The sequence below is a fragment of the Palaemon carinicauda genome, chromosome 20, assembly GCF_036898095.1.
Source record: "Palaemon carinicauda isolate YSFRI2023 chromosome 20, ASM3689809v2, whole genome shotgun sequence".
NCBI classification, from domain to species: Eukaryota; Metazoa; Arthropoda; class Malacostraca; order Decapoda; family Palaemonidae; genus Palaemon; species Palaemon carinicauda.
Window position 1 is genome coordinate 128029843 of NC_090744.1, and position 135000 is coordinate 128164842.

Consider the following 135000-nt stretch of genomic DNA (forward strand, 5'->3'; position numbering starts at 1 on the left):
GCAGGGGATTCAATAAACCTGTATTATGTTGCTTAAGTAATAAGGGTTTCGATTTATATCATTTGCTAAGCTTCTCAATGCAAGAAAATCCCAAAATTGCTAGACTAGATGGCTATCAGAGATACAAAAATGTCGTTGCTCTAATTTGGTGATTTTTTGTTTATTATTATTATTATTATTATTGTTGTTGTTGTTGTTGTTGTTGTTGTTGTTGTTGCTGTTTTTCTTCTTCTTCTTGTTATTATTATTATTATTGTTATTATTATTATTATTATTATTATTATTATTATTGTTATTATTATTATTATTAGCTAACCTACAACCCTAGTTGACAAAGCAGGATGCTATAAGCCCAAATATTTGGACCTTCAACTACAGCAGAATTCTTATCAGGATATTATTTTTTTTTTTTTTTTTTTTTTTTTTTTTTTTTTTTTTTTTTTTTTTTTTTTTTTTTTTGTTAAATAGAGTTACCTCAAATAAGAACATCATTTCTAAAAACACTCCGAAATCTTGGAAGTACTAAAACTCGTTCGTAACGTATAATGTTCAACCCATTCCCAATTCCATCTGAAGAATATCATCTCACAGACGCGTAATGGACATTGCCACTCTCCCTAAATTAAATCATGGATTAATTCCTATCATATAGAACAAGAAATAAAATGAGCAAATATACGCGCAAACCTCAAAACATATCAGCAAGGAAGAGAATGCAAAAACCCAGACCACACCCTTATCTATGATTTCGATCGTTCCAGGAGAACTCTTTCTTGCACTAATTCAGTTGAAATATCTTTTGATCATTACTAATATGAACTGATATAAAACTTAATTCAGTTACCCCCCAAGAATATCCATTACCTCAAGGTTACTTTCTTTATATGTTTCCTTTGATCCAATTTAATATAATTTCCGAAGTTAGTCTTCCATTAACGTGAAATTCTTGTTTCCCGGACAGCTGATCTCTCTCTCTCTCTCTCTCTCTCTCTCTCTCTCTCTCTCTCTCTCTCTCTCTCTCTCTCTCTCTCTCTCCATTCTTTCAGTACAATCTTAAAATTACTAGTTTACAGAATGTAAGTAAGCAATGAATTATAACAGATTATTAGTAAATTGTGTAACTAATGTTTTTCAGTATGTGACGATGATTCAAATCATTTATTCGACAAAGTTATTTTTCATAATTTCACTTTTGCTTTGTAAGTAAATTTGCTAAGTAGCTGAAGAGAGAAATATCGATTGAAACCCTAAATTCCCCGATTCCCTTAAATGACATTAAAAGAGAATAAGCTAAACATATGTTGTAAACACAAGAACCGTACTATTTCTCGTCCATTAATATTATCATTATCATTAGTTAAGCTACAACCGTAATAGGAAAAGCAGAATTTTTCAACCCCAAGAGCTCCAAAGAGTAAAGGAATAGTGACATAAAAAACAGACTATAAATAAGAACTATAGCAATTATGCAATAAATTAAGATAAGTAACAACGTTAACAGATGCCATACACAATCCATGAAATAAGACATGTCTATCTGTTTAACAGAAAAGCAATTTTTTACCCATTATGAACTATTTCAAACTTTTAGATTTATATATATATATATATATATATATATATATATATATATATATATATATATATTTATATATATATATAAATGTATATATACATATATGTATGTTATATATATATATATATATATATATATATATATATATATATATATATATATACAAATATATATATAAGAATTTAGATTGGGAAAATGTAGGAATCAATATAAATGAAGAATACTTTAACAACTTATGACTGGCACATGACATACTTGTGTTTTGTGAATCATGGAAAGAATTACAAAAGATGATAGAAGATTTGAATTAAAAAAAAGCTAGACTGTAGGACTAATGTTCAATTAAAATGCAGAGACAACAAATAAGAGGTATGGGTGAGCCTCTGGAGATTGTTTATGAATATTTGTGTTTCCTCAGGACACGAGACGAAATTAAAAGAAGGATAAGCATAGGATGGAGAGCATTTGTTAAAAATAATGAGATTATGAAATGTAAAATGCCACTTCTTCTAAAAAGAAAAGTATTTAATATGATGATCCTACCAGTAATAAGTTATGTATCAGAAACATGGAGCCTTATCTAAGCTTTAGAACATAAGCTCACAAGCTAGTCACAGCTCAAAGAGGTATGGAAAGAATAATGGTGGGAATAACACTAAGACAGAAAAAAAGAGCAACATGGATACGAGAGCAAACTAAATTAGCGGATATCTTAACAACTTTTAAGAAAAAGAAATGGACATGGGCAAGACATATAATAAGAATTACAGACAATATATGGACATCTAGAATAACAGAATGAGTCCCTACAGATTTTGAAATAAGCAGAGGAAGGAAGAGAAGACGATTGATCGACAAGCTAAGGAAGTTTGCGGGTGTGGACTAGCACAGAAAGACCATAGCAGACTGGAGTGGAAGACCAAGTCTGAGGTATTTGTTCTCCAGTGGATTAGTAACGGCTGATGGTATATATCACCATCATCATCTCCCCCTACGCTTATTGACACATTGCCTCGGTTAGATTTCGCCAGTCGGCTCTACTTCTCCATTCATCATCTCCTACCTCACCCTTCATAGTCCTCAGCCATGTGGGCCTGAGTCTTCCCACCCTTCTAGTGCCTTGTGGAGCCCAACTGAACGTTTGGTGAACTGATCTCTCTTGGGGAGTGCGAAGAGCATGCCCAAGCCATCTCCATTTACCCCTCATCATGATCTCATCTACATATGGCACTCGAGTAATCTCCCTTATAGTTTCATTTTTAATCCCGTCCTGCCATTTAAATCCCAATATCCTTCCGAGGGCTTTATTCTTAAATCTACTAACTCTATTGGATATTGTTTCATTGTCATACCATGACTCATGTCCATAGAGTAACACTGATCTCACTAAACTGATATATATTCTGATTTTTATATTTAATTTCGGGCAATTTAATTTCCAAATTTTGCCTAACCTAGCCGTTGTCTGATTTTCTTTATTTTTCTATATTTAACTAAACTCTAATTCTAAAGACCCTGTATTGGAGATCATAGTTCCTAAGTACTTAAATGAGTTTACCTCAATAATCCTTTCTCCTTCCAATGGTATTTCATCTTCCATTGCATACTCCGGTGTCATCATCTTTGTCTTTCTTCTGTCTTTCTATATATATATATATATATATATATATATATATATATATATACATACATACATACATATTACTAAAACACATGATGCCTCCCAAATTACGATGCACAAGGACTCGTGCAATCAGGTGCGTAATTATATATGTTAACTCATATTTATATATGCACTACGTTCCTTTAACAAGTGTAAGCATTTGCATAAGTCACTTCAATAAGCCATAAGTACCGCTTGAATGTTCAATTATAAAGATTATAAAGTACAGAGACTCCCGCCATCTGTTGAGGGTCTAAAAAATTGGGTTTGTTTAGAACACGACATTCATTTCAGGCTCCTTGGTCTTTTGTGCCATATACCTGTAAACACAGGTGATGTAGTGAGCGAACTGCATGGTGTTGTCAGTGAAGTCATCAATTACAGTGATCTCGTTAATATTCGACTTTCTCTGGTACTGTATCTAGTCTCAAATGTAAGTAGTTTAACTGTTCTTCTTCTTTGGTTAAGTTTTTTTAATTAACACAGCATGTAGGTTATGTATGTATTTTGGTGAAGACATTATTGGTGCGGTTCTTTGAATATAGTTTGGCTACCGGTTTTATATAGTTAGTGGGAGTAACGGATCTTAATATTTTAATTTTTCTATGAATTTTGCGTCTAGATTATGTTACATTGTTGCATAAAGGTTGATAACTTTGCCTTAAATTCGATCTAAAACTATCAAGGTGATATTTTATGCTGTCTTAAGAATCTGAATATTCCCGTACTTTCCCGTTTAAATCCTACCTTTATTATCTGCATACAAGTTTAATTAATCTGAATATTCCCGTGCTTAAATTAGGATTTTGTACTTTTAATTTGATTAAATTTATTACATTCTGCTTTTATATTATGAAATCCTTTGCTTAAATTAGGATTTTATACTTTTAATTTGATTAAATTTATTACATTATGCATTTATATTATGAAATCCTTAATTACATTATGCATTTATATTATGAAATCCTAAAAGTTAAATATATCTAGATCTTCCGGGTGTCAATTTTTATCGCAGACTTATTTTAATTATGTACAGAGTTACCTAATTTCCTCCCACTTTATCACAGATATTAAACTATCTGGCATCTACTCCTAGTGAAAAAGAATGAATTTAACGAGGCCAGGTTTAGCCAAGTGACATTTTGATACTGTTACTTGGAGAACTTGTAAATCTTCCGTTGAGTAGAGGGTGCTTTCAATTCTCTTGCTGGCCTTGATAAAAAACCACTGTTTTCGTTGGTTTCACTCGAGGTGCTCTATTAACACTACGTCTTTTTAATACAAACCTGCTTACAAAGTTAGTTTTAGATATTTGTTTTATTTGTTGTCCCAAAAAACGTAGAAAATCCAAAACTGCTTAAAACTTTGTAGTTTTTTTTTTTTTAAAATATTCTCTCATTGTCCGTTTTATGTAAGACTTTATGGCTTTAACTTAAACTTCTACGTTCCTTTCGTCGAAGTAACTTATTTCTAAATTCTCTCCAGTCTCAAACTACAAAAAGTAATATAGTTCCTTTCCACGTGTGCTATTTACATAAATGCTTTCCTTGTAAATAAATGCTTTCCTTGCTGGGTTAATCTCCATGTAGTATTTCCTGATAGTAGCATCCTAAATTTCTAATTAGGGTCTAGCTTGGTTAGTTGCAATAGTAACTTCGACTATTAAGATTAAAGCTTATCTAGTAACCATAGCTTCAATGGAGTAAAGCTAGACTGGATTCCTTGGGCTTGTGGCATCCTGCTTTTTCAATAGTTTTAGCTTTGCTACTAATGATGATAAAACTAGTCAGGTTGCCCCCTTTTTTTTTAATTGGTGTTTTGGCTTGGCTAGTAACACTATTTTAACACTGGATTAAAGCTTGGTTATTAACGATAGCTTGCTGGCTTTAAACTAGTTTTTTATTTCTAGGGAGTGGGACTATAAGCTAATACTTTCTTGATCTTTGTAATTCTCCTAGATCCTGACAAAAACAGGTAATACTTGCGAGGCTTTGCCATGTCTTAGTGATGTAATAAGAGACAACTATATATTGGTGTAAGCATATAGATATTTGTTGTCTAGATCTTTGTAATACCTCCTAGATCCTGACAAAAACGGGTAATACTTGCGAGGCTTTGCCATGTCGTTGTGATGTAATAAGAGACTACTATATATTGGTGTAAGCATATAGATATTGGTTGTCTTTATCTGCATACATAGTAGGGTAGGGCAAATCTTACTTGGAATGAGCATAGAGAACTGGAAGCATTCTGTTATATCCAAATGTAGGGCTGAGTTTTATATAAGGGCGTTGTTGGCTTTTATTTGCTAGTATAGTTTAAACAGGCCCTTAATGTTTTGTTTTAGCAGGGCTTTAATAATCTATTATAGAACTACTATTATTGGGTTTAACTGATCTTTAATCTCTTGTAGAACTACCTTTTGGGTCCGCATAATACTAGTATATTAAATCTAAATGCCAATTTAGTCTTTGAATCTGCTCTTTAACTGAATTTATTTCTTGAACTACAGAAGTTTGGAACAGCACTAGATATACTAGTAAAACTAGTATATTTATCTAAACGACTAAGACTTTGAAACTGCTCTAGAAGCATTCTTTAAGACTTTGATATCTTAGTCACTACTCTTAATACTTTGAGCTGGTGGGTAGAACTACTATAATTAATCTTTTATGTTATTAACTAACTCCTTTTAATTGTAATCTTGCATAACCCAGGTTATCTAATGGACTGCCGGGTCTAAATTATATTAATTTATCTTATTTAATGAAACATAGTACATAAATTACACATATGAAATCTATACCCCTTTAAACCTCTTAAGATCGGTGAATGTTCCCCCGAACTATTAAGGTAACAATTTATACCCTACATGGGAGCTACCTTGCCCCATCAAATTTAGAATAACCCTGCCTTCAGTTTAAAATTAAATATGTAAATACAATCCACTACTGAACTACATGCCTTCGTATTTAGATCGCAGATTAAGTATACGAACCTTGTAGCCTACTTACTTAACAAATTCGCTATCTTATTATACTATACTTGCCTAATAAATTTGCCAAATATGAGTTAATATTTGATTTTTTTTTTCAAAACTACTTTATATATGTATGTGTATATATGTATGTGTATATATGTATTTATAATTATATATTATATATTATATATTATAATTATATATTATATATTTATAACTATATTATGTATTTATTTATAATTATATATTATATATTTATTTATTTATAATCTTAAAACAATATTATCTTTTTGTCTAGCGGGAGAATTGTGGAAATTATGCCAAAGAATTTTTTTCTTCGGAGATGGTTACGGATATATTTTAATTAATTAAATTTCGCTATTTCTGAGTCTGTACACGCCTTATACTTCACATTTATTTTTTTTTCCTTGGGTGCCCACCTAATATAGCTTTAATTCTAGTTAAACCATTGCTTGTTTTTAATTCGTTAATTATTAAGAATCTTATGGTTGCAACAATTTTATTTATCTATTTCACTAACATGAACTAGCTTGTAAAACCATTTAGTTTTTGTAACTCTCCATGGCCTTTAGCCTAAGTAGATCGAATTTTTTCTAATCTTTCTTTCTATAATCAATATTTCTTATCTAAATTCTTTTTTACAGATGCATTTTGCAGCTATTCAATTGGTACTTCTATCTTTGGTGTACAATGCTGCCGGAGGGCCACAACTGGCACAGAGTTCTACAAGCTCTACAGCTTCTGGCACTGGCTCTAGGAGAGTAGTTTCCTCGGGAACAGATAACTTGGCTTTGGGATCAGGTTCCCAATCATCTGGGACCACTACATCTGGGAGCTCTGGTTCTGCCTCTTCCAGATTTGTTTCTGGCTCTGGGTCTCAATTTGGTGGCAGCAACAGCTTTGGAAGTTCGGGATCGTCCTCCGGCAACAATAGGTTCGTGTCTGGATCTGGGGTTGGCTCTGGCTCAGACTCCAGCACAGGCTCTGGATTTGGGTCTGCTGGAACAGGCTCTGGATTTGGGTCTGCTGGAACAAGTTCTGGGTCAAATACCGATTCGGGGTCTGGTGCCGATTCAGCTTTTGGTTCTGCACCTAGCAGTGGATTCATACAAAATGTAGGAGGAACAGTGTCTGGTAGCTCTGGCACACAGTTCGTAAACAGAGGACAGTTCATCGTAAACCCTGGACAATCTAGCCAGTCTTCTCAAGAAGGAAGTTTCTTTGCAAACTTCTTGCAGCAGCTAACGATAACTGTTACTGAAACCAGAACAATTGATAACTATGTGACTGTTACAGAGACCATCTTGAACAGTGTGCCAGTAACTATCACTGGATTCAACGTGAACACTGTCACACTTACAACATTCGGTGTAAGTATAAACTTTTTCACGTTTGGAAACTTAAAACTTAAAGAGAAACACTTTTACAACATTCAGTCTATACTTTTTCACTTGTGGAATTTTTACCTTAATTAAACTTGAAAACTAACTCTTACAACATTGGGTGTTAAGTAGTTAACTTTGAGTAACTGAAGTTAGCAAAAAATATTTATCTACTCTTTCAGACACACCAAACTGATGTCGATGATATTGTAGCGCTGACATCAACTGTAGTTGAAAGGCCTGTAACAGAGTTCGTAACTACTGCCAAGTCCAACTTCATTTACGTAACTGATGTTTCAGTGGAGGTTTACACTATAACCCATAACGCTCACTTGATATCGCAGACTGTACACACTACTGTTGTAACCGAAACGTAAGTCTTTATTACTGGATGTTTCTATAAGAATCAGGCTATTTAAAATTTGAATTCTCAAACCACTACGAAAGCTCCTAAACTTTAGATTCATAAATTCATTCTAAAAATCATTCTACAGGCTTCAGAATAGATTTGTCACGATACTAATCTTATTACTAAAATTAAACTGAATTTTCTTTTTTTATATCTACAGGTTGACTATGTCTTCACCAGTTGTCAGGACGTTCTTGACCACCGCAACTGAAACTAGCACAGAACACCGGACTGTTGTGAATACTGTATTTGTCCATGGATATATGTAATTTCTAAAAGTTTACTATTTTATAACTTCGTCTTTAAGAGTAACTGTCTTTTATTTTTAGATATGTAAAGCTTTATTTAAAATGTGCCTAATTAAAATGTACTGCGATGCAAATGAAAATAAATTAATATGGTATGAAATTTATCTTCGTATTCCTTTTCCAATACGGATTTGCTTTACTTTTTTTAAACTTAAAAGATAGATAACTAAATTTCTGTTATCAGACTTGAGTGGTTTGATAAGTAAGCCACTCTATGGCAACATTTGAAGGTTTACCACAAATAAGAGTACTTTGAACTAGTATCGTGAATTAATTAGAAATTGATAGTTTGATAAAGCATGGCTCAAAATATGTTTAAAGGGCTGAAGGTGTATAATAGATGGTTACATTTGTCAGTATACCGATACAGTAACTAGAGGCAGATTATCTGGGAATAAGGTGCATACCATTAAATTAGATAATGGCTTCTGAGTGATGTACACGTACGGCTTAATTAATATGGCCTTATGTTCGTTACCATGAATCTTTGCTTACAGGGGAAAAGTACCAATAAGACTTATAAATTGGGATGGGTTAATCTAATGGGCATAGTTTGATGATCATTTAATCTATTAGCCAGCTAGATAGGTTTAGACTCTTTAATGTTTCTGCAATGAGGCGAGTTTCTTTTGATGTACGGCACTAGTAGCCAAGAAGTCTTCTATTCGTGGAGAATGTTTTGTAAAAAAGACATTGAGACTGTAGGTTATGCATGCATAGAAAATTTCTAATTGGGATTATATAATTTCACCTTTTAAATCCCTGCTTATCTTGTAAGCTTTGTCCTTTTGACAAAATATTGCTTACATTTACGTGATTTTCCACTCCACAATAATGGTGACTTAAATTGCTTGGGCATATAACCTAGAAGAGTAATAAGTACACTGGCACTATACCATGTCCATAATTTGAATGCGTATTATATTTCTAGGATGGTTTTATATATATAATATATGTATATACATTATAAAATCCTATCACGTTTAAGATTGGTTATTCGACGCAGTTAGGATATTTGTAACTCTAATCTTAAGCTTTTTTTATTATTGAAGCCTCTCTATTAAAAACATTTCTTGATAACTACAAGCTGTCGAACATAGTTCGGGCAATGGTGGCCAATGTCTGCAACTTGAGAATACAAAAACATTCTAAAACTAGTATTTTATACAATAGCGTAGTGTTACTGAAATTAGGATCACAGAAATTATAAATCGGATGGAAAGACACTAGGACTGGAACTAGAAAGACACTAATAAACAGAAGGAAATTGCTTGACTTGTGATAAGGAAATTGACATTTGAATTGGCATTAGTTTGCATCCATCTCAAATACCTACATTTAGAACTGCAAGGTAAAAGCAAATGTTTATATAGTGTACTGAAATAAATCTGCATCCAAAAGATATCTGCATCCAAAAGAAAGTCAGCTTTAGAAAACTAGGACTTTACTACTTTACCACATTAAACGAATAAATTAAAAATGGCAACTTGACAATACATTCAAAACACTTTTATTACAAGGGGCCTTTTAAGTAGTCTTAGCGGTTTTGTCAGAGAAGACTGCATGATTGATTTTATAAATATATTTTCGCTATTGAGTGAAACCTTAGTTTTTTTTAGACTTAATGATTAAGCCTAGTAATATACAGATTGCACTTTTGGATCTAAAACCAAATCGGGTATTTAAGTCTAATGCGCTTTCAAGTGCACCTAAAATTGACATTGGTAATCATTACCATGTGAACCTTTTAAAGGATACAATTTAGCAAAAGTTATGCCACTTGCTAAACAAGAAACAGATGCGATTAAGGATTTTCATCGAAGAACAAATTGAGGTAGTGACTGTAGGATTTAAATTTGAAGATGTTGCTCTCATTTACTAATCAAACTCCCTGATGGTGATTTGAGGAACGTAAAAAAATCAGTCTTGAACGGTTATGCCCATCTTGCCTGCATACGAATCTTGCTTTTTTTTTTTCATTATTAATACTTCCTGAAATTTTCTATTAAAATTCAGAAGTGTCATTCTGTTCTAAAACTGCTACATCTGTCCACCCTTATATATTCATCGAGTGATTATATGGCTGGATGGGCGGCTGACTATTGTCCGACCTAACCGACTGCACTCTGCCCGACGTCTGGCTCAAGTCATACATTCTCCTGTCTGTGCCTACTGTGTCTTGGACCGTTCGATTTGGTAACGCTGATTTAAAACGAGAGAATTACGGGCAAATTAGTGTCTGTCCTGTATTTGTCCCTCGTGTGGAGGGAGCTTAAAGCCAGATGCCTAGTCAGGCGCCCATCCAGTGCTTCGACAACGGGCATGGGCCTTCGATGGCTTTTACTTACTTTACCTAGATGGCTACTTTTCCGGTCCCATACAGGAGGAGAACCCCACTCATTACAGGACCTCCGCTGTCATTGTATCTTGTTCGTTCCAAGTATTTATCATTTCAGATCACGTATTGTTCATTTATTGTTAAATCGTCACTGTAGTAAGACTGTTTAAATAAGAAAGTCTTCAGTTTCCTCTGGAAAGCCTTAATGTCTTCAATCATTCGAATGTTTCGTGGAAGTTATTAGATAGTCTCGGGGCCGCATATTTAAAGGCTCTGGACATATATCTTGGTTCCAACAGTTTGAAGCCATCTGTAACTATTCTCATGTCGACACGATTTGTTGGCTGCGCAATATGTAGCAATTTTCTTGAAGTATTTTGGACGACCGGTTCAGATAATTTGGTGGGTTATTCTACGTATTTTAAATTCAATTCTCGCTTTAATTGGCAGCCAGTGTACATCAATTAGTAAGGGTGATCCTTTCTCTAGGTGGGACACTTTTTATCAGTCTTGCTCCTCTGTTTATTATGTTTTGTAATTTCTTAAGTTGGACTTTCGGTAAATTGTAATAGTTATAGTAGTCAGTCCTGGTAATAACACAGTTTATCACAAGTTTCTTTACTGAATTTTCGCCCTGGTACTTTTTTATAAACGCAATATATTAGATAACCAGCAGTTTTTATTACATTATTTATTTGGGCATTTAGATAGGTTACAGTCAATAAATACACCTAGATCTCGAACTTTACTAGATATCGACACAGAGTCGTCATTTATTTTCATTTAAATGTCACCCAAGTTAATTACGGCCATGGTTGCCTTGTTTATGACGTCATCTACACGTGATCGCCAACAATACCACAAAATCTATAAGTATTTGCCCGCCGAGCATTTGCCCCTCGTGTGGAAGGGGCTTCAGCTTTCAAAATAGTTCTGTATTCCCTTTTAGAAACTTTAGGTGAGACAGCTCTACATGTTAACGGTAGCCTACTTCAGAGCGGTACTAATGATCGCAGATACCTTATCGAAATACTGTAAGCATCTAATTGTTCAAGAACATTTTTATAATACCATATATCTAATTAGCCAGGGAATAAATTTTATTATAATTAAATATAAACTTCTTACCAGGAGTGAAACCTTAGTTCATTCAAAGCTTTTCGAAAACCTTGAGTAATTACATTAAGTGTCAATCATATCTTAATTCTTCGATGATTTAATATCCTCTAGTGGAATAAATATGTTTATAGTATCTACCTGTCCAGAGTCAATTGTATTTAAGATAAAGTCATATAGACCCCTCTCTCTCTCGGCAGTGATCACATCTCCCGCCCCCGCACAACATTCCTGTCTGGTTAAAAATATACTCTGCCCAGCAGACAAGCCTGTTTAGTTATTCTTCACTCGTGCGCAACACTGGCAAAACATCGCAGTTGTGACACGAAGATTAATTCATGAAGCAGGACCGCAAAATGTTACTTTGGTAATATGAAAATATACCTACAGTTACGGGCCCACAGGGCACTGTTAATACCTTAAGCAATGTATACTGTGTACCATTCAAGTTATACCAGCTGGAGGAATACCTTCAGAGAGCACACAAGACCACCATCAAGGTTTATAAATTTATTACCTACATTCACAGGATTTCTTCTGAATCAGTTTCAATCTAAACTACGCGTAACCACAACGCAGTGTCTATAAAATGTAACAACCGGACAGTGTCCATCGGGCAAACAGTTACCAAAATAAGACTTGGCAGAGACTTATCTAACTTATCTAACCGCATCAAGTGTCGACCAGAATAAAAAACGAATATTTCAATACTAAAACTGAGATATACTAAATGGGAGAAAAAAAAAAGAAAAAAAAATAAGTAAAAAAGATTAAAAATTCTACATTTACAGAAAATCGTCAGTGATTAATATAATTTTTTCTTTACTTTTAAAGTCTTTGCGATACAAATAATGCAGCCACACTAAAACTGTACTAGCTAAATACTGGCTGTTTGATATACTCCAAGTGGTGCAGCACTAAACTATCTAATGCACAGGGACACTGTCTGGGATTTAAAAGAAGTTTACGCCAGGACTGTTATTCGTAAACTAAGATAGAAACTTAAAAAATTACAGAACTACACATCCTAAAGAGACAGCAAAAACAGCTTTATGAAAGAAAATCCAAATTAAAAAATAAGCTTGACCCTGGGTAGTAGTACTAAAAATGCAGCCGAACCTTCTGTTTCATGGGTGTTTGAGAACCTCGATAGTATATAAAATTAGCAGTTTCTGTGCTAAAGACCATGAAAAATTTCTAAGCCAGAAAATACCAGATGCACATAGCTGCTACGAAGTTTAAGAGGAAAAACACCTTTATGCTTATTATTACAGGGATCTGTAAACAATTAAGGCGGGCAGTTTTTTCAATCTGTTCCATATTTAGTTTTAAAGGAAATAAGAAGAATCACTGTATACAAAAAGACTGCATTAGCCAATTTTAAAAATCATAAAATACTCATTGGCCCCATCATAAGATTAGGATAGAACTTTAAACTAAATATTTTTGGCCTTTTTTTATTTTACATTACAATTTGGTTAAAATATCACAGTCGTCGATTTAAATATATAAAACTGGGTATCCTGTAGAACTTAAAATCAGTTATAACCATGAGAGAATACGGTATTAACAACAGTCCGGTATTCAGTGGAAACAGCAACCGAAGTAGATAGGGAAGTCCTAACGATCGGAGAAGTCAGTGTCAATCTGGAAAAAAAGCAACCATAATTAATGCATAATATTTAGTAACTACCATCATTTTAGTAAAAAAGAAAGTTTCTTCTTAATAACCGAGCCCTTTAGCAACTAAAATGATTACCTCAATGAAATAACTATATTGAAAGTACAAGAAACTAAAATCCAAAACTGGGTCGAGGATAAAAATCCTAAGCCTGTGTAAACCCACCCTCAGCCTGCTAGTGGGTGACCCTTGCAGGTGTCACTACAAGAAAGTTTAGAGCGACAGCAATACTTTGTGTAGGAATTATGTCATCCATAAATGGTTGCAGAGATCTAAAATATTTATCTTTTAAAAGTTATTAGTCATGCGATACCAAACCAGACTTAGAGTCACCCTGAAGAGAATTAAATCTCTTCAAAGAACCTGGACACCAGAAAAGACTTTAATTTCATATAATCACCTAATAAAAGAAATATTACAAAATACCATAGCCTCAGCAGCTGACAAAGATTCTATGATCAAAAATATTAAGGCATTAGAGAATTGCCCAACTAATGAAAACTTTGAGATTCTAATTGTAGTCAAAACTTCTTAAACTAAAACTTGTCCAAATTTTAGTTATAAGCTTCTTAAAACTAGCTTACAGCCAGTTAGAGTAAATAGCCCATGCAAAAAAGTTCTAATATGATATTTTCATAATAAAATAAATTTTTGAATATACTTGCCCGCTGGTTATATAAAGAGCTGGCGTCAGGGGACTTCAGCTCTTTTATATAACCAGCGGGTAAGTTTTATATTTAAAAAACCAGCGGGTAAGTTTTATATTTAAAATTGAACGGTAACTCTAGGAGCATTACAGTTGCATTTAATTATCAGGAAACTTGAGATACTGAATTAAATTCATTGTCAAGGCGACACAAGTTCTAATTTGCTACCTAAATAAACAAAAACTACTTACGTTTGAACAACTACAGTCGTGAATGTGGTTTGAGAGATCAAATGGGCACTGTGAGTAATGGTAAAGATGTCTACAGAAACTTCAGTCACGTAAACGAAGTTTGACTTGGCGGTAGTTACAAACTCCGTCACTGGCCTCTCTACAATTGTAGTGGCTAGCGACATAATATCATCCACTTGAGTTTGGTGAAGCTGTTGGAAATTAAAAATATACCAATGCTTTAAATACGGCTTAAAAGACCTTCGTAGTATAAAGATCGATCAGTAATTAATCAATAAAACAAGATGCTGAACTAATTGCTGCAGTCAAGATTATTAAAGCCATTATAGAAAAGATTTAAATCTCTAATAGAAATAGAAAGTTTAAAGCTTTAAAGTAAACTTCAAAGTTATGGTTAAGATTTAAAGCTTTAATAAAAAATCTAAATATTTTATAGAAAAGATGTTATTTTCATTAGTAAAATAAATTTTTGAATATACTTACCCGATAATCATGTAGCTGTCAACTCCGTTGCCCGACAGAATTCTACGGAAGAGATACGCCAGCGATCGCTATACAAGAGGGGGGTGTACTCACAAGCGCCACCTGTGGCCAGGTACTGCAGTACTTCTTGTTGACACCACTTCAATTTTTCCTCGGTCCACTGGTTCTATGGGGAGGAAGGGTGGGTCAATTAAATCATGATTATCGGGTAAGTATATTCAAAAATTTATTTTACTAATGAAAATAAAATTTTTCAATATTAATCTTACCCGATAATCATGTAGCTGATTCACACCCAGGGAGGTGGGTGAAAACCAGTGTACATGTATATCAAGAAGCTAAGTATCCCGTATTTCATATTATCAGTTATTCAAAATAACCATGAAATTATAAGTACCTGGTAAGGAAGTCGACTTGAGCCATTACTCTGCCTTAAATAAGTTAGTCTTCCTTACTGAGCGCAGCGTTCCTCTTAGGAGGCTGAACAACTCTAAGGTGCTGAAGTATCAAGGGCTGCAACCCATACTAAAGGACCTCATCACAACCTTTAACCTCGGCGCTTCTCATGAAAGAATTGACCACCCGCCAAATCAACAAGGATGTGGAAGGCTTCTTAGCCGACCATACAACCCATAAAAAGTATTCAAGAGAAAGGTTAAAAGGTTATGGGATTATGGGAATGTAGTGGCTGAGCCCTCGCCTACTACTGCATTCGTTGCTACGAATGGTCCCAGGGTGTAGCAGTACTCGTAAAGAGACTGGACATCTTTGAGATAGAATGATGCGAACACTGACTTGCTTCTCCAATAGGTTGCATCCATAACACTCTGCAGAGAACGGTTCTGTTTGAAGGCCACTGAAGTAGCCACAGCTCCCACTTCATGTGTCCTTACCTTCAGCAAAGCAAGGTCTTCTTCCTTCAGATGAGAATGTGCTTCCCTAATCAGAAGCCTGAATAGTAAGAAACTGAGTTCTTAGACCTTGGAAAAGAAGGTTTCTTGATAGCACACCATAAGGCTTCCGATTGTCCTCATAAAGGTTAAGACCTTTTTAGATAGTACCTAAGAGCTCTAACTGGGAAAAGTACTCTCTCCAGTTCATTCCCCACCAAGTTGTACAGGCTTGGGATGTCGAACGACTTAGGCCAAGGACGTGAAGGAAGCTCGTTTAGCAAAAACCGAGCTGCAAGGAACATGTAGCCGTTTCAGATGTGAAAACAATGATCCTGCTGAAGGCGTGGATCTCACTTACTCTTTTAGCTGTTGTCAAGCACACGAGGAAAAGTGTTTTTAAAGTGAGGTCCTAAAAAGAGGCTGATTGGAGAGGTTCAAATCTTGATGACATAAGGAACCTTAGGACCACGTCTAGATTCCAGCCTGGAGTGGACAACCGACGTTCCTTTGAGGTCTCAAAAGACCTAGGGAGGTCCTGTAGATCTTTGTTGGTGGAAAGATCCAAGCCTCTGTGGCGGAAAACCGCTGCCAACATACTTCTGTAACCCTTGATCGTAGGAGCTGAAAGGGATCTTACTTTCCTTAGATGTAACAGGAAGTCAGCAATCTGGGTTACAGTGGTACTGGTCGAGGAAACTGCATTGGTCTTGTACCAGCTACGGAAGACTTCCCCTTGAGACTGATAGATTCTGAGAGTGGATGTTCTCCTTGCTCTGGCAATCGCTCTGGCTGCCTCCTTCGAAAAGCCCCTAGCTCTTGAGAGTCTTTCGAAAGTCTGAAAGCAGTCAGACGAAGAGCGTGGAGGTTTGGGTGTACCTTCTTTACGTGAGGTTGACGTAGAAGGTTCACTCCTAGAGGAAGAGTCCTGGGAATGTCGACCAGCCATTGCAGTACCTCTATGAACCATTCTCTCGCGGGCCAGAGCGGAGCCAACCAACGTCAGCCGTGTCCCTTTGCGAGAGGAGAACTTCTGAAGTACCCTGTTGACAATCTTGAACGGCGGGAATGCATACAGGTCGAGATGGGACCAATCCAGCAGAAAAGCATCCACGTGAACTGCTGCTGGGTCTGGAATCGGAGAACAATACAACAGGAGTCTCTAGGTTATCGAGGTAGCGAACAGATCTATGGTTGGCCGACCCCACAGGGCCCAAAGTCTGCTGCAAACATTCTTGTGAAGGGTCCACTCTGTGGGGATGACCTGACCCTTCCGGCTGAGGCGATCTGCCAAGACATTCATACCGCCCTGAATGAACCTCGTTACCAGCGTGAGCTTTCGATCTTTTGACCAGATGAGGAGGTCCCTTGCGATCTAGAACAACTTCCACGAAAGAGTCCCTCCCTGCTTGAAGATGTAAGCCAGGGCTGTGGTGTTGTCAGAGTTCACCTCCACCACCTTGTTAAGCTGGAGGGACTTGAAGTTTATCAAGGCCAGAAGAACCGCCAACAACTCCTTGCAATTGATGTGAAGTGTCCTTTGCTCCTGATTCCATGTTCCCGAGCATTCCTGTCCGTCCAAAGTCGCACCCCAGCCCGTGTCTGATGCGTCCGAGAGGAGACGGCGGTCGGGTTTCTGAACAGCCAAAGGTAGACTTCCTTGAGAAGAAAGCTGTTCTTACACCACGCGAGAGAAGACCTCCTCTCTTCGGAAACAGGAACTGAGACCGTCTCTAGCGTCATGTCCTTTATCCAGTGAGCAGCTAGATGATACTGAAGGGGGGGGGGGGGGGAGGTGGAGTCTCCCTAACACGATGAACAGGGCCAGCGATGAAAGTGTCCCTGTTAGACTCATCCACTACCTGACTGAGCATCGGTTCCTTCTCAGCATGCTCTGGATGCATTCTAGGGCTTGGAAGATCCTTGGGGCCGACGGAAAAGCCCGACTCTTCCATACCCAGGTAGACAATGGTCTGGGATGGGACGAGCTGAGACTCCTCAAAATTGACCAGGAGGCCCAGTTCCTTGGTCAGATCCATAGTCCATCTGAGAATCTCCAGACAGCGACGACTTGTGGGAGCTCTTAAAAGCCAGTCGTCTGACGGAGCCGGACACAAGATCATGGTACTGCTGCACAGTCTGTGAACTGTCAACCATGGGGAAGCGAGGAAGTACAGTGACAACCCGAAGCTGTCTAGACTGTCTGGGTCGTACAGACAACTCCTTATCGGGTTGCTGAGGTTGCCGCACTGCGTCACAACAAGTCACTTCTGCTGGTTGTTGAAAGTCTTCCCAGTGACACACTGACTCCGTAAACAAAAAATCCTCTAACAAGGACTAAGCTTGGACTGCATGTCTTGCAACACAGCTCAAGGTCTATGGGAGCAGGTGTGGTAACAGACGGGGTTAGCGACCGAAGTGGAACCATTACCTTCCCTGGAAGCATGTTATGCTTAAATAAAAGTCCATAGGAGGCTACGCAGCTAAAGGCTCCTCTCCAAATGACAGTCCTCAAGGGAATATCAGAAGGAGGGAGAAAAGCACTTTCTCATCTACAGGGACCATATCCGAGAAAAGCTAAGTTCTCTCAGTGAGGGTTTCACTGGTGCAAAAGCAGCAGACTAGAAGGCAACGTTATGAAACTGCTTGACAGTCTAGTGAGTGGGCAACAACCAAAGATGTGTGACTGAGAAGCATGCGGTAAGGTATGCAGCGCATGCTGTATGCAGAGCATGCTGTATGTAGAGTATGCTGTAAGGTAAGCAGAGCATGTTGCATGGCGTGTAACATTTCTCAGAAATTCCATGACCAGTGCTAGATTGAGTAATATCGCATTACTGTCCATTGAAAGTGCACGTGCCGAGGGAATTGATTTAGACTGTTTTGTTGATGAAATTGAAAGCCAGCATGATAATTGTAGAATTAAGCTGCACTAAATATACGTACTATAATCTACTTCACCTCAGGAGAGGGAAACTCGCCCTGTTGGCAACACTGCATACTTCATGCATGCTTGCACGGGGATTTAATATCAACATAATATTTACATTACATTCATAACTCATGATTCATTTTTGTTTTGAAGATATTTTTGCCATATTTTGCGATTTTGTTAAAAATATATTGCAAGGAATACATATATATTTTTTTATTTAAGTAATACGAATAACCTCCATTATCATAATGTTTGTGTAGGCATACATGTATATGATTACAAATGCAAGTTATGAAAGCAATGAGGTGTTATTATTGTCATTTGTTATTTCAAAGTTGAATGGGAAGAGGCTCAAGTTGAGGAGAAAGTGGCAGATGCATGCGTTGAGGTGGCTGACTCATAGCATGAGGTTCCTGACTCAAGAGTTGCGCTTGCCTCAAGGGTTGAGGTGGCTGCGCAGAGAGAGGCTCTTGACTCACGAGTTGAGGTTCTTGAGGTGTGAGCTGCGAGAGTTAAGGTAGCGGCTGCGCAGAACGCAGTTCCTGTCTCACGAGTTGAGGTTCCTGAGGAGCTAGCCTCAAGAGTTGAGGCTCTCGCCTTGAGGAAAGTTGAGGTAGCAGCTGCGAGAGCTGAGGTGGCTGCCTCAAGGATGGTAGAGGTTGTCGTACCTCAAGAGGTTGTTGCCTCGAAGGTGGTCTAACTGCAAGAAAATCTTGCCTCAAGGCATAAGACTCCTGCTCCCATTGTTGAGGTTGCCTTAAGGAAGGTTGAGGTTGCTGCACAACGCTGGTAACTGGCAACTCCGAACGCGGTAAGGTAGCTTGAGGAACCTCAACTTCGTACGCCTGGCAGACTGGACTGCGGTGAGGCGGAGCGCTCGCAGGAGGAGGTGTAACCTTCTCAGCCTGAAACTCACGCATTAAGACCGCAAGCTGCGACTGCATGGACTGCAGCAAAGTCATCTTGGGATCAACAGACGATAAGGTCTGTTGAGGCAAAGCCTTAACAGAAGATGAGGTCTGTTGAGGCATCGCCTTACCTCTCTTAGGAGGTGTGCAGTCACCTGATGACTGCGGAGAGTCAGAGCTAACCCAATGACTGCATCCGGGTTGTTGAACTCTAGAGGTCTGGACTTTACGTTTAAGAGGTCTTGAGACCCGAGTCCAGCGTTTTCTCCCCGAAATTTCTTCTGCAGACGAGCAAAATAAGGGCTCAATCGTCTGCGGGTGGGAGTGACGGTCTCTGTAAGACACGCCCGCAACCACCGAGGATACTTCTGTGCGCCGATCAAGGCCTGCCGAACCCTTTTGCCCTTCGACATTGCTTCTCCCCTGGGCTTGGGAGCTTGCAAGAGGTCCCGGACTGGGAGGACGACTGGCACGCACAGAAGTACCCTCACGCACAACACTGTAACACTTTGCGCTTATCACTTTTGATTTTCTGTTTGCACTTATTTCACTGAACTCGAAACTTTAAGTGGTTTGTACCTGAAACACGCAATTCTATCCTTCCTTAAAAGTTAGTAATTGCAAAAACAGAATTACAATGTAACAAAAAACTAATGAAAGATAAATAATTCAGTGGCTGGAAAGAGACTAAACACTAGATCAAATAAACTACGTTTAAAATCTCTCACCGCATAAAGCTTGAGAACAAGAATAAAACTCTAGAAACGTTTACCTTCTTCCCCTAAAGAGACTAGGGAGAAGAGCAAAAACGATAACAACGTTACTCGCTTGAACGAAACGTTTATCCAGCTCTCTCTCCCTCCGTCTCTATCTCTCTCTCTCTCTCTCTCTTTTGACTTAGAACCTGAGAGAAGAGCCCAATCATATATATCGTTAGAACATAATATTGTTAAAGGAAAAAAACTGAAATATTTCCCAAATAAAAAGTTCCTTTATTAGAATTAAAACCATTAAACTAAGAAAGAATGAACAAAACGCTAGAAACGGTTACTCTTACTGCAACGTGACACCGTGAAAATTCTCTCTCTATCGTAACGATAGAGCGCAAGTTGAACGTTCTGAACGTCAACAACTGCAGAGACAAAACAAAACGTTAGTTCAACTTTGAAAACAGTAAGAGACTATCAAAGAAATTCTTTCAAAAACATTAAAATAGCATAATATGTTAACAGGTAAAACCGAAATGACGGGCTCAATGTTAATTAACTTCGGTACCAAGAAAAGACCGCCTACTATTAGGAAAGGTCGAATATAAACAAATATAAAAATTAATTTTAATAAGTTTATAATAAAAGGAAGTTAATCGAAGAGGCCTATAAAAGGCGGAGAGATACAAAATAAATCTATAACTTTTGTTAAGCAAAATTAAGAAAGAGAGTCTATACTCTCTTAAACACCAACACTTCCGTCTCAGGGAAGGGTCGGCCATTTAAAAGTGAAAGAGAGTTCATACTCTCTTCGTCACCATAATTAATCAAATTAATTCCAAAAGCTAGCTAAGCTAATGATAAAACTTCCTGAATAGCGAAAGCTAAACTCTAGAGCAAATACATCACCAAATCGTGAGCAAAAAAATCCAGAATCAACAGCGTATCCATGTAGGTCTAGCCGGAGGCACGACAGAGGAAAAATTGAAGTGGTGTCAACAAGAAGTACTGCAGTACCTGGCCACAGGTGGCGCTTGTGAGTACACCCCCCTCTTGTATAGCGATCGCTGGCGTATCCCTTCCGTAGAATTCTGTCGGGCAACGGAGTTGACAGCTACATGATTATCGGGTAAGATTAATATTGAAAAATTTAAAGTACTGATAGAAATCTAAGTTTTAAATATTTTGAAGTAAACTTAAGTTTTAATATAGGTTCCTGAAAAATTTAATCCCGCATTTAAACTATAAACAATTTAATACCACATTTAAAGTAAACTATAAACATACTTACTCCTCTAGTCGTAATAGTAACAGTGTTATATGCAAATCCCGTTATAGTGACTGGTACACTGTTTAAGATGGTTTCCGTTACAGTAACAAAACTGTCAATTGTTGTAGTATCAGTCACGGTTATGGTCTCTGGAGCCAAAATTTGTGCAAAGTTACCCTGATTTGAGGAACCAAAAGACTGGCTACCAAATCCTTGGTTGACAAATCTGATGCCCGATCCACTGCCTTGACCAGAGCTAGAGATAAAGCTGCCTTGTCCCTGATTGACAAACCCAGATCCAGTTACAAATCCACCTGTTCCACCAATCACTGGACCGGAGCCAATGACACTACCTTGGCCAGAGCTAGAGACAAAGTTACCCTGTCCCCGATTGATAAATCCAGATCCAGATACAAATCCATCTGTCCCTCCAATCACTGTTCCAGAAGACTGCCCACTTGACCCCTGATTTTGGTTAAATCCAAAGCTGGATCCACTAGATTGTCCGGATCCAAAAGACCCTCCGATCTCCCTTCCAGAAGACTGCCCACTTGACCCCTGATTTTGGTTAAATCCAAAGCTGGACCCACTAGATTGTCCAGATCCTGAAGAGCCTTGACCAGATTGTCCTAAATTTACGAACTGGATGCCTGCGCCAGACACGCTAGATGGTCTGGAAGAAAATCCTGTCTGGCCCTGGTTGACAAAAAAGTTACTAGAACCCCCAGAACTTTGTCCACTAGTTGCAACTTGCCCCTGGATGAAGTTATTGCCTTGTGATAAACTACCCTGACCACTGCTACCACCTATTAAATTAGAGCCCACATTAACGTTAGCTGGGGTTGCAGGTCCGACTATTATGTTGGAGGACCCAGCATTTTGGCCGGAACCAGAGCCAAAGTTTGAGCTTGTTCCACTGTTACCAGATACAAATAAGTTTCCACCCGTACCGAAACCACCGAAGTTAGAGGCAGGATTTATCAATATTTGACCAGAGAACCCAGGATTATTTGGTCCCAGAGATCCAGCATTAGTATGCTTATATTGATGCAGAAGAGTAACAAGCACTAGCGCAACCGAGGTATACATCTGAAAGTAAATTTGATGCGATCAGAAATGGTCTTTCACCTTTCAAAATTTTAAGATATAATAAGCCAATAATAAGCCAATTAGGTACAAAGTTATGATTAACTTTCAAGTAAATCTACTGGGTATAAAATTAGTAGAATTTAGAAATTATCTTTAATCGAGGATATCTTCAAAAGTTACAATCATTCAGAGCTAAAATAAATAAAGCGTCGCAAGGTATACACCAAGCACTTAGAAGAAAAAGAAAAATTTGAGAGAAAAGTTTGCAGAAAGATTTTAGCTAGAGCATAAAGACAGGCCCTAATTACCAAGCATAAAAAAAAAGGAAAAAAAAAAAAAAAAAAAAAAAAAAGATGTCATTGGTAGCATGGCGATTAGTAAATTTCAAAGTTTTTAAATTTAAACAAATGAAGTAAGTGGCAATAATTAGAGCAGAAGACTTAAGGGCGATTAATAAGTCTTAATGTTGTTCAATGCATAAAGCGAGAATATTTTAACCAATGCAATTAAATAAGATAAAGGATTAAGAGTTCAGTAAACCTGATTTTATAAGAATGGTATACCCTGGTATGCTTAATTGAAAAGAACTTAGTGGACTAAATACCATGGTATGCTTAACCCTGGTATGCTTAATTGAAAAGAACTTAGTGGACTAAATTCATAAGTTACTGTACAGTACATGGCGTTTTAAAGTGAAAATATACGAACATACGTCTAATTGAGAACCATGAAATATGAATAACGAATTAAACATGGCCGCGAAACCCAGATAGGTTTATAACTGGCTTTCCAAGTGAACTACGGCACCAGAATTTGTTATACACATAGGTAACAATTAGTGAGCAAGTTAAACTCAACTACAGATGTAATAGACTAATAGTAACAAGATAGCTTCAACAATTTAGGTACTAGATGGATATCCCTACAACCAAATCTAGTAAGACAAAGGCGGCTTGAAATTATGGTCACACGAATAATATATAATAAGGAATAATTCGCTATCAACATCAAACCTACATTATCAAAACTATATACCATACCTTTAAATGAACTTGATGGCTTATTTCTAGTTGTGTGTTACACTTAAGCTACTGCTGTCACTGCTAACATACGGACAGGAGGGCTTATTTATAATGTCCCTCATGCCAGTACAAAAACACCCTCGTCCATGGAACGGGAAAAGGTCTATAAAAACAACTGAAAACCAGACAAGTTGCTCTACGGATAGATGGCGCCAGGGTGGTTGTTTGAATAATTTTTTATCCCATTTTCTTTAATTGGTCTGTCATATTATAGTTTCCTGACATACGTCAATAAATTCAGTCTATGCTGAGTTTTCATTGTAAACGAAATATAGACTGAAGTTTTTGGAGAGAAAAAGATTCTCTCTCTCTCTCTCTCTCTCTCTCTCTCTCTCTCTCTCTCTCTCTCTCTCTCTCTCTCTCTCCTCTCTCTCTCTCTCTCTCTCTCTCTCTCTCTCGTTAACTTCTTTATCGTATGAAATTACAGAAAAATATCTCATGGTATAATTACTAAAATTTATCCAAACTAAAATAAACAGGAGTAGGTCGCGTTTTACTTTTTTATTTTAAATGCGTCAAATTGTAAAACAAAGATATATGCCTCTAACGAAGTTAGTAACCTTATATGAAATGCCAATATATATATATATTTTTTTTTTAAAGATATCTCACTCAACTCGTAGCCCAGTCATTCCCTGACCATATATTTCGGAGAGTGGGTGGAGGGTGGGTGTGCAGCTGATATTTTCGGCGGCGGATTCAATAACTCCTATACCAATACATATATTCAAATGAAATTTTATGGGATTTTTTAAAGATATATAAACTTTGCTTCTGCCTATTTTCATGTTCACACCTGCTGTAGGCATGCCCTAGCTGTCATTTTTGTTCGTAAGTGAAGACTTTTAGCTAAAAAAAATCAGTGAGGAGGAGCAGACTACTCCCAGAGTTTTACAAATATCTAAATTCTTTTCACAGGATTTGGTGGGTGATATGTGAAATAAATTCATACCAGTTTTTGTATTGATACCTGCCATAAAAAAGTAACAGTAGCTATTTTTCGATATCCGTGGGAGGCTGATTTTCAGCGGCGCCGTAAATTACTCGTAGAATACTACACATATCTAAGTGAAATTTTCAGGGATTTATGGGATGGATATTTACATTGTCCATACAAATTTTCATGTTGATATCTGCTATGGTAAAGCCACACCAAACGTTGATATCTACATTTGAAAAGACACAGCTATCATGTAACCTTCTTACATATGATGTTAAATGTAGCAACATTACAATGAACTACGTGATAGTGAGTGACATCAACAAGGGACAATGCCGATCTCATAAACAATATCCGTCCCGAGTTCAGCTAGTTATTATTATTATTATTATTATTATTATTATTATTATTATTATTTGTATTATTATTATTATTATTATTATTATTATTATTATCATTTAGCTAGTAGACCCTCTTTCAAGGTTTCATTGAAAATAATAGTGGCTTCAGTGGCAATTATCCTACAATTGAGCTTTTCAATGGCTCAAACTTTCTTTCTCACATTTGTACCGCACTTCACTAGCAGCTGTGCTAGTTGGACATCAGTCAGGCGAGCAAAATGCATAGAAGGAATTTTTATGATTTTATTTTTAAAATATGCAATCAAAATCGGTGGTTAAGATCGGCTGTTACATGTTATGAGAGGGTGCTGGATTGCATCATCAATCTTAGTCTGAATGAATATGGGTTGGCTAGCTTTACTTATATCCCTTGGAATGGTTCGTTAAGTCTGGCGCTGGTTGCTGCTTGGTAGTTCCGGGTAAAGTTCATGCTGGGTCGGGCTGGAGCTACTCTGCTACTGGCTAGGGTGCTCACTGGGAATGGGTCCATTTCAGTCAAGTTGTTTCTCGGAGTACGACTTTCAAGGCTGGGAGGATTCTGAGTCTCAGCTGGTCTGAACGGGGCTTCCAATATAGTGCTCTGATTGGCTGGCACGCTGCCATAACGAGGCTCGGATTCAGGCAAGCGGTTCTTCCGCTAAGATTCCAGATTCAGAGAGTCTTGTGCTGCTTTATGATTAGCGGAGGCGTTCATCTGGAGAGTCTCAGTCGCAGGCAGGCAGCGGACCGCTGATTATCGCCATCTTCATTGGAGTTAGAGAATCATTGGACAGTGTTCTTATGGCAGGAGGAGAAGAGGAACATCTCTCGGGTCTTATTGAGATTCGGTTTCTATTGCTGAATGAGCAGGGCCTCCATGATCTGCTGTTTGAAGCATTGCCGATGATATTGGTATTTTTAATGATTTCGTCTTGTAGGATATTCTTGTTATGCATAAGGAGTTAGTGTTTTTTAATGGTACCTTGTTGAATGTGACAGTACAATCTTTTGGATAGTGTCATCCTCAGAATTCCAATATAATGGCAGGGGGATCCATAGCCTGGGTATTGATAAGAATATTCGACGGACTTCTTCAGGAAGTCCTATACAGTAGGGGTCGAGTTATTCTTCATGATTAAGGAACTTGTCCTGGTAGTCTGATAGTAGATAATAAAATTAATTTTAGTATCCTTTTGAACAGGTACAACGTGGTTCCTGATTATGTTCTTCATGGCCTCATCATCCCGTTGGTATTAATAGTGCATAATACCTTTAAAAAAAGTTTAACTCTGGAAGTCGTATTTCCATTGCTGGACTTGATCTTATGCCAGTTGTCCATAGCACGTTTGACCTCTTGGTAGGCCTGTCTCTTGAGTAACCATTGTTCATTAGGACCTGGGCGATCCTATCCAGTCCCTTGTGGGTCTCCTCCGTCCAGAAAGAACAATGAGAGAGGGCCTGACAAATGTAAGCTCTGATACTGGAGGTCTTGTATCTAGTGGGACACTCACTGTCACCATTCAAGTAGATCCCTAGGTTCATGGGCTTCCTATAGACAGTAGTTCAAAACAGTGGTAGCCAAGACCAAGAACATCCAGGAAGGGAAGACGGCCATTGTCCTGATGGTTCAGCATGAATATTAGGGAACTACACTCCTCAAAGGTCCTATGTTGTTTTTCAATGTTTTGAGAGGAGGGTGCTTTTACAAAAGTGTCGTCGATATAGCGGATGTATATTTTTGAACAATCTATATGAGCAAAAACTCTCTCCCCGATAACCCTCACGTAAATGTTGGCTAATAGGACTCTGAAGGGGACCCCATTACGATACCATGCTTTTGTATGTACAGGGGCCTTCTTGGTGGATATCTCCAGGAGAGTGTAGAAGGCATGCTCTAGGATGTTGAGAGGAAGGGTTCAAGTGTCTATCCAAGATCCGTTGGATGATCTCAAACACGGGACCATTAGTGAAAAGGGACTATATGTCGAATGAAGCGATAACTCCTTCGCTGGTAAGTCCTTTGATGGCAATCAGGAAATCCATAGGGGAGGTAAAGCTGTATTTGGCTAGTCATTATTATTATTATTATTATTATTATCATTATTATTATTATTATTACTAGGTAACCTACAACCCCCAGTTGGAATAAAAGGATGCTATAAGCAAAAAGGCTTCAACAGGAAAATAAGCTTAGTGAAGAAAGAAAATAAGGAAAACGTAAGGGAAAGGAATTCACTTATATGGCTTTTTGTACAAACGTCTTGCAAAAATATAACTCATCAGCAATGTAAATAACACTTTTCATAATAAATTGAAGTGCTGACTTAGGATGTCTAGTTCATATTAAGTTCGTTTATTAACAAAGATAATAGGCATCTAAGAGATACTTGGAAGTTTAATATTCATACTAATATACAGATTTCTTCTTATCAATATGGTATTGCTTCGTTTAGGATTTGATATTTTGTTTTTGTATAAATAAATATATATATATATATATATATATATATATATATATATATATATATATATATATATATATATATATATATATATATATATTATACAAAACAAAATATCAAATTCTAAATGGAAGGCAATACCATATTGATAAGAAGAAATCTTTTTATTAGTGTGAATATATATGTGTGTATGTATGTATGCATTTATATGTGTATGATGTACTATCTTGTTGTCACGAACGAAGTGAGTGACCTTATATGAAAGGCCATATTTTTTTAAGCTATCTCACCCAACCCGTAGCCCAGTCATTCCTTCACCATAGATTTTGGAGTGCGGGTGGGGGGTGGGCGGAGAAGCTGATATTTTTGGCGGCGAAGTCAATAACTCCTATACCAATACATATATTAAAATTAAATTTTAAGGTATCTATATATGTATATATATATATATATATATATATATATATATATATATATATATATATATATATATATATATATGTATATATGTAAGCTTTGTTTCTGTCAATTTTCATGTCCACACCTGCTATAAGCATGCCCTGGCTGCCACTTTTGTTCGTAAGTGACGATTTTAGCTAAGAAATTAGCGAGGAACCGCAAACTACTCCTAGAGTTTTACAGATATCCAAATGATTTTCACAGGGTTTGATGGGTGTTTTGTGAACTAAATTCATACCAAGGTTCGTATTGATACTTGCCATAGAAAAGTCACAGTAAACCATTTTTCGGATATTTACTTTGTCCATACCAATTTTCATGTTGATATCTGTCATAGTAAAGCCACAGCAAACGTTTATTTTGGTATGGGATGGATGGTTAGTTTTGGCGTTGGAATAAATTGTTCCTTGAATAATAATGCATATGCAAATGAAAATTTCAGGGATTGAATGGAAACATAGTTTCTCTGTTCCTGTCAAATTCCATGGTAATATCTACAATTGAAAAGACACGGCTAGCATGTAGCCTTCTTAAATATGATGTTAAATGTAGCAACATTACAGTGAACTACGTGATAATGAGACACATCAACGAGGGACAATGCCGATCTCATAAAGAATATCTGTCCCAAGTTCAGAGAGTAAAATGTTAATAATATTGGTATATCTTTGAAAACGTAACTATTTGACCATCATATTTACAAGAATAATACCTAATTTTCGAACATAAATTGATTAAAAAGTTAAGGCTTCCAAACCTGGGAAAAATAAGCATATCACTTTTACCAGCAGTAATTTTTTCTGTGTTTTAAGCATTACAATTCACTAGATCGGTCATTCTAAATAAACAAATTGCTGTCTCTTATACAACACATTAAATAATAATGATGGTGTGCAAAGAGATATTAAAAGGAAAATAATTTTCTCTTGCGTCATGAAGTTGTGTTGATTTATAACATATTGCATAGAGCTTCATGTTCTCTGGGTGAACTTTTGAAAACATTCTTGTAAATCTTTATTTTTTTTTTTTGGCACATCCTTGTTCGCCGAAGTCTCCGACTAACCGCTCTTAGCTCCTTGGACCAATGACGTCATCCCTGAAGTGAGTAGTTCTGTAAACGTAAAACAACCTTATGCAGCAACGACTTAATCACCTATACTGTGTGCTATTGGCAGTGGCCGAGGCTCAAAACCGAGGTATAATTTAAGATTTCGGTCAACGTTTGGTCAAACACAGTTGTGATCCAGTTTCAAAGCTCTCTGTTAATAATTGTTTAACGTATTGCAAAGTGAGTAGTAATATTTTATTGTTTCGTTTTTTAAGGCTACGACCTTCGTAGTATTTGGTACCCATTTGTGACGTTTATGATCATGTGTACTATCGAGGTAATGAGTGTGCTTTATGTGGTTGACGTGAAGTTGTTTAGTGATCCAGGGCAGTGGCGTATCCAGGGTTGTCTCAGAAGGGGGGCAAGCATGGGGCAAGGTCATATTTGAAGGGGGCATCCCTATGTGAGACTTCAGGGGCCGAACCTCTGCGGCAGGGGGCTTGTAATCCAGCAGTCTGAGTGACTGATATGCATTCTGAGCATCCAGAATAGTTTTGTTTTTCTTGGACATGAAAATTAGATTTACTATTTGGAAGACTTCATCCAGAATAGTTTTGTTGATCTTGGACATGAAAATTAGATTTACTATTTGGAAGACTTCATCCAGAATAGTTTTGTTGATCTTGGACATGAAAATTAGATTTACTATTTGGAAGACTTCATCCAGAATAGTTTTGTTGATCTTGGACATGAAAATCAGATGTACTATTTGGAAGACTTGTGAGTTCAGCTTCAATAGTTTCATGATTATCTAAGGGGGAGGGGGATAATCGTATGGTCAACTCCACTCATCTTGTGTAGGGGGTACCCTCCCTGGACATAGAGCTATGCAGTTTGATCATTAATTCTTCTGTGGTACAGTGAGTTTGTTTCGATAACTAGTTTGAATGGACTTTCTAAAGTCCAGTAATTTCATTATTCTAGACTTGGTTGCAAAAGCACAGCTCATTATACTGTTTCGGTAGGCCTACACGTCTTGGAAAGCCGTAGAAATAATATGCAATTGCAGTTTTTTTTGTCTCTTATTTACACAAATACTAGTCGGCTTCAGTGATAATTTTACAAAGTGAAGTACTACGATGCATATTTAACTTGGTGACATATTCATACATTTCGTAAGTGGAGTTAAATAGTGAACATAACTAAAAACTTATGATTTAAAATTTTACATTAATATTATGCGTTTGTAAGATTGGTTGTAGTATGAACTACTTTAATAGGAATAGTCACTTCCAATCAAGACAATTTATTTAAATAAATTACGAAATTGGATAATGGAGTTGTGGGTGTAAGATTTGTTTCCTATTAAAATAAATTACGAAATTGTGTAGTAGAGTTGGGAGTATAATATGTTACCCAACACATTAGTTTTCCTCCGCTATTAATTGTCTTCCAGGCATCGCTAGTAGCAACATATCCACATAATTTGCGATAGCAATAGGATTTAAGTTTCAATTGTACAATTTTCAGCAGCATAGTCTTTTTTTTTTTTCCGTATGACCGTATCCAAATTTACTGTTATTATTTAATTAGTAACAAATGAGTAAATTATTATATTTCTGACTCCATGTAGTGTGTATTAAAACCTGTAGATATCAGTGTTGAAAGCTCTGTTTAACTTAGACTTTGATCGCATAATATAGATGTACAATCCTACATTAGAGATATTAAAACAAACGACATGAAAACTTTAAATTCTGAGGGGTGGCAAGAAGACCTGTCAGGGGGGTAAGATTTTCCCCCCGGGGGGGATCAATTGTCCCCCTTGTCCCCCTTGCACTCCCTTCCCTTAGCTACGCCATTGGTCCAGGGCGGTCTACCTTAATATTAAATTTCTTATAACTTATGTTTTATATGTAAATTAAAATTATATGCAGTACAGTCTCTTATAGCACTTGAGCGGTTAAGTTATATAACTTTTCGAAGACTTTTACTTTAGTGCCATGATGCATATAAAACTGACCTTTTTGCATTGCCCTATACATTTTTACCTTTTTGCATTGCCCTACTCCTGATAAGGATACTTAAGTTAACTTACAATAATTTGACACTTACATTAAACTGTAACAGTTATATGAACCACACTTTGTTGATAAATTAAATTTGATTTCTTATTCTAATTAAAATTTACTATTTGATATTTTGAATTTATCATACGCAACAACTTTTAGCATATAGTTAATATCAATAACTATATCAATAGTTAAACTATCCAAATTCAATTTAAAGTGAAATATTGAATTTACCTTTATTGCTGTTAAAAGTTCAAATAATCTGGGTCTCAGGATCACAGGTGCTATATTCCTAAACCCTTTGATATTTAAAGAAAACTTTATACCAGATTTTTATGCAACTTATAACTAGGCTAATTTTCTTTAATTTTTTTTTTATATCGGTTCAATTCCTTTTTCTATTGGTAACTTTCTACCTCATGAAATACTGTTTAATACCCTAGGGCTCTCTTATACCTAAATTTTAAAAGACTAACGTTTAGGGTTCTTGTTATACCTAGATTTCAAACTTCTGAATTTTTCTCAGATTGTTTGGTAAATCTTAAATATCTTTCCCTAAATTAGCAATGGTGTGGGACTTTATTGTCTTCACTGCCTTGATAATTTTATTCCTGTTTTTACACTTTTGCAGATGGCTACTCTCTTGATTATCTTAACATCGGTCTTCTTACTGGTAAGTATTGTTTTGCAAATAAAACTCAACTGGAGCTTGGAAATTATACCTTGAATACTCATAACCTTCAAAAATAATTTCTTCTGCTTGACTTTACTGAAGACTTTCAAAACTGGAAAAAAAAATAATTTGGTAATTCAATACTTGTTACAGGCTAGCTGCCAGATAGCCCCAAACTATGAAACTCACAGGCTTACTTCTGCACTGGCACCGGCAACTGTTACTCCATTTACAGAGACTAGGACAGAAACTGTAAGTATGGACATTTTTCAACTATTGACATAAAAGAATAATTGTGGCCCTATGGGATGACAAAATCATGGAATTTTTCCAATTTCCTTGGAGCTATTATGATTTTTATTAACCGTGAATTTAAACTTTTTATTATGTGACCTTTGCTCGATCAGTTTTGAAAACTTTGTTGCATAACCTTTGCTAGACAACATTTTACTTTTTACTCTGCGAATGGTAACAAATCTTTTTATTAACAGGTTTTAAAGACTCATCCCCTAAGAGTGAGAGTAACTAGTGATGTGTGGATAACAGAAACTACCAATGTCAATGAAGTTGTCACCGCATTTGTCACAGTGTACAGTTACTTCCCGGCAAACCCACGAACAGTTACATCTGTTATGAGGGTGACTTCTACTCCTGTTATAATTAGAACTGTGGAAATTATGGTCACGCCAACCCTGACTGTGACTTCAGTCTTCACTAGCTTTGTAACAACAACTCAGACTGTACGATTTTGGCAGAGTATCACGCATGTCTCTGTTGCTCATTCCGTAAGTATTAATCATTTAAGTCTTTTGGTAAAATACTAGTGAGTTGTGAACATATAAGTTTTAAGATTCTTCCTGTTCATTTAAAAATATTCTGCCACCAGACTGGAAATTTTAATTTTTGAAGCTTTTAAAAGTAGCTTTGTGTTTTATTAATTTAATTTTTGTCCCAATGTTTATGCATAAGATTATAAAAATTTTCTAAAGTAAACTTTATTTAACAGGTGTTGACTGTGCCAGTGTGGAGTACGCAAACGTTGGTTCAAGAAGAAACTACTACAGTAACGCAAGCGTTGACTACTACAGTCACATCCTTTACAAAGAACCTGAATAGGGGCTACTTGCCACCTCAGTAACATTTGCTAACTTTGTTACAACTAACGCATGGGGTGGTTGCCGTCATAATTTTTAATTGGACCTCGTGGAATCTGACAATTAAACTAAAACTTTAACTTCTTAATTTATTAAACCTTTAACTTATTGATTAATTTAAATTAAGTTTTATTTAAACGTCGTGGAAGGCCTTCTGCAGAATTATTTAACTTTAAACATCAAGTTTCCTTAATTTTTTTTTCCATAATTTAGCTTGTGTAAGGCTTACTGCAAAGCTCCTTTACTATTATTCGGTCTTTTGGGTTTTAAGGGACTGTGGTTTGTGTATGGTAATTGTTCCTAGAGCCTAAAAGTATTTGAGGAAGGTACGAATGTATTATTGAAAGAACGCTAAGCTTATTCTGTCAAGCAGAAATTTTGACATTTTGGGACAACTACTTTTGAGTCATTAATTTCTTGACACATTAAATTGTTGTGTGTAACTTAATATCAATATCGGGAGACGGGTGAACTCTTCCATTTGTTCATAAAAACTTAAGAAATCGTAAGGCAGCAATTTTTTTTTTTAATAAATCCTTAAATTTGTAGCAGTGACGAGCATTCAAAATAAACCAAGTTCATTACCAAATAATGAACTTTGAAATTTAGCACTTGCGTACGTCACTGGTGTTGACTTAAGGTTATTGGCGAGTTTAATATAGTCCTATGGTTAATCCAGATAGGATTGGTATGTTTTATTTTTGTATTTTTGCTAACAATACATAGAGAGTTATTGTTATAAATATTCAAACAGTCATGATGTTTTGTATGCTAAATTTGGTGGGGGGGGGGGGGGCGGACAATGATTTTGTAGGTAACCGAACAATGCTACTATGATTGGTGGTAGTTTTAAGGGTATTTGTTAAATGCAATAAGCGTGGCCTAATTGAGTTGTGCCTAGCCGGGTAAAAGCCCTCCCACGCGAAAAGCAAATTTACTGTTACCAATTTTGTGGTATGGGTGGTGGTGGTGATTTTCTTGGATGAAGAAACTACGGGTAAACAATCGTAGCGGGGGTGAGTTGTTGTTTTCCCAATTCTGTGCATACCCAGCATTTGCCCTTCGTGAGGCGGGGGCCTTTGAGGGCGGCAGTAATTTAGTAGAGAACAAAAGTAAAACCCTGTGTCGGGTTAATGTTAACTCTGCTATCCCATTTAGTTTGGTTCCTTTAGGGGTTTTATAGAAGAAAAAAAAAAAACTAGCGGACGCAGTAGAACTCTATTCTACATACAAATGCCTAACTTTGGGCCCTTGGTGTTTGGCAGTCAAAACTCTGGAGCAGTATGAAACTGGCATGAGGTAAAAACTTTTTATATTGATGCCAAACAAGCATTGTGATCAAGACCGTAGCATACTTTAGGATAGGAAGAACTGAAGCCCTATCCACGAAAGGGGCAAATGAGCAGTGGGTAGACACTGTACTAAGCCTGTGGTATGGGTGGTGATTACTAGTGTAGAAGACTGAATAGATTAGAAAATCGCGAGCAAAACATTGGAGTACCTGTGCCTGATGTTGGGGCACTGGATGGGTGCCTGACTAGGGACTACATCGCCTGTCCATTCCTTTTGTCCTCGGCTTTGCATCTAGCCAAAGTCGTATCTTTGCCTGCTTGGAAATGATCTTGTAACTATTTCAAAATGAGAAAATTACGCTGGTAAGAGTACTCGTCCTGCATTTGACCCTCTTTTGGATGGGGTTTAACTATTATAGATAAATGCAAAAGGGCACATATCTTTAGTTACATTTGTATCCAAACAACTGCTCGAATCTTTGAACGTGCAAATACTTAATATGCTCTACGGTGGATTTATGGGATGAAACGATATGCAAGTATTAATAGAATTTGCCCTGCTAGTGTTGTCTTGCCCGAACTGTAAATACGATAGTAAGCCCGTGTCCACACTACCGGGCAGTCCCCGACGGGCAAACACTGTTACCATACCCCGTTTCAAGACGCAAGGTGGGAGAGTGATCGGCGGGCACAAATGGAGGTGATAAAAGATGGGGAAACCTCGGGCAAACAGTGTTAGTCTAACACCATTGTTACCTGGTAACATTATGAAGGAAGCGTTAATGACGTCAATAACGAGCACAAAGTGGTGTGTCGGACAGTGCCTTTGTTCGTAAGAGTCCGAGCTTCAGACATTCCGGAGGCGGAGTGGCACTATGGACGGAGTTCAACTTGTATACCAGATTAACTTTAACTTTTAGAAAATTACGTATCACGTTCCCTGTAAACATAACTAGTTGTAATTCAGTTGTGGAGGAAAGTCGGCTTTGAGATAAAAGAGAGGCTCAGTTGCTAATCAAACAGTACTGTCAGAACCCATGCTTTTAAAATATCAAAGCAAATTTTCACAAAGACAGAAATAATAGTGTAGCAGCATTAAATAAATTAACGTCAGAACTTCCGAGAGGTGGAATGACCAACTGATTTAGAAGTCGAAAAGAATATGGTCATTAAAAGAGCTACGCAAATTGGAAAATTAAAAAAGGACGAGGTTGGTACAGAAGACATTTGCACAACCAAATTATGGTTTTTCGATATACGAGTATAGCATAACAATCTGTTTCAATTATGGACACCTTAGTTTCATTTCCTGTAAGTGTTTGATCGTGAGGAAAATTCGTCTCTCTCTCTCTCTCTCTCTCTCTCTCTCTCTCTCTCTCTCTCTCTCTCTCTCTCTCTCCGAGAACATGGGAAACCAATTTTGAACATTTTATCTTCATCACTGAAACAATTTGGATTTAGTTACGAACACACAATCCGAAGTATGACCAGTCTCAAACAGTTATTTCTTGGAATATTATAGGCTATACATTGCACGTTGATAACATTAACATCCTCAGTTCACTGAAGGGGTATTTTAAGTTAGGCATATGTGATTCTTTAAACTTCCAGACGTGCTTCTGGAAAAATGCTTCCTCTTTTATATGTCCTGCCTAGCTATAAAGGTGTTTAGTTCTCCGATAAAATGTATAAAGCGTTTGGGTCCATCAGTATAGTTTTAAAGTGATTCATAATCAATTCCTTGAAAATGGATGAATGGCTCCTCTTTTCGCTCCGTCTTTGCAACTAGTCCTTCCATGTGCCATTCCATCGTTCTCAAAACATCAGGAATAATCATGCTGCATAAGTTAATTTATTGAATTGCTTTAATTTTATGGTGTACTTGGTTATGATGCTCCGTACTTGAAGCTGATAACTACTTCTTGATTCTCGAGTGCAGATTATAACTGACATAGTTAAGAGATGCCAGCGGATATCAGCTCCGGACATTTCTTCCAGTCTGTCTGGTAAAACGAGTAGAAATCCTGGTAGTCAGCTTCATCTGGTACCACTGTTTGTTACCATATCAACTTCCCTCATTTCCACGTTTATGACGTCATTCTTTTTTAATTTAGGTATGGTAACAGTTTTGTCCGACAAACTGTTCGACCGTGTGGACGCACCTTTAGGATGTTTTGACCTTTGCTCTCACTAATGACATCGGCAATCATTGCCATTACCCTATTGTGTAGATATAACCGGACATTGCCATTACCCTATTGTGTAGATATAACCGGACAGTTTCTTGGGTAAATATTTCTAACGAACATCATGTGCATGGCTGAAATCGTCAGAGAACGTGTAAGGATAAAACTCTGCTGTGTTACAGTTTATAGCTTGGGAAATTAATTGCGTAGCTAGCAGGCACGCAATTTTAGAAGTAACATTAACTATATGACATCTGGCTGTTAATTTTTTGGTCTTATCGTACTCAAAATGTAGTTAGTATTGCTATTAATCTCCGAAAAGGTAAAGTGTTGGTCCATTTTCGTGTACTTTCATTCTTAATTTTCATCGTTGCCATCTTAGTTCTCTGAAAATCTTTACTCGTGTTTCTTGTACAGTTCCGAGGTGTATAAATTGTTGCTATGAACTCTTTTTAACTTTAGTCATGCTAACAATAACAAAGTTATTGAACAGCACTGTACTAGAACAACCTTGGTTATGAGTAGGGTGACCATACGTCCCAATCTAAGGGAGACAGTCCCCCATTTAGACTCCTTATTCCCCTAAAAATCACTCTATAGTGAACGCCTTAATGTCACCCTTCCAGCCATATGTCCCACATTTGTCCCCCAATTGCCACTGCCTATGTGTAGTTTAAGAATGGATGAAATTTTTATTTTTCTTACAAATTTCTAAGGTTCACTTAGCTGCCTCACACAGTGCAGCCAAGTTTTCTTTATACAAACAAAAGGGAACAAAGTTGCAAACTGTAGTACACTTATGAGTCACTGTAGGATACAGTGAACAGCCGATACCTATCTCTGTTGCCATTATGTCGGTTAGTACACAACCAGCCCTTGATGGAGGATAGGCATTTCGGAAATCATGTCAACTAAAAGGAAAGCTACCTTCAACAGACTTAAAAAAGAACAGCCCTACATTAGAAAACAAAAAGTGAAAGTGATGTCATATGTATCAAGTGTACATCATAGTTTTCAACAGCGAATGGTTGAAAATATGACATTGAGCGTCACATAAAAACACACAGACATAAGCGTGTCGATGCATCCGCCTCATCCATCAAGTCAATGACCACCTTCCTGCAGAAGGAAGGATTTGGAGAAAAAGAAAAAAAGCTGGCAGCTGCTGAAGGGACATGGGCATACCATTCAGTTCAACATAATTTGTCATTCTGATCCATGGATTGCACTTCCAAGCTTATCAAGAGGGTTTTGAAAACGTACACAAAAAACAGCATTAGCCCATTTTTAAAATTATAAAATAAAATAAGTACTCATTAGCCCCATCATAAGATTAGGATAGAACTTTAAAACTACATATTTTCGGCCTTTTTTTTATTTTACATTACAATTTGGTTAAAATATCACAGACGTTGATTTAAATATATAAAACTGGGTTTCCTGTCGAACTTAAAATCAGTTATAACCATGAGAGAATACGGTATTAACAACAGTCCGGTATTCAGTGGAAACAGCAACCGAAGTAGATAGAGAAGTCCTAACGATCGGAGAAGTCAGTGTCAATCTGAAAAAAAAAAAAAACATAATTAATGCATAATATTTAGTAACTGCCATTATTTTAGTAAAAATGAAGTTTCTTCTTGATAACCGAGCCCTTTAACAACTAAGGTGATGACCTCAGCGAAATAGGCATCTTAAAAATACAAGAAACAAAGATCCAAAACTAGGTCGAGGATAAAAATCAAGCCTCTGTAAACCCACCCTCCTAGTGGTTGACCCTTGCAGGTGTACCTACAAGGTTTAGAAGACAGTATTACTCAAGATGTGTAGGAATTAAGGAGTGTAGGAATTATGTCGTCCATAAATGGTTGCAGAGAGAACTCCGATATTTATCTTTTAAAAGTTATTAGTCCTGCGACACCAAATCAAGACTTCGAATCACCCTGAAGAGAATTAAATCTCTTCAAAAGAGCAGAGACTCTAGAAGAGATTTTAATTTCATATAATCACCTAATTAAAGAAACACTACAAAATGCCATCGCCTCAGTATTGACAAAGATTCTATGGTAAAAAATATTAAGGCATGGGAGAATTGCCCAACTATAATGAAAAACTTTTTGCTCAAATTTTAGTTATAAGATTCTTAAAACTAACTTACTGCCAATTAGAGTATAGTCCATGTAAAAAGTTCTAATTTGAATAGTAACTCAAGGAGCTTTACAGTCTCATTTAATAATCAGGAAACTTGAGATATTGCATTAAATTCATTGTCAAGGCGAAAAGTAAAAATTTGCTACCTAAATAAACAAAAACTACTTACGTTTGAACAACTACAGTCGTGAATGTTGTTTGAGAAATCAGATGGGCACTGTGAGTAATGGTAAAGATGTCCACAGAAACTTCAGTCACGTAAACGAAGTTTGACTTTGCGGTAGTTACAAACTCTGTCACTGGCCTTTCTACAATTGTAGTGGCTAGCGACATAATATCATCCACTTGAGTTTGGTGAAGCTGTTGGAAATTAAAAAGATGCCAATGCTTTAAATAAGGCTTACAAGACCTAAGCAGCATAAACATAGATCATTAATCAATAACACTAGATGCTAAATTCATTGTTGTAGCCACTCTAAAGCTATTATAGAAAAGATTTAAAGCTCTAATGCAAACCCATGTAAATATTTTTTTATAGAAAAGATTTAAAGCTCTAAGAGAAACCCAAGTTGTAAATATTTTTTAAGTAAACAAGTATGTTATAATATAGGTTCCTGAAAAATTTAATACCACATTTAAAGTAAACTATAAACATACTTACTCCTCTAGTAGTAACAGTAACTGTGTTATATGCAAATCCCGTTATAGTGACTGGTACACTGTTCAGGATAGTTTCCGTTACAGTAACAAAACTGTCGATTGTTGTAGTATCAGTCACTGTTATGGTCTCTGGAGCCAAAATTTGTGCAAAGTTACCCTGATTTGAGGAACCAAAAGACTGGCTGCCAAATCCTTGGTTGACAAATCTGATGCCCGATCCACTGCCTTGACCAGAGCTAGAGATAAAGCTGCCTTGTCCCTGATTGACAAATCCAGATCCAGTTACAAATCCACCTGTTCCACCAATCACTGGACCAGAGCCAATGACACTACCTTGGCCAGAACTAGAGACAAAGTTACCCTGTCCCCGATTGATAAATCCAGATCCAGTTAAAAGTCCATCTGTCCCTCCAATCACTGTTCCAGAAGACTGCCCACTTGACCCCTGATTTTGGTTAAATCCAAAGCTGGATCCGCTAGATTGTCCGGATCCAAAAGACCCTCCGATCACCCTTCCAGAAGACTGCCCACTTGACCCCTGATTTTGGTTGAATCCAAAGCTGGACCCACTAGATTGTCCAGATCCTGAAGAGCCTCGACCAGATTGTCCTAAATTTATGATCTGGATGCCTGCGCCAGACAGGCTAGATGGTCCAGAAGAAATTCCTGTCTGGCCCTGGTTGGCAAAAAAGTTGCTAGAACCACCAGAACTTTGTCCACTAGTTGCAACTTGCCCCTGGATGAAGTTATTGCCTAGTGATAAACTACCCTGACCACTGCTACCTCCTATCATATTAGAGCCCACGTTAACACTAGCTGGGGTTGCAGGTCCGACTATTATGTTGGAGGACCCAGCATTTTGGCCGGAACCAGAGCCAAAGTTTGTGCTTGTTCCACTGTTACCAGATACAAAGAAGTTTCCACCCGTACCGAAACCACCGAAGTTAGAGGCAGGATTTATCAATATTTGACCAGAGAACCTAGGATTATTCGGTCCCAGAGATCCAGCATTAGTATGCTTATATTGATGCAGAAGAGTAACAAGCACTAGCGCAACCGAGGTATACATCTGAAAGTAAATTTGATGCGATCAGAAAAAGGCTTACACCTTTCATACATTTAAGGTAATATAATTTAATAAGCCAATTAGGTATAAAGTTATAATAAACTTCCAAGTAAACCTACAGTGTATAAAATTAATAGAATCTAGACAGGCAAAGCAATCTTTTAGCAGAGATATCTTTATAAAAGTTAAATCATTCGAGAGCTACAATGTATAAAGCATTCCAAGGGACACACTTTAAGTACTTAAAGAGCAAGAAAAATTAGAATAATTTGAAAAAGAAAATAAAGGTTAACGGAAAAGATTTTAGTTAGAGCACGAAAACATGAAGAAAATCCCTAACAACCAACCATCAAAACAAATATTAAAAGCTTCAAGATTTCATATCATCGGTAGGATGGCAGTTAGTAAATTTCCAAGTAAAAAATTTAAAAGAATTTATAGCTAATACTTATAAGTCTTAATGCTAATTAATAAGTGCTTAATGTTATGCAATGCATATTAAACGGGTTATTAGAATTCTAACCAATACAATTAAACAGGTTGAAGGATTAAGGAGGTTGGTAAACTATTTCACAAGAATGGCATACTTTTATGCTTTATTATCAAGAACTTAGCATACTAGATTCATAAGTTGGTGTACAAAACATTGCATTGAACAGTTCATGAAAATTGAAAGGTATACGTATATACAAAATTTATACTTTAAATTATGAATAAAGAAAAACGTAGAACTGATGCCCAAATATTATGAAAAAAGAATTAAACGTAGAACCAATACCAAATAGGTTTATAACTGGCTTTCCAAGTGAACTACAGCATAAGAATTTATTAAACAGTTAAAAAAAAGCTTGCAATTTACACAACTTCAGGTGTACTAGACTAATCTTAACACGATACCTTCAGCAATTAATGTATTAGATAGAGATCCCAACGCCCAAATTAAGCAAAACAAAGGCGGCTTGAAATTAAGTTCACACGAATAAAATATAATAAGGAAAATAATTCGCTATTGACTAATAGCTTACATAATCAAAACGATAAAACATACCTTTAAATAAAATTGTTGGTTTTCTTCTAGTTCTGTGTTACACTTGAGCTACTGCTGTCACTGCTGACATACGGACAGGAGGGCTTATTTATAATGTCCCTCATGCCAGTACAAAAACACCCTCGTCCATGGAACGGGAAAAGGTCTATCAAAACAACTGAAAACCAGACAAGTTACTCTACGGATAGATGGCGCCAGGGTAGTTGTTTGAATAATTTTTCATCCCATTTTCTTTTATTGGTCTATCATATTATAGTTTCCTGACATACGTCAATAAATTCAGTCTATGCTGAGTTTTCATTGTAAACGAAATATAGACTGAAGTTTTTGGAGAAAAAAAATCTCTCTCTCTCTCTCTCTCTCTCTCTCTCTCTCTCTCTCTCTCTCTCTCTCTCTCTCTCTCTCTCTCTCTCTCTCTCTCTCGTTAACTTCTTTATCGTATGAAATTACAGAAAAATATTTCATGGTATGCTTACTAACATTTATCCAAACTAAAATAAACAAGAGCAGGACGCGTATTACTTTATTATTTTAAATGCGTCAAATTGTAAAACAAAGATACATGCCTCTAACGAAGTGAGTACCCTTATATGAAATGCCAATTATATATATATATATATATATATATATATATATATATATATATATATATATATATATATATATATATATATCTCACTCAACCCGTAGCCCAGTCATTCCCTGACCATAGATTTCGGAGAGTGGGTGGGGGGTGGGTGAGCAGCTGATATTTTCGGCGGCGGATTCAATAACTCATATACCAATACATATATTCAAATGAAATTTTATGGGATTTTTTAAAGATATATAAGCTTTGTTTCTGCCTATTTTCATGTTCACACCTGCTGTAGGCATGCCCTAGCTGTCATTTTTATTCGTAAGTGAAGACTTTTAGCTAAAAAAAAAATCCGTGAGGAGGAGCAAACTACTCCCAGAGTTTTACAGATATCTAAATTCTTTTCACAGGGTTTGGTGGATGATATGTGAAATAAATTCATACCAGTTTTCGTATTGATACCTGCCATAAAAAAGTAACAGTAGCTATTTTTCGATATCCGTGGGAGGCTGATTTTCAGCGATGCCGTAAATTACTCGTAGAATACTACACATATCTAAGTGAAATTTTCAGGGATTTATGGGATGGATATTTACATTGTCCATACCAATTTTCATGTTGATATCTGCTATGGTAAAGCCACACCAAACGTTTATTTCGGTATGGGATGAATGGTTATTTTTGGCGTTGGAGTAAATTGTTCCTAGAATAATTCACATATCCAAAAGAAATTTTCAGGGATTGATGGGAAACAGTTTCTCTGTTCCTGCCAGATTCCAAGGTGATATCTACATTTGAAAAGACACAGCTATCATGTAACCTTCTTAAATATGATGTTAAATGTAGCAACATTACAATGAACTACGTGATAGTGAGTGACATCAACAAGGGACAATGCCGATCTCATAAACAATATCCGTCCCGAGTTCAGCTAGTGATTATTATTATTATTATTATTATTATTATTATTATTATTATTATTATTATTATTTTTATTATTATCATTTAGGTAGTAGACCCTCTTTCAAGGTTTCATTGAAAATAATAGTGGCTTCAGTGGCAGTTATCCTACAATTGAGCCTTTCAATGGCTCGAACTTTCTTTCTCACATCTGTACTGCACTCCACTACAAGCTGTGCTAGTTGGACATCAGTCAGGCGAGCAAAATGCATAGAAGGAATTTTTATGATTTTATTTTTAAAATATGCAATCAAAATCGGTGGTTAAGATCGGCTGTTACATGTTATGAGAGGGTGCTGGATTGCATCATCAATCTTAGTCTGAATGAATATGGGTTGGCTAGCTTTACTTATATCCCTTGGAATGGTTCGTTAAGTCTGGCGCTGGCTGCTGCTTGGTAGTCCTGGGTAAAGTTCATGCTGGGTCGGGCTGGAGCTACTCTGCCACTGGCTAAGCCGCTCACCGAGAATGGGTCCATATCAGTCAAGTTGCTTCTCGGAGTACGACTTTCAAGGCTGGGAGGATTCTGAGTCTCAGCTGGTCTGAACGGGGCTTCCAATATAGGGCTCTGATTGGCTGGCACGCTGCCAGAGCGAGGCTCGGATTCAGGCAAGTGGTTCTTCCGCTAAGATTCCAGATTCAGAGAGTCTTGTGCTGCTTTATGATTAGCGGAGGCGTTCATCTGGAGAGTCTCAGTCGCAGGCAGGCAGCGGACCGCTGATTATCGCCATCTTCATTGGAGTTAGCGAATCATTCCACAGTGTTCTAATGGCAGGAGGAGAAGAGGAACATCTCTCGGGTCTTATTGAGATTCGGTTTCTATTGCTGAATGAGCAGGGCCTCCATGATCTGCTGTTTGAAGCATTGCCGATGATGTTGGTATTTTTAATGATTTCGTCTTATAGGATATTCTTGTTATGCATAAGGAGTTAGTGTTTTTTAATGGTACCTTGTTGAATGTGACAGTACAATCTTTTGGATAGTCTCATCCTCATAATTCCAATATAATGGCAGGGGGATCCATAGCCTGGGTATTGATAAGAATATTCGACAAATTTCTTCAGGAAGTCCTATACAGTAGGGGTCGGGTTATTCTTCATGATTAAGGAACTTGTCCTGGTAGTCTGATAGTAGATCATAAAATTAATTTTAGTATCCTTTTGAACAGGTACAACGTGGTTCTTGATTATGTTCTTCATGGCCTCATCATCCCGTTGGTATTAATAGTGCATAGTACCTTTATAAAAAAGTTTAACTCTGGAAGTCGTATTTCCATTACTGGGCTTGATCTTATGCCAGTTGTCCATAGCACGTTTGACCTCTTGGTAGGCCTGTCTCTTGAGTAACCATTGTTCATTAGGACCTGGGCGATCCTATCCAGCTCCTTGTGGGTCTCCTCCGTCCAGAAAGAACAATGAGAGAGGGCCTGACGAATGTAAGCTCTGATACTGGAGGTCTTGTATCTAGTGGGACACTCACTGTCACCATTCAAGTAGACCCCTAGGTTCATGGGCTTCGTATAGACAGTGGTATCAAAACCATGCTAGCCAAGACCAAGAACATCCAGGAAGGGAAGACAGCCATTGTCCTGATGGTTCAGCATGAATATTAGGGAACTACACTCCTCAAAGGTCCTATGTTGTTTTTCAATGCTTTGAGAGGAGGGTGCTTTTACAAAAGTGTCGTCGATATAGCGGATGTATATTTTTGAACAATCTATATGAGCAAAAACTCTCTCCCCGGTAACACTCACGTAAATGTTGGCTAATAGGATTCTGAAGGGGACCCCATTACGATACCATGCTTTTGTATGTACAGGGACATTCTTGGTAGATATCTCCAGGAGAGTGTAGAAGGCATGCTCTAGGATGTTGAGAGGAAGAATTCAAGTGTCTATCCAAGATCCGTTGGATGATCTCATACACGGGACCATTAGTGAAAAGGGACTATATGTCGAATGAAGCGATAACTCCTTCGCTGGTAAGTCCTTTGATGGCAATCAGGAAATCCATACGGGAGGCAAAGCTGTATTTGGCTAGTCATTATTATTATTATTATTATTATTATTATTATTATTATTATTATCATTATTATCATTATTATTACTAGGTAACCTACAACCCCCAGTTGGAATAAAAGGATGATATAAGCAAAAAGGCTTCAACAGGAAAATAAGCTTAGTGAAGAAAGAAAATAAGGAAAACGTAAGGGAAAGGAATTCATTTATATGGCTTTTTGTACAAACGTCTTGCAAAAATATAACTCATCAGCAATGTAAATAACACTTTTCATAATAAATTGAAGTGCTGACTTAAGATGTCTAGTTCATATTAAGTTCGTTTATTAACAAAGATAATAGGCATCTAAGGGATACTTGGAAGTTTAATATTCATACTAATATACAGATTTCTTCTTATCAATATGGTATTGCTTTGTTTAGGATTTGGTATTTTGTTTTTGTATAAATAAATAAATATATATATATATATATATATATATATATATATATATACATATATATATATATATTTATATATATATATATATATATATATATATATATATATATATATTATACAAAACAAATATCAAATTCTAAATGGAAGGCAATACCATATTGATAAGAAGAAATCTTTATATTAGTGTGAATATATATGTGTGTATGTATGTATGCATTTATATGTGTCTGATGTACTATCTTGTTGTCACGAACGAAGTGAGTGACCTTATATGAAAGGCCATATTTTTTTTAAGCTATCTCACCCAATCCGTAGCCCGGTCATTCCTTCACCATAGATTTTGGAGTGCGGGTGGGGGGTGGGCGGAGCAGCTGATATTTTTGGCGGCGGAGTCAATAACTCCTATACCAATACATATATTAAAATGAAATTTTAAGGTATTATTTATATATGCATATGCATATATATATATATATATATATATATATATATATATATATATATATATATATATATATATATATAAATATATATTTATATATATATATATATATATATATATATATATATGTAAGCTTTGTTTCTGTCAATTTTCATGTCCACACCTGCTATAAGCATGCCCTGGCTGCCGTTTTTGTTCGTAAGTGACGATTTTAGCTAAGAAATTAGCGAGGAACCGCAAACTACTCCTAGAGTTTTACAGATATCCAAATGATTTTCACAGGGTTTGATGGGTGTTTTGTGAACTAAATTCATACCAAGGTTCGTATTGATACTTGCCATAGAAAAGTCACAGTAAACCATTTTTCGGATATTTACTTTGTCCATACCAATTTTCATGTTGATATCTGTCATAGTAAAGCCACAGCAAACGTTTATTTTGGTATGGGATGGATGGTTAGTTTTGGCGTTGGAATAAATTGTTCCTTGAATAATAATGCATATGCAAATGAAAATTTCAGGGATTGAATGGAAACATAGTTTCTCTGTTCCTGTCAAATTCCATGGTAATATCTACAATTGAAAAGACACGGCTAGCATGTAGCCTTCTTAAATATGATGTTAAATGTAGCAACATTACAGTGAACTACGTGATAATGAGACACATCAACGAGGGACAATGCCGATCTCATAAAGAATATCCGTCCCGAGTTCAGAGAGTAAAATGTTAATAATATTGGTATATCTTTGAAAACGTAACTATTTGACCATCATATTTATAAGAATAATACCTAATTTTCGACCATAAATTGATTAAAAAGTTAAGGCTTCTAAACCTGGGAAAAATAAGTATATCACTTTTACCAGCAGTAATTTTTCTGTGTTTTAAGCATTGCAATTCACTAGATCGGTCATTCTAAATAAACAAATTGTTGTCTCTTATACAACACATTGAATAATAATGATGGTGTGCAAAGAGATATTAAAAGGAAAATAATTTTCTCTTGCGTCATGAAGTTGTGTTGATTTATAACATATTGCATAGAGCTTCATGTTCTCTGGGTGAACTTTTGAAAACATTCTTGTAAATCTTTATTTATTTATTTTTTTCTCTTTTTTTTTTTTTTGGCACATCCTTGTTCGCCGAAGTCTCCGACTAACCGCTCTTAGCTCCTTGGACCAATGACGTCATCCCTGAAGTGAGTAGCTCTGTAAACGTAAAACAACCTTATGCAGCAACGACTTAATCACCTATACTGTGTGCTATTGGTAGTGGCCGAGGCTCAAAACCGAGGTATAATTTAAGATTTCTGTCAATGTTTGGTCAAACACAGTTGTGATCCAGTTTCAAAGCTCTCTGTTAATAATTCTTTAACGTATTGCAAAGTGAGTAGTAATATTTTATTGTTTCGTTTTTTAAGACTATGAGCTTCGTAGTATCTGGTACCCATTTGTGACGTTTATGATCATGTGTACTATCGAGGTAATGAGTGTGCTTTATGTGGTTGGCGTGAAGTTGTTTAGTGATCCAGGGAAGTGGCGTATCCAGGGTTGTCTCTGAAGGTGGGCAAGCATGGGGGCAAAGTCATATTTGAAGGAGGTATCCCCATGTGAGGCCTCAGGGGCCGAACCCCTGTGGCAGGGGGTTTGTAATCCAGCAGTTCTGAGAGACTGATGTGCATTCTGAGCATCCAGAATAGTCTTGTTGATCTTGGACATGAAAATCAGATGTACTATTTGGAAGACTTGTGAGTTCAGCTTCAATAGTTTCATGATTATCTAAGGGGGAGGGGGATAATCGTATGGTCAACTCCACTCATCTTGTGTAGGGGCCACCCTCCTTGGACATAAAGCTATGCAGTTTGAGCTTTATTTCTTCTGTGGTACCTTGAGTTTGTTTCGAGAACTAGTTTGAATGGACTCGGCAAGTCCAGTAATTACATTATTCTAAACTTAGTTGCAAAAGCACAGCTCTTTATACTGTTTCGGTGGGCCTACACGTCTTAGAAAGCCGTAGAAATACAATGCAATTGCAGTTTTTTGTCACTTATTTACACAAATACAAGTCGGCTTTAGTGATAATGTTACAAAGTTCAGTACTACGATGCATATTTAACTTATTTACATATTCATTCATTTCGTAAGTGGAGTTAAATAGTGAACATAATAAAAAAACTTATGATTTAAAATTTTATATTAATATTATGCGTTTGTAAGATTGGTTGAACTATTTTAATAGAACTAGTCGCTTCCAATCAAGACAATTTATTTAAATAAATTACGAAATTGGATAATGGAGTTGTGGGTATAAGATTTAAATATAAGATTTGTTTCCAATCTAGATAAATTACGAAATTGGATAGTGGGGAGTATAAAATTTGTTACCAAACACATTCGTATTCCTCCGCTTTTAATTGTCTTCCAAGCATCGCTAGTAGTAACATATCCACATAATTTGCGATAGCAATAGGATTTAAGTTTCAATTGTACAATTTTCAATATTAAACTTACCCGATAATCATGTAGCTGTCAACTCCGTTGCCCGACAGAATTCTACGGGAGGGATACGCCAGCTATCACTATACTAGAAGGGGGTGTACTCACAAGCGCCACCTGTGGCCAGGTACTACAGTACTTGTTGTTGACGCCACCTCACTTTTTCCTCTGTCGTGCTTCCGGCAAGACGTTCTTGGATACGCTTATGATTTTGGAGTATTGTTCACGGTTTGGTGAAGTATTTCTCTAAAATTTGCAGCAATTCGCTATACTGGAAACTTCTTTGTTAGCTTAGCTAGCTTTTGGAATTAATTTATTATGGTGACGAAGAGAGTATGAACTCTCTTTCACCTTTTAATGGCCGACCCTTCCCTTAGACGGAAGTGTTGGTGTCTAAGAGAGTATAGACTCTCTTTCTTAATTTTGTTATAGATTTATATTATATCTCTCCGCCTTTTATAGGCCTCTTCGATTAACTTCCTTTTATTATAAACTTATTAAAATTAATTTTTATCTTTGTTTATATTCGACCTTTCCTAATAGTAGGCGGTCTTTTCTTGGTACCGAAGTTAATTAACATTGAGCCCGTCATTTCGGTTTTACCTGTTAACATATTATGCTTTTTTAATGTTTTTGAAAGAATTTCTTTGATAGTCTCGTACTGTTTTCAAAGTTGAACTAACGTTTTGTTTTGTCTCTGCAGTTGTTGACGTTCAGAACGTTCAACTTGCGTTCTATCGTTACGATAGAGAAAGAATTTTCACGGTGTCACGTTGCAGTAAGAGTAACCGTGTCTAGCGTTTTGTTCATTCTTTCTTAACTTAATGGTTTTAATTCTAATAAAGGAACTTTTCATTTTGAGAAATATTTTCCTTTAACAATATGTTTTAACGATATATATGATTGGGCTCTTCTCTCAGGTTCTAAGTCGAGAGAGAGAGAGAGAGAGAGAGAGAGAGAGAGAGAGAGAGAGAGAGAGAGAGAGAGAGAGAGAGAGAGAGAGATAGAGACGGAGGGAGAAAGACGAGGATAAACTTTTCGTTCAAGCGAGTAACGTTGTTATCGTTTTTGCTCTTCTCCCTAGTCTCTTTAGGGGAAGAAGGTAAACGTTTCTAGAGAATTTAAACGTAGTTTATTTGATCTAGTGTTTAGTCTCTTTCCAGCCACTGAATTATTTATCTTTCATTAGATTTTTCTGTTACATTGTAATTCTGTTTTCGCAATTACTAACTTTTGAGAAAGGATAGAATTGCGTGTTTCAGGTACAAACCACTTAAAGTTTCGAGTTCAGTGAAATAAGTGCAAACAGAAAATCAAAAGTGATAAGTGATTAGCGCAAAGTGTCAGTGTTGTGCGTGAGGGTACTTCTGTGCGTGCCAGTCGTCCTCCCAGTCCGGGACCTCTTGCAAGCTCCCAAGCCCAGGGGAGAAGCAATGTCGAAGGGCAAAAGGATTCGGCAGGCCTTGATCGGCGCAGAGAAGTATCCTCGGTGGTTGCGGGCGTGTCTTACAGAGACAGTCACTCCCACCCGCAGACGATTGAGCCCTTATTTTGCTAGTCTGCAGAAGAAATTTCGGGGAGAAAATGCTGGTCTCAGGTCTCAAGACCTCTTAAACGTAAAGTCCAGACCTATGCCAGACGTACGAAGTTAGTTCTACAACCCGGATGCAGTCATTGGGTTAGCTCTGACTCTCCGCAGTCATCAGGTGACTGCACACCTCCTAAGAGAGGTAAGGTGATGCCATAACAGACCTCATCTTCTGTTAAGGCTTTGCCTCAGCAGACCTTAGCGTCTGCCGACCCCAAGATGACTTTGCTGCAGTCCATGCAGTCACAGCTTGCGGTCTTAATGCGTGAGTGTCAGGCTGAGAAGGTTACACCTCCTCCTGCGATCGCTCCGCCTCACCGCAGTCCAGTCTGCCAGGCGTACGATGTTGAGGTTCCTCAGGATACCTTACCGCGTACTGAGTTGCCAGTTACCAGCGGTGTGCAGCAACCTCCGCCTTCCTTAAGGCAACCTCAGCAATGGGAGCAGGAATCTTATGCCTTACTTCCTCCGCTTCCGCTTGCGGTTCCACCAGAGAGGCAACAATCTCTTGAGGTACGACTACCTCTTCCATCAATGAGGCAGCCACCTCAGCACTCGCTGCAGCTTAGGCTAGCTCCTCAGGAACCTCAACTCGCGAGACAAGAACTGCGTTCTGCGCAGCCGCTACATCAACTCTCGCAGCTCACACCTCAGGAACCTTGACTCGTTCCTCAGGAACCTGCTACTGCGCATCCGCAACCCTTACAGCAAGCGCAACTCATGAGGCAGCAACCTCATGCTATGAGTCAGCCACCTCAACGCATGCATCTGCCACTTTCTCCTCAACTTGAGAAATTACAAATGACAATAATAACACCTCATTACTTTCATATCTTGCATTTGTAATCATATACATGTATGCCTACACAAACATTATGATAATGGAGGTTATTTGTCTTACTTATATAAAAATATATATGTATTCCTTGCAATATATTTTTAACAATATCGCAAAATATGGCAAAAATATCTTCAAAACAAAAATGAATCATGAGTTATGAATGTAAGGTAAATATTATGTTGATATTAAAACCCCATGCAAGCATGCATGAAGCACTCTAGCACTGGTCATGGAATTTCTGAGAAATGTTAAACGCCATGCAACACGCTCTGCTTACCTTACAGCATGCTCTGCATACAGCATGCTCTGCATACAGCATGCTCTGCATGCAGCATGCTCTGCATGCAGCATGCTCTGCATGCAGCATGCTCTGCATGCAGCATGCTCTGCATGCAGCATGCTCTGCATGCAGCATGCTCTGCATGCAGCATGCTCTGCATGCAGCATGCTCTGCATGCAGCATGCTCTGCATGCAGCATGCTCTGCATGCAGCATGCTCTGCATGCAGCATGCTCTGCATGCAGCATGCTCTGCATGCAGCATGCTCTGCATGCAGCATGCTCTGCATGCAGCATGCTCTGCATGCAGCATGCTCTGCATGCAGCATGCTCTGCATGCAGCATGCTCTGCATGCAGAGCATGCTGCATGCTGCATGCTCTGCATGCTCTGCATGCTCTGCATGCTGCATGCTCTGCATGCTCTGCATGCTCTGCATGCTCTGCATGCAGCATGCTCTGCATGCTGCATGCTCTGCATGCTGCATGCTCTGCATGCAGCATGCTCTGCATGCTGCATGCTCTGCATGCTGCATGCTCTGCATGCAGCATGCTCTGCATGCTGCATGCTCTGCATGCTGCATGCTCTGCATGCTGCATGCTCTGCATGCTGCATGCTCTGCATGCTGCATGCTCTGCATGCTGCATGCTCTGCATGCTGCATGCTCTGCATGCAGCATGCTCTGCATGCTGCATGCTCTGCATGCAGCATGCTCTGCATGCAGCATGCTCTGCATGCTGCATGCTCTGCATGCAGCATGCTCTGCATGCAGCATGCTCTGCATGCAGCATGCTCTGCATGCAGCATGCTCTGCATGCAGCATGCTCTGCATGCAGCATGCTCTGCATGCAGCATGCTCTGCATGCAGCATGCTCTGCATGCAGCATGCTCTGCATGCAGCATGCTCTGCATGCAGCATGCTCTGCATGCAGCATGCTCTGCATGCAGCATGCTCTGCATGCAGCATGCTCTGCATGCAGCATGCTCTGCATGCAGCATGCTCTGCATGCAGCATGCTCTGCATGCAGCATGCTCTGCATGCAGCATGCTCTGCATGCAGCATGCTCTGCATGCAGCATGCTCTGCATGCAGCATGCTCTGCATGCAGCATGCTCTGCATGCTTCTCAGTCATACATCTTTGGTTGTTGCCAACTCACTAGACTGTCAAGCAGTTTCATAACGTTGCCTTCTAGTCTGCTGCTTTTGCACCATTGAAACCCTCACTGAGAGAACTTAACTTTTCTCGGATATGGTCCCTGTAGATGAGAAAGTGCTTTTCTCCCTCCTTCTGATATTCCCTTGAGGACTCTGTCATTTGGAGAGGAGCCTTTAGCTGCGTAGCCTCCTATGGACTTTTATTTAAGCATAACATGCTTCCAGGGAAGGTAATGGTTCCACTTCAGTCACTAACCCCTTCTGTTACCACACCTGCTCCCTTAGACCTTGAGCTGTGTTGCAAGACATGCAGTCCAAGCTTAGTCCTTGTTAAAGGATTTTTTGTTTACGGAGTCAGTGTGTCACTGGGAAGACGTTCAACAACCAGCAGAAGTGACTTGTTGTGACGCAGTGCGGCAACCTCAGCAACCCGATAAGGAGTTGTCTGTACGACCCAGACAGTCTAGACAGCTTCGGGTTGTCACTGTACTTCCTCGCTTCCCCATGGTTGACAGTTCACAGACTGTGCAGCAGTACCATGATCTTGTGTCCGGCTCCGTCAGACGACTGGCTTTTAAGAGCTCCCACAAGTCGTCGCTGTCTGGAGATTCTCAGATGGACTATGGATTTGACCAAGGAACTGGGCCTCCTGGTCAATTTTGAGGAGTCTCAGCTCATCCCATCCCAGACCATTGTCTCCCTGGGTATGGATCTTCAGAGTCGAGCTTTTTGGGCTTTTCCGTCGGCCCCAAGGATCTTCCAAGCCCTAGAATGCATCCAGAGCATGCTGAGAAGGAACCGATGCTCAGTCAGGTAGTGGATGAGTCTAACAGGGACACTTTCATCGCTGGCCCTGTTCATCGTGTTAGGGAGAATCCTCCTCCCCCCCTTCAGTATCATCTAGCTGCTCACTGGATAAAGGACATGACGCTAGAGACGGTCTCAGTTCCTGTTTCCGAAGAGAGGAGGTCTTCTCTCGCGTGGTGTAAGAACAGTTTTTCTCAAGAAAGTCTACCTTTGGCTGTTCAGAAACCCGACCGCCGTCTCCTCTCGGACACATCAGACACGGGCTGGGGTGCGACTTTGGACGGACAGGAATGATCGAGAACATGGAATCAGGAGCAAAGGACACTTCACATCAATTGCAGGAGTTATTGGCGGTTCTTCTGGCCTTGATAAACTTCAAGTCCCTCCAGCTTAACAAAGTGGTGGAGGTGGACTCTGACAACACCACAGCCCTGGCTTACATCTTCAAGCAGGGAGGGACTCTTTCGTGAAGTTGTTCTAGATCGCAAGGGACCTCCTCATCTGGTCTAAAGATCGAAAGCTCACGCTGATAACGAGGTTCAAGGTTCATTCAGGGCGGTATGAATGTCATGGCAGATCACCTCAGCCGGAAGGGTCAGGTCATCCCCACAGAGTGGACCCTTCACAAGAATGTTTGCAGCAGACTTTGGGCCCTGTGGGGTCGGCCAACCATAGATCTGTTCGCTACCTCGATAACCTAGAGACTCCTATTGTATTGTTCTCCGATTCCAGACCCAGCAGCAGTTCACGTGGATGCTTTTCTGCTGGATTGGTTCCATCTCGACCTGTATGCATTCCCGCCGTTCAAGATTGTCAACAGGGTACTTCAGAAGTTCTCCTCTCGCAAGGGACACGGCTGACGTTGGTTGGCTCCGCTCTGGCCCGCGAGAGAGTGGTTCTTAGAGGTACTGCAATGGCTGGTCGACATTCCCAGGACTCTTCCTCTAGGAGTGAACCTTCTACGTCTACCTCACGTAAAGAAGGTACACCCAATCCTCCACGCTCTTCGTCTGACTGCCTTCAGACTTTCGAAAGACTCTCAAGAGCTAGGGGCTTTTCGAAGGAGGCAGCCAGAGCGATTGCCAAAGCAAGGAGAACATCCACTCTCGGAATCTATCAGTCTCAAGGGGAAGTCTTCCGTAGCTGGTACAAGACCAATGCAGTTTCCTCAACCAGTACCACTGTAACCCAGATTGCTGACTTCCTGTTATATCTTAGGAAAGTAAGATCCCTTTCACCTCCTACGATAAAGGGTTACAGAAGTATGTTGGCAGCGGTTTTCTGCCACAGAGGCTTGGATCTTTCCACCAACAAAGATCTACAGGACCTCCCTAGGTCTTTTGAGACCTCAAAGGAACGTCGGTTGTCCACTCCAGGCTGGAATCTAGACGTGGTCCTAAGGTTCCTTATGTCATCAAGATTTGAACCTCTCCAATCAGCCTCTTTTTAGGACCTCACATTAAAAACTCTTTTCCTCGTGTGCTTGACAACAGCTAAAAGAGTAAGTGAGATCCACGCCTTCAGCAGGATGATTGTTTTCACATCTGAAACGGCTACATGTTCCTTGCAGCTCGGTTTTTGCTAAACGAGCTTCCTTCACGTCCTTGGCCTAAGTCGTTCGAGATCCCAAGCCTGTCCAACTTGGTGGGGAATGAACTGGAGAGAGTACTTTGCCCAGTTAGAGCTCTTAGGTACTATCTAAAAAGGTCTTAACCTTTACGAGGACAATCAGAAGCCTTATAGTGTGCTATCAAGAAACCTTCTTTTCCAAGTTCTAAGAACTCAGTTTCTGACTATTCAGGCTTCTGATTAGAGAAACACATTCTCATCTGAAGGAAGAAGACCTTGCTTTGCTGAAGGTAAGGACACATGAAGTGGGAGCTGTGGCTACTTCTGTGGCCTTCAAACAGAGCCATTCTCTGCAGAGTGTTATGGATGCAACCTATTGGAGAAGAAAGTCAGTGTTCGCATCATTCTATCTCAAAGATGTCCAGTCTCTTTACGAGTACTGCTACACCCTGGGACCATTCGTAGCAACGAATGCAGTAGTAGGCGAGGGCTCAGCCACTACATTCCCATAATCCCATAACCTTTTAACCTTTCTCTTGAATACTTTTTATGGGTTGTACGGTCGGCTAAGAAGCCTTCCACATCCTTGTTGATTTGGCGGGTGGTCAATTCTTTCTTGAGAAGCGCCGAGGTTAAAGGTTGTGATGAGGTCCTTTAGTATGGGTTGCAGCCCTTGATACTTTAGCACCTTTGAGTTGATTCAGCCTTCCAAGAGGAACGCTGCGCTCAGTAAGGAAGACTATCTTATTAAAGGCAGAGTAACGGTTCAAGTAGACTTCCTTACCAGGTACTTATTATTTCATTGTTATTGTGGATAACTGATTATATGAAATACGGGATACTTAGCTATCCTTTAGTCTTGTACACTGGTTTTTCACCCACCCCCCTGGGTGTGAATCAGCTACATGATTATCGGGTAAGTTTAATATTGAAAAATGTTATTTTCATTAGTAAAATAAATTTTTGAATATACTTACCCGATAATCATGATTTAATTGACCCACCCTTCCTCCCCATAGAGAACCAGTGGACCGAGGAAAAAGTGAGGTGGCGTCAACAACAAGTACTGTAGTACCTGGCCACAGGTGGCGCTTGTGAGTACACCCCCTTCTAGTATAGTGATAGCTGGCGTATCCCTCCCGTAGAATTCTGTCGGGCAACGGAGTTGACAGCTACATGATTATCGGGTAAGTATATTCAAAAATTTATTTTACTAATGAAAATAACATTTTTCAATATTAATCTTACCCGATAATCATGTAGCTGTCAACTCTGTTGCCGACAGAAATCTACGGTCGGGATACGCCAGCGATCGCTATACAGGTGGGGGGTGAACACCACAGCGCCATCTGTGGTCAGGTACTCCAGTACTTCTTGTCAACACCACCTCAATTTTTCCTCTGTCGTGCCTCCGGCTAGACCTACATGGATACGCTGTTGATTCTGGAGTTATTGCTCACGATTTGGTGATGTATTTGCTCTAGAGTTTAGCCTTCGCTATTCAGGAAGCTATATCATTAGCTTAGCAAGTTTTTGGAATTAATTTGATTTAATTTTTTATTTAATTTTGGTACGGAGAGAGTATGAACTCTCTTTCACTTTTAAATGGCCGACCCTTCCCTTAGACGGAAGTGTTGGTGTCGAAGAGAGTATAGACTCTCTTAATTTTGCTTAACAAAGTTATAGATTTATTTTATATCTCTCCGCCTTTTATAGGCCTCTTTGATTAACTTCCTTTTATTATAAACTTATTAAAATTAATTTTTATATTTGTTTATTTTCGACCTTTCCTAATAGTAGGCGGTCTTTTCTTGGAACCGAAGTTAATTAACATTGAGCCCGTCATTTCGTTTTTACCTGTTAACATATTTTGCTATTTTAATGTTTTTGAATTTTAATGTTTTTGAAAGAATTTCTTTGATAGTCTTGTACTGTTTTCAAAGTTGAACTAACGTTTTGTTTTGTCTCTGCAGTTGTTGACGTTCAGAACGTTCAACTTGCGCTCTATCGTAACGTCTATCACGGTGTCACGTTGCAGTAAGAGTAAACCGATTCTAGCGTTTTGTTCTTTCTTTCTTAGCTTAAATGGTTTTAATTCTAATAAAGGAACTTTTTATTTGGGAAATCTTTCAGTTTTTTTCCTCTAACAATAATATGTTTTTCAATATTAAACTTACCCGATAATCATGTAGCTGTCAACTCCGTTGCCCGACAGAATTCTACGGGAGGGATACGCCAGCTATCACTATACTAGAAGGGGGTGTACTCACCAGCGCCACCTGTGGCCAGGTACTACAGTACTTCTTGTTGACACCTCCTCAATTTTTCCTCTGTCGTGCTTCCGGCAAGACGTTCTGGGATACGCTTATGATCTTGGAGTATTTTCACGGCTTTTGGTGAAGTATTTCTCTCGGATTTCGGCTGTCGCTTTACTGGAAAACTTCTATATTAGCTTAGATAGCTATTATTTAGTTCTGATTAATGGTTAACGATCTTTTTGCTTGATTTGGAATCCCCACTTGGCTAACTCTTTGATTCAAGATGTCTGACATTTCACAAGCCCCACCCCATAGACGATGTAGGTCTTGTAATAGGCGTATTCCGAAGGCCTCGGTAGATCCTTACACCGCTTGTTCTGACTGTAGGGAAAGACCCTGTCAGTTGGAAGATCGATGTGAGGAATGCGCCGGACTTTCGGAACTTGAATTTGTCCGATTTCTTAAATATTCAACCAAGTTAGAGAGAGAGTTAGGAGGAGTTCTTCTCGCTCTTCACTTTTTTCCTCACCTCATGATCCCCTACCTTTTCCTCCCCCTGTAGTGGCTACCCCCGAACCTACTATTTGCCCTCAACCTGATATGTCTGTTGTTTTGAGTGCCATTCAGGCTTTAGGTGACAAAGTGGAATCGGTGGTTAGTGATCATAAGTCTCTTATGGCCGAAGTCAAGGAACTTAAGGTCAAGAGTGCAGTGGGTGGTAATAGTGCCAGTGCTGTGACAAGTGCTAGTGTCAGTGCAGTGCCAAGTGCTAGTGTCAGTGTCAGTGTGGTGCGTGAGGGTACTTCTGTGCGTGCCAGTCGTCCTCCCAGTCCGGGACCTCTTGCAAGCTCCCAAGCCCAGGGGAGAAGCAATGTCGAAGGGCAAAAGGGTTCGGCAGGCCTTGATCGGCGCACAGAAGTATCCTCGGTGGTTGCGGGCGTGTCTTCCAGAGACCGTCACTCCCACCCGCAGACGATTGAGCCCGTCTTTTACTCGTCTGCTGAAGTATTGTCAGGGAGAAAACGTTGGACTCAGGTCTCAAGACCTCTCAAACGCAAAGTCCAGACCTCAAGAGCTCTACAACCTGGCTGCAGTCATTGGATCAGCTCTGACTCCCCGCAGTCATCAGTTGACTGCACACCTCCTAAGAGGAGTAAGGTGCTGCCGCAACAGATCTCTTCTGTTAAGGCTTTGCCTCAGCAGACCTTGGTGTCTGCCGACCCCAAGTTGACTCTACTGCAGTCCATGCAGTCACAACTTGCGGTCTTAATGCGTGAATGTCAGGCTGAGAAGGTTACACCTCCTCCTGCGATCGCTCCGCCTAACCGCAGTCCTGTCTGCCAGGCGTACGATGTTGAGGCTCCTCAGGATACCTTACCACGTACTGAGTTGCCAGTTTCCAGCGGTGTGCAGCTACCTCCGCCTTCCTTAAGGCAACCTCAGCAATGGGAACAGGAAGCTTATACCTTACTTCCTCCGCTTCCACTTGCGGTTCCACCAGTGAGGCAACACTCTCTTGAGGTACAACAACCTCTCCCATCCATGAGGCAGACACCTCGGCTCTCGCTGCAGCGACCTCAACCCTCCTCAAGGCGAGAGCCTCAACACCTTAGCCTTGCGCCTCAGGAACCTCAACTCGTTCCTCAGGAACCTGCTACTGCGCATCCGCTAACCTTACAGCAAGCGCAACTCTTGAGTCAAGACACTCATGCCAGGAGTCAGCCTCCTCAACCCATGCTCCTACCTTCTGCTACTCCTTTTGACCAGCCTTTGCAGCCTGAACCTCAGGTTTTGCCTCAGCAACAGAGGCTTGAGGATGAAACCACAAGCGTTTTTGCTCCCGCTCGTGCAGATTCTGCTGTTCAGCATACCTTACCTCTCACTTCGCTACACTCTGGTGATGAGGTTTCTGATGATGAGGCTGCACACCTGGATCCCTCATCAGACGTGGAAGAATCCAAGTCTTCTCCTCCTCCTATTGACTTTCGTAAGGTCCTGGCTCTTTTCAGAGAGGTATACCCAGACCATTTTGTCTCTGCTACCCCCCGCTCTCCGCCATCTGAGTTTTCGCTGGGCATGCAGCCAGCCAAGTCAACTTATACTAAGCTCGTCTTTGCAAGGTCCTCTAAGAGAGCTCTAAGAATTTTAGGGGAGTGGTTGCAGTCTAAGCAGCAACTAGGAAAGACTTCCTTTATGTTCCCACCGACTAAGCTCACTTCTAAAGCGGGCGTTTGGTATGCCACAGGAGAGGAACCAGGCTTGGGAGTACCTGCCTCTGCCCAGGCTGACTTCTCAAGTTTGGTAGACTCTCCTCGTAGAACAGCAATGAGGCGCTCTAAGGTTTGCTGGACCTTCTCCGATCTAGATCACTTCCTAAAGGGTGTATTTCGAGCCTTTGAGATGTTCAATTTCCTAGACTGGTGCCTGGGGGCCCTTAGCAAGAAGACCTCCCCTGCGGACAAGGACTCAGCCATGCTCTTAATGTCCTGCATGGATAAAGCTATTAGGGATGGATCTGGCGAGCTTGCTTCAATGTTTGTGTCAGGAGTGCTTAAGAAAAGGGAGCAGCTTTGTACCTTACTTTCTTCCAGCATCACACCTTGTCAAAGGTCTCAACTCCTTTTCGCTCCGCTCTCTAAGTTCTTGTTTCCCGAAGAGCTTGTTAAGGACTTGTCTGCGGCCCTGATTCAAAAGGACACCCATGATCTTGTGGCCTCTTCAGCTCGTAAGACTAAGGTTGCTCCCTCAGTCCCCAGGACTTATCGCACCCCAGTGGCTGATACTCCTGCTACAAGGTTTATTCCGCCCTTTCGTGGTAGAGCCCCCAGCCGAGGAAGCTCCCGTCCAGACTCTTCCAGGAGCAAGTCTAGGAAAGGTTCCAAGACTTCAAAAGGCAAACACTGACTCTCCTCCTCTCCAGACAGCAGTAGGAGCCAGACTCAAGATCTTCTGGCAAGCCTGGGAAAAGAGAGGTGCAGACGCCCAGTCTGTCAGTTGGCTGAGGGAGGGTTACAGGATACCATTCTGCCACAAACCCCCTCTGACCACTTCTCCCATCAACCTCTCTCCCAACTACAAGGAAAAGGACAAGAGGCTAGCGTTGCACCAGGAGGTGTCGCTCCTGTTACAGAAGAAGGCAGTGGTTATAGTCCGGGACCATCAATCCCCGGGCTTCTACAACCGTCTCTTTCTGGTGGCCAAGAAGACAGGAGGTTGGAGACCGGTGCTGGACGTCAGCGCGCTCAATGCTTATGTCACCAAGCAGACGTTCACTATGGAGACGACGAAGTCGGTCCTAGCAGCGGTCAGGCAGGAGGACTGGATGGTCTCGTTTGATCTGAAAGATGCTTACTTTCACGTTCCTATTCATCCAGACTCCCAACCTTTCCTGAGATTCGTTTTTGGAAAGGTTGTCTACCAATTCCAAGCCCTGTGTTTTGGCCTAAGCACAGCTCCTATGGTGTTTACGCATCTGATGAGGAATATTGCAAAATTCCTCCACTTATCGGACATCAGAGCCTCCCTTTATTTAGACGACTGGCTGTTGAGAGCCTCCACGAGTCGTCGCTGTCTGGAGAGTCTCAACTGGACTTTGGACTTGATCAAAGAACTGGGTCTGTTAGTCAATTTAGAAAAGTCCCAGCTCATTCCCTCCCAATCCATTGTGTACCTGGGAATGGAGATTCGGAGTCAGGATTTTCGGGCTTTTCCATCGGCCCCAAGGATAAGCCAAGCCCTAGATTGCATCCGGAGCATGCTGAAGAGGAGCAGTTGCTCGGTGAGACAGTGGATGAGTCTCACAGGGACCCTTTCATCGTTGGCCCTGTTCGTCGAGCTAGGGAGACTCCACCTCCGCCCTCTCCAATTCCATCTAGCAGCTCATTGGGACAAGGGTTTGACGCTCGAAGCAGTCTCTATCCCGGTCACCAAAGAGATGAAGACCACTCTCTTGTGGTGGAAGACCAATCTCCTTCTCAGGGAGGGCCTATCGTTGGCGATTCAGACCCCCAATCTTCATCTCTTCTCGGATGCATCGGACTCGGGCTGGGGCGCGACCTTGAACGGACAGGAGTGCTCGGGAACGTGGAACGAGGAACAGGAAACGCTCCACATCAACTGCAAGGAGCTACTAGCAGTTCATTTAGCCCTATTGAACTTCAAGTCCCTCCTGCTAGGCAAGGTGGTGGAGGTGAACTCCGACAACACCACAGCCTTGGCTTACATCTCCAAGCAAGGAGGGACCCATTCGAGGAGCCTATACGAGATAGCAAGGGACCTCCTCATTTGGTCAAGAAGTCTAAACCTCACCCTAGTTACGAGGTTCATTCAGGGCAACATGAACGTCTCAGCAGATCGCCTAAGCAGAAGGGATCAGGTCATCCCCACGGAATGGACCCTCCACAAGAGCGTGTGCAACAGACTTTGGACCTTGTGGGGTCAGCCGACAATAGATCTTTTTGCCACCTCCATGACCAAGAGACTTCCTTTGTACTGTTCCCCAGTTCCAGACCCAGCAGCAGTTCATGTGGATGCTTTTCTGCTGAATTGGTCCCATCTCGACCTTTACGCATTCCCACCGTTCAAGGTCATAAACAAAGTCCTTCAGAAGTTCATCTCGCACGAAGGGACACGGCTGACGCTGGTTGCTCCCCTTTGGCCTGCAAGAGAATGGTTCACAGAGGTACTACAATGGCTGGTCGACGTCCCCAGGACTCTCCCTCTAAGAGTGGACCTTCTACGTCAACCTCACGTAGACAGGTTGCACCCAAACCTCCACGCTCTTCGGCTGACTGCCTTCAGACAGTCGAAAGATTCGCTAGAGCTAGAGGCTTTTCGAAGGAGGCAGCCAGTGCGATTGCCAGAGCAAGGAGGGTATCCACTCGTAGAGTCTACCAATCCAAGTGGGAAGTCTTCCGGAGCTGGTGTAGAGCCAATGCAGTTTCCTCTACCAATACCTCTGTAACCCAAATAGCTGACTTCCTATTACATCTAAGGAATGAGAGATCCCTTTCAGCTCCTACGATTAAAGGGTACAGGAGTGTGTTGGCTTCAGTTCTCCGCCACAGAGGTTTGGACCTTTCTTCCAACAAGGACCTTCAAGACATCCTTAAGTCTTTTGAGACTTCTAAAGAACGTCGTCTACCCACTCCAGGCTGGAATCTAGACGTAGTCTTAAGGTTCCTTATGTCACCTAGGTTCGAACCTCTCCAGTCAGCTTCCTTCAAGGACCTTACCCTCAAGACTCTTTTTCTCGTCTGCCTTGCAACAGCTAAAAGAGTCAGTGAGGTTCATGCCTTCAGCAAGAACATTGGGTTCACATCCGAATCTGCAACATGTTCTTTACAGCTCGGATTCTTAGCTAAGAATGAACTTCCTTCACGTCCTTGGCCTAGATTGTTTGAAATTCCTAGCCTCTCCAACATGGTAGGTAACGAGCTAGAAAGAGTTCTTTGCCCTGTCAGAGCTCTGAAATTTTATCTTAATAGGTCAAAACCTATTCGAGGACAGTCAGAAGCCTTATGGTGTGCAATCAAGAAACCTTCGAGGCCCATGTCCAAAAACGGGGTTTCGTATTATATAAGGCTTCTGATTAGAGAAGCCCATTCTCACTTGAAGGAGGAAGACCTTGCTTTGCTGAAGGTAAGGACCCACGAAGTGAGAGCCGTAGCTACTTCGATGGCCTTTAATAAAAACCGTTCTCTGCAAAGCATAATGGATGCAACTTATTGGAGGAGCAAGTCAGTGTTTGCATCATTTTATCTTAAAGATGTCCAGTCTCTTTACGAGAACTGCTACACCCTGGGACCATTCGTAGCAGCGAGTGCAGTAGTAGGTGAGGGCTCAGCCACTACATTCCCTTAATCCCATAACCTTTTTTAACCTTTCTCTTGAATGCTTTTATTGTTGTTTTTATGGTTGTTACGGTAGGCTAAGAAGCCTTCCGCATCCTTTTGATTTGGCGGGTGGTCAATTCATTCTTGAGAAGCGCCTGGGTTAGAGGTTGTGTAGAGGTCCTTTAGTAGGGGTTGCAGCCCTATATACTTTAGCACCTTAGAGTTGATTCAGCCTCCTAAGAGGAACGCTGCGCTCAGTAAGGAAGACGAACTTAATAAAGGCAGAGTAACGGTTCAAGTCGACTTCCTTACCAGGTACTTATTATTTCATTGTTATTTTGAGATAACAGATTATATGAAATACGGGATACTTAGCTATCCTTTAGTCTTGTACATTGGTTTTCACCCACCCCCCTGGGTGTGAATCAGCTACATGATTATCGGGTAAGTTTAATATTGAAAAATGTTATTTTTATTAGTAAAATAAATTTTTGAATATACTTACCCGATAATCATGATTTAATTGACCCTCCCTTCCTCCCCATAGAGAACCAGTGGACCGAGGAAAAATTGAGGAGGTGTCAACAAGAAGTACTGTAGTACCTGGCCACAGGTGGCGCTGGTGAGTACACCCCCTTCTAGTATAGTGATAGCTGGCGTATCCCTCCCGTAGAATTCTGTCGGGCAACGGAGTTGACAGCTACATGATTATCGGGTAAGTATATTCAAAAATTTATTTTACTAATAAAAATAACATTTTAACGATATATATAATTGGGCTCTTCTCTCAGGTGCTAAGTCAAGAGAGAGAGAGATAGAGACGGAGGGAGAGAGAGGAGGATAAACGTTTCGTTCAACGGGTAACGTTGTTATCGTTTTTGCTCTTCTCCCTAGTCTCTTTAGGGGAAGAAGGTAAACGTTTCTAGAGTTTTATTCTTGTTCTCAGGCTTTATGCGGTGAGAGATTTTAAACGTAGTTTATTTGATCTAGTGTTTAGTCTCTTTTACAGCCACTGAATTATTTATCTTTCATTATGTTTTTCTGTTACATTGTAATACTGTTTTCGCAATTACTAACTTTTAATGAAGGATAGAATTGCGTGTTTCAGGTACAAACCACTTAAAGTTTCGAGTTCAGTGAAATAAGTGCAAACAGAAAATCAAAAGTGATAAAGTGATAAGCGCAAAGTGTTACAGTGTTGGGTTCGTCTGTTCGTGCCAGTTGTTCGCCTAGTCTGGGACCTCTTACAAGCTCCCAAGCCCAGGGGAGAAGTAATGTCGAAGGACTTATGGGTTCAGCAGGCCTTGATCGACGAACAGAAGTTTCCCTCCGTGGTTTCGGGTGTTACCAACTCACGTAGCCGACGTGATCACCCCACCCACACAAAGACGAGAGAGCCCTTTTATTCCTCGTCTGCGGAAGAGGTTTCTCGCAGAAATCATGGACCAAATCTTGCAGCTTTTAAGTGCAAGTCGGTCCCTTCCGCGCAAGTCCAACTCCTAGGTGGTGCCATTAGCACTGGGTCAGTTCGGACTTGCTGCAGTACGACAACTGCACACCTCCCAAAAAGGCAAGGTGGTATAGCAACAGACAGTAACTCCGTCTGTTGCCGCACCAGCTGTTTTAGACCCTCAGTTTCAACGGACAGTAGCTCCGTTTGTTGTTGTCTTTCTTAAACTCTAGTGGTCTATGCTGCTGACAATGCAGTCTCAGCTTGCAGTGTTGATGCAGGAGTTTCAGGCAGAGAAGGTTAGCACACCTCCTCCTGCGAGCGCTCATGAGGCAGCCGCCTCAACTCCACCTCTGCGCAGTCCACCCTGCCAGACGTATGATGTTGAGGTTCCTCAACCTACCTCCACGCGTGAGCTGCCGCATTGGGAGTTGCCAGATACCAGCGCTGTGCAGCAACCTCCACTTTCCTTGAGGCAGGAGCCTCTTGCTATGCGGCAACCTCCTCAACACTTGAGGCAGGAGCCTTATGCTTTGCAGCAACCTCCTCTACCCTTGAGGCAGGAGCTTCGTGTGTTGCGTCAACCTCCTCCATCCTCGAGGCAGCAACCTCTTGCGTTGCGGCAACCTCCACCATCCTTGAGGCAGCAACCTCAACTCTTGCGGCTGCCACCTCCACTCTTGAGGCAAGAACCTCAACTCTTGAGGCAAGAACCTCAACTCTTGAGGCAAGAGCCTCAACTCTTGAGGAACCTCATGCTATGAGGCAGCCGCCTCAACGCATGCAGCAACCGCATTCTTCACAGCATGAGCCTCTCTCTGCGCAGCTACCTCCTCAACCCTTGAGGCAGACGCAACTCTTGAGGCAGGAACCTCACAGGAGCCTCATGCTATGCGGCATCCTCCTCAAACCATGAGGCAGGAGCCTCATGCTATGCGGCATCCTCCTCAAACCATGAGGCAGGAGCCTCATGCTATGCGGCAACCGCCTCAACCCATGAGGCAGGAGCCTCATACTATGCGGCATCCTCCTCAACGCATGCGGCATAAGCCTCATCCCTTGCAGCTTGAGCCTCATCCCATGCAGCTTGAGCCTCATCCCATGCAGCATGAGTCTCATCCCATGCAGCATGAGTCTCATCCCATGCAGCATGAGTCTCATCCCATGCAGCATGAGTCTCATCCCATGCAGCATGAGTCTCATCCCATGCAGCATGAGTCTCATCCCATGCAGCATGAGTCTCATCCCATGCAGCATGAGTCTCATCCCATGCAGCATGAGTCTCATCCCATGCAGCATGAGTCTCATCCCATGCAGCATGAGTCTCATCCCATGCAGCATGAGCCTCATCCCATGCAGCATGAGCCTCATCCCATGCAGCATGAGCCTCATCCCATGCAGCATGAGCCTCATCCCATGCAGCATGAGCCTCATCCCATGCAGCATGAGCCTCATCCCATGCAGCATGAGCCTCATCCCATGCAGCATGAGCCTCATCCCATGCAGCATGAGCCTCATCCCATGCAGCATGAGCCTCATCCCATGCAGCATGAGCCGCACGCCATGCAGCATGCTCTGCTTACCTTACAACATGCTCTACATACAGCATGCTCTGCATACCTTACCGCATGCTTCTCAGTCACACATCTTTGGTTGTTGCCAACTCACTAGACTGTCAAGCAGTTTCATAACGTTGCCTTCTAGTCTGCTGCTTTTGCACCAGTGAAACCCTCACTGAGAGAACTTAGCTTTTCTCGGATATGGTTCCTGTAGATGAGAAAGTGCTATTCTCCCTCCTTCTGATTTTCCCTTGAGGACTCTGTCATTTGGAGAGGAGCCTTTAGCTGCTTAGCCTCCTATGGACTTTTATTTAAGCATAGCATGCTTCCAGGGAGGGTAATGGTTCCACTTCAGTCGCTAACCCCGTCTGTTACCACACCTGCTCCCATAGACCTTGAGCTGTGTTGCAAGACATGCAGTCCAAGCTTAGTCCTTGTTAGAGGATTTTTTGTTTACGGAGTCAGTGTGTCACTGGGAAGACTTTCAACAACCAGCAGAAGTGACTTGTTGTGACGCAGTGCGGCAACCTCAGCAACCCGATAAGGAGTTGTCTGTACGACCCAGACAGTCTAGACAGCTTCGGGTTGTCACTGTACTTCCTCGCTTCCCCATGGTTGACAGTTCAGACTGTGCAGCAGTACCATGATCTTGTGTCCGGCTCCGTCAGACGACTAGCTTTTAAGAGCTCCCACAAGTCGTCGCTGTCTGGAGATTCTCAGATGGACTATGGATCTGACCAAGGAACTGGGCCTCCTGGTCAATTTTGAGGAGTCCCAGCTCGTCCCATCCCAGACCATTGTCTACCTGGGTATGGATCTTCAGAGTCGAGCTTTTCGGGCTTTTCCGTCGGCCCCAAAGATATACCAAGCCCTAGATTGCATCCAGAGCATGCTGAGAAGGAACCGATGCTCAGTCAGGTAGTGGATGAGTCTAACAGGGACACTTTCATCGCTGGCCCTGTTCATCGAGTTAGGGAGACCCCACCTCCCCCCCTTCAGTATCATCTAGCGGCTCACTGGATAAAGGACATGACGCTAGAGACTATCTCGGTTCCTGTTTCCGAAGAGAGGAGGTCTACTCTCACGTGGTGAAAGAACTGCTTTCTTCTCAAGAAAGTCTACCTTTGGCTGTTCAGAAACCCGACCGCCGTCTCTTCTCTGACGCATCAGACACGGGCTGGGGTGCGACTTTGGACGGACAGGAATGCTCGGGAACATGGAATCAGGAGCTAAGGACACTTCACATCTATTGCAAGGAGCTGTTGGCGGTTCATCTGGCCTTGATAAACTTCAAGTCATTCCAGCTTAACAAGGTGGTGGAGGTGGACTCTGACAACACCACAGCCTTGGCTTACATCTCCAAGCAGGGAGGGACTCATTCGTGGAAGTTGTTCTAGATCGCAAGGGACCTCCTCGTCTGGTTAAAAGATCGAAAGCTCACGCTGGTAACGAGGTTCATTCAGGGCGATATGAATGTCATGGCAGATCGCCTTAGCCGGAAGGGTCGGGTCATCCCCACAGAGTGGACCCTTCACAAGAATGTTTGCAGCAGACTTTGGGCCCTGTGGGGTCAGCCAACCATAGATCTGTTCGCTACCTCGATAACCTAGAGGCTCCCGTTGTATTGTTCTCCGATTCCAGACCCAGCAGCAGTTCACGTGGATGCTTTTCTGCTGGATTGGTCCCATCTCGACCTGTATGCATTCCCGCCGTTCAAGATTGTCAACAGGGTACTTCAGAAGTTCGCCTCTCGCAAAGGGACACGGCTGACGTTGGTTGGCTCCGCTCTGGCCCGCGAGAGAATGGTTCATAGAGGTACTGCAATGGCTGGTCGACATTCCCAGGACTCTTCCTCTAGGAGTGGACCTTCTACGTCTACCTCACGTAAAGAAGGTACATCCAAACCTCCACGCTCTTCGTCTGACTGCCTTCAGACTTTCGAAAGACTCTCAAGAGCTAGGGGCTTTTCGAAGGAGGCAGCCAGAGCGATTGCCAGAGCAAGGAGGACATCCACTCTCAGAGTCTATCAGTCTAAAGGGGAAGTCTTCCGAAGCTGGTACAAGGCCAATGCAGTTTCCTCATCCAGTACCACTGTAACCCAGATTGCTGACTTCCTGTTGCATCTAAGGAACGTAAGATCCCTTTCAGCTCCTACGATTAAGGGTTACAGAAGTATGTTGGCAGCGGTTTTCCGCCACAGAGGCTTGGATCTTTCCACCAACAAAGATCTACAGGACCTCCTTAGGTCTTTTAAGACCTCAAAGGAACGTCGGTTGTCCACTCCAGGCTGGAATCTAGACGTGGTCCTAAGGTTCCTTATGTCATCAAGATTTGAACCTCTCCAATCAGCCTCTTTTAAGGACCTCACATTAAAAACTCTTTTCCTCGTGTGCTTGACAACAGCTAAAAGAGTAAGTGAGATCCACGCCTTCAGCAGGAACATAGTTTTCACATCTGAAACGGCTACATGTTCCTTGCAGCTCGGTTTTTTGCTAAAACGAGCTTCCTTCACGTCCTTGGCCTAAGTCGTTCGAGATCCCAAGCCTGTCCAACTTGGTGGGGGACGAACTGGAGAGAGTACTTTGCCCAGTTAGAGCTCTTGGGTACTATCTAAAAAGGTCATAACCTTTACGAGGACAATCAGAAGCCTTATGGTGTGCTATCAAGAAGCCTTCTCTTCCAAGGTCTAAGAACTCAGTTTCTTACCTATTCAGGCTCCTGATTAGGGAAGCACATTCTCATCTGAAGGAAGAAGACCTTGCTTTGCTGAAGGTAAGGACACATGAAGTGAGAGCTGTGGCTACTTCAGTGGCCTTCAAACAGAACCGTTCTCTGCAGAGTGTTATGGATGCAACCTATTGGAGAAGCAAGTCAGTGTTCGCATCATTCGCATCATTCTATCTCAAAGATGTCCAGTCTCTTTACGAGAACTGCTACACCCTGGGACCATTCGTAGCAACGAATGCAGTAGTAGGCGGGGGCTCAGCCACTACATTCCCATAATCCCATAACCTTTTTAACCTTTCTCTTGAATACTTTTTATGGGTTGTACGGTCGGCTAAGAAGCCTTCCACATCCTTCTTGATTTGGCGGGTGGTCAATTCTTTCTTGAGAAGCGCCGAGGTTAAAGGTTGTGATGAGGTCCTTTAGTATGGGTTGCAGCCCTTTATACTTCAGCACCTAAGAGTCGTTCAGCATCCTAAGAAGACCGCTACGCTCAGTAAGAAAGACTTACTTAATAAAGTCAGAGTAATGGTTCAAGTCGTCTTCCTTACCAGGTACTTATTTATTTTATGTTATGTTTGAATAACTAATAAAATAAAATACGGGATACTTAGCTTCTTTGTTAACATGTATGCTGGTCTCCACCCACCACCCTGGGTGTGAATCAGCTACATGATTATCGGGTAAGATTAATATTGAAAAATGTTATTTTCATTAGTAAAATAAATTTTTGAATATACTTACCCGATAATCATGATTTAATTGACCCACCCTTCCTCCCCATAGAGAACCAGTGGACCGAGGAAAAAATTGAGGTGGTGTTGACAAGAAGTACTGGAGTACCTGACCACAGATGGCGCTGTGGTGTTCACCCCCACCTGTATAGCGATCGCTGGCGTATCCCGACCGTAGATTTCTGTCGGCAACAGAGTTGACAGCTACATGATTATCGGGTAAGTATATTCAAAAATTTATTTTACTAATGAAAATAACATTTTTCAGCAGCATAGTCTTGTTTTTTCCGCATGACGGTATCCAAATTTACTGTTATTATTTAATTAGTAAGAAACTAGTGTAAATTATAAGATTTCTGACTCCATGTAGTGTGTATTAAAACATGTAGATATCAGTGTTGAGAGCTCTGTATAACTTATAGACTTCGATCGCATTATATAGATGTACAATCATACAGTAGAGATATTAAAACAAACGACACGGAAACTTTAAATTCTGAGGGGTGGCAAGCTAGGATGATTAATACTTTATTTTTCCTCCAAGGTGGCAAGAAGACCCATCTCAGGGTGGTAAGATTTTACCCCCGGGGAGGGTGTCAATTGTCCCCCTTGCACCCCCCTCCCTTAGCTACGCCATTGGTCCAGGGCGGTCTACCTTAATATTAAATTTCTTATATAATTATATAACTTTTATGCTTTATATGTAAATTAAAATTATATGCAGTACAGTCTCTTATAGCACTTGAGCGGTCAAGTTATATAACTTTTCGAAAGACTTTTACTTTAGTGCCATGATGCATATAAATCTGACCTTCTTGCATTGCCCTATACATTTTGACCTTTTTGCTTTGCCCTACTACTGATAAGGATACCTAGGTTAATTTACATTAATTTGACACTTACATTAACCTGTAACCGTTATATGAACCACACTTTGTTAAATTAAATTTGATTTCTTATGCTAACTAAAATTTATTATTTGATATTTTGAATTTATCATACGCAACAACTTTTAGCATATAGTTTATATCAATAACAATATCAAAAGTTAAACTATCCAAATTCAATATAGTGAAATATTGAATTCACCTTTATTGCTGCTAAAAGTTCGAATAATCTGGGTCTCAGGATCACATGTGTTATATTCCTAAACCCTTAGATATTTAAAGAAAACATTATACCAGATTTTTATTCAACTTATAACTAGGCTAATTTTCTTTAGAAATTAGTTCAATTCCTTTTTCTATTGGTAACTTTCTACCTCATGAAATACTAGCAGGTGTTTAATACCCTAGGGCTCTCTTATACCTGAATTTTAAAAGACTAACGTTTAGGTTTCTTGTTATACATAGATTTCAAACTTCTGAATTTTTCTCAGATTGTTTGGTAAATCTTAAATATCTTTCCCTAAATTAGTAATGGTGTGACTTGATTGTCTTCACTGCCTTGATAATTTTATTCCTATTTTTACACTTCTTTTGCAGATGGCTACTCTCTTGATTATCTTAACATCGGTCTTTTTACTGGTAAGTACTGTTTTGGAGATAAAATCTAACTGGAACTTGGAAATTATACCTTAAATACTCATAATATTAACCTTCAAAAATTATATCTTCTGCTTGACCCTTCTGAAGCCTTTCAAAACTGGAAAAATAATAATTTGGTAATTAAATACTTGCTACAGGCTAGCTGCCAGATAGCCCCAAACTATGAAACTCACAGGCTTACTTCTGCACTGGCACCGGCAACTGTTACTCCATTTACAGAGACTAGGACAGAAACTGTAAGTATGGACATTTTTTAAACTTTTGACATAAAAGAATAATTGTGGGCCTATGGGATGACAAAATAATCATGGGATTTTTCAAAGTTCCTTGGAGCTATTATGATATTTATTAACCATGAATTGAAACTTTTTATTATCTGACCTTTGCTCGATCAGTTTTGAAAACTTGGTTGCATAACCTTTGCTAGACAACATTTTACTTTTTACTCTGCGAATGGTAACACATCTTTTTATTAACAGGTTTTAAAGACTCATCCCCTAAGAGTGAGAGTAACTAGTGATGTGTGGATAACAGAAACAACCAATGTCAATGAAGTTGTCACCGCATTTGTGACTGTATACAGTTACTTTCCAGCTAATCCACGAACAGTTACATCTGTTATGAGGGTGACTTCAACACCTGTTATAATTAGAACTGTGGAAATTATGGTCACGCCAACCCTGACTGTGACTTCAGTCTTCACTAGCTTTGTAACAACAACCCAGACTGTACGATTTTGGCAGAGTATCACGCATGTGTCTGTTGCCCATTCCGTAAGTATTAATCATTAAAGTCTTTTGGTACAGTAGTAACGAGTTGTGAACATAGATTCTTCCTGTTCATATAAGAATATATTCGGCTACCAGACTGGAAAGTGTAATATTTGTAGCGTTTGAAAGTAGCTTGATTTTTATTATTGAAATTAATTTACACTATTTTTATTGTTTGATTTTTATTATTGAAATTAATTTACACTATCTTTATTGTTAGAAGCCAATGTTTAAATTATAAAAATGTTCTAAAGTAAACTAAATTTCAACAGGTGTTGACTGTGCCAGTGTGGAGTACGCAAACGTTGGTTCAAGAAGAAACTACTACAGTAACACAAGCGTTGACTACTACAGTCACATCCTTTACAAAGAACCTGAATAAGGGCTACTTGCCGCCTCAGTAACATTTGCGAACTGTTAAAACTAACGCATGGGGTGGTTGCCGTCTATAAAGTTTTTAATTGGACCTCGTGGAATCTGGTCATTAAATTAAACCTTTAATTTATTAAACCTTTAACTTATTGATTAATTTAAATGAAGTTTTATTTAAACGTCGTGGAAGGCCTTCTGCAGAATTATTTAACTTTAAACATAGTTTCCTTAATTTTTTTTTCCCATAATTTAGCTTGTGCAAGGCTTACTGCAAAGCTACCTTTACTATTATTTGGTCTTTTAGGTTTTAAGGGACTGTGGTCTGTGTATGGTAATTGTTCCTAGAGCCTAAAAGTATTTGAGGAAGGTACGAATGTATTATTAAAAGAACGCTAAGCTTATATTTTTAAGCAAAAATTTTGACATTTTGGGACAACTACTTTTGAGTCATTAATTTCTTGAAACATTAAATTGTTGTGTGTAACTTAATATCAAAATCGGGAGACGGGTGAACTCTTCCATTTGTTCATAAAAACTTTAGAAATCTTAAGGCGGCAATTTTTTTTTTTTTTTTTTGTAATAAATCCTTAAATTTGTAGCCGTGACGAGCATCCAAAATAAACTAAGTTCACTACCAAATAATGAACTTTGAAATTTAGCACTTGCGTACGTCACTGGTGTTGACTTAAGGTTATTGGCGAGTTTAATATAGTCCTATGGTTAATCCAGACAGGATTGGTATGTTATGTTTTTTTTATTTTTGCTAACAATACATAGTTATTGTTATAAAGATTCAAACAGTCTTGATGTTTTGTATGCTAAATTTGGTGGGGGGGGGGAGCGGACAGTGATTTTGTAGGTAACCGAGCAATGCTACTATGATTGGTGGTAGTTTTAAGGGTATTTGTTAAATGCAATAAGCGTGACCTAATTGAGTTGTTCCTAGCCGGGTAAAAGTCCTCCCACGCGAAAAGCAAATTTACTGTTACCAATTTTGTGGTATGGGTGGTGGTGGTGATTTTCTTAAATGAAGAAACTACGGGTAAACAATCATTGCGGGGGTGGGTTGTTGTGTTTTCTCAATTCTGTGCATACCCAGCATTTGCCCTTCGTGTGGCGGGGGCCTTTGAGGGCGGCAGTAATTTAATAGAGAACAAAAGTAAAACCCTGTGTCGGGTTAATGTTAACTCTGCTATCCCATTTAGTTTGGTTCCTTTAGGTTTTATAGAAGAAAAAAAAAAACTAGCAGACGCAGTAGAACTCTATTCTACATACAAATGCCTAACTTTGGGCCCTTGGTGTTTGGCAGTCAAAACTCTGGAGCAGTATGAAACTGGCATGAGGTAAAAAACTTTTTATATTGATGCCAAACAAGCATTGTAATTAAGACGTAGCATACTTTAGGATAGGAAGAACTGAAGCCCCATCCACGAAAGGGGCAAATGAGCAGTGGGTAGACACTGTACCAATCCTGTGGTATGGGTGGTGATTACTAGTGTAGAAGACTGAATAGATTAGAAAATCGCGAGCAAAACATTGGAGTACCTGTGCCTGATGTTGGGGCACTGGATGGGTGCCTGACTAGGGACTACATCGCCTGTCCATTCATTTTGTCCTCGGCTTTGCATCTAGCCAAAGTCGTATCTTTGCTTGCTTGGAACAGATCTTGTAACTATTTCAAAATGAGAAAATTACGCTGGTACGAGTACTCGTCCTGCATTTGACCCTCTTTTGGATGGGGTTTAACTATTATAGATAAATGCAAAAGGGCACATATCTTTAGTTACATTTGTATCCAAACAACTGCTCAAATCTTTGAACGTGCAAACACTTATTATGCTCTACGGTGGATTTATGGGACGAAACGATATGCAAGTGTTAATAGAATTTGCCCTGCCAGTGTTGTCTTGCCCGAACTGCAAATACGATAGTAAGGCAGTGTCCACACTACCGGGCAGTCCCCGACGGGCAAACACTGTTACCATACCCAGTTTCAAGACGAGGTGGGAGAGTGATCAAAGGGCACAAATGGAGGTGATTAAAGATGGGGAAACCTCGGGCAAACAGTGTTAGTCGAACACAATTGTTACCTGGTAACATTACGAAGGAAGCGTTAATGACGAGCACAAAGTGGTGTGTCGGACAGTGCCTTTGTTCGTAAGAGTCCGAGCTTCAGACATTCCGGAGGCGGAGTGGCACTATGGACCGAGTTCAACTTGTATACCAGATTAACTTTAACTTTTAGAAAATTACGTATCACGTTCCCTGTAAACATAACTAGTTGTAATTCAGTTGCGGAGGAAAGCCGGCTTTGAGATAAAAGAGAGGCTCTGTTGCTAATTAAACAGTACTGTCAGAACCCATGCTTATAAAATATCAAAGCAAATGTTTACAAAGGCAGAAATAATCGTGTAGCAGCATTAAATAAATTAACGTCAGAACTTCTGAGAGGTGGAATGACCAACTGATTTAGAAGTCGAAAAGAATATGGTCATTCAAAGAGCTACGCAAATTGGAAAATTAAAAAAGTCCGAGGTTGGTACAGAAGACATTTGCACAACCAAATTATGACTTTTCGATATAGGAGTATAGCATAACAATCTGTTTCAATTATGGACACCTTAGTTTCGTTTCCTGTAAGTGTTTGATCGTGAGGAAAATAAGCAATTTCTCTCTCTCTCTCTCTCTCTCTCTCTCTCTCTCTCTCTCTCTCTCTCTCTCTCTCTCTCTCTCTCTCTCTCTCTCCGAGAACATGGGAAACAAATTTTGAAAATTTTATCTTCATCACAAACAATTTGGATTTAGTTACGAACACACAATCCGAAGTATGACCAGTCTCAAACAGTTATTTCTTGGAATAATATAGGCTATACATTGCACGTTGATAACACTAACATCCTCAGTTCACTGAAGGGCTATTTTAAGTTATATGCCTGTGATTCTTTAAACTTCCAGACGTGCTTCTGGAAAAATGCTTCCTCTTATATGTCCTGCTTAGCTATAAAGGTGTTTAGTTCTCCGATAAAATGTATAAAGCGTTTGATCCCATCAGTATAGTTTTTAAAGTCTGATTCATAATTAATTTGAGATTCCTTGAAAATGGATGAATGGCTCCTCTTTTCGCTCCGTCTTTGCAACTAGACCTTCCATGTGCCATTCCATCGTTCTCAAAAGATCAGGAATAATCATGCTGCATAAGTTAATTTATTGAATTGTGCTTTAATTTTATGGTGTACTATGGTTATGATGCTCCGTACTTGAAGCTGATAACTACTTCTTGATTCTCGAGTACAGATTATAACATTGATATAGATAAGAGATGCCAGCGGATATCAGTTTCGGACATTTCTTCCAGTCTATGTCTGGTAAAAGGAGTAGAAATCCTGGTAGTCAGCTTCATCTGGTACCACTGTTTGTTACCATATCACCTTCCCTCATTTCCACGTTTATGACGTCATTCTTTTTTAATTAGATATAGTAACAGTTTTGTCCGACAGACACTGTTGGACCGTGTGGACGCACCTTTAGGTTGTTTTGACCTTCGCTCTCACTAATGAGATCGGCAATCGTTGCCATTCCCTATCGTGTAGATATAACCGGACAATGTTTCTTGGGTAAATATTTCTAACGAACATGTGCATGGCTGAAATCGTCAGAGAACGTGTAAGGATAAAACTCTTGCTGTGTTCGACTGTTTATAGTTTGGGAAAGAAATTGCGTAGCTAGCAGGCACGCAATTTTAGGAGTAACATTTTAACTATATGACATCTGGCAGTTAATTGGTCTTATCCTGCTTAAAATGTCGTTAGTATTGCTATTAATCTCCGAAAAGGTAAAGTGTTGGTCCATTTTCGTGTACTTTAATTCTTAATTTTCATCGTTGCTATCTCAGTTCTCTGAAAAACTTTACTAGTTAATTTTGCAGTTCCGAGGTGTAGAAATTGTTGCTATGAATTCTTTATAACTTTTGTCAGGCTATGTGGCGATTTTTCACCGGTTTATACAAAATAGCCCGATGTACTGGGCAGATCACAAAGTCTTAGGGACAAGCTACTCAAAACCATCGGGGGAGTAATTAGAATATGGGCATTTTTAACAAATTTTATTACAAAAATAATCTAATACGTAAGTACATGAAAAATTAACCTTTACTTAACATACGAGAACATGTGACTGAAAAAAAACTTTGTCCACTTCGGACTCAAGATATCAACAAAATTAATTAATCATTTATAAAGTTACCTCGATAAAACCCTTATCGAGACCCCTAGACGTGCTTTACACAATATCACTGATCCCCTGGCACAAGGATCGACAAAATATCAACAGATAAAAACTTTACAACTCTATCAAGACCTACACGGAAACCGACCTGGGTACAATAGGCGTGGGGAGAGAGAACAATTAGAAAGGACTTACTGTGATTGGGGACGTTGGATCAAAGAGGGCGAGTTAGCCTTGCAACTTCCGACGTCACCTTTTTGGCGCGATTTGTCCTGAACCTAAGTTTCTAGATTGGATTTTTTTATCATGTTACAATAGAATGACTTTATTTTTCCTAATCTTAAATTACTAGCAATTGATTTTATTAGTCTCAGCGCCTTCCTACCAGGCGGTTTCTCTTTTTGGTTCTAAACTTTCCCGTCTGGAACTACATTCATTCGCCCGCGAGTTTTCTCCTCTCCCTCCAATTTGACGTAGTCGTAGGTGGAGTCAAATGGCGGGAATTTCGAATGATCAGGTCGAAATTCCCGACAGGCTAACAAAATAGTTATTGAACATCACTGTACTAAAACAGCCTTTGCTCCAATTTGACGTAGTCGTAGGTGGAGTCAAATGGCGGGAATTTCGAATGATCAGGTCGAAATTCCCGACAGGCTAACAAAATAGTTATTGAACATCACTGTACTAAAACAGCCTTTGTTATGAGTAGGGTGACCATACGTCCCCATTTAAGGGGGACAGTCCGCCATTTGGACTCCTAATTCCCCTAAAAATTACTCTGTAGGGAACGCCTTAATGTTCCCCTTCCAGCCATATGTCTCACATTTGTCCCCAAATTGCCACTGCATATGTGTTTAGTTTAAGAATGGATGACATTTTTATTTTTCTTCCAAATTTCTAAGGTTCACTTTGCTGCCTCACACAGTGCAGCTACGTTTTCTTTATACAAACAAAAGAAGAAGGGACCAAAGTTGCAATCTGTAGTACACACGAGTCACGGTATGACACAGTGAACAGCCGATACCTATCTCTGTTGCTATTATGTCGGTTAGTACACAACCAGCCCTTGATGGAGGATAGGCATTTCGGAAATCATGTCAACTAAAAGGAAAGCTACTTTCAACAGAGACTTAAAAAAAGAACAGCCCTACATTAAAAAACAAAAAGTGAAAGTGATGTCATATGTATCAAGTGTACATCATAGTTTTCAACAGCGAATGGTTGAAAATATGACAGAGCGTCACATAAAAACCGACAGACATAAGCGTGTCGATGCATCCGCCTCATCCATCAAGCCAATGACCACCTTCCTGCAGAAGGAAGGATTTGGAGAAAAAGAAAAAAAGCTGGCAGCAGCTGAAGGGACATGGGCATACCATTCAGTTCAACACAATTTGTCATTCCGATCCATGGATTGCACTTCCAAGCTTATCAAGAGGAGTTTTGAAAACATTTTACACAAAAAACAGCATTAGCCCATTTTGAAAATTATAAAATAAAATAAGTACTCGGTAGCCCCATCATAAGATTAGGATGGAGCTTTAAAACTACATATTTTCGGCCTTTTTTTATTTTACATTACAATTTGGTTAAAATATCACAGACGTTGATTTAAATATATAAAACTGGGTTTCCTGTCGAACTTAAAATCAGTTATAACCATGAGAGAATACGGTATTAACAACAGTCCGGTATTCAGTGGAAACAGCAACCGAAGTAGATAGAGAAGTCCTAACGATCGGAGAAGTCAGTGTCAATCTGAAAAAAAAAAAACAATTAATGCATAATATTTAGTAACTACCATTATTTTAGTAAAAGAGAAGTTTCTTCTTGATAACCGAGCCCTTTAACAACTAAAGTGATGACCTCAGCGAAATAGGTATCTTAAAAATACAAGAAACAAAGATCCAAAACTAGGTCGAGGATAAAAATCAAGCCTGTGTAAACCCACCCTCCTAGTGGTTGACCCTTGCAGGTGTCACTACAAGGTTTAGAAAGACAGTATTACTTAAGATGTGTAGGAATTAAGGAGTGTAGGAATTATGTCATCCATAAATGGTTGCAGAGAGAACTCTGATATTTATCTTTAAAAGTTATTAGTCCTGTGACACCAAATCAAGACTTCGAATCACCCTGAAGAGAATTAAATCTCTTCAAAAGAGCAGAGACTCCAGAAGAGATTTTAATTTCATATAATCACCTAATTAAAGAAACACTACAAAATGCCATCGCCTCAGTATTGACAAAGATTCTATGGTAAAAAATATTAAGGCATGGGAGAATTGCCCAACTATAATGAAAAACTTTTTGCTCAAATTTTAGTTATAAGATTCTTAAAACAGACTTACTGCCAATTAGAGTATAGTCCATGTAAAAAGTTCTAATTTGAACAGTAACTCCAGGAGCTTTACAGTCATTTGATAATCAGGAAACTTGAGATACTGCATTAAATTCATTGTCAAGGCGACACAAATTCAAATTTGCTACCTAAATAAACAAAAACTACTTACGTTTGAACAACTACAGTCGTGAATGTAGTTTGAGAGATCAAATGGGCACTGTGAGTAATGGTAAATATGTCCACAGAAACTTCAGTCACGTAAACGAAGTTTGACTTGGCGGTAGTTACAAACTCGGTCACTGGCCTCTCTACAATTGTAGTGGCTAGCGACATTATATCATTCACTTGAGTTTGGTGAAGCTGTTGGAAATTAAAATGATACCAATGCTTTAAATACGGCTTGCAAGACCTAAGCAGCATAAAGATAAGATCATTAATTAAATCAATAACACTAGATGCTAAATTCATTGTTGCAGTCAAAGATTCTTAAAGCTATTATAGAAAGATTTAAAGATCTAATGAAAACCCATGTTGCAAATATTTTTTATAGAAAAGATTTAAAGCTCTAATAGAAACCCAAGTTGTAAATATTTTTAAAGTAAACAAGTATGTTATAATATAGGTTCCTGAAAAATTTAATACTGCATTTAAACTAAGCCATAAAGATACTTACTCCTCTAGTAGTAACAGTAACCGTGTTATATGCAAATCCCGTTATAGTGACTGGTACACTGTTTAGGATAGTTTCCGTTACAGTAACAAAACTGTCGATTGTTGTAGTATCAGTCACTGTTATGGTCTCTGGAGCTAAAATTTGTGCAAAGTTGCCCTGATTTGAGGAACCAAAAGACTGGCTACCAAATCCTTGGTTGACAAATCTGATGCCCGATCCACTGCCTTGACCAGAGCTAGAGATAAAGCTGCCTTGTCCCTGACTGACAAATCCGGATCCAGTTACAAATCCTCCTGTTTCACCAATCACTGGACCGGAGCCAATGACACTACCTTGGCCAGAACTAGAGACAAAGTTACCCTGTCCCCGATTGATAAATCCAGATCCAGTTAAAAGTCCATCTGTCCCTCCAATCACTGTTCCAGAAGACTGCCCACTTGACCCCTGATTTTGGTTAAATCCAAAGCTGGACCCGGTAGATTGTCCGGATCCAAAAGACTGCCCACTTGACCCCTGATTTTGGTTGAATCCAAAGCTGGACCCACTAGATAGTCCAGATCCTGAAGAGCCTTGACCAGATTGTCCTACATTTATGATCTGGATGCCTGCGCCAGACACGCTAGATGGTCTGGAAGAAAATCCTGTCTGGCCCTGGTTGACAAAAAAGTTGCTAGAACCACCAGAACTTTGTCCACTAGTTGCAACTTGCCCCTGGATGAAGTTATTGCCTTGTGATGAACTACCCTGACCACTGCTACCTCCTATTATATTAGAGCCCACGTTAACACTAGCTGGGGTTGCAGGTCCGACTATTATGTTGGAGGACCCAGCATTTTGGCCGGAACCAGAGCCAAAGTTTGAGCTTGTTCCACTGTTACCAGATACAAAGAAGTTTCCACCCGTACCGAAACCACCGAAGTTAGAGGCAGGATTTATCAATATTTGACCAGAGAACCCAGGATTATTTGGTCCCAGAGATCCAGCATCAGTATGCCTATATTGGTGCAGAAGAGTAACCAAAACTAGCGCAACCGAGGTATACATCTGAAAGTAAATTTGATGCGATCAGAAAGGGTCGTAAGCCTCAACTACATTTAAGGTAATATAATTTTATAAGCCAATTAGGTATTTAGTTATAATAAACTTCCAAGTAAACCTACTGTGTATAAAATTAGTAGAATCTAGACAGGTAAAGCAATCTTTTAGTAGGGACATTCATAAAAGTTAAATCATTCGAGAGCTAAAATGTATAAAGCATTCCAAGGGACACACTTTAAGTACTTAAAGAGCAAGAAAAATTAGAAAAATTTGATAAATTAAATAAGGTTAGCGGAAAAGATTTAAGTTGGAGCACGAAAACATGAAAGGCCCTAACAACCAAGAATCAAAACAAAAATTAAAAGCTTAAAGATTTCATAGCATCGGTAGGATGGCAGTTAGTAAATTTCCCAGTGAAAAATTTTAAACAATTTATAGCTAATACTTATAAGTCTTAATGCCAATTAATAACTGCTTAATATTATGCAATGCATATTAAAATGGTTACTAGATCTTAATGCCAATTAATAACCGCTTAATGTTATGCAATGCATATTAAAATGGTTACTAGATCTTAATGCCAATTAATAACCGCTTAATGTTATGCAATGCATATTAAAATGGTTACTAGAATTTTAACCAATGCAATTAAATAGGTTGAAGGATTAAGAGGTTGGTAAACTTTATTTCATAAGAATGGTATACTTGGTATACTTTATTATCAAGAACTTAACGCTTGATTATCAAAGACTTAACCTAGATTCATAAGTTGATGTACAAAACATTGCATTGAATAGTTCATGAAAATTAAAAGGTATACGGATATACAAAATATATACTTTAAATTATGAATAAAGAAAAACTTAGAACTAATGCCCAAATATTATTTAAAAAGAATTAAACGTAGAACCGATGACAAATAGGTTTAAAACTGGCTTTCCAAGTGAACTACAGCATAAGAATTTATTAAACACAGTTAGCAAAAATGTGCAATTTACACTCAACTTCAGATGTACTAGACTAATATTAACACGATAGCTTCAACAATTAAAGTATTAGATAGAAATCCCAACGACCAAATTTAGCAAAACAAAGGCGGCATGAAATTAAGTTCACACGCTTAAAATATAATAAAGAAAATAATTCGCTATTAACTAATAGCCTACATAATCAAAAAGATAAACCATACCTTTAAAAGAACTTGTTGGCGTATTTCTAGTTGTGTGTTACACTTGAGCTACTGCTGACACTGCTGATATACGGACAGGAGGGCTTATTTATAATGTCCCTCATGCCAGTACAAAAACACCCTCGTCCATGGAACGGGAAAAGGTCTATCAAAACAACTGAAAACCAGGCAAGTTGCTCTACGGATAGATGGCGCCAGGGTAGTTGTTTGAATAATTTTTCATCCCATTTTCTTTTATTGGTCTATCATATTATAGTTTCCTGACATACGTCAATAAATTCAGTCTATGCTGAGTTTTCATTGTACACGAAATATAGACTGAAGTTTTGGGAGAGAGAAATCTCTCTCTCTCTCTCTCTCTCTCTCTCTCTCTCTCTCTCTCTCTCTCTCTCTCTCTCTCGTTAACTTCTTTATCGTATGAAATTACAGAAAAATATTTCATGGTATGCTTACTAACATTTATCCAAACTAAAATAAACAAGAGTAGAACGCGTATTACTTTATTATTTTAAATGCGTCAAATTGTAAAACAAAGATACATGCCTCTAACGAAGTGAGTTCCCTTATATGAAATGCCAATTTTATATATATATATATATATATATATATATATATATATATATATATATATATATATATATATCACTTAACCCGTAGCCCAGTCATTCCCTGACCATAGATTTCGGAGAGTGGGTGGAGGGTGGGTGAGCAGCTGATATTTTCGGCGGCGGATTCAATAACTCCTATACCAATACATATATTCAAATAAAATTTTATGGGATTTTTTAAAGATATATAAGCTTTGTTTCTGCCTATTTTCATTCTCACACCTGCTATAGGCATGCCCTAGCTGTCATTTTTATTCGTAAGTGACGACTTTCAGTAAAAAAAAAATCCGTGAGGAGGAGCAAACTACTCCCAGAGTTTTACAGATATCTAAATTCTTTTCACAGGGTTTGGTGGATGATATGTGAAATAAATTCATACCAGTTTTCGTATTGATACCTGCCATAAAAAAGTAACCGTAGCTATTTTCCGATATCCGTGGGAGGCCGATTTTCAGCGGCGCCGTAAATTACTCGTAGAATACTACACATATCTAAGTGAAATTTTCAGGGATTTATGGGATGGATATTTACATTGTCCATACAAATTTTCATGTTGATATCTGCTATGGTAAAGCCACACCAAACGTTTATTTTGGTATGGGATGAATGGTTATTTTTGGCGTTGGAGTAAATTGTTCCTAGAATAATTCACATATCCAAAAGAAAATTTCAAGGATTGATGGGAAACAGTTTCCCTGTTCCTACCAGATTCCAAGGTGATATCTACATTTGAAAAGACACAGCTATCATGTAACCTTCTTAAATATGATGTTAAATGTAGCAACAATACAATGAACTACGTGATAGTGAGTGACATCAACAAGGGACAATGCCGATCTCATAAACAATATCCGTCCCGAGTTCAGCTAGTGATTATTATTATTATTATTATTATTATTATTATTAGTAGTAGTAGTAGTAGTAGTAGTAGTAGTAGTAGTAGTAGTAGTAGTAGTAGTAGTAGTATCATCCTCATTATTATCATTTAGGTAGTAGACCCTCTTTCAAGAAGGTTTCATTGAAAATGATAGGTTCCTCAGTGGCAATTATCCTACAATTGAGCTTTTCAATGGCTCAACTTTCTTTCTCACATCTGTACTGCACTCCACTAGCAACTGTGCTAGTTGGCCATCAGTCAGGCGAGCAAAATGCATAGAAGGAATTTTCATGATTTTATTTTTAAAATATGCAATCAAAATCGGTGGTTAACATCGGCTGTTACATGTTATGAGAGGGTGCTGGATTGCATCATCAATCTTAGTCTGAATGAATATGGGTCGGTTAGCTTTATTTATACCCATTGGAATGGTTCGTTAAGTCTGGCGCTGGCTGCTGCTTGGTAGTTCTGGGTAAAGTTCATGCTGGGTCTGGCTGGAGCTACTCTGCCATTGGCTAGGGTCCTCACTGGGAATGGGTCCATTTCAGTCAAGTTGTTTCTCGGAGCACGACTTTCAAGGCTGGGAGGATTCTGAGTCTCAGCTGGTCTGAACGGGGCTTCCAATATAGTGCTCTGATTGGCTGGCAGGGTGCCAGAGCGAGGCTCGGATTCAGGCAAGCGGTTCTTCCCTAAGATTCCAGATCCAGAGAGTCTTGTGCTGCTTTATGATTAGCGGAGGCGTTCATCTGGAGAGTCTCAGTCGCAGGTAGGCAGCGGACCGCTGATTATCGCCATCTTCATTGGAGTTAGCGAAACATTGGGCAATGTTCTTATGGCAGGAGGAGAAGAGGAACATCTCTTGGGTCCTATTGAGATTCGCCTTCTATTGCTGAATGAGCAGGGCCTCCATGATCTGCTGTTTGGAGAATTGCCGATGATGTTGGTATTTTTAATGATTTCGTCTTATAGGATATTCTTGTTATGCATAAGGAGTTAGTGTTTTTTAATGGTACCTTGTTGAACGTGACAGTACAATCTTTTGGATAGTCTCATCCTCATAATTCCAATATAATGGCAGGGGGATCCATAGCCTGGGTATTGATAAGAATATTCGACGGACTTCTTAGTCCTGGTAATATTAATAATAACAATAATAATAATAATAGTAATAATAATAATAATAATAATAATAATAATAATAATAATGATAATAAGCCAAATAGAGCTTTGTCTCCTCTATGGATTTCCTGATTGCCATCAAAGGACTTACCAGCGAAGGAGTCATCGCTTCATTCGACATAAAGTCCCTTTTTACCAATGGCCCCGTGTATGACACCATCCAGCGGATCTTGGATAGAGTCTACAGAGACATCCTAGAGCATGCCTTCTACACTCTCCTGGAGATATCCACCAAGAAGGCCCCTGTACATACAAAAGCATGGTATCGTAATGAGCTCCCCTTCAGAGTCCTATTAGCCAACGTTTACATGAGGGTTATCGGGGAGAGAGTTTTTGCTTATATAGATTGTCCAAAAATATACATCCGCACTATCGACGACACTTTTATGAAAGCACCCTCCTCTCAAAGCATTAAAAAACAACATAGGACCTTTGAGGAGTGTGTTTCCCTAATATTCATGCTGAACCATCAGGACAATGGCCGTCTTCCCTTCCTGGATGTTCTTGGTCTTGGCTACCATGGTTTTGATACTACTGTCTATACGAAGCCCATGAACCTAGGGATCTACTTGAATGGTGACAGTGAGTGTCCCACTAGATACAAGACCTCCAGTATCAGAGCTTACATTCGTCAGGCCCTCTCTCATTGTTCTTTCTGGATGGAGGAGACCCACAAGGGACTGGATAGGATCGTCCAGGTCCTAATGAACAATGGTTACTCAACAGACAGGCCAACCAAGAGGTCAAACGTGCTATGGACAACTGGCATAAGATCGAGCCCAGCAATGGAAATACGACTTCCAGAGTTAAACTTTTTTTTAAAGGTATTATGCACTATTAATACCAACGGGATGATGAGGCCATGAAGGACATAATCAAGAACCACGTTGCACCTGTTCAAAAGGATACTGAGATTAATTTTATTATCTACTATCAGACTACCAGGACAAGTTCCTTAATCATGAAGAATAACCCGACCCCTACTGTATAGGACTTCCTGAAGAAGTCCGTCGAATATTCTTATCAATACTAAGGCTATGGATACCCCTGCCATTATATTGGAATTATGAGGATGAGACTATCCAAAAGATTGCACTGTCACGTTCAACAAGGTACCATTAAAAAACACTAACTCCTTATGCATGACAAGAATATCCTACAAGACGAAATCATTAAAAATACCAACATCATCGGCAATGCTCCAAACAGCAGATCATGGAGGCCCTGCTCATTCAGCAATAGAAGGCGAATCTCAATAGGACCCAAGAGATGTTCCTCTTCTCCTCCTGCCATAGGAACATTGCCCAATGATTCGCTAACTCCAATGAAGATGGCGATAATTAGCGGTCCGCTGCCTGCCTGCGACTGAGACTCTCCAGATGAACGCTTCCGCTAATCATAAAGCAGCACAAGACTCTCTGGATCTGGAATCTTAGCTGAAGAACCGCTTGCCTGAATCTGAGCCTCGCTATGGCAGCGTGCTAGCCAATCAGTGCACTATAATAATAATAATGATAATAATAATAACTAGCTGAACTCGGGACGGATATTGTTTATGAGATCGGCATTGTCCCTTTTTGATGTCACTCACTATCACGTAGTTCATTGTAATGTTGCTACATTTAACATCATATTTAAGAAGGTTACATGATAGCTGTGTCTTTTCAAATATAGATATCATCTTGGAATATGGCAGGAACAGAGAAACTGTTTCCCATCAATCCCTGAAATTTTCTTTTTGGATATGTGAATTATTCTAGGAACAATTTACTCCAACGCCAAAAATAACCATTCATCCCATACCAAAATAAACGTTTGGTGTGGCTTTACCATAGCAGATATCAACATGAAAATTGGTATGGACAATGTAAATATCCATCCCATAAATCCCTGAAAATTTCACTTAGATATGTGTAGTATTCTACGAGTAATTTACGGCGCCGCTGAAAATCGGCCTCCCACGGATATCGAAAAATAGCTACTGTTACTTTTTTTATGGCAAGTATCAATACAAAAACTGGTATAGATTTATTTCACATATCATCCACCAAACCCTGTGAAAATAATTTAGATATCTGTAAATCTCTGGGAGTAGTCTGCTCCTCCTCACTAATTTTTTTAGCTGAAAGTCGTCACTTACGAACAAAAATGACAGCTAGGGCATGCGTACAGCAGGTGTGAACATGAAAATGGGCAGAAACAAAGCTTATATATCTTTTAAAAATCCCATAAAATTTCATTTGAATATATGTATTGGTATAGGAGTTATTGAATCCGCCGCCGAAAATATCAGCTGCTCACCCACCCTCCCCCCACTCTCCGAAATCTATGGTCAGGGAATGACTGGGCTACGGGTTGAGTGAGATAGAGGCATATATCTTTGTTTTACAATTTGACGCGTTTAAAATAAAAAAGTAAAACGCATCCTACTTTTGTTTATTTTAGTTTGGATAAATGTTAGTAAGCATACCATGAAATATTTTTCTGTAATTTCATACGATAAAGAAGTTAACGAGAGAGAGAGAGAGAGAGAGAGAGAGAGAGAGAGAGAGAGAGAGAGAGAGAGAGAGATTTGTTTCTCTCTAAAAACTTCAGTCTATATTTCGTTTACAATGAAAACTCAGCATAGACTGAATTTATTGACGTATGTCAGGAAACTATATGACAGACCAATAAAAGAAAATGGGATGAAAAATTATTCAAACAACCACCCTGGCGCCATCTATCCGTAGAGCCACTTGTCTGGTTTTCAGTTGTTTTGATAGACCTTTTCCCGTTCCATGGACGAGGGTGTTTTTGTACTGGCATGAGGGACATTATAAATAAGCCCTCCTGTCCCTATGTCAGCAGTGACAGCAGTAGCTTAAGTGTAACACAACTAGAAAAAAACCAACCAGTTCATTTCAAGGTATGGTTTATCGTTTTGGTTTTATAGGCTTTTAGTTTATAGCGAATTATTTTCCTTATTATACTTTATTCGTGTGAACTTAATTTCGAGCCGCCTTTGTTTTGCTAAATTTGGTCGTTGGGTTTTCTATATAATACATTAATTGTTGAAGCTATCAGTGTTGAGAGGTCTGTATAACTTATAGACTTCGCTTAATGTAGATGTACAATCATTACAGTAGAGATATTAAAACAAACGACATGAAAACAAAATTTTGAGAGGGGTGGCAAGAAGACCTTGAAGGAAAAATACTCCTAGAAGACCCTTCTCGGGGGGGGAGATTTTCCCCAGGCCGGGGGCAATTACCCCCCCCCCCCTCCCCCCCTCCCTTAGCTACGCCATTGGTCCAGGGCGGTCTACCTTAATATCGAATTCCTTATTTATTTAAAACTTATGTTAATGTAAATTAAAATTATATGCAGTATAGTCTCTCGTAGCACTTGAGCGGGTAAGTTATATGTAGCTTTTCGAAGAATTTTACTTCAGCGCCATGATTCATATTAATCTTGACATTTTTGCATTGCCCTATACATCTGACCACATCTGACATTTTTGCATTGCCCTATACATCTGACCTTTAAGCATTGCCTTACACATCTGACCTTTTTGCATTGCCCTACTACTGATAAGGATACCCAAGTTAATTTACATTAATTTGACGCTTACATTAAACTGTAACTGTTATATGAACCGCACTTTGTTGATAAATCAGAATTTTCAATATTAATCTTACCCGATAATCATGTAGCTGTCAACTCTGTTGCCGACAGAAATCTACGGTCGGGATACGCCAGCGATCGCTATACAGGTGGGGGTGAACACCACAGCGCCATCTGTGGTCAGGTACTCCAGTACTTCTTGTCAACACCACCTCAATTTTTCCTCTGTCGTGCCTCCGGCTAGACCTACATGGATACGCTGTTGATTCTGGAGTTATTGCTCACGATTTGGTGATGTATTTGCTCTAGAGTTTAGCCTTCGCTATTCAGGAAGCTATATCATTAGCTTAGCAAGTTTTTGGAATTAATTTGATTTAATTTTTGATTTAATTTTGGTACGAAGAGAGTATGAACTCTCTTTCACTTTTAAATGGCCGACCCTTCCCTTAGACGGAAGTGTTGGTGTCGAAGAGAGTATAGACTCTCTTAATTTTGCTTAACAAAGTTATAGATTTATTTTATATCTCTCCGCCTTTTATAGGCCTCTTTGATTAACTTCCTTTTATTATAAACTTATTAAAATTAATTTTTATATTTGTTTATATTCGACCTTTCCTAATAGTAGGCGGTCTTTTCTTGAACCGAAGTTAATTAACATTGAGCCCGTCATTTCGTTTTTACCTGTTAACATATTATGCTATTTTAATGTTTTTGAAAGAATTTCTTTGATAGTCTTGTACTGTTTTCAAAGTTGAACTAACGTTTTGTTTTGTCTCTGCAGTTGTTGACGTTCAGAACGTTCAACTTGCGCTCTATCGTTACGATAGAGAGAGAGTCTATCACGGTGTCACGTTGCAGTAAGAGTAAACCGATTCTAGCGTTTTGTTCATTCTTTCTTAGCTTAAATGGTTTTAATTCTAATAAAGGAACTTTTTATTTGGAAAACCTTTCAGTTTTTTTCCTTTAACAATAATATGTTTTAACGATATATATAATTGGGCTCTTCTCTCAGGTGCTAAGTCAAGAGAGAGAGAGAGAGAGATAGAGACGGAGGGAGAGAGAGGAGGATAAACGTTTCGTTCAAGCGGGTAACGTTGTTATCGTTTTTGCTCTTCTCCCTAGTCTCTTTAGGGGAAGAAGGTAAACGTTTCTAGAGTTTTATTCTTGTTCTCAGGCTTTATGCGGTGAGAGATTTTAAACGTAGTTTATTTGATCTAGTGTTTAGTCTCTTTTCCAGCCACTGAATTATTTATCTTTCATTATGTTTTTCTGTTACATTGTAATACTGTTTTCGCAATTACTAACTTTTAATGAAGGATAGAATTGCGTGTTTCAGGTACAAACCACTTAAAGTTTCGAGTTCAGTGAAATAAGTGCAAACAGAAAATCAAAAGTGATAAGCGCAAAGTGTTACAGTGTTGCGTTCGAGGGTTCGTCTGTTCGTGCCAGTTGTTCGCCTAGTCTGGGACCTCTTACAAGCTCCCAAGCCCAGGGGAGAAGTAATGTCGAAGGACTTATGGGTTCAGCAGGCCTTGATCGACGAACAGACGTTTCCCTCCGTGGTTTCGGGTGTAACCAACTCACGTAGCCGACGTGATCACCCCACCCACACAAAGACGAGAGAGCCCATTTATTCCTCGTCTGCGGAAGAGGTTTCTCGCAGAAACCATGGACCAAATATTGCAGCTTTTAAGTGCAAGTCGGTCCCTTCCGCGCAAGTCCAACTCCTAGGTGGTGCCATTAGCACTGGGTCAGTTCGGACTTGCTGCAGTACGACAACTGCACACCTCCCAGAGAGGCAAGGTGGTATCGCAACAGACAGTAACTCCGTCTGTTGCCGCACCAGCTGTTTTAGACCCTCAGTTTCAACGGACAGTAGCTCCGTTTGTTGTTGTCTTTCTTAAACTCTAGTGGTCTATGCTGCTGACAATGCAGTCTCAGCTTGCGGTGTTGATGCAGGAGTTTCAGGCAGAGAAGGTTAACACACCTCCTCCTGCGAGCGCTCCTCCACCTCTACGCAGTTCAGCCTGCCAGACGTATGATGTTGAGGTTCCTCAAGCTACCTCCATGCGTGAGCTGCCGCATTGGGAGTTGCCAGATACCAGCTCTGTGCAGCAACCTCCACTTTCCTTGAGGCAGGAGCCTCTTGCCACGTGGCAACCTCCTCAACACTTGAGGCAGGAGCCTTATGCTTTGCAGCAACCTCCTCTACCCTTGAGGTAGGAGCCTCATGCGTTGCGACTACCTCCTCCATCCTCGAGGCAGCAACCTCTTGCGGTGCGACAACCTCCACCATCCTCGAGGCAGCAACCTCAACTCCACCTCTGCGCAGTCCACCCTGCCAGACGTATGATGTTGAGGTTCCTCAACCTACCTCCACGCGTGAGCTGCCGCATTGGGAGTTGCCAGATACCAGCGCTATGCAGCAACCTCTTGCGTTGCGGCAACCTCCACCATCCTTGAGGCAGCAACCTCAACTCTTGCGGCAGCCACCTCAACTCTTGCGGCAGCCACCTCAACTCTTGCGGCAGCCACCTCCACTCTTGAGGCAACCTCAACTCTTGAGGCAACCTCAACTCTTGAGGCAAGAGCCTCAACTCTTGAGGAACCTCATGCTATGAGGCAGCCGCCTCAACGCATGCAGCAACCGCATTCTTCACAGCATGAGCCTCTCTCTGCGCAGCGTCCTCCTCAAACCATGAGGCAGGAGCCTCATACTATGCGGCAATGGGCTCTCGTGGCATGGTTGGTTTCGACCTGGCCTTTCATTAGAAGGGGCTAGCGTTCGATCCCAAGTATGAGGTAGAAATTTATTTCTATTTGAACACGATGTTGTGTTGATATTTATCCATATTGACTCATTAGGGGTAATTTGAATGAATTACTACCAATTGTGTCACGTGGTGGCCCGGGGAAATCTGGTAAAACTCGCTGGTAAAGAGACTGATGTCTCAACAGGTAAATCCTCGGACAGCTAGATTAGGGTCAGGTTCAGATTTCCTTTTAAGAATAAATAACCGCCTCAACCCATGAGGCAGGAGCCTCATACTATGCGGCATCCTCCTCAACGCATGCGGCATAAGCCTCATCCCTTGCAGCTTGAGCCTCATCCCATGCAGCATGAGTCTCATCCCATGCAGCTTGAGCCTCATCCCATGCAGCATGAGTCTCATACCATGCAGCATGAGTCTCATACCATGCAGCATGAGTCTCATACCATGCAGCATGAGCCTCATCCCATGCAGCATGAGCCTCATCCCATGCAGCATGAGCCTCATCCCATGCAGCATAAGCCGCACGCCATGCAACATGCTCTGCTTACCTTACAGCATGCTCTACATACAGCATGCTCTGCATACAGCATGCTCTGCATACCTTACCGCATGCTTCTCAGTCACACATCTTTGGTTGTTGCCAACTCACTAGACTGTCAAGCAGTTTCATAACGTTGCCTTCTAGTCTTCTGCTTTTGCACCAGTGAAACCCTCACTGAGAGAACTTAGCTTTTCTCGGATATGGTTCCTGTAGATGAGAAAGTGCTATTCTCCCTCCTTCTGATTTTCCCTTGAGGACTCTGTCATTTGGAGAGGAGCCTTTAGCTGCTTAGCCTCCTATGGACTTTTATTTAAGCATAGCATGCTTCCAGGGAGGGTAATGGTTCCACTTCAGTCGCTAACCCCGTCTGTTACCACACCTGCTCCCATAGACCTTGAGCTGTGTTGCAAGACATGCAGTCCAAGCTTAGTCCTTGTTAGAGGATTTTTTGTTTACGGAGTCAGTGTGTCACTGGGAAGACGTTCAACAACTAGCAGAAGTGACTTGTTGTGACGCAGTGCGGCAACCTCAGCAACCCGATAAGGAGTTGTCTGTACGACCCAGACAGTCTAGACAGCTTCGGGTTGTCACTGTACTTCCTCGCTTCCCCATGGTTGACAGTTCACAGACTGTGCAGCAGTACCATGATCTTGTGTCCGGCTCCGTCAGACGACTGGCTTTTAAGAGCTCCCACAAGTCGTCGCTGTCTGGAGATTCTCAGATGGACTATGGATTTGACCAAGGAACTGGGCCTCCTGGTCAATTTTGAGGAGTCCCAGCTCGTCCCATCCCAGACCATTGTCTACCTGGGTATGGATCTTCAGAGTCGAACTTTTCGGGCTTTTCCGTCGGCCCCAAAGATATACTAAGCCCTAGATTGCATCCAGAGCATGCTGAGAAGGAACCGATGCTCAGTCAGGTAGTGGATGAGTCTAACAGGGACACTTTCATCGCTGCCCTGTTCATCGAGTTAGGGAGACCCCACCTCCCCCCCTTCAGTATCATCTAGCAGCTCACTGGATAAAGGACATGACGCTAGAGACGATCTCAGTTCCTGTTTCCGAAGAGAGGAGGTCTACTCTCACGTGGTGAAAGAACAGCTTTCTTCTCAAGGAAGTCTACCTTTGGCTGTTCAGAAACCCGACCGCCGTCTCTTCTCTGACGCATCAGACACGGGCTGGGGTGCGACTTTGGACGGACAGGAATGCTCGGGAACATGGAATCAGGAGCTAAGGACACTTCACATCTATTGCAAGGAGCTGTTGGCGGTTCATCTGGCCTTGATAAACTTCAAGTCCCTCCAGCTTAACAAGGTGGTGGAGGTGGACTCTGACAACACCACAGCCTTGGCTTACATCTCCAAGCAGGGAGGGACTCATTCGTGGAAGTTGTTCTAGATTGCAAGGGACCTCCTCGTCTGGTTAAAAGATCGAAAGCTCACGCTGGTAACGAGGTTCATTCAGGGCGATATGAATGTCATGGCAGATCGCCTTAGCCGGAAGGGTCAGGTCATCCCCACAGAGTGGACCCTTCACAAGAATGTTTGTAGCAGACTTTGGGCCCTGTGGGGTCAGCCAACCATAGATCTGTTCGCTACCTCGATAACCTAGAGGCTCCCGTTGTATTGTTCTCCGATTCCAGACCCAGCAGCAGTTCACGTGGATGCTTTTCTGCTGGATTGGTCCCATCTCGACCTGTATGCATTCCTGCCATTCAAGATTGTCAACAGGGTACTTCAGAAGTTCGCCTCTCGCAAAGGGACACAGCTGACGTTGGTTGGCTCCGCTCTGGCCCGCGAGAGAATGGTTCATAGAGGTACTGCAATGGCTGGTCGACATTCCCAGGACTCTTCCTCTAGGAGTGGACCTTCTACGTCTACCTCACGTAAAGAAGGTACATCCAAACCTCCACGCTCTTCGTCTGACTGCCTTCAGACTTTCGAAAGACTCTCAAGAGCTAGGGGCTTTTCGAAGGAGGCAGCCAGAGCGATTGCCAGAGCAAGGAGGACATCCACTCTCAGAGTCTATCAGTCTAAAGGGGAAGTCTTCCGAAGCTGGTACAAGGCCAATGCAGTTTCCTCATCCAGTACCACTGTAACCCAGATTGCTGACTTCCTGTTACATCTAAGGAACGTAAGATCCCTTTCAGCTCCTACGATTAAGGGTTACAGAAGTATGTTGGCAGCGGTTTTCCGCCACAGAGGCTTGGATCTTTCCACCAACAAAGATCTACAGGACCTCCTTAGGTCTTTTAAGACCTCAAAGGAACGTCGGTTGTCCACTCCAGGCTGGAATCTAGACGTGGTCCTAAGGTTCCTTATGTCCTCAAGATTTGAACCTCTCCAATCAGCCTCTTTTAAGGACCTCACTTTAAAAACTCTTTTCCTCGTGTGCTTGACAACAGCTAAAAGAGTAAGTGAGATCCACGCCTTCAGCAGGAACATAGTTTTTCACATCTGAAACGGCTACATGTTCCTTGCAGCTCGGTTTTTTGCTAAAACGAGCTTCCTTCACGTCCTTGGCCTAAGTCGTTCGAGATCCCAAGCCTGTCCAACTTGGTAGGGGACGAACTGGAGATAGTACTTTGCCCAGTTAGAGCTCTTAGGTACTATCTAAAAAGGTCATAACCTTTACGAGGACAATCAGAAGCCTTATGGTGTGCTATCAAGAAGCCTTCTCTTCCAAGGTCTAAGAACTCAGTTTCTTACCTATTCAGGCTCCTGATTAGGGAAGCACATTCTCATCTGAAGGAAGAAGACCTTGCTTTGCTGAAGGTAAGGACACATGAAGTGAGAGCTGTGGCTACTTCAGTGGCCCTCAAACAGAACCGTTCTCTGCAGAGTGTTATGGATGCAACCTATTGGAGAAGCAAGTCAGTGTTCGCATCATTCTATCTCAAAGATGTCCAGTCTCTTTACGAGAACTGCTACACCCTGGGACCATTCGTAGCAACGAATGCAGTAGTAGGCGGGGGCTCAGCCACTACATTCCCATAATCCCATAACCTTTTTAACCTTTCTCTTGAATACTTTTTATGGGTTGTACGGTCGGCTAAGAAGCCTTCCACATCCTTGTTGATTTGGCGGGTGGTCAATTCTTTCTTGAGAAGCGCCGAGGTTAAAGGTTGTGATGAGGTCCTTTAGTATGGGTTGCAGCCCTTTATACTTCAGCACCTAAGAGTCGTTCAGCATCCTAAGAGGACCGCTACGCTCAGTAAGGAAGACGTACTTAATAAAGGCAGAGTAATGGTTCAAGTCGTCTTCCTTACCAGGTACTTATTTATTTTATGTTATTTTTGAATAACTAATAAAATAAAATACGGGATACTTAGCTTCTTTGTTAACATGTATGCTGGTCTCCACCCACCACCCTGGGTGTGAATCAGCTACATGATTATCGGGTAAGATTAATATTGAAAAATGTTATTTTCATTAGTAAAATAAATTTTTGAATATACTTACCCGATAATCATGATTTAATTGACCCACCCTTCCTCCCCATAGAGAACCAGTGGACCGAGGAAAAAATTGAGGTGGTGTTGACAAGAAGTACTGGAGTACCTGACCACAGATGGCGCTGTGGTGTTCACCCCCACCTGTATAGCGATCGCTGGCGTATCCCGACCGTAGATTTCTGTCGGCAACAGAGTTGACAGCTACATGATTATCGGGTAAGTATATTCAAAAATTTATTTTACTAATGAAAATAACATTTTGTGTTGATTTTCTTATACTAATTAAAACTTATAATAATTTCATTTAGACTTTGAATTTATCATACGCAACAACTTTTGTAGCATATAGTTGTAAAAATAGCAATATCAAAGTTCAACTATCCAATTTCTATTTTTAGGTTAAATATTGAATTAACCTTTATTGCTGCCTCAAGTTCGAATAATCTGGGTCGCAGGATCACATGAGTTATATTCCAAAACCCTTTGCATTTAAAGAAAACTTTATACCCGGTTTTTTATGCAATTTATAACTGGTATAAGTTTCTTGACATTTTTTATATAAATTCAATGACTTTTTCTATTGATAAATTTCTAGCTCTCATGAAATACTAGCGGGTATTTAATACCATAGGGCTCTGTTATACCTGAATTTTACACTATTAACATTTAGGGCTTTAACATTTAGGGCTCTTATTTTACCTAGATTTCAGATTTATGAAGTCTTTTAATTTTTTTTTAGATTTTTGGTACATCTTGAATATCTTTCCCTAAACTAGTAATGGTGTATGTGACTTGATTTGTCTTCACTGCCTTGATAATTTTATTCCTATTCTTACACTTCTTTTGCAGATGGCTACTCTCTTGATCATCTTTACATCGGTCTTTTTACTGGTAAGTACTGTTTTGGAGATAAAACCTAACGGGAGCTTGAAAATTATACCTTAAGTACTCTTTATATGAGAATGTTAACCTTCAAAAATTCTCTTCTGCCTGACCTTTCTGAAACCTTTCAAAACTGGAAAAAAAAATTAATTTGGTAATTCAATACTTGTTACAGGCTAGCTGCCAGATAGCCCCAAACTATGAAACTCACAGGCTTACTTCTGCACTGGCACCGGCAACTGTTACTCCATTTACAGAGACTTGGACAGAAACTGTAAGTATGGACATTTTTCAACTTTTAACATACAAAAATGATTGTGGGCCTATGGGATGACAAATTCATGGGATTTTTCAAATTTCCTTACAGCTATTATGAAACTTTTTTAATTAACCATGAATTGAAACTTTTTGTTTGGTGACCTTTGCTCGATCAGTTTTGAAAACTTGGTTGCATAACCTTTGCTAGACAACATTTCACTTTTTACTCCCCGAATGGTAACATGTCTTTTTATTAACAGGTTTTAAAGACCCTTCTTGCTAGACAACATTTTACTTTTTACACTCCGAATGGTAACATTTCTTTTTATTAACAGGTTTTAAAAACTCATCCCCTAAGAGTGCGAGTAACTAGTGATGTGTGGATAACTGAAACAACCAATGTCAATGAAGTTGTCACCGCATTTGTCACAGTGTACAGTTACTTCCCGGCAAACCCACGAACAGTTACATCTGTTATGAGGGTGACTTCTACTCCTGTTATAATTAGAACTGTGGAAATTATGGTCACGCCAACCCTGACTGTGACATCAGTCTTCACTAGCTTTGTAACAACAACCCAGACTGTACGATTTTGGCAGAGTATCACGCATGTCTCTGTTGCGCATTCCGTAAGTATTAATCTTTAAAGTCTTGTGGTACAGTACTAATGAGTTGTGAACATTTAAGTTTTAAGATTCTCCCTGTTCATATAAAAATATATTCGACTACCAGACTGGAAATTGTAATTTTTGAAGAGTTTAAAAGTAGCTTTGATTTTTATTATTGAAATTGATTTAAGTTATTTTTATTGTTAGCAGCCAATGTTTATACAAAAGATTTTAAAATTGTTCTAAAGTAAACTAAATTTCAACAGGTGTTGACTGTGCCAGTGTGGAGTACGCAAACGTTGGTTCAAGAAGAAACTACTACAGTAACGCAAGCGTTGACTACTACAGTCACATCCTTTACAAAGAACCTGAATAGGGGCTACTTGCCGCCTCAGTAACATTAGCTAACTTTGTTACAACTAACGCATGGGGTGGTTGCCGTCATAGTTTTTAATTGGACCTCGTGGAATCTGACAATTAAATTAAACCTTAAACTTCTTAATTTATTAATCCTTTAACTTATTAATTTTCATGAATTTTTATTTCAACGTCATGGAAGGCCATCTGCAGAATTATTTTACTTTAAACATCTTGAGTTTCTATAATTTTGTTATTTTCCATAATTTTGCTTTCACAATGTGGAAGGGTTACTGCAAAGCAATTAAAACCTAAAGAGACTGTGGCCTGTGTATGGTAGATTTTCCTTGATCCTAAAACTATTTTAGGAAAGTACAAATGTATTATTAAAGGTACACTAAGCTTAAACTTTTTAAGCAAAAAATTTGGCATTTGGGAACAAAATTTTTGAGTCATTCATGTCTTGAAACATTAGTTAATTTTTCTTTGTAACTTAATTTCTAAATCAGGAGACATAAAAACTTTCATAAACTTAAGAAATCTTGAGGCAGCAATTTTTTTTCATTTTTTTTTTTATTTTTTTATTGTGATAAATCCTTAAATTTGTATCTGTAACGAGCATCCAAAAAAAAACTATGTTCACTACCAAATAATTAACTTTGAAATATAGCACTTGCGTACGTCACTGGTGTTAATTTCAGTTATTGTTAAGTTTATTATAATCCTATGGTTGATCCAGACAGGATTGGTATGTTTATTTTTTTTTCTAACAATTCATAGAGAGTTATTGTTACGAAGATTCAATCTGGATCTTGAAGTTTTGTATGCTAAATTTAGTGGGGGGACAAAGATTTTGTAGGTAACTGAGCAATGCTACTGGGAGTGGTGGTAGTTTTAAGGGTATTTGTTAATGCAATAAGCGTGGCCTAATAAGAGGTGCCTAGCCGGGTAAAAGCCCTTCCACGCGAAAAGAAAATTTACTGTTACCAATTCGGTGGTATGGGTGGTGGTGGTGATGAATGTCTTGGATGAAGAAACTACGGGGTAAACAATCATAACGGGGGTGCCTTTTTTTCTTTTTTTCTTTTTTATTTTTACTTTTTTTTTTTTTTTTTTTTTTTTTTTTTTTTTTGTGGGGGTGGGTTTGTTTTTTTTTTTCTTTTTTTTTTTTTTCTTTTTTTTTTTGTGGGGGTGGGTTTGTTTTCTTTTTTCTTTTTTTTTTTTTTTTTTTTTTGGTGGGGGGTGGGGGGGGCAATGTGGGCCACTGGATAGGGACGACACTGCTGCTTGGCTGTAGTCGGAATGTCATGAGTTAGTCTGCCTTCAGATATTTGATCTGGTAACACTGTTTTGCGGGCAATTCGGTGCATACTTAGCATTTGCCCTTCGTGTGGCAGGGGACTTAGAGTGACGGCAGTAATTTGGAGAACAAAAGTAAAACCCTGTGTCGGGTTATGTTAACTGTACTATCCCATGTCGTTTGGTTTCTTTAGGGGTTTAAAAAACTAGCGGACGCATAACTCTTTCTACATACAAATGCCTGACTTTGGACCCTTGAGGTGTTTGGCAGTCAAAACTCAAAAGCATGAAACTGGCATGAGGTAAACTTTTTATATAATGCAAAACAAACTTATATAATACCACAAGCATTGTAATTAAGACCCAAGCATACTTTAGGATGGGAAGAACTGAAGCCCCTTCCACACAATGGGCAAATGAGCAGTGGGTAGACACTGTACCAATCTTGTGGTATGGGTGGTGATTACTAGTGTAGAAAGACTAAATAGATAGACTAGAAAATCACGAGCAAAACATTGCAGTACCTGTGCCTGATGTTGGGGCACTGGATGGGTGCCTGACTAGGGACTACATCGCCTGTCCATTTCTTTTGTCCTCGGCTTTGCATCTAGCCAAGGTCATACGTTTGCCTGCCTACTGCCTGCTTGGGACTGATCTATTTCAAAATGAGAAAATTACGCTCGTAAGAGTACTCGTCCTGCATTTGACCCTCTTTTGGAAGGAGCTTGACTATTCTAGATAAATGCACAAGGGCACATATCTTTAATTACATGTGTATCCAATCAACTGCTCGAATACTTTCCCATGCGAATACTTAATATGCTCTACGGTAGATTTATGGGATGAAACGATATGCAAGTATTAATAGAATTTGGTCTGCCAGTGTTGTCTTGCCCGAACTGCAAATACGATAGTAAGGTTGTTTTGACCTTTGCTTTCACTAATGACATCGACAATCATTACCATTCCCTATTGTGTAGATATAACCGGACAGTGTTACTTGGGTAAATATTTCTAACGAACATCATGTGCATGGCAGAAATCGTCGGAGAACGTACAAGAATAAAAAACTGCTGTGTTCGACTGTTTATAGCTTGGGAAATTAATTGCGTAGCTAGCAGGCACGCAATTTTAGAAGTAACATTTTAACTATATGACTGGCTGTTAACATTTTGGTCTTATCCTACTTAAAAGTAGGATAAGAAGTTTTACTCCAGCTATGACCAGATTGTGGAATGAACTTCTTAATCAGGTAGTCGATTCTGTGGAACTTCAGAAGTTTAAACTTGCTACGAATCTTATGTTTAAAAGAATGACATATGCCTCTCTTCATAGTTTATAATAACATCTATTTTAATGTCGTTGCCGATCTCAAGATATTTTATATTCATTATGCGTTAATTCTCATGTAGTTTTTTATTTCCTTATCTTAATTCCTCATTGGACTATCTCTCCTTCTCCCTTAGGCTTACAGCATCCTGCTTTTCCACCTCAGGTTGTAGCTTAAGTAATAAAAAAAAAAAATAATAATAATAATAATAATAATAATAATAATGGCCTGAAATTTTATATAAACATCAGGCTATATATCAGTTTAGTGAGATCGGTGTGACTGAATGAACATGAGTCGTGATATATAGATGAAACAATATCCTACAGATTTTGTAGATTTGTGAACAAAGCCTTCAGAAGAATATTGGGAGTTGATTGGCAGGGCAGGATTAGAAATGAAACTAGAAGAGAGATTCCTCCAGTACCATATGTAGATGAGATCATGGTGAGAGGTAGATGGTAATAGTTTGGGCATGCTCTTCGCACTCGCCAAGAGAGATTAGTTCACCAACCTTTCATTTGGGCTCCACAAGGCATAATAAGCGTTGGAAAACCCAGGCCTGCATGGGTGAGGATTACGAAGCGTGTAGTATGAGATGATGAATGGGGAAGTATTTATTTTTTTTTTCTTTTATTATAAAAATACACTTACATTTTATTCATTTACATTTTTTGTGTAATTATTCTATTTACAAAAATATAATAGGATATAGATATGAATTCATGTTTACAAATATAAATATATCAACATAAATCAAAATCAAAATACATAGTCTAAATATTCTTTTGTTATGTTCTTTGATATACTGTCTGTATATCTACATCTAATATACATCCTTTGGGATTGTAATTTATTTTTCAAGAAAAACATTATATCTTTGCAGTCATTGCTGTGTTTATTACACATCCATAGACAATACAAATAACATGTTATCAATAAAATTGCAGTGTTTTTATCAATATTAGATTTTCCTTCTATATCATAGAATAACAGTTTCAAGAAACTATAACCATTTAGATTACAACATTTCCTTAGCACAGAATCAAACCATTTTACAATCTTTCTTTTCCTTACAAAAGTAAAAGATATGCATCTGAGACTCGGTTTCGCCACATTGGGGAAGTATTGATTTAAAATCTCAAGATAGAGACGACTAGCGAAATCTAGCTGAGGCCCTTTCAGTCAATAGGGGTAGGAGATGATCATGTATATATATATATATATATATATATATATATATATATATATATATATATATATATATATATATATATATATATATATCATCTCCTCCTAGGCCTATTAACGCAAAGGGCCTCGGTTAGATTTCGCCAGTCTTCTCTATCTTGAACTTTCAATTCAACACTTCTCCATTAATAATCTCCTGCTTCGTGCTTCATAGTCCTCAGCCATGTAGGCCTGGGTCTCCCAACTCTTTTAGTCCCTTGTGGAGCCAAGCTGAACCTTAGGCGAACTAATCTCTCTTGGGGAGTGTGAAGAGCATGCCCAAACCATCTCCATCTACCCCTCATCATGATCTCATCCACATATGACACTCGAGTAATCTCTCTTATAGTTTTAATTTCTAATCCTGTCCTGCCATTCAACTCCCAATATCCTGCTAAGGGCTTTGTTCCCAAATTTACTAAATCTATTGGGGATTGCTTCATTGTCATACCAAGACTCATATCCATACAGCAACACCGATCCCACTAAACTGATACATAGCCTGATTTTTATATGTAATTTCAGGCGATTTTATTTCCAAATTTTACTTAACCTAGCCATTATCTGATTTATTTTTTTCAATCTTTCACTAAACTCTAATTCTAAAGACCCTGTATTGGAGATCATAGTCCCTAAATACTTCCTGAATACATATATACACATATATAGCCAGACACTTACTCTTTATTGTATATGGGATATATATATATATATATATATATATATATATATATATATATATATATATATTTACATATATATATATATATATATATATATACATATATATATATTTACATATATATATGCATATATATATATATATATATATATATATATATTTACATATATATAGACAAATATATACATATATTTATATATATATATATATATATATATATATATATATATACATGCATATATATATATATATATATATATTATTAGATTGTATGCTTTAAGTAAATTTTACATGCATATATCCTATAATGTTTCTTATGCTCACCCCGCATTTGCCTACAACTGATTTCTATCTCGTCTATTGGCCTACTTTACATAGAAATCACTTAAAACAAATGCAAATGGTCTTATGTTTTTAAGATATCTCTAGATTTTCATAAAAAGTTTTTCTTTCTTCCTCTGTCTTGGATGCTGTTGGTGCATACGTTTGTATGATATTCATTTTATACTTTTATTTGATAATTAATCTTGGAATTCTATCACTGATACTACATAATTCTTTTGAAGAAGAATATATAATTTACTTTTAACGTTTATGAGATTCCCCCGATCTTCTAATTTCACCCAATCCTACTATATCTCAAATTATTTATTTCAGTCGTGCGCTGAGAAGCAACCTGACTGAAACATACCCATTCCCGGTTAGAGCTCTAGCCATTGGGAGAACAGCTCCGTCGCAGACCCAGTATGAACTCTACCGACGCCTACTCATCACCAGCTAGCTCCCGAAGTAACAATTCACTCTAAGTTGTATAAATAAAGCTAATCAGCCCATATTCATTCAGACTTACATTGATGATGAGGGGAGCAATCCGGCACCCTCTCGTAACGTGTAACAGCCACAAATCTTAACCATCTATTTTGACTGTATACTTTTAAAGTTAAATCATAGAAATTCCTTCAATGCATTTTGCGCCTCCTACTGAAGCTTACTAGCGGAATGCAGTAGTGATGAGAGTAAAAAAAAAAAAAAGGACCCATTGATAAACTCAATTGCAAGATAAAGGCCACTGAGGCTGCTATTATTTTCAAGATAACCTGCTTGAAGTAGGGTCTACTGCCCTAATAATAATAATAATAATAATAATAATAATAATAATAATAATATCATCACCTGCTATTGCTAACATGATAGTAGTTTTATATTGTATGAAAAATGATTTTACTTAACATATGTATATTATACTTAAGTTTTACATTTTGATGCATTCAAAATAAGAAGTAAAACGTGTTCTATTCTTGTTTTTTATAGTTTGGATAAATGCTTATTAAGAAAAATAAAATAGAAAATTATTCAAACAACTACCCTGCCGCCATCTATCTGTAGAGCAACTTGTCTGGTTTTCAGTTGTCGTTTTGGTTGGCATTTTCCAGGTCCATGGACAAGGGTGTTCTTGTACTGGCTTGAGGGACATTATAAATAAGCCCTCCTGGCCTTGTTTTAGTAGTGACAGCAGTATCTCAGGTGCAACATATAACTCGCAATAAGTCTAGAAGTTCTTGTAAAGGTAAGGTGGCTCGTTTTGATTATGTTGAACTTTATAAGTTAAAATTGCAATATGCTTTATATGATCACTCTTGTATATTTGTTGTACACGCTGAAGTGCGAGTTTTATTTAATTTAAGCTTTGGCATGTGGTCAAATTTAGGTGTTAAACTAATTGCGTGAATCTTATCTTCTTACATGTAAAGTAACATGGATTATCCTCCTCGAGTATTTCAAACTTGGGTATAATTTCCTTTCACTTGCCTTGATTATTTAAGTTACTATTGCAGTTATTATTGCAACTTATTTCTGTCAATTCCATGTAAAGTTTTCTACGCTTTTGATGAGGTTTGGTTTGTATTAATTATTTCGTACTAATTATTTTAATTCGGTTCCCCTTAATTAGGTATTCCATGTTTGTTGACAAACTTTGTAATATACTACCAATACTTTTTTAATTTTTGCATCGGCTAGGATCGTTTTGCTTATAGATTTATAAAAAGTTTTAGTTCAATATTTATACTAGTGTAAGTATTAGCTCCTCTTAGGGGTCTTAATTTTATAATTAACATAATATTGGAATTTATTTCTCGTCGGCTGAAATAGCTTTAGCTTCTTTACGTTACTTTACTTTTACTTACGGGTTTATTTCTCGCCCTCCGTCAGACACTAAGTCTGTTCAGGCGGGCCTTGGTGTGTGAAAAAATATTTTCTTTCTAGTTAAAATTTTGCTCTGTATCTTAACAGTTATTTCGCTAGCATTTGTATTCAGGCTTAATAGTTTTCAGGTCACTATTATAACACTTTCTAAAAAGAAAAGTCTTCAGGTTTTTCTTGAAGGCTGCCACATTTTTTTGCTATTCTCGACATAGAGTGGAAGGTCGTTGAAGAGTCTCTGTGCAGCATAACTGAACGTTCTTCCTCCTATTGCATGATTCACACTAATTTAAAATAGTCTATGGGTCTCTTACAGCGGCCCTGGTAGCTTCAGAGTAGGGGACCAAGCAATCACGAAGATATTTAGTTATCACTTGTAAGTGCTTTGTGGGTCAACAAGCAAATCTTAAATTCAATTCTAGCCTTAACAGGTAACCAATGTAGATCGATCAATGCAAGAGTTATTCTCTCCCGTAGTTTAATGCCTTTTATCAGTCTAGCCGCCCGGTTTTGCATGGTTTGAAGCTTTCTTAGTAGTGTATTGGACAATTTCTCTTATGAATTGAGGTTCCTTCCAATTTTATAACTAACCAAATTGGCCAGCTAACATTCGATGCACAAAACTCTTAATCTTTTCTGAAGCAAAAAATTTCCCTAGAGATAGTCTGAACACACTAGGATATAAAATAGTTTAATCTTTTCTGAAGCATTGATTATAACTGGCAAAAAATTTCGCTAGAGATCGTCTAAACACACTAGGATATAAAATATCCTGAAGCTAAGTTTTAAAACTCTTGGTTGATAGGGCCAGAGTTAGTTTAGGCAAATTTTATTCATTTTCAACTGTGGTAGTTTTATGATATACTTAGTTAATGACTGTTTGTAAGTTTTGGAAATATCCCTTGGTATTTTTATTTCGGTATTTTATAGAATCTGTTTGATTGGCTTATTTTAAGTTTGACTTCCGTATATAAACATAGTACAACCACATCAAATTTACTTCCAGATGTATTCCTCGGTTACGCTACTGTTGGTTACTCTTCTGCACCTGAATGGGCGTACTACTGCTGGATTTGTGGGACCCAGTAATTCTGGATTCGCTGGTCCAGTAATCAATCCAGCCTCAAACTTCGTTGCTTCTGGTACTGGTGGAAACTTCTTTGTATCTGGTAACACTGGATCTGCTGGAACAGACTTTAATTTTGGCTCTAATTCCGGCCAAAATGTTGGATCCTCCAACATAATAGTTGGACCTACAACCCAAGCTGGCGTTATTGCGGGGGGCTCTAATTTAATAGGTGGTAGCAGTGGTCAAGGTAGTTTTTCTCAAGGAACTAACTTCAACCAGGGACAAGGAACTAACTTCAACCAGGGACAAGGAACTAACTTCAACCAGGGACAAGGAACTAACTTCAACCAGGGACAAGGAACTAACTTCAACCAGGGACAAGGAACTAACTTCAACCAGGGACAAGGAACTAACTTCAACCAGGGACAAGGAACTAACTTCAACCAGGGACAAGGAACTAACTTCAACCAGGGACAAGGAACTAACTTCAACCAGGGACAAGGAACTAACTTCAACCAGGGCCAGACGGGAATTTCTTCTGGACAATCTAGTGTGTCTGGCGCAGGGATCCAGATCATAAATTTAGGACAATCTGGTCAAGGCACTTCAGGATCTGGACAATCTAGTGGGTTCAGCTCTGGGTTTAACAGTAATCAAGGGTCAAGTAGCCAGTCTTCTGGGAGAGTGATCGGAGGGTCATCTGGACAGTTTAGTGGATCCGGCTTTGGATTTAACCAAAACCAGGGGTCAAGGGGGCAGTCTTCTGGATCTGTAATTGGAGGGACAGATAGTTTTGTAACAGGATCTGGGTTTGTCAATCAAGGACAGGGAAACTTTATCTCTACATCTGGTCAAGGCAGTGGATCAAGCATTAGATTTGTCAACCAGGGCTTTGGTAGCCAATCTTTTGGTTCCTCAAACCAGGGAGGTTTTGCACAAATTTTGGCTCCAGAGACCATAACTGTGACAGATACTACAACAATAGACAGCTTCGTTACAGTAACTGAAACTATCCTCAACAGCGTACCAGTCACTATAACGGGATTTGCATATGATACAGTTACTGTTACTACTAGAGGAGTAAGTTTTTTTTTTTTTTTTTGTAGTATTGATAAAGCTCATAAATATATAACATTAATTTAAACCTTCAGTAGATCTCATAGTTTTAGAGGGCAACATCTAGTCAGGATTTTGTGTGCTCTTAAATGTATTAAATTAGAATCTTAATCTTTTAAATTAGAATCTTAATCTTATAAGCCTGTATTTTAAGCTTTTGTATCTTTTTAAATTTCCAACAGCTCCACCAAACCCAAGTGGATGATATATTGGCGCTAACTACTACAGTTGTAGAGAGACCAGTAACAGAGTTTGTTACTACTGCGAAGTCTAACTTCGTCTACGTGACTGAAGTTTCTGTAGACATCTTTACCATTACTCACAATGCCCACTTGATCTCTCAAACTACATTCACGACTGTAGTTGTTCAAACGTAAGTAAAGACATTTTAGGATTCTATTTAGTAAATTCTAAAAATTTAATCGCATTTTCAGTAAATCTATTGAGACTACATAGAATGTTTATTTTTTTTTAATTCTATTTAAACTTGGAACTTGGATTTACTGTTCAAATTATTAAAGCCTTTTAGATGCCCGAAATTAAGTTATTTTTCAACTGACTTAAACTAGGTTTAAATACCTAAATATGGAAACAGGTGATCATATAAAGTTTACTACCAACTCTTGTTGGTAATAGTTTAGTTTTTAGATTAGTCTTTCCTCAACAAAGTGAGTCTGGTTAGTTGCATATTTATTCTTGCCTTAGTTTTCATTACTGATTCTTGGGTTAAATTGGTAAAGGCAATAAATTTCAATCTGCACTAGCCAGGTAATTAAATTAAAAATTTTAGCTTTTGGCTGACTATCTTTACTAATGTGACTAAAGAACTTTCTGCATCTTCAGGCTACATTCTGATTTAAGACTCTCAATCTCGAATGAGACTTAGGCAATTGTTGATAAAACAAACCTTCAGTGTTAAAGTTAGATTCTTTTTATTCCTGCTTATCTTGATCATTGTTTACCCTCTAAACCATCTACCCCCCAGTCACCACTAGGGGGCGAAGATATTACACGGGGTTTATTTTTCTTCTACTCAGCTTTGGCAATATCTGAAAGTTTTTATTAAATTCAGATTTATGAAATAAATTCTTACTCTTCGTTAAGTATTAATGTTGTCGCAAAAGGAGCGTTGTAATTTTAAAAACTACTTTAATTCTGAGATCCCTTTTTCACACATACAGAGTCTCTTCTAAAATCTTTCATAAATTACCATTATTTTTCAGATTGACCATGTCTTCTCCGATCGTTCTGACATCGCTGTCTACTTCAGTCGCAGTTTCTACTGAATACCGGACTGTGGTTAATACCGTATTCTCCCATGGCTATAACTAATCCGTTTCATTGGAACCCTAGATTTTATGTATTTAAATTATTGACTGATATTTTAACCAAATTTGTATTAAAATAAAAACGCCAAAGAATTTCAAGTTTCTGGTTTTACCCGAATTGAGATAATAAAAGTCTCCAATTTCAATGGGCTTGAGAGAAATTAAGTTCTTTCTGAAGTACAATAATCGGGCTAATGAATACTAGTTGCTAGTATGTAAATTCTAGCATTGTCAACCCGAGCTTCTTGGTGAGTGAATATTTTCTTTAAAATCTCTAATTTAAGACCTTAATCTCAAGAGTCCTGGTAATAATGGTAGTCTCTTCCTACCCCTATTGACGCAAATGGCCTCCATCCTTATCGCGAAAGGTTTTCACGCTATTTTTCGCTCTTCTCTCAAAGAAAACTCTTTAATCTTCCTCTTTAAAGAAGCCTGGAGATTTAAGTTTTACCACAGTTGTGTGTTGGCGACCACCTTCCTGGCCACAAGTTTATTTTTGTACTGATGAAACGTGCATGGATTATGTATACAGCTGGAATTTTGGAAGATTGCAAGGGTCATTGTCATTGTCAAGCAAAATTTCAAATTCAAGTAATCTGTCTTAAGTTTGGACGTCTCTCTCAGACTTTGGGCTTTGTTCTTATTTGAGAGTATGAAAATACACTTAAATTAATAAATCTTATGTCAAAGGTCTTAAAATGGTAATCACCCATGCAACATAATTTTTAATTTTAAATAATGAAACTTTGGAGGCATATTTAACAGAAGTGCCGGAAATAATGTAATTTTTGCTTTGTCAAAGGTCGGGGCCACAAACAAGCAAAACGGCCATACCACATAATATTCATAAGTTTGGACGATTATTGTCCGACTTTAAACTTTTTTCATATTTGTGTAAGAAAGTCTACTCCAATTAATGCAGGTCAAAGTTTAAGGTAAAGCAGTCTTTCAGAAAATGCGCTGCCACTGAATGACCCTCTAGTTCTTATAAAGTACTGTATTTTCAAGTTTAGGCTCTGAAATTGTCTTGCTTTCATTAGGGTGTTGCTGAAATATCTTAGCGAAATGTAGCTTGCAAATCAGTTAACTATAAAGTTTAGTTATATTGCGCAGACCTGGCATAATAGATTATTCTTCAAACCCAGACATTGTATTTCTTAATTTTTAGTGTTGCTCTTTTTGAATCCACTTAATCTAGCCTTTGGCTAGTAGTGTATTAAAATTTGACCATTAATTTACCACAAAAGGTTTTTGGAGAACTTTTTAGCAATCGTTATGGATTTTCTGTTAATAAGAAATGCAGAATTATAGTTTACAGCTGTACTAAGTATAGTGGTATTCATGAACTTTTAGTTTATTGGTATTTTAAAATTTAGATTTTTACTTTTATGCTTTAAAGAGTTTAATGGGGGGTCTGCCAAAAGTTTCGTGTGTTGGTAACTGTCTGCCCGATGAACTGTCAGGTTGTTACACCCGTTTTAGACTCTCCCCGTCCTGTTATATACACCTTTGAATAAAAGTTGTTTGTTGAAAACCTGGGGTTGTAGGTAATTAAGTATAATTGATTGGAGTCATTAATGTGCTCTCATTGCTAAAGTAGAGTATGATTTTCTTGTTTTTGATATCCATTTCTCCATAAGAATAGGATACACTAATATTTTCGAGACTTAAGTAATTGGTGTCGGGAAATTAGTTATTTCATATATTTTCATAATGAATGAGTTAGATGTATGTAATTAGTTATTTCATAAATTTTATCCTTTAATAAGAGATATACGTATGGAGTTAGTTGATTTCGTAAGGAAATAAAGTATATTCAGAGAGTAGAGACATAGTGATTTGGTGATAGTCGTGAGGAAATGCGCTGAGGAGCGCAGCTCCATACACACCAAAATCTAGCTTTGTGCGGGAAAGAAAGTTAGCTAATATCTTCAGAGAAGCTGGTGACACATGGTCACACAGGAGCAGCCATTTTGAGAGATGAAAGTTCCCGCAAGGAAGCAGGAGCGCTCTTCCTTCAATAGCCTCTTAAAGTGTAAAGGGCTTGGTGAACCTCTGCCTGTCCCTCACCCACTCCCCACCATTATGGGTCAGGCCCCTAGTCCTGAGACGCCGGCACTCTTATCTAAAAGCATGGTGTACCATAGCTGCATTGGAACAGTGAAGGAGAATTCATTCCTTCTCACTCGGTTCTGGTTTGTGGTGTCTTCTGCCGCCTTGTTGCTGAAACATTGAGAAACAAGAACTACCCTCCTACCAATGATGCTGTAGGGAACAATTACCCCCTTGTCGTTGATCCCGTAAGGAACCATCCAGGAGCTGTGTCCATGCCAAAGTCCTCTTTCTCCTGCCTAATATGGGGGCCTATTAATTTCGTGAACCAATGGGAATTGTCAGCAAGTAAGTCTGCGTGAAAATACTCCTTTTTAGGAATTAAGATGGTATTCTTTGAAACTGTGAAAGAATTATGAAATAAAGCCACGAAAATAAAACTGCAAGATCCATACCCACACTAAAGTACTGTATTCCTAAGAAATAAACAGATTTAACTGAGTAAAGTTGGACTGGAGGATTAATTGAAATTTTGACATTTTCATATAAATTCATTTAAATGTGAAGCTTCGCTTTCGTTATGTGATTGCTGCTTCTCTATACATATGTGAGCAGTGTGGTTGTTTCTTCTCTATACATATGTGAGTACTGAGCAACATGGTAGCTGCTTCTCTTTATGCATATGTGAGTTGTGTGGTTGCTGATTCTCTATGCATATGTAAACTATGTGGTTGCTGCTTTTCTATACATATGTGAGTGCTATGGTAGTTGCTTTTTTATTTATATTTGACCAGTGTGGTCGCTACTTTTCTATATACATGTAAGCTGTGTGGTTGCTGCTGCTCTATACATATGTGAGCTATTTGATTGTTCCTTCTATATACATATGTGAGATGTGTGGTTGCTGCTTTTATATACATATGAAATGTGTGGTTACTGCCTTTCTTTACATATATGAAGTGTGTTGTAGCTGCTTCTCTATACATATATGATCTGTGTGGTAGCTTCTTCTCTATACATATGTAAGTCATCCGGTTGCTGCTATTCTATACATATGTGAGGAGTGTGGTTTTTTCCCCATTTACATATGTGAGCACTGAGCACCATGGTAGATGATTCTCTTTATAAATATGTGAGCTGTGTGGTTGCTCCTTTTACATATGTAAGTCACGTGGTTGCTGCTTCTCTATACATATGAGAGTAGTGTCGTTTCTTCTCTATACATATGGGAGTACTGAGTAGCATGGTAGATAATTCTCTTTATACATATGTAAATTATGTGGTTGCTGCTTCTCTGTACATATGAGAGTACTATGGTCGCTGCTTCTTTACACATAAGTGAGTAGTGTGATTGCTGTTTCTCTATGAATATGTGAACTGTGTGGTTGCTGCATCTCTATTCATATGTCACCTGTATGGTTGCTGCTTCTCTATACATATGTGAGCTGTGTGGCTGCTGCTTCTCTATACATATGTGAGCTGTGTGGTTGCTGTTTGCTATACATATGTGAGCTGTATGGTTATTGTTTTCTATACATATGTGAGCTGCATGGTTGCTGCTTCTCTACTCGATACATATGTGAGCTGTGTGGTTGCTGCTTCTCTATACATATGTAAGCTGTATGGTTGCTGCTTCTCTATACATATGTGAGTAGTATGGCTGTCTCTTCTTTATACATATGTGAGTACTGAGTAGCATGGTAGCTACTTCTCTTTATACGTATGTAAGCTGTGTGGTTAGAGATTTTCTATACATATGTGAGCTGTATGATTTCTGCTTCTCTATGAATATATGAGTAGTATGGTAGTTGCTTCTTTATATATAAGTGAGCCGTGTGGTTTCTGTTTTTCTATACATACGTGAGCTGTGTGGATGCTGCTTCTCTATACATATGTGAGTAGTATGGTAGTTGCTTCATTACACACATGTGAGCAGTGTGGTTGCTGCTTCTTTATACATATGCGAGTTGTGTGGCTGCTGCATCTCTATATGTATATGAGTAGTGTGGTTGCTGCTTCTCTACACATATGTGAGTAGTGTGGTTGTTTCTTCTCTATACATAAGTTAGAACTGAATAGCATGGTAGCTGCTTTTTTATACGTATGTGAGCAGTATATATGCTGCTTCTCTATACATGTGTGAGCTGTGTGGTTGCTGCTTGTCTATAGGCTACATTTGTGAATAGTGTGGTTGTATCTTTTCTATACATATATGAGTACTGAGTAGCATGGTAGCTGCTTTACTTTATACTTATGTGACCTGTATGGGTGCTGCTTCTCAATACATATGTAAGTTGTGTGGATGCTGTTTCTCTATACTTATGTGAGTTATGTGGTTATTGTGCTTTTCTATACATATGTGAGTAGTGGGGTTACAACTTTTCTATATAAGTGAGTAGTGTGGTTGAGGCTTCTCTATGCATATGCGAGGAGTGTGGTTGCAGCTTCCATATACATATGAGTAGTGTGGTTGCTGCTTCTCCGTGCATATATGTGGGAATTATGAGATATATCTTTTTTGATTCGTCGTACAATGAAGGCATTGCTTCTCTATTGGAAATTGAAGTGTAATCAAACCTCCGTAAGTAATTGAAACAGTCGAAGGAAATATCTATGTTTTCTTTTTAAAGGAAAAGCAATAGATTTAACATACTAATCCACGTTTCACTACTTCTCTCTTGTAACGTTTTCTCCACGCAAAATGTAAGAGACACTCTGGAAAAATACCGGCATATATCACTGTGTTTGGAATTGCAACTTACGGATAAAGCGGTTGTTTTGTTCAGAGCAACTTCAACTTTTTTGCATTTCTACAACCTCTCGTATTTATTGGAATTGTGGCGAGGTTCCAGGTATTTTAACCAAGTTGTATGATTCCTCGGTAAACAAATTATTCATTTATTGTCCGTAACTTATTTTACTTACTCACTTTAAGGGCTGTTTTCCTGGGCCTATCACACAGAGAAACCCTATGCACTACAGGACCTACAAGATCTTTGTCGTATAAATTCTTACTTATCTCGAGCATCACACAGCTTATTCTTCGTTAATTGTCAGATGAACATTATCGAAGCACTTAAACAACAGGAAAGTCTTCAGTTTCTTCTTGAAATCCTTAATATCTTCAGACTTTCGGAAGTCTAGTGAGACCATGTAATATAAAGACTTAGGGCACGCATGTTTGAAAGCTCTAGAACCCAATGTAAAGATACATCTTGGCCATAATAACTTGAAACTATCTCTAACTAAATGAAGAAAATATAAATAAGGAAATCTCTCTCTCTCTCTCTCTCTCTCTCTCTCTCTCTCTCTCTCTCTCTCTCTCTCTCTCTCTCTCTCTCTCTCTCTCTCTCTCTTATCGGGAATATAAACACACCTATCTTTGTAATTATCTTGAATATTGATGTCCCTACCACCTGTAAATTTCTGATCATAGGATTCTGTTGTTACAATCCAGTATAATCTGAGTTAAGTAATTTCTTTAAGTATCAATTCCCCTAATATATCATTATTCATTCAAATTATTGTTCTATAATAGGTTAAATCATAATTGAATAAATTGTATAACCAATACATAGATAAACTATGGAGATTCTTCTAAGATATCATAGGACCAGAATGACAAGAGATTTATTGTTGGTCAGTAAACAATATTTGACATTGTGTCAGATTCTAAGAATTTTTTTTCTCTTTTCAAGATTTTAACGGTTTTTAGAAGCAGAGATTTAACAGATAAAATCTAAATTTCTATTTATCACAGATCTCAATTTCTAATTCAATTTTTCATTAATTAGATTTGATATATACTATAACCTGTCTATACCAGATGTATTCAGTCTAGCTCTTTAGGAGTCAGGTTTGACTCATCGGTCTGGTAAATCTCTTCTCTATAATAATAACTGAACGATGGATAATGTAAATTCTTGTAAAATGTTAACAATATTAGTGCACCTTTGATAACGTAAATAACCATTATATCTATAAGGAATAAAAACATTTCATCAAGAGTAATTTTCCTTGTGTTCCAAGCATTACAATTCACTAGCTTGGTCATTCACATCAAATTACTGTCTCTTATGCAATACTTGAATTAGTTATGACGGCGTGCAAAGAGTAATTAAAAGGAAAATATTTTTCCCTTGCCTCAAGAAGTTATGTGGTAATCTATAACATACTGAATAGAGCTTTGTGTTTTCGGGATGAGGTTTTGAATAAATTCTTGTAATTTTTTTTTTTTTTTTTTTTTTTTACCTCATCCTTGTTCACCGAAGTCGACCTAATCGCCTTTTAGCTCCTTGGACCAATGACGACACCCCCTGAAATACGTAGATCTGTAAACGTAAAACAACCTTATGCAGTAACGACTTAATCACCAGTACTGTGTGCTATATTGGCAGTGGCTGAGGTTCAAAACCGAGGTATAATCCAACCTTTTAGTCTTCGTTTAGGCATAGTTGTGATCCAGCATTCAAGCTTAATAGTAACACTTCTTTAACCGACGCAAAAGTAAGAAATCTTCTTTTTCAAACTTGTGGTGTAGTTAATAGTGTATTAAAATTTGTTTCATTAGTCATTCACGTGTATGATTAGTGTGTCAAGTTATGATACTGCTATCGTTTTTTTGTCGTATTAAGGAGGCACCATTACTCTTTATCAACCAGTTGGGTTTCGATATATTGCATGTTATATGGGTGTTAATTTAATCATTCTCATATTAGTTCTCTAACAAATTTTGTTAAGGTTCGGCAATGATCCAAAGTTAATTTGAACCCTGTAATAATGTTGTCTTTCTCTTTTTCATTCTATATGTTTAATTATTAGGTGGCTCTTATTAATTTAAATTTCTTTACCTTTTATGATTCTTATTTTTTCTTGTTAGGAGGTAAGGTGTATAATGCAATAGATTTGTTTTTTACATATGAATTTGGTCCATGCATTATAATATAATGTGAGACCGGATATCTTGCTAATAATATAACCTTAAGGGTAATTTGGATTAATATTTTTAAAATATTAAATTGCTTGATTTTAATGACTCGCTATAACTTTAATTTTCAATATTAAACTTACCCGATAATCATGTAGCTGTCAACTCCGTTGCCCGACAGAAATCTAAGGAGGGATACGCCAGCTATCACAATACTAGAAGGGGGTGTACTAACAGCGCCACCTGTGGCCAGGTACTCAAGTACTTCTTGTTGACACCTCCTCAATTATTCCTCTGTCGTGCCTCCGGCTAGACGTTCTGGGATACGCTCATGGTCTTCGAGTTTATTCTCGCTTATTTGGTGATGTATTCTCTTTGATTTACGGCTGTCGCATTACTGGAAACCTTCTGATATTAGCTAGATAGCTTTTATTTAATTCAGTTTAACGGTTAACGAATTTTTGCTTGTTTTTTGGATCTCCCTTTAACTTCTCTTGAAAACAAAATGTCTGACATTTCGCAAGCCCCCTCCCATAGACGTTGTAGGTCTTGCAATAGACGTATTCCGAAGGTCTCGGTAGATCCTCACACCGCTTGTTCTGACTGTAGGGACGGACCCTGTCAGTTAGAAAATCGATGTGAGGAATGCGCCGGTCTTTCGGAATTGGATTTTGTCCGACTTTTAAAGTATTCTTCTAAGTTAGAGAGAATTAGAGCTAGGAGGAGTTCTTCTCACTCTTCTTTATTTTCCTCATCTCATGATCCTCTTCCTGATCCTACCCCTGTAGTGGCTACCCCCGAACCTACTGTGTGCCCTCCGCCTGATATGTCAGTGGTTTTACGTGCTATTCAGGCTTTAGGCGATAAGGTAGAGTCAGTGGTAAGTGACCATAAGTCTCTGATGGCCGAAGTGAAAGAGTTGAAGGCCAAGAGTGCAGTGGGTGAAGTTAGTGCCAGTGCTGTGACGAGTGCTAGTGTCGGTGCAGTGCCTTGTACTAGTGTTAGTGCCAGTGTGGTGCGTGGGGATTTTTCTGTGCGAGCCAGTCGTTCTCCCAGTCCGGGACCTCTTGCAAGCTCCCAAGCCCAGGGGAGAAGCAATGTCGAAGGGCATAAGGGTTCGGCAGGCCTTGTTAGGCGCACAGAATCATCCTCAGTGGTTGCGGGCGTGTCTACCACAGACCGTCACTCCCACTTGCAGACGATTGAGCCCGTCTTCCGCTCGTCCGCTGATCTTCCCTCGGGGAAGAAACGTTGGTCTCAGGTCTCTAGACCGCTTAAACGCAGAGTCCAACCCTCGAGTGCTCAGCCAGGTTGCAGTCGTTGGCTCAGCTCTGACTCGCCTCAGTCTTCTAGCGATTGTACTCCGCCCAAGAGGAGTAAGGTACAACAGAGCTGCACCGGTGGTGCAACCACTGTTATGGCTTTGCCTCAGTCTGCTACTGTCTCTGCTGATCCCAAGTGGTCTATGCTTCAGTCCATGCAAGCACAGCTTTCGGACCTGATGCGTGAGTGTCGTGCTGAGAGTGCTGCACCTCCTGCACCTGTGGTACACCTATCTCCTGCACCGGTTCAGCCTGTGCTGCACCCGCCTGCACCGGTGGTGCACCAACCTCCTGCACCCGTTCAGCCTGTGCTGCACCCGCCTGCACCGGTGGTGCACCTACCTCCTGCACCGGTTCAGCCTGTGCTGCACCCGCCTGCACCGGTGGTGCACCAACCTCCTGCACCCGTTCAGCCTTTGCTGCACCCGCCTGCACCGGTGGTGCACCAACCTCCTGCACCGGTTCAGCCTGTGCTGCACCCGCCTGCACTCGCTGCACCCAGTCGCAGCTCTATCTGCCAGGCGTACGATGTTGAACCAGTTTCTGTGTTCACTGTTCCCGGTGTTGTTCAGCATCAGCCTTCTTTAAGGCAACCTTCAGTTTGGGATCAGGAGGATTACTCCACTCTTCCTCCTCCTCCCCTGGCTGCTCCACCGGCGGTGCAACTCTCGGTGGAGGTACAACAACCTCTTCCACCTGTGAGTCAGTCTGCTCAGCTGCTGCACCGAGCTCTACCCGTGCACCCTGATCCTGCTCCTCAGACATCTCTGCTTGCGGGAACTTTACCTTGTTCTGCACAGCCTAGATCTATTCACGCTCCACTTATACCACAGGAACAGGAACTTGCTGCACCTCCTCCTTCCACCTCTGTTGTTGTTCCTGCTCGTTCTGACTCTGCGGTTCAGCATTCGTTTCCGATCCCGTCGCCTCATTCTGGGGTTGAGATTTCGGATGATGAGGAAGCACACCTTGATCCCTCTTCGGACGTGGACGAATCCAGACCCTCTCCACAGTCTCTTGATTTTCGCAAGGTCTTGGCTCTTCTCAGGGAGGTTTATCCAGACCATTTTGTCTCAGCTATACCCCGCTCTCCACCATCTGAGTTTTCGCTGGGAGTGCAACAAGCTCAGTCTTCCTATACCAAGCTTGTCCTAGCTAGATCCTCCAAGAGGGCTTTTAGGATCTTAGGGGAATGGCTGCAGTCTAAGCAACTTCTTGGCAAGACTTCCTTCATGTTCCCTCCAACGAAGCTCACTTCGAAAGCGAGCGTTTGGTATGCCACAGGGGAAGCACCAGGCTTGGGAATACCTGCCTCTGCCCAGGCTGACTTCTCAAGTCTGGTAGACTCGCCTCGAAGATCTGCTATGAGACGCTCAAAAGTGGGTTGGACCTTCTCGGACTTGGATCACTTGCTTAAAGGAGTGTTTAGAGCTTTTGAAATGTTTAATTTTCTCGACTGGTGCAAGAAAACCTCCCATACGGACAAAGATTCTGCCATGCTGTTAATGTCCTGTATGGATAAGGCCATCAGAGATGGATCGGGCGAGCTAGCGTCCTTGTTTGTATCAGGGGTTTTGAAGAAAAGGGAACAGCTGTGTTCTTTCCTTTCCGCCAGCATTACCCCTTGCCAACGTTCACAACTTCTGTTTGCTCCTCTTTCGAAGTTTATTTTTCCCGAAGAGCTCATTAAAGATTTGTCGGCTGCTTTGATACAGAAGGACACGCACGATCTTGTAGCTTCTTCGGCTCGTAAGTCTAAGGCTCCCACCTCAGCCCCTAAGACTTACCGCTCCCCAGTGGCTGATACCCCTGCGACTAGATTCATACCGCCCTTTCGTGGTAGAGCCCCCAGCCGAGGAAGCTCCCGTCCAGACTCTTACAGAGGCAAGTCCAGGAAAGGATCCAAGCCATCCAAAGGAAAACACTGACTCTCCGATTCTCCAGACGACAGTAGGAGCCAGACTCAAGACCTTCTGGCGAGCTTGGGAGATGAGAGGTGCAGACGCACAGTCTGTCAGTTGGCTGAGGTTCGGTTACAGGATTCCATTCTTCCTTCAACCACCTCTGACCACTTCGCCCATCAACCTCTCTCCCAACTACAAAGAGGAGGACAAGAGGCTAGCTTTGCACCAGGAGGTGTCGCTTCTTGTGCAGAAGAAGGCTGTGGTTGTAGTCCGGGACCATCAATCCCCGGGCTTCTACAACCGCCTCTTTCTTGTGGCCAAGAAGACAGGAGGTTGGAGACCTGTGCTGGACGTCAGCGCTCTCAACGAGTATGTCACCAAGCTGACGTTCACGATGGAGACAACCAAGACGGTCTTGGCAGCGGTCAGACAGGAGGACTGGATGGTCTCATTGGACTTGAAAGATGCTTATTTTCACGTTCCGATTCATCCAGACTCCCAACCTTTCCTAAGATTCGTTTTCGGAAAGGTCGTCTACCAATTCCAAGCCCTGTGTTTTGGCCTAAGCACAGCTCCTATGGTCTTTACCCTTCTGATGAGGAATGTAGCCAAATTCCTTCACTTGTCAAACATCAGAGCCTCCCTCTACCTAGACGACTGGCTGTTGAGAGCCTCCTCGAGTCGTCGTTGTCTGGAGAATCTTCATTGGACTTTAGACCTTATCAGAGACCTGGGTCTATTAGTCAATTTGGAAAAATCTCAACTCATTCCCTCACAATCCATCGTGTATCTGGGAATGGAAATTCAGAGTCAGAGTTTTCGGGCTTTTCCATCGGCCCCCAGGATAAGCCAAGCCCTAGAGTGCATCATGAGCATGCTGAAGAGGAACAGTTGCTCAGTGAGACAGTGGATGAGTCTCACAGGGACTCTCTCGTCCCTAGCCCTGTTTGTCGAGCTGGGCAGACTCCACCTCCGCCCTCTTCAATTCCACCTTGCAGCTCATTGGGACAAGAGTTCTACCCTGGAAGCAATCTCTATCCCTATCAACCAAGAGATGAAGACCACTCTCCTGTGGTGGAAGCACAACCTCCTTCTCAGAGAGGGTCTATCCTTGGCCATTCAGACCCCCAATCTTCATCTCTTCTCAGATGCATCGGACTCGGGCTGGGGTGCAACCTTGGACGGAAAGGAATGCTCCGGAATGTGGAACGAGGAACAACGTTCTCTCCACATCAACTGCAAGGAACTGCTGGCAGTTCATCTAGCCCTGTTGAACTTCAAGTCCCTCCTGCTAGGCAAAGTGGTGGAGGTGAACTCGGACAACACCACAGCCTTGGCTTACATCTCCAAGCAAGGGGGGGACCCATTCGAGGAGCCTTTACGAGATCGCAAGGGACCTCCTCATTTGGTCAAGAAGTCTAAACCTCTCTCTAGTCACGAGGTTCATCCAGGGCAATATGAACGTGTCAGCAGATCGTCTGAGCAGAAGGAATCAGGTCATTCCCACGGAATGGACCCTCCACAAGAGTGTGTGCAACAGACTTTGGACCTTGTGGGGTCAACCTACCATAGATCTGTTTGCCACCTCCATGACCAAGAGACTTCCTCTGTTTTGTTCTCCTGTTCCAGACCCTGCAGCAGTTCATGTGGATGCCTTTCTACTGAACTGGTCCCATCTCGACCTGTACGCATTCCCTCTGTTCAAGATAATCAACAAGGTTCTGCAGAAATTAGTCTCGCACGAAGGGACATGGCTGACGCTGGTTGCTCCCCTTTGGCCTGCAAGAGAATGGTTCACAGAGGTACTACAATGGCTAGTAGACTTCCCCAGGACTCTACCTCTAAGAGTGGACCTTCTACGTCAACCTCACGTAGACAGGTTACATCCAAACCTCCACGCTCTTCAACTGACTGCCTTCAGACTGTCGAAAGATTCGCTAGAGCTCGAGGCTTTTCGAAGGAGGCAGCCAGGGCTATTGCCAGAGCAAGAAGGGTTTCCACTCGTAGGGTCTACCAGTCTAAGTGGGAGGTCTTCCGAAGCTGGTGTAGAGCCAATTCAATATCCTCTACCAATACCTCTGTGACCCAAATAGCTGACTTCCTGCTTCATCTTAGGAATGAGAGATCCCTTTCAGCTCCTACGATTAAGGGATATAGGAGTATGTTGGCCTCAGTTCTCCGCCATAGAGGTTTGGACCTGTCTTCCAACAAGGACCTTCAAGACATTCTTAAGTCTTTTGAGACGTCTAAAGATCGTCGTCTTTCCACTCCAGGCTGGAATTTAGACGTAGTCTTAAGGTTCCTTATGACATCTAGGTTCGAACCTCTCCAGTCAGCTTCATTCAAGGACCTTGCCCTCAAGACTCTTTTTCTCGTTTGCCTGGCAACAGCTAAGAGAGTCAGTGAGGTTCATGCCTTCAGCAAGAACATTGGTTTCACGACCGAGTCTGCTACATGTTCTTTCCAGCTTGGATTCCTAGCAAAGAACGAACTTCCTTCACGTCCTTGGCCTAGATCGTTCGAGATACCTAGCCTTTCCAACATGGTAGGTAACGAACTTGAGAGAGTTCTTTGCCCTGTCAGAGCTCTCAAATATTATCTCAAGAGGTCTAAACCTCTCCGAGGACAGTCAGAAGCCTTATGGTGTGCCATCAGGAAACCCTCGAGACCCATGTCCAAGAATGGGCTTTCGTATTATATAAGGCTTCTGATTAGAGAAGCACATTCTCACTTAAAGGAGGAAGACCTTGCATTGCTGAAGGTAAGGACCCACGAAGTAAGAGCCGTAGCTACTTCGATGGCCTTTAATAAAAACCGTTCTCTGCAGAGTGTAATGGATGCAACCTATTGGAGGAGCAAGTCAGTGTTTGCATCATTTTATCTGAAAGATGTCCAGTCTCTTTACGAGAACTGCTACACCCTGGGACCATTCGTAGCAGCGAGTGCAGTAGTAGGTGAGGGCTCAGCCACTACATTCCCTTAATCCCATAACCTTTTTAACTTTTCTCTTGAATTCTTTTTGTTGTTTTTATGGTTGTTACGGTAGGCTAAGAAGCCTTCCGCATCCTTTTGATTTGGCGGGTGGTCAATTCATTCTTGAGAAGCGCCTAGGTTAAAGGTTGTGTAGAGGTCCTTTAGTAGGGGTTGCAACCCTATATACTTTAGCACCTTGGGTTGATTCAGCCTCCAAGAGGAACGCTGCGCTCAGTAAGGAAGACGAACTTAAAAAAGAGGCAGAGTAACGGTTCAATTCGACTTCCTTACCAGGTACTTATTATTTCATTTGTTATTAGAGATAACTGTTATATGAAATTTGGGGATACTTGGCTATCCTTTAATCTTGTTCACTGGTTTTCACCCACCCCCCTGGGTGCGAATCAGCTACATGATTATCGGGTAAGTTTAATATTGAAAAATGTTATTTTCATTAGTAAAATAAATTTTTGAATATACTTACCATCAGCTACATGATTATCGGGTAAGTTTAATATTGAAAAATGTTATTTTCATTAGTAAAATAAATTTTTGAATATACTTACCCGATAATCATGATTTAATTGACCCTCCCTTCCTCCCCATAAAGAACCAGTGGGATCGAGGAATAATTGAGGAGGTGTCAACAAGAAGTACTTGAGTACCTGGCCACAGGTGGCGCTGTTAGTACACCCCCTTCTAGTATTGTGATAGCTGGCGTATCCCTCCTTAGATTTCTGTCGGGCAACGGAGTTGACAGCTACATGATTATCGGGTAAGTATATTCAAAAATTTATTTTACTAATGAAAATAACATTTTATTAGTATTTTCTCATCTTAGAAAAGAGCCAAATCTTAAGATACTTTTGATGAGAATTTATCTCGTTTGTATATGTAAGTCTGAAATTTGGTCGAATGATCTTGCCCGGGTTACAATTAAAAATTCTTAGCCTAGGGAGTTGTATTTTAGCTTAGTGACCTAGACAAGGAATTGGTTTTCATCTGGCGTTACATTTTAGCTTGGACTTTGACAAGGAGTTGGTTTTCATCTGGCCATGTGTTTTAACTTTAGTCTAGGAACTTTAACAAGGTGTTAGTTTCCAACTGGTTAAGAGTTAATTTTTAGCCTAGTAACTTTGACAAGGTGTTTCCAATGGTAAAATCAAATTTTTCAATATTAAACTTGCCCGATAATCATGTAGCTGTCAACTCCGTTGCCCGACAGAATTCTACGGGAGGGATACGCCAGCTATCACTATACTAGAAGAAGGTGTACTCACAAGCGCCACCTGTGGCCAGGTACTACAGTACTTGTTGTTGACGCCACCTCACTTTTTCCTCTGTCGTGCTTCCGGCAAGACGTTCTTGGATACGCTTATGATTTTGGAGTATTGTTCACGGTTTGGTGAAGTATTTCTCTAAAATTTGCAGCTATTCGCTATACTAGAAACTTCTATATTAGCTTAGTTAGCTTTTGGAATTAATTTATTATGGTGACGAAGAGAGTATGAACTCTCTTTCACCTTTAAATGGCCGACCCTTCCCTTAGACGGAAGTGTTGGTGTCTAAGAGAGTATAGACTCTCTTTCTTAATTTTGCTTAACAAAAGTTATAGATTTATTTTATATCTCTCCGCCTTTTATAGGCCTCTTCGATTAACTTCCTTTTATTATAAAATTATTAAAATTAATTTTTATATATTCGACCTTTCCTAATGGTAGGCGGTCTTTTCTTGTACCGAAGTTAACCCTGGATAGGTACGGTGGGTCGTTTGCGACCCCGAGCGTAAAAAAAAAACAGGTTTTTCTCACGTGACTCACCCCTGTGACTGAATTTGTGGGTGATCGACCTGCAGGAGGTGTCTCCCCTACACGCTCTAGTAGTGTCCAGATGTGCATTGCTGTAGCTGTACTCCTTCCCCGATTTCTGAGACGCGTCGGGGTCGTTCGCGTCCGAGTTTACCCTTCTGAGGTAGTTTGCATAATTATCAAAGTTATTACGTATTATGAAATTGTCGTAGAATGGTGCAACTTGTATAGGTTATCAGTTGTGGAAAGTCTTGGTGGATTGTTTGGCTACCATGTGCATGTTTTTTTTTTTAGTTAAAATGTCGTTCATCACCACGAGGACCATTTTACCGCGAGTGCCCCTTTTTCATTTTTTTTCATTTTTTTGCCAAGTCATTTTTCCGTAAGATATTGCCAAATAGTGTCGTAAAACTTTTGCTTGTTTAGTGTTGGAAAGAGTGTCTAGATGATCTGGCTACCCATGCATGACTTTGTTTTTGTCAGATACGACGTAGTTATTGGTATATTGGGTATTTAACTGCGGTTACCAATTTCTGTTTTTTTTCAATATTTGTAAAAATTACTACGTAGTAAGGAATTGCCGTATATTATTCATTTTTTTTTCATGTTTATGTGTTAGAAAGTGTGCCTTGATGGTTGGGCTAACACGTGCATGTCTTTTTTTTTATCTGAGATGTCGTATATTAGAATGTCGGGCATTTTACCGCGAGTGTCCCTTTTTAATTTTTTTTAATTTTTTTGCCAAGTCATTTTTCCGTAAGATATTGCGAAATAGTGTCGTAAAACTTTTGCTTTTTTAATGTTGGAAAGTGTGTCTAGATGATCTGGCTACCCATGCGTGATTTTGTTTTTGTCAGATACGACGTAGTTATTGGTATATTGGGTATTTAACTGCGGTTGCCAATTTCTGTTTTTTTTTCAATATTTGTAAAAATTTACTACGTAGTAAGGAATTGCCGTATATTATTGATTTTTTTTTTCATGTTTATGTGTTAGAAAGTGTGCCTTGATGGTTGGGCTAACACGTGCATGTCTTTTTTTTTTATCTGAGATGCCGTATATTAGAATGTTGGGCATTTTTCCGCGAGTGCCCCTTTTTATTTGTTTTGCATTTTTTTGCTTAGTCATGTTACCGTAAGGAATTGGCAAGTAGTGTCGCAAAACTTATATTTTTATAGTGTTGGAAAGTGTTTCTAGATGATCTAGCTACCCATGCCTATTTTTTTTTTAGCCAGATATGGCGTATATATAAGTATGTGTTCGATTTTCCTGTGATTGCCATTTTTTCGTTTTTTCCCATTTCTTTCAAAATTACTACGTACTAAGGAACTATCACAGAGTAATATTTCATTTATATGTTTATTTGTCGGAAAATATGCCTTGATGGTTTGCCTAGCACGTGGCTGAAATTTTTTTTTTCTGAAATGCCGTATATTAGAATGGCCATTTTTCCACGAGTGCCCCTTTTTATTTGTTTTGCATTTTTTTGCTTAGTCATGTTACCGTAAGGAATTGGCAAGTAGTGTCGCAAAACTTATATTTTTATAGTGTTGGAAAGTGTTTCTAGATGATCTGGCTACCCATGCCTATCTTTTTTTTAGCCAGATATGGCGTATATATAGGTATGTGTTCGATTTTCCGGTGATTGCCATTTTTTCGTTTTTTCCCAATTCTTTCAAAATTACTACGTACTAAGGAACTATCACAGAGTAATGATTTCTCTAGATGTTTATTTGTCGGAAAATTTTGTTTACTTTTTTTTTGATTGAATATCATCAAATTTTTTTAGCCAAAATATTGTTTTACATTATTTTTTTTCGATTTTATTTCCCTTCAAAAAAAATTTTTTGGGTCAGAATTTTAATTTTATAGTCGTAAAATAATCGACAATTATCCAGCAACCCACCATACAATTTTTATGCATATCCAATAATAATTAGATTAGTAAATAACACCTTGAAATTGACATACCCTTCCTACATTTCAAGTGGCAGATTAGGGAGTCTGAGTCAGTGTGGTTGGCGGTCATTTTGTGGACATATCCGAAGCGTAAGCTGCCTATCTATATATATTCTTGTTCCCTATAGAATTTGTGATATTTTGGTATATTTTTACCTGCATAAATATCATATTATATATTAAATATATGTATTTTTTTACGAAATTTCCAAGTACTCAAAAAATTACCTTTAGATATGGCCCCTGATATAAATGTAATTTACAAAATAATGAAGATTTTTTTACATATTTCTATTTTAGGATAACATATGTTTATTCCCTAAAAAAATTAGCCACTTCCTATTTCATTTGGGTACCCAAAAAAATTCATGAAATTTGGACAATTTTTTTTGGCCAAAAAAAGTTACCCTTTTTTTCTCTTTTCAGATCTTCACCTCCATGGGTCTGACTTCATCCAAAATACATCAAGATGTGTCCTAAACATTCAAGAATCAATTCCTAAAAGGATTTGTGTATATATGTATAAACTTTTTTTTTATGAATTTTTATGTCAGGTCTTTTTTTTTTCTACTTAATTTTTTAAAATATTTATAATAAATAGTTTTTCTGCAGATGAGTAGTATTTATCTTTACAGTTGTTTTAAGCATTCATTGAAGTTTTTTTTGGCAAAAGAAAAAAGGAGGTTACTGCAAAAACTGATTTTTCAAGAATTTTTTTTGGCGTCGGGGTCGTTCGCGTCCGAGTATACCCTTAAAGGGGTGTCCGAGGACCGTACCTATCCAGGGTTAATTAACATTGAGCCCGTCATTTCGGTTTTACCTGTTAACATATTATGCTATTTTAATGTTTTTGAAAGAATTTCTTTGATAGTCTCGTACTGTTTTCAAAGTTGAACTAACGTTTTGTTTTGTCTCTGCAGTTGTTGACGTTTCAGAACGTTCAACTTGCGCTCTATCGTTACGATAGAGAGAGAATTTTCACGGTGTCACGTTGCAGTAAGAGTAACCGTGTCTAGCGTTTTGTTCATTCTTTCTTAACTTAATGGTTTTAATTCTACAAAGGAACTTTTCATTTTGGGAAATATTTTCCTTTAACAATAATATGTTTTAACGATATATATGATTGGGCTCTTCTCTCAGGTTCTAAGTAGAGAGAGAGAGAGAGAGAGAGAGAGAGAGAGAGAGAGAGAGAGAGGATAAACGTTTCGTTCAAGCGAGTAACGTTGTTATCGTTTTTGCTCTTCTCCCTAGTCTCTTTAGGGGAAGAAGGTAAACTTTTCTAGAGTTTTTCTTGTTCTCAAGCTTTATGCGGTGAGAGATTTTAAACTTAGTTTATTTGATCTAGTGTTTAGTCTCTTTCCAGCCACTGAATTATTTATCTTTCATTAGATTTTTCTGTTACATTGTAATTCTGTTTTCGCAATTACTAACTTTTGAGAAAGGATAGAATTGCGTGTTTCAGGTACAAACCACTTAAAGTTTAGAGTTCAGTGAAATAAGTGCAAACAGAAAATCAAAAGTGACAAGTGATTAGCGCAAAGTGTGTCAGTGTTGTGCGTGAGGGTACTTCTGTGCGTGCCAGTCGTCCTCCCAGTCCGGGACCTCTTGCAAGCTCCCAAGCCCAGGGGAGAAGCAATGTCGAAGGGCAAAAGGGTTCGGCAGGCCTTGATCGGCGCACAGAAGTATCCTCGGTGGTTGCGGGCGTGTCTTAAGAGACAGTCACTCCCACCCGCAGACGATTGAGCCCTTATTTTGCTCGTCTGCAGAAGAAATTTCGGGGAGAAAACGCTGGTCTCAGGTCTCAAGACCTCTTAAACGTAAAGTCCAGACCTATGCCAGACGTACGAAGTTAGTTCAACAACCCGGATGCAGTCATTGGGTTAGCTCTGACTCTCCTCAGTCTCAGGTGACTGCACACCTCCTAAGAGAGGTAAGGCGATGCCACAACAGACCTTATCGTCTGTTGATCCCAAGACGACTTTGCTGCAGTCCATGCAGTCGCAGCTTGGGGTCTTAATGCGTGAGTTTCAGGCTGAGAAGGTTACACCTCCTCCTGCGAACGCTCCGCCTCTCCGCAGTCCAGTCTGCCAGGCGTACGAAGTTGAGGTTCCTCAGGCTACCTTACCGCGTTCTGAGTTGCCAGTTACCAGCGGTGTGCAGCAACCTCCGCCTCCTCCTGCGAGAGCTCTGCCTCACCGCAGTCCAGTCTGCCAGGCGTACGAAGTTGAGGTTCCTCAGGCTACCTTACCGCGTTCTGAGTTGCCAGTTACCAGCGTTGTGCAGCAACCTTAACCTTCCTTAAGGCAACCTCAGCAATGGGAGCAGGAGTCTTATGCCTTACTTCCTCCGCTTGCGGTTCCACCAGCGAGGCAACAATCTCTTGAGGTACGACAACCTCTTCCATCAATGAGGCAGCCACCTCAGCACTCGCTGCAGCTTAGGCTAGCTCCTCAGGAACCTCAACTCGCGAGACAAGAACTGCGTTCTGCGCAGCCGCTATCTCGACTCTCGCAGCTCACACCTCAGGAACCTTAACTCGTTCCTCAGGAACCTGCTACTGCGCATCCGCAACCCTTACAGCAAGCGCAACTCTTGAGGCAGCAACCTCATGCTATGAGTCAGCCACCTCAACGCATGCATCTGCCACTTTCTCCTCAACTTGAGAAATAACAAATGACAATAATAACACCTCATTACTTTCATAACTTGCATTTGTAATCATATACATGTATGCCTACACAAACATTATGATAATGGAGGTTATTTGTCTTACTTATATAAAAATATATATGTATTCCTTGCAATATATTTTTAACAATATCGCAAAATATGGCCAAAATATCTTCAATCATGAGTTATGAATGTAAGGTAAATATTATGTTGATATTAAAACCCCATGCAAGCATGCATGAAGCACTCTAGCACTGGTCATGGAATTTCTGAGAAATGTTAAACGCCATGCAACACGCTCTGCTTACCTTACAGCATGCTCTGCATACAGCATGCTCTGCATACAGCATGCTCTGCATTCAGCATGCTCTGCATACAGCATGCTCTGCATACAGCATGCTCTGCATTCAGCATGCTCTGCATTCAGCATGCTCTGCATACAGCATGCTCTGCATACAGCATGCTCTGCATTCAGCATGCTCTGCATTCAGCATGCTCTGCATTCAGCATGCTCTGCATTCAGCATGCTCTGCATTCAGCATGCTCTGCATACAGCATGCTCTGCATACAGCATGCTCTGCATACAGCATGCTCTGCATACAGCATGCTCTGCATACAGCATGCTCTGCATACAGCATGCTCTGCATACAGCATGCTCTGCATGCTTCTCAGTCATACATCTTTGGTTGTTGCCAACTCACTAGACTGTCAAGCAGTTTCATAATGTTGCCTTCTAGTCTGCTGCTTTTGCACCATTGAAACCCTCACTGAGAACTTAACTTTTCTCGGATATGGTCCCTGTAGATGAGAAAGTGCTTTTCTCTCTCCTTCTGATATTCCCTTGAGGATTCTGTCATTTGGAGAGGAGCCTTTAGCTGCGTAGCCTCCTATGGACTTTTATTTAAGCATAACATGCTTCCAGGGAAGGTAATGGTTCCACTTCAGTCACTAACCCCGTCTGTTACCACACCTGCTCCCATAGACCTTGAGCTGTGTTGCAAGACATACAGTCCAAGCTTAGTCCTTGTTAAAGGATTTTTTTGTTTACGGAGTCAGTGTGTCACTGGGAAGACGTTCAACAACTAGCAGAAGTGACTTGTTGTGACGCAGTGCGGCAACCTCGGCAACCCGATAAAGAGTTGTCTGTACGACCCAGACAGTCTAGACAGCTTCGGGTTGTCACTGTACTTCCTCGCTTCCCCATGGTTGACAGTTCACAGACTGTGCAGCAGTACCATGATCTTGTGTCCGGCTCCGTCAGACGACTGGCTTTTAAGAGCTCCCACAAGTCGTCGCTGTCTGGAGATTCTCAGATGGACTATGGATCTGACCAAGGAACTGGGCCTCCTGGTCAATTTTGAGGAGTCTCAGCTCATCCCATCCCAGACCATTGTCTCCCTGGGTATGGATCTTCAGAGTCGAGCTTTTCGGGCTTTTCCGTCGGCCCCAAGGATCTTCCAAGCCCTAGAATGCATCCAGAGCATGCTGAGAAGGAACAGATGCTCAGTCAGGTAGTGGATGAGTCTAACAGGGACACTTTCATCGCTGGCCCTGTTCATCGTGTTAGGGAGAATCCACCTCCCCCCCTTCAGTATCATCTAGCTGCTCACTGGATAAAGGACATGACGCTAGAGACGGTCTCGGTTCCTGTTTCCGAAGAGAGGAGGTCTTCTCTCGCGTGGTGTAAGAACGGCTTTCTTCTCAAGGAAGTCTACCTTTGGCTGTTCAGAAACCCGACCGCCGTCTCCTCTCGGACACATCAGACACGGGCTGGGGTGCGACTTTGGACGGACAGGAATGATCGAGAACATGGAATCAGGAGCAAAGGACACTTCACATCAATTGCAGGAGTTGTTGGCAGTTCTTCTGGCCTTTATAAACTTCAAGTCCCTCCAGCTTAACAAAGTGGTGGAGGTGGACTCTGACAACACCACAGCCCTGGCTTACACCTTCAAGCAGGGAGGGACTCTTTCGTGAAGTTGTTCTAGATCGCAAGGGACCTCCTCATCTGGTCTAAAGATCGAAAGCTCACGCTGGTAACGAGGTTCATTCAGGGCGGTATGAATGTCATGGCAGATCGCCTCAGCCGGAAAGGTCAGGTCATCCCCACAGAGTGGACCCTTCACAAGAATGTTTGCAGCAGACTTTGGGCCCTGTGGGGTCAGCCAACCATAGATCTGTTCGCTACCTCGATAACCTAGAGACTCCTATTGTATTTTTCTCCGATTCCAGACCCAGCAGCAGTTCACGTGGATGCTTTTCTGCTGGATTGGTTCCATCTCTACCTGTATGCATTCCCGCCGTTCAAGATTGTCAACAGGGTACTTCAGAAGTTCTCCTCTCGCAAAGGGACACGGCCGACGTTGGTTGGCTCCGCTCTGGCCCGCGAGAGAATGGTTCTTAGAGGTACTGCAATGGCTGGTCGACATTCCCAGGACTCTTCCTCTAGGAGTGAACCTTCTACGTCTACCTCACGTAAAGAAGGTACACCCGAACCTCCACGCTCTTCGTCTGACTGCCTTCAGACTTTCGAAAGACTCTCAAGAGCTAGGGGCTTTTCGAAGGAGGCAGCCAGAGCGATTGCCAAAGCAAGGAGAACTTCCACTCTCAGAATCTATCAGTCTCAAGGGGAAGTCTTCTGTAGCTGGTACAAGACCAGTGCAGTTTCCTCAACCAGTACCACTGTAACCCAGATTGCTGACTTCCTGTTATATCTAAGGAAAGTAAGATCCCTTTCAGCTCCTACGATCAAGGGTTACAGAAGTATGTTGGCAGCGGTTTTCCGCCACAGAGGCTTGGATCTTTCCACCAACAAAGATCTACAGGACCTACCTAGGTCTTTTGAGACCTCAAAGGAACGTCGGTTGTCCACTCCAGGCTGGAATCTAGACGTGGTCCTAAGGTTCCTTATGTCATCAAGATTTGAACCTCTCCAATCAGCCTCTTTTTAGGACCTCGCATTAAAAACTCTTTTCCTCGTGTGCTTGACAACAGCTAAAAGAGTAAGTGAGATCCACGCCTTCAGCAGGATCATTGTTTTCACATCTGAAACGGCTACATGTTCCTTGCAGCTCGGTTTTTGCTAAACGAGCTTCCTTCACGTCCTTGGCCTAAGTCGTTCGAGATCCCAAGCCTGTCCAACTTGGTGGGGAATGAACTGGAGAGAGTACTTTGCCCAGTTAGAGCTCTTAGGTACTATCTAAAAAGGTCTTAACCTTTACAAGGACAATCAGAAGCCTTATAGTGTGCTATCAAGAAACCTTCTTTTCCAAGTTCTAAGAACTCGGTTTCTTACTATTCAGGCTTCTGATTAGAGAAACACATTCTCATCTGAAGGAAGAAGACCTTGCTTTGCTGAAGGTAAGGACACATGAAGTGGGAGCTGTGGCTACTTCAGTGGCCTTCAAACAGAGCCATTCTCTGCAGAGTGTTATGGATGCAACCTATTGGAGAAGCAAGTCAGTGTTCGCATCATTCTATCTCAAAGATGTCCAGTCTCTTTACGAGTACTGCTACACCCTGGGACCATTCGTAGCAACGAATGCAGTAGTAGGCGAGGGCTCAGCCACTACATTCCCATAATCCCATAACCTTTTAACCTTTCTCTTGAATACTTTTTATGGGTTGTACGGTCGGCTAAGAAGCCTTCCACATCCTTGTTGATTTGGCGGGTGGTCAATTCTTTCTTGAGAAGCGCCGAGGTTAAAGGTTGTGATGAGGTCCTTTAGTATGGGTTGCAGCCCTGTATACTTTAGCACCTTTGAGTTGATTCAGCCTTCCAAGAGGAACGCTGCGCTCAGTAAGGAAGACTATCTTATTAAAGGCAGAGTAACGGTTCAAGTCGACTTCCTTACCAGGTACTTATTATTTCATTGTTATTGTGGATAACTGATTATATGAAATACGGGATACTTAGCTATCCTTTAGTCTTGTACACTGGTTTTTCACCCACCCCCCTGGGTGTGAATCAGCTACATGATTATCGGGTAAGTTTAATATTGAAAAATGTTATTTTCATTAGTAAAATAAATTTTTGAATATACTTACCCGATAATCATGATTTAATTGACCCACCCTTCCTCCCCATAGAGAACCAGTGGACCGAGGAAAAAGTGAGGTGGCGTCAACAACAAGTACTGTAGTACCTGGCCACAGGTGGCGCTTGTGAGTACACCCCCTTCTAGTATAGTGATAGCTGGCGTATCCCTCCCGTAGAATTCTGTCGGGCAACGGAGTTGACAGCTACATGATTATCGGGTAAGTATATTCAAAAATTTATTTTACTAATGAAAATAACATTTTAAGAATTATGGCTTTGGTAGATTTAACAATTTAGTCTTTAAATCTCTGACTGATTATCTTTTTAGTATCTAAATATTCTTTTTATGAAATATTTTGTTTCTTTAGCAATCTTACCATACCTTGACTTAACAATTTCATAGTTCTCTTACAACTTTGTGCCGGGTATTTAATGAAATCCTTCTTCTTGGTTATCAGAGTTTAGAGTATTGGTTTTAAGGTTTATCTTAATGAATGTATTAATAAACTTTAAATCTAGTGTAATCTCGCCAATACTTAGGAAGTAGCCGATACTTTGATAGCTTGGTAAATTTTTTGTAATTTCAGATGTGGCATCTGATAAATTTCATATAATGTGGCATCTGATAAATTAGATTTTAGATACATGGTTCAAGGTTTAAAGCTGTTGGTAGTAAATATATCTCCCCTTCAATAACCTGAGTATATGCAAGGTAGTTACCTGTATTTTGAATCTTGGCATAATTGACAAAAAGGTATTTGTTCATTTTTTAAGAATTTACTTAGATTTTACCTGTTGTGGGGCAGTCGTTGATTTACGTTTTAAAAAAAAAAAGGTTGCTGTTATCATTTACATCCTTTTTGCAGTATTATAGGAGGGCATTTGTCTTCATTTCCTTAATGTAATTTTTGTTTTTTACATCTGCAATATTCCTTTTCAGATGACTGGTCTCTTAATTATCTTTACTGCAGTCTTTGCCCTGGTAAGTATCGGTACCTTAGGCATAAACCAAATCTTATAAAGAATTTATAAATATAAAGCTCGAATACTACCATATTTAGTCATTTGTTTTTTTAAATATTTTGTCTTATTGATACAGGGATAATTTTAAATTCTTAATTTTTGTTACAGGCTAACTGCCAGATAGTCCCCAATTATGAAACTCATAGGCTTACTTCTGCCCTGGCACCGGCAACAGTTACTCCATTCACAGAGACCCGAACGGAAACTGTAAGTAATAGATTTGCTTCTTCAAGCAAAAGCTTAAGGTGAGAAACTGGAATATAAAAATCTTTAAATATTTTTCGACTACTCTTAGGAGCTACAGTTTCTCTGGACTTAGGCCTGTTCTGATAAAATTTTCTCTAATACTGTTTCTATATTACTGTTTATAGTAACTTTTGTTTTTCCCCTGCGAGTAGTTATTGGTATGATTTTTCAATCCACACAGGTTTTCAAGACTCACCCCCTTAGAGTGAGAGTAACTAGTGATGTATGGATAACTGAAACTACAAATGTCAATGAACTGGTAACTGCATTTGTCACTGTCTACAGTTACTTCCCGGCAAATCCACGAACAGTTACATCTGTTATGAGGGTGACTTCCACTCCAGTTATAATTAGAACTGTGGAAATTATGGTCACGCCAAGGCTGACTGTAACATCTGTCTTCACTAGCTTTGTAACTACCACCCAAACTGTACGATTTTGGCAGAGTATCACCCACGTCTCTGTTGCACATTCTGTAAGTATGAACTATTTAAACCTTCCATTCAAATCTGTTGGACCTTGATTGGTGACAGCTGTGAACTTTATTTTAACTCTAGATTAACTATATTAAAGTGAAAATAACTGCCGCTGCTCATCTAATTATTTTCGGCCACCAGACTGTTTTGAAAATTCCTACTAGTACTTCAGGTAGCCTTTATATTTCAAATTACTCAAAGATATTGCTGTAGGCCTTGAGGTAACTTTGATAATTTTTTTGAATTTCAAATTACTTTGCTCAGATTTTGTCGTTTTTGTATAGTTTTAAAACTATGTAAGTTAGATTTAATCTATTTTTAAAGCTCTCAGTTTGTGAAATATCTTGGGTTGTGAAAGTTCTTTGGGAAAATAATATTTCCAATTAACACACATTTCTGCCCACAGATATTGACAGTGCCAGTGTGGAGCACTCAAACGTTGGTTCAAGAAGAAACTACCACAGTAACCCAAGAGTTCACCACTACTGTAACATCTTTTACAAGTCGCCTGAATAGGGGATACTTGCCTCCTCAGTAATTTGTTTTACAAGTAACCTGAGGTTACCTTTTTTATTTGTTACTTCGAATTTTAAATCAAAGCTTATTGTATCTGATAATTAAATTAAACACTGAACTTTGTATTTAATTTTCCTAATTGTGACAATACTAGTGTTCCTCTTAAATAATTTTTTACATGCAATGTACAAATATAGCTACTAAAAATAAGATTTACAAACTTCATCTAAACTTTTATTGTGTTTGAAGTCTTAAGATTTAAGTAATTTAGTATTTTCAACGTAAGCACTTCGCATCTCTCCTCCAGGAGACAGAATTAAAAATAATGAAGTCTACCTGCGCTCAAATTCCTACACTTTTTAATGATACAAATAGTTTATTCTACGATCAGTATAATGCTGATTTTGGAATAAATGCTTTCCAATTAAACTGTTGGTGCTTGCATACTTTGAGTGATAATTTGAAAAGTACGTACAATCGCTGTGCTAATTTAACAAGGTAACCTAATAAAATCTGTATGGCAAACTGAACTTATCTTTAGTGAAATCTTTTTTTGGTGGGTTATCGTTTACTGACAATTAAGTTTTATATCCTATTTTTACTTATAAAAGAGAGAGGGACAAGTTACTGTCAAGTGATGGTAGTTCTACTTTAACATTAGTTTGGAGTATCTTTTTCCCCCAAGCGAACGTGATGTTCCAGGGCTTTTTTTTTTTTTGACAAAATAGTGGTGGCAGGAATGGACAGAATTTCTGTCGGGAGAACCTGTCCTGTATCAGGTCAAGTTAAAACTAAGCCATTGGACTGGTAACAAACTATCTATTTTGGTTTGGTACTTATAGTTCACCAAAAGAAAAAAAGCCAGATGCGGAACTCTTGTATCTACATAATAATGCCTAATTTTGTGCTAGTGTTATCTGGCAGGCTCTTTGTTATTTGGCATCTAAAGACCTGTCCACACGATCGAGCATGCCAGACGGGCTAATTGTGATACCAGGCCACATTAGTTAGTGAAAAAAAAGTGTTGATGACGTTGGAAGCGGGAATACTAAAGTCTAAGGATCTGGCTACACTATGTTGCCAGATCCCTGTCTGGTTTTCCCCCTTCCGACTTCATTAACCCTCATTCTTGCTAACTATTGTGGCCTAGTATCACTGCTAGCCCATCGGGCATGCCCGATCGTGTGAACAAGGCTTAAGTCTGGAACAGTACGAAATTGGCAGGAACTAAAACTGAACTACGCGCTTTTTAAACTAGAATTCGGCGAATTTTAAAGCTTCAAGTGGGGCAAATGCAGGGCAGGCAGGCACTGGTCAATTTTATGGTAAGGGTGGTGATCACGAATGTAGATGACTTCATAGACAAAAACCACGAGAAAACATTGCCAGTGCCCGATGTTGAGACCCTGGATTGGTACTAAACTAAGACTGTTGCCTGTCCATTCTCGACTGCTATGTCTGGTATTAAACCCTAGTCAGTAAAGTTTTACAGCCTGTGCCTACTGCCTGACCTTGCTTACTTAGTGCCCTAAACAGTTTGATCTGGTAACCGTTTAAAGATATTTCTAGGTAAATTTTAGTGACAGCCCTGCCATCCCATACATTCCTGAATTTCATTTATTAGATGAAGTATTCTAAAGCCCTGTCCACACGATCGGGCATGCCCGACGGGCAAAGTGATACCAGGCCACAATAGTTAGTGAAAATGAGGGTTGATGACGTCGGAAGCGGGTGAACTAAAGGCAGGGATCTGGCAACATTGTATGATGCCAGATCAGTCTGTGGTTTACCCGCTTCTGACGTCATTAACCCTCAATCTTACCAACTATTGTGGTCTGGTATCACTGTTTGCCCGTCGGCCATGCTCGATCGAGTGGACAGGGCTTAAGAGCAATTTACGGCGTCGCCAGAAATCGTCCTACCACGGATATCGAAAAATTGCTACTGTGACTTTCCTATGGTAAGTAACTATACGAAAATTTGTATAAATATAGTTCATATAACACCCATCCAACCCTATGAATATCAGCTAGATACCTGTAAAACTTAGTAGTTCACTGCTCCTCACTGATATTTTTGACAAAAATCTTCACTTACGAACAAGAGTGATAGCCAGTGCATACCTATAGCAAGTATGAACATGAAAATTGGCAGAAATAAGTCTCATATCTAAATAATTCCTTCAAATTCCATTTGAAAATATATATTGGTATGGGAATTGACTCAACCGCCGAAAATAATCAGCTTCTGCTCCCACCCGGCGATAATGATAAAAAGGAATGACTGAGCTAAGGGTTGGGTGAGATTCGTTCGAGGAAATTTTGGCATTTTATATCGGGATTATTCCTGTTATAAGGTCACTCGCTCCGTTCGCAACAATAATAACTGATAATGAAATAAATTAAACAAATAAAACTAAAATAAAAAATATTCGTTCGCAACAATGATAACTGATAATGAAATAAATTAAACAAA

The 135000-nt window shown here is 39.7% G+C and overlaps 9 protein-coding genes across 10 annotated transcripts; 6 read left to right on the top strand and 3 right to left on the bottom strand.

Moving 5' to 3' along the window:
* The first annotated feature begins 3588 nt into the window (after nt 1-3588).
* Nucleotides 3589-8441, top strand: LOC137659644 (uncharacterized). Its single transcript, XM_068394478.1, has 4 exons — nt 3589-3672; nt 6885-7610; nt 7805-7995; nt 8192-8441. The coding sequence occupies exons 2-4, from the start codon at nt 6885-6887 to the stop codon at nt 8298-8300; spliced, it is 1026 nt and encodes a 341-aa protein (XP_068250579.1). The 5' UTR covers nt 3589-3672; the 3' UTR covers nt 8301-8441.
* A 4793-nt stretch (nt 8442-13234) lies between these two features.
* LOC137614445 (loricrin-like) lies at nt 13235-23824 on the bottom strand. The gene is made up of 4 exons (XM_068344254.1): nt 23695-23824; nt 21587-22654; nt 14373-14563; nt 13235-13440 (listed from the first exon to the last, which is right to left on the bottom strand). Exons 2-4 carry the CDS (start codon nt 22652-22654, stop codon nt 13332-13334), a joined length of 1368 nt encoding a protein of 455 aa, XP_068200355.1. The 5' UTR covers nt 23695-23824; the 3' UTR covers nt 13235-13331.
* A 5330-nt stretch (nt 23825-29154) lies between these two features.
* LOC137614452 (chondroitin proteoglycan 1-like) lies at nt 29155-33004 on the top strand. Of its 2 annotated transcripts, none has more exons than XM_068344261.1 (5): nt 29155-29265; nt 31729-31770; nt 31924-32022; nt 32262-32555; nt 32777-33004. In XM_068344261.1, the coding sequence occupies exons 2-5, from the start codon at nt 31729-31731 to the stop codon at nt 32906-32908; spliced, it is 567 nt and encodes a 188-aa protein (XP_068200362.1). In that variant the 5' UTR covers nt 29155-29265; the 3' UTR covers nt 32909-33004. The 2 variants fall into 2 exon arrangements, with proteins under 2 accessions (XP_068200362.1, XP_068200361.1); XM_068344260.1 differs by lacking the exon at nt 29155-29265 and adding an exon at nt 29333-29362.
* A 4757-nt stretch (nt 33005-37761) lies between these two features.
* Nucleotides 37762-40294, bottom strand: LOC137614446 (loricrin-like). The gene is made up of 3 exons (XM_068344255.1): nt 39215-40294; nt 38723-38913; nt 37762-37966 (listed from the first exon to the last, which is right to left on the bottom strand). The coding sequence occupies exons 1-3, from the start codon at nt 40280-40282 to the stop codon at nt 37858-37860; spliced, it is 1368 nt and encodes a 455-aa protein (XP_068200356.1). The 5' UTR covers nt 40283-40294; the 3' UTR covers nt 37762-37857.
* Nucleotides 40295-47021: 6727 nt separating this feature from the next.
* LOC137614457 (chondroitin proteoglycan 1-like) lies at nt 47022-71875 on the top strand. The gene is made up of 5 exons (XM_068344266.1): nt 47022-47150; nt 70542-70583; nt 70742-70840; nt 71084-71377; nt 71647-71875. Exons 2-5 carry the CDS (start codon nt 70542-70544, stop codon nt 71776-71778), a joined length of 567 nt encoding a protein of 188 aa, XP_068200367.1. The 5' UTR covers nt 47022-47150; the 3' UTR covers nt 71779-71875.
* Nucleotides 71876-77524: 5649 nt separating this feature from the next.
* On the bottom strand, nt 77525-81348 carry LOC137614447 (protein rtoA-like). Its single transcript, XM_068344256.1, has 4 exons — nt 81212-81348; nt 78985-80028; nt 78481-78671; nt 77525-77728 (listed from the first exon to the last, which is right to left on the bottom strand). The coding sequence occupies exons 2-4, from the start codon at nt 80026-80028 to the stop codon at nt 77620-77622; spliced, it is 1344 nt and encodes a 447-aa protein (XP_068200357.1). The 5' UTR covers nt 81212-81348; the 3' UTR covers nt 77525-77619.
* Nucleotides 81349-86666: 5318 nt separating this feature from the next.
* On the top strand, nt 86667-96491 carry LOC137614451 (chondroitin proteoglycan 1-like). Its single transcript, XM_068344259.1, has 5 exons — nt 86667-86783; nt 95099-95140; nt 95307-95405; nt 95725-96018; nt 96264-96491. Exons 1-5 carry the CDS (start codon nt 86682-86684, stop codon nt 96393-96395), a joined length of 669 nt encoding a protein of 222 aa, XP_068200360.1. The 5' UTR covers nt 86667-86681; the 3' UTR covers nt 96396-96491.
* A 5815-nt stretch (nt 96492-102306) lies between these two features.
* Nucleotides 102307-106704, top strand: LOC137614443 (uncharacterized). The gene is made up of 4 exons (XM_068344252.1): nt 102307-102462; nt 104104-105246; nt 105465-105655; nt 106506-106704. The coding sequence occupies exons 2-4, from the start codon at nt 104104-104106 to the stop codon at nt 106612-106614; spliced, it is 1443 nt and encodes a 480-aa protein (XP_068200353.1). The 5' UTR covers nt 102307-102462; the 3' UTR covers nt 106615-106704.
* Nucleotides 106705-113054: 6350 nt separating this feature from the next.
* LOC137614454 (chondroitin proteoglycan 1-like) lies at nt 113055-132643 on the top strand. The gene is made up of 5 exons (XM_068344263.1): nt 113055-113168; nt 131205-131246; nt 131396-131494; nt 131715-132008; nt 132416-132643. Exons 2-5 carry the CDS (start codon nt 131205-131207, stop codon nt 132545-132547), a joined length of 567 nt encoding a protein of 188 aa, XP_068200364.1. The 5' UTR covers nt 113055-113168; the 3' UTR covers nt 132548-132643.
* Nucleotides 132644-135000: the final 2357 nt, after the last annotated feature.

Coding starts and splice junctions, on each gene's coding strand:
- LOC137614452 (XM_068344260.1), top strand. CDS start 29,342: ATGATCATGTGTACTATCGAG. Junction 31,771..31,923: donor TAACATCGGTCTTCTTACTG/GTAAGTATTGTT, acceptor TACTTGTTACAG/GCTAGCTGCCAGATAGCCCC. Junction 32,556..32,776: donor ATGTCTCTGTTGCTCATTCC/GTAAGTATTAAT, acceptor TTTATTTAACAG/GTGTTGACTGTGCCAGTGTG.
- LOC137614447 (XM_068344256.1), bottom strand. CDS start 80,028: ATGTATACCTCGGTTGCGCTAGTTTTGGTTACTCTTCTGCACCAATAT. Junction 78,672..78,984: donor TTACTGTTACTACTAGAGGA/GTAAGTATCTTT, acceptor AATTTCCAACAG/CTTCACCAAACTCAAGTGAA. Junction 77,729..78,480: donor ACGACTGTAGTTGTTCAAAC/GTAAGTAGTTTT, acceptor TTTTTTTTTCAG/ATTGACACTGACTTCTCCGA.
- LOC137614451 (XM_068344259.1), top strand. CDS start 86,682: ATGAGGGACATTATAAATAAGCCCTCCTGTCCCTATGTCAGCAGTGAC. Junction 86,784..95,098: donor ACCAACCAGTTCATTTCAAG/GTATGGTTTATC, acceptor CTTCTTTTGCAG/ATGGCTACTCTCTTGATCAT. Junction 95,141..95,306: donor TTACATCGGTCTTTTTACTG/GTAAGTACTGTT, acceptor TACTTGTTACAG/GCTAGCTGCCAGATAGCCCC.
- LOC137659644 (XM_068394478.1), top strand. CDS start 6,885: ATGCATTTTGCAGCTATTCAATTGGTACTTCTATCTTTGGTGTACAAT. Junction 7,611..7,804: donor TCACACTTACAACATTCGGT/GTAAGTATAAAC, acceptor CTACTCTTTCAG/ACACACCAAACTGATGTCGA. Junction 7,996..8,191: donor ACTACTGTTGTAACCGAAAC/GTAAGTCTTTAT, acceptor TTATATCTACAG/GTTGACTATGTCTTCACCAG.
- LOC137614445 (XM_068344254.1), bottom strand. CDS start 22,654: ATGTATACCTCGGTTGCGCTAGTGCTTGTTACTCTTCTGCATCAATAT. Junction 14,564..21,586: donor TTACTATTACGACTAGAGGA/GTAAGTATGTTT, acceptor AATTTCCAACAG/CTTCACCAAACTCAAGTGGA. Junction 13,441..14,372: donor ACGACTGTAGTTGTTCAAAC/GTAAGTAGTTTT, acceptor CTTTTTTTCCAG/ATTGACACTGACTTCTCCGA.
- LOC137614446 (XM_068344255.1), bottom strand. CDS start 40,282: ATGTATACCTCGGTTGCGCTAGTGCTTGTTACTCTTCTGCATCAATAT. Junction 38,914..39,214: donor TTACTGTTACTACTAGAGGA/GTAAGTATGTTT, acceptor AATTTCCAACAG/CTTCACCAAACTCAAGTGGA. Junction 37,967..38,722: donor ACGACTGTAGTTGTTCAAAC/GTAAGTAGTTTT, acceptor TTTTTTTTTCAG/ATTGACACTGACTTCTCCGA.
- LOC137614457 (XM_068344266.1), top strand. CDS start 70,542: ATGGCTACTCTCTTGATTATCTTAACATCGGTCTTTTTACTG. Junction 70,841..71,083: donor CAGAGACTAGGACAGAAACT/GTAAGTATGGAC, acceptor TTTTATTAACAG/GTTTTAAAGACTCATCCCCT. Junction 71,378..71,646: donor ATGTGTCTGTTGCCCATTCC/GTAAGTATTAAT, acceptor AAATTTCAACAG/GTGTTGACTGTGCCAGTGTG.
- LOC137614454 (XM_068344263.1), top strand. CDS start 131,205: ATGACTGGTCTCTTAATTATCTTTACTGCAGTCTTTGCCCTG. Junction 131,247..131,395: donor TTACTGCAGTCTTTGCCCTG/GTAAGTATCGGT, acceptor TTTTTGTTACAG/GCTAACTGCCAGATAGTCCC. Junction 132,009..132,415: donor ACGTCTCTGTTGCACATTCT/GTAAGTATGAAC, acceptor TTCTGCCCACAG/ATATTGACAGTGCCAGTGTG.
- LOC137614443 (XM_068344252.1), top strand. CDS start 104,104: ATGTATTCCTCGGTTACGCTACTGTTGGTTACTCTTCTGCACCTGAAT. Junction 105,247..105,464: donor TTACTGTTACTACTAGAGGA/GTAAGTTTTTTT, acceptor AATTTCCAACAG/CTCCACCAAACCCAAGTGGA. Junction 105,656..106,505: donor ACGACTGTAGTTGTTCAAAC/GTAAGTAAAGAC, acceptor ATTATTTTTCAG/ATTGACCATGTCTTCTCCGA.